This window comes from Ranitomeya imitator, chromosome 4, assembly GCF_032444005.1.
Source record: "Ranitomeya imitator isolate aRanImi1 chromosome 4, aRanImi1.pri, whole genome shotgun sequence".
NCBI lineage: Eukaryota > Metazoa > Chordata > Amphibia > Anura > Dendrobatidae > Ranitomeya > Ranitomeya imitator.
The window spans coordinates 674,614,245-674,758,423 of record NC_091285.1 but is presented as its reverse complement, the minus strand read 5'-3'; the positions used below and the strand labels follow the sequence as shown (position 1 = coordinate 674,758,423).

The following is a 144,179-nucleotide window of genomic DNA, read 5'->3' as shown; positions in this document are numbered from 1 at the left end:
AAATAAATACATCACTGCAGTAATAATATCCCTTAATTAGCCCCTATGGTAATAATATTCCCCACCCTGGCCCCGTGTGTCTCATTCCTGGCTCCAGCCATATGTTCTCCCATCCTGCACTCATGACTATCCATTCTACACCATATGATCTCCCCATCCTGCCCCATCTGTCTCCATCGTATCCATCCTGCCCCATGATCCAATCCTGCCCCGTGTCTCCAATCATGCCACGTGTCTACATTCTGCCCATGCCTCCAGTCCTGCCCCCAGTGTGTCCAGCAATCTGCCCCAGTGTGTCCAGCATATTACCCCCAGTGTGTCCAGCAATCTGCCCCAGTATGTCCAGCATATTGCTCCAGTGTGTCCAGCATATTACCCCCAGTGTGTCCAGCAATCTGCCCCAGTGTGTCCAGCATATTACCCCCAGTGTGTCCAGCAATCTGCCCCAGTATGTCCAGCATATTGCTCCAGTGTGTCCAGCATTGCCCCCAGACAGTGTGTCCAGCAATCTGTCCCAGTGTCTCCAGTATTGCTCCCAGTGTGTCCAGCAATCTGCCACAGTATGTCCAGCATTGCCCCCAGACAGCGTCCAGCAATCTGCCCCAGTGTGTCCAGCATATTACCCCCAGTGTGTCCAGCATATTACCCCCAGTGTGTCCAGCATATTACCCCCAGTGTGTCCAGCATATTACCCCCAGTGTGTCCAGCATATTACCCCCAGTGTGTCCAGCATATTACCCCCAGTGTGTCCAGCATATTACCCCAAGTGTGTCCAGCAATCTGCCACAGTATGTCCAGCATTGCCCCAGACAGTGTCCAGCAATCTGCCCCAGTGTGTTCAGCATATTACCCCCGTGTGTTCAGCATATTACCCCCAGTGTGTCCAGCATATTACCCCCAGTGTGTCCAGCATATTACCCCCAGTGTGTCCAGCATATTGCCCCCAGTGTGTCCAGCATATTGCCCCAGTGTGTCCAGCATTGCCCCCAGAAAGTGTGTCCAGCAATCTGCCCCAGTGTCTCCAGCAATCTGCCCCAGTGTCTCCAGCAATCTGCCCCAGTGTCTCCAGTATTGCCCCCAGTGTGTCCTCCAGCAATCTGCCCCAGTGTCTCCAGTATTGCCCCCAGTGTGTCCTCCAGCAATCTGCCCCAGTGACTCCAGTATTGCCCCAAGTGTGTCCTCCAGCAATCTGCCCCAGTGTCTCCAGTATTGCCCCCAGTGTGTCCTCCAGCAATCTGCCCCAGTGTCTCCAGTATTGCCCCCAGTGTGTCCTCCAGCAATCTGCCCCAGTGTCTCCAGTATTGCCCCAGTGTGTCCTCCAGCAATCTGCCCCAGTGTCTTCAGCATTGCCCCCAGTGTGTCCTCCAGCATTGCCCCAGTGTGTCCTCCAGCATTGCCCCCCAGTGTGTCCGTTAGCTTATCAAAATAACAAAACAAAAAAAAAACAGTCTCCTCACCTGTCCGCGCTCCAGGCGGCGAGCTCCTTCCAGCAGAGCACACTCGCCGGCGACTGACAATGACGTCAGACGCCGGCGACGTGTGCACTGCGGCCGACATCAGCTGCCAGCCTCCAATTGGCTGGCGGCTGTTGTTGTTAACTATTGATGTGCGGGCGCGCGCCCGCACGTCGATAGGAAACCGCCGCAGCGCAGGAAGGGGCCCGGTGAGCAGATGAGAAGGGGCCCAATGCGGGCCCCCTCTCTCTGCCCACCGGATCCGGGGGCACATACATGCCGGCCCGGCGGTGGGCATTCAATCACAGACGATTAGTGGAGGGTCAATCTGTGCGGCAGCCCAGGGCCCCCCCAGACCACTGGGCCCTGGGCTACCGCCCATATTGACCCTCTGATAATCCGCCCCTGCATGGGCCTGTGTGATTTCAAATGCCAGGGCTGAATTTCAGCCCCGGTCCGCACCTGGGTGGAGGAGAGGTCCCAGCGGCACAGAGTATTTCAGGAGAGGAGCGGCTGCCGGCTCTGCTTGGTGATGTGGGAGAAATAACATTGATCCTGGACGGACGGCTGCGTCCTGCTGGAAGCCAAGAATAATGCTGTGCGGCGTCTGTGGTTCATCCCATCAGGAGCCTCTCCCCACTATGTGCACAGCGGAGAGGGGACACAATGCCCCCCGTAATAACACAGTACAGGGGGCCGGGGAGGCTCGTACATCACGTCCCCCACAATAAGGAGGGAAACGTCTCATCAGTGTGTGATGGCGGCTGTGGGGACACTGCTGAGAGGAGAAGAAAGCCATACAGTGCCACAAATCACCGCCATATAGAGCCCACATATCACTACCAAACAGAGCCCACATATCACCGCCATACAGTGCCCACATATCACCGCCATATAGAGCCCACATATCACCACCATACAGAGCCCACATATCACCACCATACAGTGCCCACATATCACCTCCATACAGAGCCCACATATCACCTCCATACAGAGCCCACATATCACCACCATACAGTGCCCACATATCACCTCCATACAGAGCCCACATATCACCACCATACAGTGCCCACATATCACCTCCATACAGAGCCCACATATCACCTCCATACAGTGCCCACATATCACCACCATACAGTGCCCACATATCACCAGCATACAGAGCCCACACATCACCACCATACAGAGCCCACATATCACCACCAAACAGTGCCCACATATCACCTCCATACAGAGCCCACATATCACCTCCATACAGAGCCCACATATCACCACCATACAGTGCCCACATATCACCTCCATACAGAGCCCACATATCACCTCCATACAGTGCCCACATATCACCACCATACAGTGCCCACATATCACCAGCATACAGAGCCCACACATCACCACCATACAGAGCCCACATATCACCACCATACAGTGCCCACATATCACCTCCATACAGAGCCCACATATCACCTCCATACAGAGCCCACATATCACCACCATACAGTGCCCACATATCACCAGCATACAGAGCCCACAAATCACCTCCATACAGAGCCCACATATCACCACCATACAGTGCCCACATATCACCACCGTACAGAGCCCACATATCACCACCGTACAGTGCCCACATATCACCACCGTACAGTGCCCACATATCACCACCATACAGTGCCCACATATCACCTCCATACAGAGCCCACATATCACCTCCATACAGAGCCCACATATCACCACCATACAGTGCCCACATATCACCACCATACAGAGCCCACAAATCACCACCATACAGAGCCCACATATCACCACCATACAGTGCCCACATATCACCACCATACAGAGCCCACATATCACCTCCATACAGAGCCCACATATCACCACCATACAGAGCCCACATATCACCTCCATACAGTGTCCACATATCACCTCCATACAGAGCCCACATATCACCTCCATACAGAGCCCACATATCACCACCATACAGTGCCCACATATCACCTCCATACAGAGCCCACATATCACCACCATAGTGTCCACATATCACCTCCATACAGAGCCCACATATCACCACCAAACAGTGCCCACATATCACCACCATACAGTGCCCACATATCACCTCCATACAGAGCCCACATATCACCACCATAGTGTCCACATATCACCTCCATACAGTGTCCACATATCACCACCAAACAGTGCCCACATATCACCACCATACAGAGCCCACATATCACCACCATACAGTGCCCACATATCACCTCCATACAGTGCCCACATATCACCTCCATACAGTGTCCACATATCACCACCATACAGAGCCCACATATCACCTCCATACAGAGCCCACATATCACCTCCATACAGAGCCCACATATCACCTCCATACAGAGCCCACATATCACCGCCATACAGAGCTCACATATCACCACCATACAGAGCCCACAAATCACCGCCATATAGAGCCCACATATCACCACCATACAGAGCCCACAAATCACCACCATACAGAGCCCACATATCACCACCATACAGAGCCCACACATCACCACCATACAGTGCCCACACATCACCTCCATACAAAGCCCACATATCACCTCCATACAGAGCCCACATATCACCTCCATACAGTGTCCACATATCACCACCATACAATGCCCACATATCACCTCCATACAGAGCCCACATATCACCTCCATACAGTGTCCACATATCACCACCATACAGTGCCCACACATCACCTCCATACAGAGCCCACATATCACCACCATACAGTGCCCACATATCACCACCATACAGTGCCCACATATCACCACCATATAGTGCCCACATATCACCACCATACAGAGCCCACATATCACCACCATACAGAGCCCACATATCACCACCATACAGTGCCCACATATCACCACCATACAGTGCCCACATATCACCACCATACAGAGCCCACATATCACCACCATACAGAGCCCACATATCACCACCATACAGAGCCCACATATCACCACCATACAGTGCCCACATATCACCACCATACAGTGCCCACATATCACCTCCATACAGAGCCCACATATCACCACCATACAGTGCCCACACATCACCTCCATACAGAGCCCACATATCACCGCCATACAGAGCCCACAAATCACCCCCATACAGAGCCCACATATCACCGCCATACAGAGCCCACATATCACCACCATACAGAGCCCACATATCACCACCGTACAGTACCCACATATCACCGCCATACAGAGCCCACATATCACCACCATACAGTGCCCACATATCACCGCCATACAGAGCCGACATATCACCACCATACGGTGCCCCCATATCACCTCCATACAGAGCCCACATATCACCACCATACAGAGCCCACATATCACCACCATACAGTGCCACAAATCACCGCCATACAGAGCCCACATATCACCGCCATACAGAGCCCACATATCACCGCCACACAGTGCCCACATATCACCGCCATACAGAGCCCACATATCACCGCCATACAGTGCCCACATATCACCGCCATATAGAGCCCACATATCACCACCATACAGAGCCCACATATCACCGCCACACAGTGCCCACATATCACCACCATACAGAGCCCACATATCACCACCATACAGAGCCCACAAATCACCACCATACAGAGCCCACATATCACCTCCACACAGTGCCCACATATCACCGCCACACAGTGCCCACATATCACCGCCATACAGTGCCCACATATCACCGCCATATAGAGTCCACATATCACCACCATACAGAGCCCACATATCACCACCATACAGAGCCCACATATCACCACCATACAGAGCCCACATATCACCACCATACAGAGCCCACATATCACCACCATACAGAGCCCACATATCACCACCATAGTGTCCACATATCACCTCCATACAGAGCCCACATATCACCTCCATACAGAGCCCACATATCACCACCATACAGTGCCCACATATCACCACCATACAGTGCCCACATATCACCTCCATACAGAGCCCACATATCACCACCATACAGAGCCCACATATCACCACCATACAGTGCCCACATATCACCACCATACAGTGCCCACATATCACCACCATACAGTGCCCACATATCACCACCATACAGTGCCCACATATCACCTCCATACAGAGCCCACATATCACCACCATACAGAGCCCACATATCACCACCATACAGTGCCCACATATCACCACCATACAGTGCCCACATATCACCTCCATAAGGAGCCCATATATCACCTCCATACAGAGCCCACATATCACCACCATACAGAGCCCACATATCACCTCCATACAGAGCCCACATATCACCTCCATACAGAGCCCACATATCACCACCATACAGTGCCACAAATCACCGCCATACAGAGCCCACATATCACCGCCATACAGAGCCCACATATCACCGCCACACAGTGCCCACATATCACCGCCATACAGAGCCCACATATCACCGCCATACAGTGCCCACATATCACCGCCATATAGAGCCCACATATCACCACCATACAGAGCCCACATATCACCACCATACAGAGCCCACATATCACCACCATACAGAGCCCACATATCACCACCATACAGAGCCCACATATCACCACCATAGTGTCCACATATCACCTCCATACAGAGCCCACATATCACCTCCATACAGAGCCCACATATCACCACCATACAGTGCCCACATATCACCACCATACAGTGCCCACATATCACCTCCATACAGAGCCCACATATCACCACCATACAGAGCCCACATATCACCACCATACAGTGCCCACATATCACCACCATACAGTGCCCACATATCACCTCCATAAGGAGCCCACATATCACCTCCATACAGAGCCCACATATCACCACCATACAGAGCCCGCATATCACCTCCATACAGAGCCCACATATCACCGCCATACAGTGCCCACATATCACCATCATACAGAGCCCACATATCACCGCCATACAGAGCCCACATATCACCGCCATACAGTGCCCACATATCACCGCCATACAGAGCCCACATATCACCGCCATACAGAGCCCACATATCACCGCCATACAGAACCCACATATCACCTCCATACAGAGCCCACATATCACCTCCATACAGAGCCCACATATCACCGCCATACAGTGCCCACATATCACCACCATACAGTGCCCACATATCACCTCCATACAGAGCCCACATATCACCACCATACAGAGCCCACATATCACCACCATACAGTGCCACAAATCACCGCCATACAGAGCCCACATATCACCACCATACAGAGCCCACATATCACCACCATAGTGTCCACATATCACCTCCATACAGAGCCCACATATCACCTCCATACAGAGCCCACATATCACCACCATACAGTGCCCACATATCACCACCATACAGTGCCCACATATCACCTCCATACAGAGCCCACATATCACCACCATACAGTGCCCACATATCACCACCATACAGTGCCCACATATCACCTCCATAAGGAGCCCACATATCACCTCCATACAGAGCCCACATATCACCGCCATACAGTGCCCACATATCACCGCCATACAGAGCCCACATATCACCGTCATACAGAGCCCACATATCACCGCCATACAGAGCCCACATATCACCACCATACAGTGCCCACATATCACCTCCATACAGAGCCCACATATCACCTCCATACAGAGCCCACATATCACCACCATACAGTGCCCACATATCACCATCATACAGTGACCACATATCACCACCATACAGAGCCCACATATCACCGCCATACAGTGCTCACATATCACCGCCATACAGTGCCCACATATCACCATCATACAGTGCCCACATATCACCACCATACAGAGCCCACATATCACCGCCATACAGTGCTCACATATCACCATCATACAGAGCCCACATATCACCCCCATACAGTGCCCACATATCACCGCCATACAGTGCCTACATATCACCGCCCTACAGTGCCCACATATCACCGCCATACAGTGCCCACATATCACCGCCATACAGTGCCCATATATCACCCCCATACAGAGCCCACATATCACCGCCATACAGTGCCCACATATCACCGCCATACAGTGCCCACATATCACCCCCATACAGTGCCCACATATCACCGCCATACAGTGCCTACATATCACCGCCCTACAGTTCCCGCATATCACCCCCATACAGTGCCCGCATATCACCCCCATACAGTGCCCACATATGACCGCCATACAGAGAACACATATCACCGCCATAGAGAGCCCACATATCACGCCCATACATAGCCCACATATCACCGCCGTACAGTGCCCGCATATCACCCCCATACAGTGCCTGCATATCACCCCCATACAGTGCCCACATATGACCGCCATACAGAGAACACATATCACCGCCATAGAGAGCCCACATATCACGCCCATACATAGCCCACATATCACCGCCGTACAGTGCCCACATATCATGGCCATACAGTGCCCACATATTACCATCATACAGAGCCCACATATCACCCCTATACAGAGCCCACATATCACCGCCATACAGCACTCACATATCACTGCCATACAGTGCCCACATATCACCGTTATACAGTGCCCACCTATCACCCCCATACAGAGCGCACATATCACCGCCATACAGAGCCCACATATCACCGCCATACAGTACCCACATATCACCGCCATACAGAGCCCACATATCACCATTATACAGTGCCCACATATCACCCCCCATACAGAGCGCACATATCACCGCCATACAGAGCCCACATATCACCGCCATACAGTACCCACATATCACCCCCATACAGAGCCCACATATCACTCCCATACAGAGCCCACATACGGTATAACCACCATACAGAGCCCACATATCACCGCCATACAGAGCCCACATACAGTTGTGCTCAGAAGTTTTTATACCCCGGCAGAATTTTTGCTTTCTTGGCCTTTTTTCTGAGAATATGAATGATAACACCAAAACTTTTTCTCCTCTCATGGTTAGTGGTTGGGTGAAGCCATTTATTGTCAAACTACTGTTTTTTCTGATCAAAAGTTCACATACCCCATTTCTTCATACCGTGTATTGCCCCCTCAAACATCAATGACAGCTTGAAGTCTTTTGTGTTAGTTGTGGATGAGGCTCTTTATTTTCTCAGATGGTAAGGCTGCCCACTCTTCTTGGCAAAAAGCCTCCAGTTCCTGTAAATTCCTTGGCTATCTAGCATGAACTGTGCACTTGAGATCTCCCCAGAGTGGCTCAATGATATTGAGGTCAGGAGACTGAGATGGCCACTCTAGAACCTTCACTTTGTTCTGCTGTAGCCAATGACAGGTCAACTTGGCCTTGTGTTTTGGATAGTTGTCATGTTGGAACATCCAAGTACGTACGATGTGCAGCTTCCGGGCTGATGATTGTAAATTTGCCTACAGTATTTGTTGATAACGTGCTGAATTCATCTTTCCTTCAACTTTGACCAAGTTTCCTGTGCCTTTGTAGCTCACACATCCCCAAAACATCAACTATCCACCTCCATGCTTTACAGTGGGAATGGTGTTCCTTTTATTATAGGCCTTGTTGACCTCTCTCCAAATGTAACGTTTATTGTTGTGGCCAAAAAGTTCAATATTGGTCTCATCACTCCAAATTACCTTACTCCAGAAGTTTTGAGGCTTGTCTCTGTGCTGTTTTGCGTATTGTAGGTGACATACTTTCTTCTGGCGACTCGACCATGCAGCCCATTTTTCTTCATGTGCCTCCTTATTGTGCATCTTGAAACAGCCACACTGCTAGTTTTCAGAGAGTCCTGTATTTCAGCTGATGCTATTTGTGGGTTTTTCTTCACATCCTGAACAATTTTCCTGGCAGTGGTGGACGACCTTTAAGTTGGTCTACCTGACCGTGGGTTTGCTTTTACAGCGCCCCTGATTTTCCATTTGTTAATCAAAGTGTGAACGCTGCTGACTGGCATTATCAATTCCTTGGATATCTTTTTGTATCCCTTTCCTGTTTTATACAGTTCAACTACCTTTTCCCGTAGATCCATTGACCATTCTTTTGCTTTCCCCATGACTCACAATCCAGAAACGTCAGTGGCTGGATGAAAGATGCAAGAGTCTGTCTGGATCCCAGAATCTCACTCAGCTTTTATTCACACACACTGATTACAAGCAGACAGGTCACAGGTGAGGATGTTACCTTTAGTAGCCATTCAAGCCATTTGTGTCAACTTCTGTGCATGTTGTCAGGCCAAAATCACCAGAGTATATGAACTTTTGATCAGGGTCATGTGGATGATTTGGGTTGTCATTATGATTTAAACAGAGAAATCACAGTAGTTTGGCAATAAATGGCTTCACCCAACCACTAACCATGAGTAGAGAAAAAGTTTTGGTGTTATCATTCATATTCTCAGAAAAAAAGGCCAAGAAAGTAAAAATTCTTCCGGGGTATGTAAACTTTTGAGCACAACTGTACCATCGCCATACAGAGCCCACTAATAACTAGCATAAAATGCTGTTATATAATACCAAACACTTCATCATGGTGGCCACATCATAAAGTAGGAAATAGCTAGAGTACCCGCATAATGCTGACATCATTTACAAATGTCAGAGAAATGCAAGTCCTAAGTGCCCTGAGATCCCGGCTCACCAGCGGCACAGCTGTATTTGTCAGATGTAGAAGACATGTGTTTGTCAGGTGTAGCAGAGCTGTGTGTGTAAGGTGTAGCAGAGCTGTGTATTTATTCATGGTCTCCCAGTACATCACTAGAAATTCTCCATAGATCCGCTGTAAAGTAACGCCTGAAAGCCGCAGTGCGCTCCGCTCCATGTGAGCCTGCCGTCCTGTACGGGGTGTGGCACATACCTGGCTGTGGGATCAGCTCCAAAATCAGGAAGAGGAAGAGAAGATTCCCTGGATTCCGCATGTCGGGACGTGTTCGGTGCAGCGGAGGTGACCTGTTGATGTCGAACGTGTCCGGTGCGGCGGAGGTGACCTATAGATGGTGGTTCCTGGTGACAGTGTGGACTGGAGAGAAGACGTGTCCCCAGATCCCTCACTCCTTCCTCAGTGTCTGCCTTCTCTCCGCCCGTCTCGCCCACTCTCTTCTTTAGAAACCGCGCTGATTCTGATTTTTCTGCTCCCTGAGGCGATATGTGAAATGTTGCGGCTCCACCTCTGCGATATAAACCCGCAGTGAATAGATGTGATTCCAAATTATTTTCCTTAGGGCGTAGGAGATGTTCACAGAATCACAGTGCTCCTTGTTGTGCACAAATGACTCACACGGAGGCTTTTATAATTAATAGGAGATAACAAATTCAGACATTTGTATAAATCCCATCGCTTTATGTCTTTATGCCTCCATTTTCCGAGACCAAAATGTTTTTCTTTCTCTATTTCTGGAGCCGCGTGAGGGCTGGTTTCTATGTAGAGATCTGGTTGTTTTATTGATAACAGTTGTAACGGGCTGGGTGGTGGAACCACTTTGCCCAAGAAAGGCCTGGAGGGGCATGACTAGGAGCCTCGCAGAATCAGACCATGGATATGTGCAGCGCCCCAGAGACCTGGTCGTTGCAGTATGACGCTCTGCCACTAAGGGGAGTGATGGTACGTCTGATGGCACTAAAGGAGTTCATCTGACCAGGTATCACCAGCACACATTACACTTCACACTCCGGCCACTAGGGGGAGCAAAAGGTTTTATTTATTAGGCCACTCCTCACACTGGTAAAACTAGGGGTTGGATAGGAAGTTAGTCAGAAGCTCACTGGGTTTTGTTCAGGCAACATCCCGTGGCAGGGGGTGTTGCGGGGGGGGGAGATTCAAAGGGGTCCCTGTCAGGCGTGGGAACCTGGCAGGCACCTAGCGACAAGGATAGAACGTTACGGAGCCGCGCCTGTGCTATCTGCGGCGGCATCCAAAGAAAGGACACGAAGCGAAGGATATTGTGGACAGTGAGAAACGAGATCAAGCACAAAGGAGAGCCAGTAGGAGTCGTGCCCGGAGAACGGCAACATCCTACTGAGGCGCGTAGCCAATGCCCGGAACACCGAGGAAGTAACTGACTTTATGCCTTACTTCAAATACCGCAGGACAGTTAATTATAGGTTGGCTGTCTACCTTACATCAGCTAAGCAGACATAGGGGGCAACACGTGGAGAGGGGCATCTCTAGGGTCCCGGAAGAGCTCCGAGCCTACCCGTCAAACGGGTGCGTCCTAGCCATAACAAACCTGGGGGACGGAGAATAGAAAGAACGAGAAAGAACTAGAAAGAACTGGAATAAACGAGAATAGAAGTTGTGAGGACTATCCCGAATGCACAGCAGGGTAGCACTGCAACACACAGGCGCTAGTTGGTAGGCAACGATTTCCACCTGCAAAGGGAACTCTGGATGTGTCTTCGGACCAGCCGGTCTCAGACAGCCCTGTTATCCGTGCTCTGGATTGAGGATCCTGAAGCCTTCAGTAAAGAGGTAAAGAGACTGCAACCCTGTGTCCTCGTTATTCACTGCACCTCACACCATCACCATCCATCTTACTGGGAAGCCCTGGGGACATACTTCACCTGTGGGAAGGTATACCATCTAGCTGCCATTCCATCACCCCAGCGGACCCCGAAGCAGCGTCGGTCGCCCTGACCGAATACCACAGGTGGCGTCACGAACCCTTGACAAACTACTATCAACCTTTTCATTGGACGCCCCTTAGCAGGGTCACGGACCGGGTCCCGCCACCGTGACAACCCCAGAACTGAGACAGAGAGGACCGGTACCGAGTAATCTGTGGCCCTGTGTCTGGGGGCGCTGCATATGCAGCAGCGTACGACACCGAGATCTGAGGAGAGACAAGGGAGGTGGTCCAGGTGCTACTCCAGGACTGACCTCGGGTGCATGACAGCTAACCCCTAGGAACGGGAACCTTGGGCGGCCCGAGGGAATGTCCAACAGATGCAGGCAGGCAAAGTAAGATGACAGGTACCGCAGATTCAACGGAACCGGCAGACAGAGAGATGAACACTGGCGGGTGCAACTGGATCAGCTGCCATTGAAGTGAGAACTGGCATGTGCAACTGGACTGGCTGGACAGTCACAGAGAACGAGACTTTGGGGTGTTGACAGTAGACCACAAAACACAGAGATTTGGGAGAATACTCGCTCACATGCAGGGCCGCATTTAGAGTTTCTACTGCCCTAGGCACTTTTAGTGCTGCCTCCCTCATTGGTGAGTATGACACTATCGGCAGTGACTTTGGCAAAAATCGCTGATGTGAAAGTCGCCTTTTGCCGCAGATCCAGCAGTTTTTCCGCATCTGCCGCGTAACGGATCACTTATGGCAACACTGCGTTTGTCCTCATTCATTCCCTTGCGGACATGTGCGGCACTTGCGGTTTTGCAGCAATCCGGCAAATGCGATATTTGCAGCAATGGAAAAAACGCTGCTAGCAGTGTTTTTTGTCTCACCGCAAGGGCAAAATCGCAAGTGTCGCACATGTCCCCAAGTAGCCATCACTACCTGTCCCTGCACCTTCCTAGCTCATCCCTAACCATCCCTCTCTGACCTAAAACTGCACTATAAAGCTTTAGAAAAACAATTTATTAACTGACATATTCCTATAATAATGAGGCTCCAGGCTACGGCGCAGACTGGGACGGGCAGTGTCCGGGTCTCCATTCTCTGTCTGTGCACACCCTCAGTCCCTGCCTCACTCCCTGTGCACAGACCTCCCTCCATCGGACCCGGTAATCACCACTCGCAGTAGCATACCGGTAGAGGTGTATCTAGGATTTCTGGTACCCGGGGAAAAAATTCACCAAGGACATATGCGATTTTCACACTTCATGTACTCACGAGCTCCTCTCTCTAATGCTCTCAATGTTCAGTGAAAAACAGAGAAGCAGAAGAGAAGTTCGTTGTCACAGGACCATAAGTATGAAAATCGCATATCAGTGAAGTGTCCATGTGACGACTACTGGAACCTGCAGAGATGAATCCTGACATCGCAGCTTCTGAATTCTCACAACTAATGCACTGCACACTACTAGGATTCTCTCTGACCGATGGACGGTAATGTCAGCACAAGCATGTGATTTGTATACCTCTGACCACATTCCGACTAGATGTGCCCGGCCTCGCTCAGTTCATTTTCATTGAGTGAGGCCACACATGTCTAGTCAGCACGTGACCGCATGTATGTAAATCACCAGCACGAGAGAATCCTGACAGCGTGCAGGGCGCACTGTGAGAATTCAGAAGTCTGCAGTAACATAGAATGACTGCAGACTCATTACAAACCTGGACATCCCCTTTAATGCTCCGAACATAAATAAAAACATGAGAATTAGTCAGTATCACAAATAACATTTACATCCAGGTACCTTATAGATGACGTCATCTCTGGAGTCATTCTCCTTCTTTTCTTCATCTTGTCCAGATCCCATGATAACTTTTCTCAGCCACAGCCGTCTCTGCAGACCTGCATCTTCTCCGCTCTTTTGCAGAACATCTCCACATGATGCCCTTAAAGATACAAGTGTCATTATAATGCTCCTGAATAAAAAAAATTGCCCCTCACTATATTGTCTGCACAAAATATGACCCCACACTGTCCCTCTTATGGTACATGATCTTCACACTGACCTCTCCTTTCTATACCGGCCCCCTCTTCACACTGTCCTCTCACACTGTGTCCCCCCTATAAGGCCCAGTATTTATACTGTACTCTCTCATCACACTCCCCCTCCTTGGTATACTGTCCCCTCCTGGCTGTGCCCTTACACTGTCTCCCCATGCTGTGCCCCCACTACTCAGTTTCTATTCTGTGCCCACTCACTTTTCTCCTCCATACTGTCTCCTCACACTATTCCCCTCCCTCCTCATACTGTCTCCTCTCACATCACTCCTGTTCACCATACTGTCTCCTTATATATTTACTCACTTTCTATACTGCCCCCTCACCTGACTCCCCATACTGTGTCTGCACAAATCCCATCATCCTCACTCCCCGTACTCCGTCCACATCTGTCCACATACATTTTTCACATTGCTACTCATACTGTGTCCACATACATTCTCCGCTCCCCCTCCTCCCATCTTTGTATGCATGGCTCTGCTACCCCCTCCTCCCATCTTTGTATGCGTGGCTCTGCTACACCCTCCTCCCATCTTTGTATGCGTGGCTCTGCTCCCCCCTCCTCCCATCCTTGTATGCGTGGCTCTGCTACCCCCTCCTCCCATCCTTGTATGCGTGGTTCTGCTACCCCCCTCATCCCATCTTTGTATGCGTGGCTCTGCTCCCCCTCCTCCCATCTTTGTAGGCGTGTCACTGCTCCCCCTTCCCATCTTTGTATGCGTGGCTCTGCTCCCCCCTCCTCCCATCTTTGTATGCGTGGCTATGCTCCCCCCTCCTCCCATCCTTGTATGCATGGCTCTGCTCCCCCTTCCCCTCCTCCAATCCTTGTATGCGTGGCTCTGCTCCCCCTCCTCCCATCCTTGCATGCGTGGCTCTACTCCCCCCATCCCCTCCTTCCATCCTTGTATGCGTGGCTTCATTCCCCCCTCCTCCTCCCATCATTGTATGCGTGGCTCCGTCCCCCATCCTCCTCCCATCCTTGTATGCGTGGCTTCGTTCCCCCCCTCCTCGTATGCGTGGCTTCGTTCCCCCCTTCTCCCATCCTTGTATGCGTGGCTCCATTCCCCCTCCTCCCATCCTTGTATGTGTGGCTCCGTTCCCCCCTCCTCCCATCCTTGTATGCGTGGTTCCGTCCCCCCTCCTCGTATGCATGGCTCAGTTCCTCCCATCTTGTATACGTGGTTCCCCTGTCCTCCTTCTCCGCCCTCCTCCTTCTCCTCCCCTGCCCGTGATACTCACCCTCCTCACAGCCCGTCTCCTGGCACCAAAGCTTCTTCCTGTGTGAGCGGTCATATGGTACCGCTCATTAAGGTCATGAATATGATTCCATATTCATCACTTGGTACCACTTGACCGCTGTGAGCACAGGACTTGCTGCCGGCACTGAGACCAGGCACCGCTGGAGGAGGGTGAGTATATCGTCTTCAAGGAGGTTGGGAAGTGGTGGGTGGGGAGGGGGGAGGAGGGAGGGTTGAGGGGGTTGGGCGGGCCCCAGCCTTAAAAAAAAAAAGCCTTGCTCAGGTGCCGCCCCCCGCATCCTGGCGCCCTAGGCAAGTGCCCTCCCGTGCCTAGTGGCAAATATTGCCCTGTTCTCATGGTTATTGTAAGAGAATTCAGCCCAAGGCAGGAGCTCAGCCCAGTCACTGTGGTGAGCACTGACAAAGTGCTGGAGGAAATTAGTTAGGATCTGATTGACTTGTTCCAGTTGGCCATTGGACTGAGGATGGTAATGAGTTGAGAAATCCAAAGTAACATCCAATATCTTACAGGTGGCCCTCCAGAAACGAGAGGTAAACTGGACACCTCTATTGGACACTATGTGAATCAGTAGACCATGGAGTTGAAAAATATGAAGAATGAATTCCTTTGCCAGTACTGGCACAGATGGAAGACCGGATAGCGGGATGAAGTGAGCCATCTTGGAGAAATGATGCACTACCACCAAGATGACAGTGGCAGATCCATGATGAAATCCAGGGGGCAGATGGCACAGGCAAGGGAAACAACTCACCAGTCGGAAACTGTTTGGGAGTCTTATTTTTGGCACACGAAGGACAAGCAGAGACGAAATTTGCAATATCTTTGTGTAGGGTCGGCCAACAATAGTGTCGAGAGATATGGAGGGTTGTCTTCTGTGTGGCATGGCCCACTAACTTAGATGAATGACCACAGAGAAGTACCTGCTTCCTGTCAGGTCCAGCCACGTAAGTCTTACCGGAGGGTAGACGAGATAAGTCCATCGGAGCGACCGTGATTATTTTGGAGGGCTTGATGATATGTTTAAGCTCCTCCTTTTGGTTGGAGGCCTGGAAGGACCTGGAGAGCGCGTCCGCCTTGACGTTTTAATCAGCCGGCTGAAAATGGAGAGTGAAGTTGAAGCGAGCGAAGAACAAAGACCACCTGGCTTGATGAGGGTTAAGTCGCTGTGCGGACTGCAGATAAGCAAGATTCTTGTGGTCAGTGCATATAACCACAGGGTGCAGCACTCCTTCCAACAAGTATCGCCATTCCTCCAGAGCCAGCTTGAACATGAGCAGTTTTCTATCACCAATAGAGTAATTGCGTTCTCTTGCAGAGAAGAGCTTGGAGAAAAAGCCTCGGGACACCATGCAACCGGATGAAGACATCTGAGTGAAAACGGCTCTGGCCCCTGTGGAAGATTCATCCACCTCCAGGAAGACCTGCTTGTTATTGTGTGTGTGATGCAGCACCAGAGCCGAGGAGAATGCCTGCTTAAGGGATACAAAGGCGTCTTCTGCTTCTGGAGACCATTCCTTAGGGTTGGCTCCTTTGCGGGTCAAGGCAGAAATAGGAGCAATCTGAGATGAAAAATATGGAATAAGTTGGTGATAATAATTTGCAAACCCAAGAAACCACTGGATAGCCTTAAGATCGTCTGGACGAGGCCACTTCAGGACGGCGGATAGCTTCTCGGGATCCATCTTCAGACTGGTTTCAGAAACTATGTATCCATGAAACGGAAGGGAGGACTGTTCAAATACGCACTTCTCATATTTGACATAGAGATGGTTAGTTCTTAACTTTAGCAGAACCTGGCGAACATCCCTCCTGTGTGTATTCAGATCAGGAGAGAATACCGAAATGTCATCTAGGTATACTACTACACACATATATAGCATGTCCCGGAAGATGTCATTCACCAGTTCTTGGAAGATGGCTCGGGCATTACAGAGTCTGAACAGCATAATGCGATACTCGTAATGACCATCATGAGTGTTGAAAGCCATCTTCCACTCGTCTCTCTGTAAATTCAATCCAGGTTGTATGCCCCTTGTAGGTCAAGCTTTGTGAAGACTCTGGAACCCTTCAGGCGATCAAACAGCTCAGAGATCAGAGGTAGGGGGTACTTATTTTTTACCGTGATTTGGTTAATGCCGCTATAGTCAATGCAGGGTCACAGAGAGCAGTCCTTCTTCATCACAAAGAAAAACCCAGCTCCAGTTGTAGAGGAGAATTTCCAGATAAATCAACTAGCAAGGTTCTCTTCTATATACTTGGACATGGCACAAGTCTTGGCCTGGAACAAGGGATAGACTCCGCCTCATGGAGGTGATACACCAGGCAGGAGGTCAATTGGGCAGTCATACTGCCTATGAGGTGGCAATGTTTAAACCTCTTTCTTGTCGAAGACGTCTGCATATGTCCAATATGCTGCAGGCAGACCAGACAAATTTCCGGGAGAAGTAGGAGACCGGACAGGATGAACGGGAGCAAGGCACTATTTGTGACATCCTGAACCCCAACGGAGTACTTCTCAAGACCTCCAGTCCAGAACAGGTTGATGTTTTTGCAGCCACAGGAGCCACAGAGTATAAGAGAGACCAGACAGCACATGAAGAGAAATCTTCTCAGGATTTAGCATCCCCACCTGATGCTCCACGGACTCCATTATGAGTTGGATGGTCTCGGGAAGAGGCTTTCCATCCACTTAAGAAATCACCAACGAAACTGGGTAAAACAGGATTGGGATCTTATACCGCTCGATCACAGCCTGTTGAACAAAATTGCCTGCGGGGTCCAGGTGGGCTAACTTAAAAAAAGACCCTTTTCCACAGGAGACCGATACAGTCAGGGTGAACGATGGAGAGGAAGAAGTCTTGCCCAGGGTAGCCTCTTCTACTGACCCTAGGCACTGGCGTTTCCCGGTCTTTCAGAGCAGGAACAAATAAAGTGTTTGGAGCTGCCGCAGTAGAAGCATGTTCCTTCAGCACGATGAACCTCTTTGCGGCACTTGGATAGCTTAACATAGTCAATCTGCATGGGTTCAAGGAAAGAAGTCGCAGCAGGAACTTGCTTAATGATCGGTCGTTGAAAGGTGTGAGCCAAGCATACCGATCTTCTCTTTCGATTCACCTCTTTGGTCCGCTCCTGGAACCTAATGTCAATTCGGTTAACCAGGCACACCAGATCATCCAGAGGGGTGGATATCTCCTGACCAGCCAGTTTTTCCTTGATTCACCGGAGAGGCCTTCCCAGAATGTTGCCACCAGAGCCTCATTATTCCAAGTGAGTTCGTAGGTTCGACACTAACAGATCCCGTCTTTCCCACACAGGATTGAGCCATGCTAGGGCCTCACCAAATAGATGTGACATGATGAAGGTCACTTTGTCTCAGTCCTAGGTGAACTGATGACAGATGAGGTCCAGAACCTGGTGCATAACTGGCAACCTGGTGGGTCACAGTCGTGGTAACTGCCGCCTGAGAGGATGTGGAAGAGGCCAGTACTGTCAGTGTGTCTAGATGGGTATTCACAGTCCGTAGATAGGATAGAATCTTAACCTGCTGATCCTTCTGGCAAGAGACCTCCTGGTATAGGTCCGAGATGAAAGATGCCTGGGAGTCAGCGGATTCCATGGCCTGAGCAAACTGAAATGGGCTGGGTAGGGGAACCACTGTGCTGAAGCCCAAATAAGACCTGGAGGGGCGTGACAAGGAGCCTCACCCACAAATATGTGGATCGCCCCCAGACGCAGAGCCACGTGTTCTCAGTATCGGGCCTCTCTGGTTCAGTTCTGGAGCTGTCACAGCGGCTAGACCCGGTCCACGACCCTGCTAAGGGGCGTCCAATAAAGGTGGTACAGTCTGTCAGGGATTCGTGACGCCACCTGTGGTGTTCGGTCAGGGCGACTGACGCTGCTGTGGGGTCCGCTGGGGTGATGGAATGGCAGCTGGATGGTATACCTTCCCACAGGTGAAGTATGTCCCCAGGGCTTCCCAGTAAGGTGGATGGTGATGGTGTGAGGTGCAGTCAATAACGAGGACACAAGGTTGCAGTCTCTTTACTGAAGACTTCAGGATCCGCAATCCAGAGCACGCTTAACAGGGCTATCTGAGACCGGCCGGTCCGATGGGCACTTCCAGAATTCGCTTTGCAGGTGGAAATCGTTGCCTACCAATAGCGCCTGTGTGTTGTAGTGCTACCCTGCTGAGCATTCGGAATAGTCCTCACAACTTCTGTTCTCGTTTGTTCATTCTTTCTAAGATGTTTCTAGTTCAACGTCCCCCAGGTATGTTATGGCTAGGACGCACCCGTATGACGGGAAGGCCTGGAGGTCTTCCGGGACCCTAGAGACGCCCCTCTCCCACTGTTGCCCCCTATGTCTTTGTAGGTGTTTAGGTGAGACAGCCAACCTATAATTAACTGTCCTGCGGAGTTTGAAGTAAGGCGTAGAATCAGTTACTCCCTCGGTGTTCCGGCCACCGGCTACGCGCCTCAGTAGGATGTTGCCTCGGTCTCACTGCACGACTCCTACTGGCTCTCCTTTGTGCTTGATCTCGTTTCTCACTGTCTCACAATATCCTTCGCTTCGTGTCTCTTTTTTAGGATACCGCCGCGGGGTGTGCAGGCGCGGTTCCATAACGTTCTATTCTGGTCGCTAGGTGCCTGCCAGGTTCCCACGCCTGACAGGGACCCCCCTGTGTCTTCTCCCTGCAACACCCCCTGCCACGGGATGTTGCCTGAATGCAACCCAGTCAGCTTCTGACTAACTTTCTATCCAACCCCTAGTTTTACCAGTGTGAGGAGTGGCCCAATAAATAAAGTCTTTGGCTCCCACTAGTGGCCGGAGTGTGAAGTGTAATGTGTGCTGGTGATACCTGGTCAGTAGAATTCCTTCAGTGCCATCAGACGTACCATCACTCCCCTTAGTGGCAGAGTGTCATACTGCAACGACCAGATCTCTGGGGCGCTGCATATGCAGCAGCTAATGACACTGATATCCAAGGAGAGACAAGGGAGGTGGTCCAGGTGCTGCTCCAGGACTGACCTTTGGTAGATGGCAACTGACCCCTAGGAACAGGTAGCTGGGGCAGCCCAAGGTAATGTCCAACAGATGCAGGTGTAACACCCCAGGTAACCGGTTGTTACAGTGGCATTGCTTTCCTCACAGGGAGAGTGATGTCATGCTTGGAAGCAAGGAAGGATCCCTTTAACTGGTATTCAGCACATACAACACCGTTCTGACTCCAGACCAGAAAGGGGAGCTCTACATCCGACTTCAGGGGAGCTGCTCTCTCTGGTCGGGAGGAGGAGTCAGTTGATAGGCAGTTGGGGAGAGTTAGTCAGTTATGAGAGGAAAGCGAGTACTGAGGAAGGAAAGCTGGGGCTGTGCACACGATTATGCAGCTCCAGGGAAGGAAAGAGCAAAGAGAGCAGAGCAATTTGTAGAGATCGTGAAGGAGGAGAAGAAGCAAAGGAGAGTTAAGAGCTGGAGAGAGAAGCTGCGAGTGGGCTTCCTCCACGCTGAGTGCAGATACCGGTAGCCAGAAGACCGAGGTTGGGGGGTAACTTCATGCCCCATGGCAGAAACCGGCAGAAATCAGATTGCAAGTTACCTGTCCACCATTAACACGTGAGGACACAGTAACAGATAGAGCCCGGGTCGTGATAGAGATCCTGTAAAAAGGCTCGAGTTACCTGTCATACGGGTTAGTGTCCTACCTAAAGGGGGACAGAGAGAACATGAGGACCTTGTGTGAGGCCTAAGACAGCAAGGGACTACAACAACACAGCGCTAGAAGGAAGGCTTCCAACCTGATAAGTGGGATTCCTGAGATGCTTGCAAGCCGGCCGGACCACCATCAGCACCTGTGATCTGGTACCCTGGACTGTGGCTGCCTGAATCATACAGTAAAGAGGTAAAGAGCCTGCAGCCCTGTGTCCTCCATTTCTTTCTACTCCACCTACCACTTGTCCCTACTGTACTTCACCTGTGGGAAGCCATACCATCCCAGCTGCCATAACATCACCCCAGCGGACCCTTTAAGCAGCGAATACCACAGGTGGCGTCACAAACTTATTTTTCACACATCTCTTTAAAGACCTTCCATTTAACATGGGTGCCCAGGGCCACGGACCGGGTCACCACCGCCGTGACACATCCCTTTAAGTACCAGACGTACCCCACGGCTCTGGCGGGCGTTCCACAGGCAGGCAGAATAAGATGACAGGCACTGCAGATTCAGCGGGATCGGCTGATAGAGAGATGAGCACTAGTGGGTGCAACTGAACCGGCTGTCATTCAGGTGAGCAGTGGCAGGTGCAACTGGACTGGCTGCTATTGAGGTGAACACTGCCGGATGCAACTGGACTGACTGCCGTTGATGTGAGCTCTGGCGGGTGCAACTGGGCCGGCTGCCATTGAGGTGAGCACTGGTGGGTGCACATGGACCGGCTGACATTGAGATAAGCAATGGCGGGTGCAGCAGGCCGCAGTGTAGAGTACGCTGGTGTCTCTGCAGGGAGAGAGGGACTGCAGGCAGAGACGCGTGTTCTACAACAGTTTGGGGTACAGACTGGCCATTGTCCACATCAGGGAAATGCAGTGGGCCGCATCAATCGCAACACTATTAAAGGGAACCTGTCACCCGCAAAATCGATGGTGAGCTAAGCCCACCGGCATCAGGGGCTTATCTACACCCTGATGCCGGTGGCCTGCTGTATATAGAACAAGCAATCGGACAATCGCAGCTACAAGTTCCCTAAGGGGACTATTAGGAACAGTGAAAAATAAAAAAAAATGTTGTAAAAAATATGAAAAAAAATTAAAGAAAGATAAAAGTTCAAAACACCCTCCATTAAAAATAAAGATATCAAAAAAGGAAAAATTATGCGTGTTATCGTTGTATTCAGAAAAGTCCAATATGAAAATATGAAATGTTGATAAACACCATAACCCCCCCAAAAAAATCAAGAATGCCAAAATGACAATTTTTTTGGTCACTTCAATTCCACAAAAAATCCTGTAACAAGTGATCAAAATGTCACATATAGATAAGGTATCAGTAAAATTGTTATCTGACAGCGCAGAAGTTAAGCCATCACACAGCTCCATCAACTGAAAAATAATAATTTGGGGCTCGGAAAATGGCGACACAAGCCCCAATTTTTTTTTTTAAACGTCTGCTTTTTTCACAATTAAAATAATTTAAAAAACTGGACATATTGGGTATCGCCGTAATCGTACTGATGAGGAGAATCATATTGCAGGGTCATTTGTACCACAAAATGTACACCGTAAAAACAATTCCCCAAAAACAATGTCAGAATTGCATTTTTTTCCCCCATTTGGATTTTTATTCCCGTTTTTCCATGATGTGGTAACATGAATGGTTTCGGCAGATGCAGCACTGGACCAGGGAAGGGTGAGAAAATAAATTTTGTTTTTTAAAACTAACTGAAGGAGATGGATGGGGAATTTCTGTAAATGAAAACCCCCTTTACAACAGACTGAATAGAAAGGATTCGCAGCTTGTGCCCACTCATGACCTCCCTGATCCCCGACGCCCCACTCCTACCAGCCATGTGAAGGTCAGATGTTATCTGGGGGAGAGGAGTATAATAATGAGACTTTACTGGTTTGTTCTTCCCAGTTGAGGGACCCAGCACCGACACCAGTGACGTATGTAGTGTCAGTGTTGTGGCCAGTATAAGGCATAGTTGAAGGCTCAGTTATGTCCCCCTCAAATTCATTTTTTTGGAGGAATTAGAATGGCTTGAATAGGACAGCCATGCTTTTAACTAAATTAAAGGATATCTGTCAGTAGGATAACCTCTCATAAGCGTCTCTATGGGCATGTAGGTCATAGGAAGTTGAATAAAATGATACCTTGATGTCTGCGATCTGATGTTTTACGCCAGAGAAATCCATGTTTTTCTTAATACGAGCTGTTGAGATCTATGGGCCGGACATAGAGATCCCTGAGAATCTGCCATGAAAACTAAGCAGTGGCTCCATAAGAAGCATTTCAAAGTCCCAGAGTGACCTAGCCAGTCTTCAGATCTGAACCCAATACAAAATCTTTGGCGGGACCTGAAGCTCATTGTTGCCCAACGACAGCCCCGAAACCTGAAAGATCTGGAGAAGATCTGTATGGAGGAGGAGGCCAAAATCCCTGCTGCAGTGTGTGCAAACTTGGCCAAGAACTACAGGAAATAAAGGTTTCTGTACCAAATATTTAGTTCAAATACTTATTTCATGCAATAAAATGCATATTATTCCTCTAAAAATCATACGGGTCATTGCAACAATATCTGCCCAGCTGGCACCAAAGTATGCTCACCATATCAAAAGCCGCGTCCCCCTGGATGTGTGGAGGGAGGCGACCAGGGTGTGTATATTTCCTCCATCTTTTCATCTCAGTGTACCATTCCCGCTGAAGTGGTGGTTGGCGGGGTTACTGAGTCTGTACCGGTGCTTGTGGATAAAGGAGTGGGAGTCAATTTGGTGGATTCTCGTTTTGTCCAGACCCATGGTCTGATGAGTAGATCGCTGGCGAGACCCCTTAGCATTCAGACAATTGACTCTGTTCCACTCATACAGGGGAGGGTGACCCAAGTCGTAGATAATATAAACCTGAGTATAGGGACTCTTGAAGGTATGCCAACTCTTATCATCTTAGGTTCCCTTGGTTGAAGAAACACAACCCAGTTATAAATTGGTGGTCCAGGGAAGTAGTCAGCTGTGACCAGTCATGTAAGGACTGCTGCCCGGGAGCTACGATCTCTGTCGTCCTTCTCCAACCTACCCCTTCTTCTCCGGTGGGGGCGGCTGAGGTGCTGCCAGGGAGTAGGGGCAAGTCTCAACCGTCACCACAAATAAACCCTGAGTCTCGGAGTCCACTTAGGAGGAGGGGTCAGGGGAGGGTGGTTGTTCCCTTTGTATGTAGTGAGGGTAAGAGTTTGGCGACACATGTGGACGTCTCTTCTGTCAGTTCCTCAAAGAGTTCACCATTCTGTGGCAAACGCATGTGTAGAAATAAACGTTCAGGTTCGGACCTGTATGTGAATGAGTATGTGTGGGTGTCCACCAAAAACATCAGGTGGAAGTACGCAACTGGGAACTAGAGTTCTAGGGTGATCGGGCCATATTGGGTTTTGGCCATTCTCAGCCCGGGGACTCTCTACCTAGAGTTACCCCCAGTAATTCACAAATACAACATATTCCACAGGTCGGCGCTCTGGAGATTTGTTGCGCCTCCGAAGTCCACGTTATTGCCATCTCCATTGGGCTGCATTTGCCGTAAACCTGAGGATCAGGTGACTGCAGAGGTGAACTCTAGTGGATCGAGCCATCCTCACCGTACGTCGTTTCTGGTGAGGTCCTGTATTGAGGGTCCAGAGGCCTCTCATTGAAAAGGGGGTACTGTCACGTTCCAATTTTGGATGCGTGGCAGCTCTGGTTCCACTATGTTTTACATGTAGTTTTTTCTTTCAGGACCTGCTGCAACTACAGAGTGGCTAGGTCAGCTGATGTGGGTGGTGACCACTCCCACCATCCTTTAAATTTTCACCTGATGCATAAGCTGACTGTTGGTGATAGAGTTATTCTATGGAGACCAGCCGTGCAATTGCAGCTCTCTGGTGTCAGCTACTTCTGGAGTTTTGGATTCCTGTTTCTGTGTCCTCTGTGGTGTGGAGCTTGGCAGCGGAGTCTGGAAGCTAAGTGTTGCATTTATTCCTTGTCCCTCTCATGTTTGTCACTGTCCCCTGGGTGGTACCATCTGCAGTGTTGAGGCGAGCGCCCTTGCCAGCCAGTGCACTAGCCAGGGCAGTGTGAGGTGAAAGCAAGGGACGAGGTTCCTGACGGCGGTGGGGGGAAGGACCCACTTAAGGCATTAGGGGAATGCAGGGACAGGTTCAGGTTTGAGCTTAAAGGGTGTCCATCCCACATTTCCTTATCGGTAGGGCCTTTCTCTCCCCTTTTCCATCCCATTGTGTGTTTGTTGTGCCGTCCGCTGACCGACCCCCATTGGGTCATTGTATTTCGTGACAATAATAGTCTGATTCCAATAGGTGGCACTAGAGATCCATTTCATTTCCTCTCTGAAGGGGTCCATTTGCATATTTCAATTACCTAGAGGATCATTCCATGGTTTATAAGTTTCCTTATGGCTCCTTGGCACTTTCCACAAGGAGGAACGTTACCATCAAGACAACTGCTCTGTACTGATGAGAGGCAAATCCCTGAAAAACGTATCTGCAAATGGCGTTTCAGGTTTGGCTTCCTAAGTTGGGGGCAAGCATAGATATTGACTTTTAGGACTACAACATCCCATAAATTGTGCAAACGTTCCTGTCCTCTACCTGTCTGAAGAGGCTGTTTACATATGATATGGGAGATATGGTCTTGTCAAATAATGCTCTACAACATGTAACTGGTAGGTAACGAGGAAGGCGATGTGTCGTTAATGAGTTAATGCACTCTTGTTGCTGTTGGTGACATCGATGGGGCTCAGAGCAGTGTGGAGTTGGTGCCATAAGCACATACAAGGTCCTTCATAGCATTGCAGAGACCATGATAGCTTCAGTTTCCAGTAGGTTGACGTCAGACGCACAGTAGAGAGCAATGGTGTCCAACAGAAAAAGTGACTGTATTATAGCTAGCTATTAGTGGGGGTGAGTAGCACTCACTGTATGTAATGCGCCACCTAACAGCTACATAGAGAGACATGGAAGAGCAAAGGAAGAAATCTCCAGTCTGTCCTACTGTCATCGCTTGAGGGATGCTCTGTAACCACCAAGCTTGCTGCCTTTTTGTTAATGAAACTGTCCAGGAACTTTCTTCTCCACATATCTACATTCTGGGACCTCCTTTAAAGCACGACTATGGTGTGCTTTTTTATTTTAAAGCCAAGGCTCCTGGTAGCATTGCAGAGGCCATGATAGTTTCAGCTTCCAGCAGGTAGACATCAGACACACACAGCCTAGCAGAAAAATGGAGATCTGTGGTGCCCAGCAGAGAAAGTGGCTGTATTATAGCTGGCTAGTAGTGGGGGCGAGTAATGGAGGAACCGGGCATACAGGTGGAAAGCTGTGGTGTCCAGCAGAGAAAGTGGCTGATTACAGCTGGCTAGTAGTGCGGGTAGGTAGCACTGATTTTGTATATTGTGCTTGCCAACAGCTACATAAAGGGACATGGAAGAGCAAAAGTAAAAATCTCCAGCCTGTCCTGCTGTCGGCGTAGTTTGTCCCAGATGATGGAGACTCTGTAACCACTACGTTGGTTGCTCCCTTGTTAATAAAGCTTAACTTTCTTCTCTTTCTATCTGCATGTCTGTTTAGTTCAGAGCCTAAATCAGATCAATTTTCCAACCTGAGCTTAAGATTTCATAACCTTGGGACGTAGTCATAATAAATCTCGTTGCCAGTAATATAAAAGCTGAGACGTTTTTCTTCCCTTGAAATCTTAATCGTCTGTTTTGGACAGATTCCAGGACATTGTACTTTTGGAGCTTTTCTCTTTTAATAAATGAAATATAATATATCCAGTGGTGAGAAAGAGGTTCTAGAAAATCTCATAACATGCAGCAAGACGACCCCTCAAAGCCATAAGTCATTCTACAAAATAATTTCCAGAAAAGTAAAAGGTACCATTTTGGATAGGCTGAGTCAGTCTTGACCTTAAATGGGTTGTACGGTCTTAAGTGTGAGGGGATCATATGCGAGGGCCGGATGTGTATAGAGACATATTAAACCCACAGGAGTGCCTTGTGTTTACCTCAAAATGTCTGTGAACTGAAAGGCAAAGTAAAAGTAAGAGTGGATTTGGTCAAAGTAGTTGACCAAGTCAGATTTTAGGAAAACTCAACATGGGCTTTTATTTTTGGAGGGATTTGCAGGTTTGGTAGTGGGACGAATCCCTACCTCCACTCCGGGTTTTGGGAGTGGCTCTATGTCCACGATTCCCATTTAAACTCTCAGTTTTGTCTTGGGTGTGTCAGTTTTTGTTTTTTTTGCAAGCTGCAGAGCAGGAGACTCTGTGCAACCCAGGCCTGTGTGAAGCTAACACAGAGCCAGGGACTTCAAAGTGGCTGACGCACCCAAGACTAAACTGAGTGTTTAAATGGCAATGTTGCCATTGCCCACGGCAACGGGTTGGAACACGGACTGTTTTTGAGGACCAGGCTGCGAACCGGAAGATATCGTTTACCTGTCTATGTGAGTTTCTGGAATAAAGACATTTTATGTTGAACTTTCTGTGGTCCCTGCCTATCTTGCACACTGTGTAAAGCCTGCTGAACTAAATAAGCTACAAGTCTGCAGTCATTCTGTCAATACTCCCTCCCGGACACATTCCGACTAGACTGTTTCCGCTCTTGCTCAAGACATGTCTCCTCTAGTCTAAATGTGGCCGGAAGTATGCATATTTGGGCTTACATGACCACCCATGGAGTGCGCGTGCTGTGAGGAGTGCGCGTGTTGTGACTGCAGACCTGAAGCTTAAAACCAGACGACTCCTTTAATCCTATAGAAATGATGTATAAGGGACTGTTTCAGTCCATTCATGGGGGAAATCCACCAGCATATCAGGGGTAAAGCTGTTATTTTAGAGAGGAATGCGTTAATATTCCTCCAAGCCGATGTGCAGGAATAATCAACAATTGCCGGAAATGTTTAGATGTAGCTATTGCTGCACAAGGCGGTCACACCAGATGCTCAGCGCAAAGGTTCACATACTTTTACCACTCACGGACATGTGATATTGGATCATTTTTCTCATTTGAAAATGTGTGAAAAAATATCGGAAATATTCAAGCATCGGTGTAGACATAGTAGATAGATAGATAGATAGATAGATATCTTAATTACCCAGGCGACTATGTTTCGCAAACCAAGAAGAATTGACTTTTATCTGTATGTTGGCTTTCGGATTTAAATGTTGATTTCTGGTTGGTAAAGAAAATAGACTTTTGTTTATGTAAGCCTGGAATATTGACTTGTAAGCTGATATTTGATATAACACAGTGTTCTCTTATCCTTGATGAATAGTGATATGTATTGGTATGCTAATTATATACTGTCTAGCCCAGCTAGTTTGTTGTTTATAAAAACAGAGGAGGAAAATCTATGCAAGTAGATTAAATAATCAAACAAGGAAACTTGGCCGTCACCATTCTTCCCTTTTTCTGTGAGGCTGGACTGAAAGACACTGGGTAAATCTAAAAATATGTTAAATGCCTCTGTATAAAGAGACTGAGACCAAGAGAGTGAGAGACAGCCAAAAATTCAGCCAAGACATTCAAAACATCCAAAGGACCAGAGACCGGACAATAGCCAATTCATCATTGCACCATCACAAGGGACACGGATCAATAATTCTATTGGAAGAACCTAGGGGTTTTTGGCGCCGGTTGGGAGAATACAGATCTGCTCCATTGACCATCACTGAACCATGGATACGTTTGGAGAAGCCAGGTGGTGATCCTCAGATCATCTGGCCTTGTATGGACTGAAAGGACTGTCATCTTCCTACACTTGTCGTTACCTCCTCTCTGTGTGTGTTGTTATGATTAGGTGGCCTTGGAGCAGCATGAAAACCTTCACTGGAGTAAGTGGTAACTGTACTGACCGCAAACCCTGATCTTAACACCGCAACTAGAAGTAGCCGTGGGGTGTAACTAACAAACCCTAGACACCTCGACACAGCCAGAGGACTAAATACCCCTAAAGATGGAAATAGGAATACTATCTTGCCTAAGAGCAGATCCCCAAAAAATAAGCAGCCCCCCACAAATAATGACTGTGAGTTGGAGAGGAAAAGACACACACAGGCAGAAAACAGACTTAGCAAAGGAGGCCAATTCTAGCTAAATAGAAAAGGACAGGACAGGATACTAAGCGGTCAGCATAAAAATACTACAAAAATATCCACAGCAGAAAATACAAAACTCCACCACCTAACTAAAGATGTGGAGAGTATATCTGCAACTACAGAGAATCCAACCAGACTGAGAAAAACAACTGACACAGTCTAAGCTGGACAAATAGAAACAAAAGATCAGCACTGAAAATAAGCACACAGCATATGTGCTTCAGAAAAAGAAACAGACACTTATCTTTGCTGAACTGGCAGATAAGCAGGAGAGGCCAGGCAGAGATCCAATACTTCCAAAGAAACATTGACAAAATATCCCAGTCAGAATTGTAATCATTCGATACACCTGGCCAGGACTGCGAGTCAGAGACAACTGCATTCCCACCAACAACCACTGGAGGGAACCCAAGAGCAGAATTCACAACAGTGTGTACCACAGGTGGCGTAGCCGACCCTGGGAGCTCTGACGTAACATCTGCCATTATTCTGGTGGGTCAGCGGAAGGGTGAAACTCTGTGATGTGCACCATCTTGTGGGTACTGTGCTGGGACTCTTCTATGTGTTATCTGCCTGTTTTGTGATCCAATAAAGATTGCCACACTGTTTTACCCTCACCCTAGGTTGTCTGAGTAGCGTTACTAACATGTTAAAGGGAGAGCCGACGTTCAGTGGGACGATCCCTGGTCCATGCCTTTGACAAAGGCTCAGTGTGAGCCGAAACATCGCCATGCCATGTGGGTCTGACTAAATCCTCTTTTTTTCACTTTGAAGTCTATGGAGTGCTGCCTTTCTTTTTACTATTGTCTGGATCGGGGCAAGTATTGGATGCTTTACTGAGGAGGCCTGAGCACCCCCTTATTGATGTTATGCTGTTCCATTTTTTTTGCTATAGGTAGATAGATAGATACATAGATAGATAGATAGATAGATGATAGATAGATAATAGATAGATAGATAGATAGATAATAGATAAATAGATAGATAGATAATAGATAGATAGATAGATAGATAGATAGATAGATAGATAGATAGATAGATAATAGATAGATAGAAAATAGATAATAGATAGATAGATAGATAATAGATAATAGATAAATAGATAGATAGATAATAGATAGATAGATAATAGATAATAGATAGATAGATAGATAATAGATAGATAGATAATAGATAGATAGACAATAGAAAGATAGACAATAGATAGATAGATAATATATAGATGATAGATAGATAATAGAAAGATAAATAGATAATAGACAGATATATATTATAGATAGCTAGATAATAGATAGATGGATAATAGATAGATACAGTATATATAATAGATAGATAATAGATAAATAATAGGTAGATAGATAATAGATAAATAATAGGTAGATAGACAAACAAGATGGAAGAACTAGAAGCAGAAATATCTACAGGTAACTTTGACATAGTGGGAATAACCGAGACATGGTTAGATGAAAGCTATGACTGGGCAGTTAACTTACAGGGTTACAGTCTGTTTAGAAAGGATCGTAAAAATCGGAGAGGAGGAGGGGTTTGTCTCTATGTAAAGTCTTGTCTAAAGTCCACTTTAAGGGAGGATATTAGCGAAGGGAATGAGGATGTCGAGTCCATATGGGTCGAAATTCATGGAGGGAAAAATGGTAACAAAATTCTCATTGGGGTCTGTTACAAACCCCCAAATATAACAGAAACCATGGAAAGTCTACTTCTAAAGCAGATAGATGAAGCTGCAACCCATAATGAGGTCCTGGTTATGGGGGACTTTAACTACCCGGATATTAACTGGGAAACAGAAACCTGTGAAACCCATAAAGGCAACAGCTAATAACCAAGAAAAATTATCTTTCACAATTGGTGCAGAATCCAACCAGAGGAGCAGCACTTTTAGACCTAATACTATCTAATAGACCTGACAGAATAACAAATCTGCAGGTGGTCGGGCATCTAGGAAATAGCGACCACAATATTGTACAGTTTCGCCTGTCTTTCACTAGGGGGACTTGTCAGGGAGTCACAAAAACACTGAACTTTAGGAAGGCAAAGTTTGACCAGCTTAGAGATGCCCTTAATCTGGTAGACTGGGACAATATCCTCAGAAATAAGAATACAGATAATAAATGGGAAATGTTTAAGAACATCCTAAATAGGCAGTGTAAGCGGTTTATACCTTGTGGGAATAAAAGGACTAGAAATAGGAAAAACCCAATGTGGCTAAACAAAGAAGTAAGACAGGCAATTAACAGTAAAAAGAAAGCATTTGCACTACTAAAGCAGGATGGCACCATTGAAGCTCTAAAAAAACTATAGGGAGAAAAAATACTTCATCTAAAAAACGAATTAAAGCTGCCAAAAAGGAAACAGAGAAGCACATTGCTAAGGAGAGTAAAAGAATAAAAACTGAAAATGTAGACCCCTTAAAAAATAGAGAGGAAAGAATGGTTGTAGATGACGAGGAAAAAGCTAACATATTAAACACCTTCTTCTCCACGGTATTCACGGTGGAAAATGAAATGCTAGGTGAAATCCCAAGAAACAATGAAAACCCTATATTAAGGGTCACCAATCTAACCCAAGAAGAGGTGCGAAACCGGCTAAATAAGATTAAAATAGATAAATCTCCGGGTCCGGATGGCATACACCCACGAGTACTAAGAGAACTAAGTAATGTAATAGATAAACCATTATTTCTTATTTTTAGGGACTCTATAGCAACAGGGTCTGTTCCGCAGGATTGGCGCATAGCAAATGTGGTGCCAATATTCAAAAAGGGCTCTAAAAGTGAACCTGGAAATTATAGGCCAGTAAGTCTAACCTCTATTGTTGGTAAAATATTTGAAGGGTTTCTGAGGGATGTTATTCTGGATTATCTCAATGAGAATAACTGTTTAACTCCATATCAGCATGGGTTTATGAGAAATCGCTCCTGTCAAACCAATCTAATCAGTTTTTATGAAGAGGTAAGCTATAGGCTGGACCACGGTGAGTCATTGGACGTGGTATATCTCGATTTTTCCAAAGCGTTTGATACCGTGCCGCACAAGAGGTTGGTACACAAAATGAGAATGCTTGGTCTGGGGGAAAATGTGTGTAAATGGGTTAGTAACTGGCTTAGTGATAGAAAGCAGAGGGTGGTTATAAATGGTATAGTCTCTAACTGGGTCGCTGTGACCAGTGGGGTACCGCAGGGGTCAGTATTGGGACCTGTTCTCTTCAACATATTCATTAATAGTGTTGAGCAATACCATCCGATACTTGAAAGTATCGGTATCGGATAGTATCGGCCGATACCCGAAAAATATCGGATATCGCCGATACCGATATCCGATACCAATACAAGTCAATGGGACATCAAGTATCGGAAGGTATCCTGATGGTTCCCAGGGTCTGAAGGAGAGGAAACTCTCCTTCAGGCCCTGGGATCCATAGGGATGTGTAAAATAAAGAATTAAAATAAAAAATATTGATATATTCACCTCTCCGGCGGCCCCTGGACATCATGCTGCTAACCGGGAGGCTTCTTTGTTTAAAATGCGCGCCTTTAGGACCTGGGAATGACGTCCCGGGTTCTGATTGGCCGCGTGCCGCCCATGTGACCGGCACGCGACCAATCAGAAGCCGTGACGTCATTCGCAGGTCCTCAATTCCTAGAATTAGGAGTTTTTGTGAATGAGAATGACGTCGCGGCTTCTGATTGGTCGCGTGCCGGTCACATGGGCGGCACGCGGCCAATCAGAACCCGGGACGTCATTCCCAGGTCCTAAAGGCGCGCATTTTAAACAAAGAAGCCTCCCGGTTAGCAGCATGATGTCCAGGGGCCGCCGGAGAGGTGAGCATATCAATATTTTTTATTTTAATTCTTTATTTTACACATCCCTATTGATCCGATACCGATACCCGATATCACAAAAGTATCGGATCTCGGTATCGGAATTCCGATACCGCAAGTATCGGCCGATACCCGATACTTGCGGTATCGGAATGCTCAACACTATTCATTAATGATCTGGTAGAAGGTTTACACAGTAAAATATCGATACAAAACTATGTAAAGCAGTTAATACAAGAGAAGATAGTATTCTGCTACAGATGGATCTGGATAAGTTGGAAACTTGGGCTGAAAGGTGGCAGATGAGGTTTAACAATGATAAATGTAAGGTTATACACCTGGGAAGAAGGAATCAATATCACCATTACACACTGAATGGGAAACCACTGGGTAAATCTGACAGGGAGAAGGACTTGGGGATCCTAGTTAATGATAAACTTACCTGGAGCAGCCAGTGCCAGGCAGCAGCTGCCAAGGCAAACAGGATCATGGGGTGCATTAAAAGAGGTCTGGATACACATGATGAGAGCATTATACTGCCTCTGTACAAATCCCTAGTTAGACCGCACATGGAGTACTGTGTCCAGTTTTGGGCACCGGTGCTCAGGAAGGATATAATGGAACTAGAGAGAGTACAAAGGAGGGCAACACAATTAATAAAGGAGATGGGAGAACTACAATACCCAGATAGATTAGCGAAATTAGGATTATTTAGTCTAGAAAAAAAGACGACTGAGGGGCGATCTAATAACCATGTATAAGTATATAAGGGGACAATACAAATATCTCGCTGAGGATCTGTTTATACCAAGGAAGGTGACGGGCACAAGGGGGCATTCTTTGCGTCTGGAGGAGAGAAGGTTTTTCCACCAACATAGAAGAGGATTCTTTACTGTTAGGGCAGTGAGAATCTGGAATTGCTTGCCTGAGGAGGTGGTGATGGCGAACTCAGTCGAGGGGTTCAAGAGAGGCCTGGATGTCTTCCTGGAGCAGAACAATATTGTATCATACAATTATTAGGTTCTGTAGAAGGACGTAGATCTGGGTATTTATTATGATGGAATATAGGCTGAACTGGATGGACAAATGTCTTTTTTCAGCCTCACTAACTATGTTACTATGTTACTATGATAGATAGATAATAGACAGATGGATAATAGATAAATATATAATAGATAGATAATCCATAGATAGATAATAGATAGATAATAGACAGATATATATAATAGATAGATAATAGATGGACAATACATAGATAGATAAATAGATAATAGGTAGATAGATAATAGATAGATAATATATAGATAAACCAATTCTGAGTTGTACTGATCCACAGGCAGGATCTATAGGGCAGCTATAGGGCCACAGTCACACCCGGGGCCCATAAGTCTATTTTTACATAAGACACTATTATTACTCATGGCACATGGTAGCTGGGGCCGCCATGCATAGATTTTGTACTGTGAACTTAGATCCTGAGGTGACATTGACCTCTAAATCTCAAGATTTCCAGGTAACAGACTATCAGATTTCCGGATCAGTGGATGTTTACATTGGTATCCTGACCCGATGCCACCATTACTACACAGTGATAGACAGGGTGAGCGGTGACAATTTGTTCTTTATTTTCATAAAAATGTTCTTTACAACGGTTATACAGGTCCTTCTCAAAAAATTAGCATATAGTGTTAAATTTCATTATTTACCATAATGTAATGATTACAATTAAACTTTCATATATTATAGATTCATTATCCACCAACTGAAATTTGTCAGGTCTTTTATTGTTTTAATACTGATGATTTTGGCATACAACTCCTGATAACCCAAAAAACCTGTCTCAATAAATTAGCATATCAAGAAAAGGTTCTCTAAACGACCTATTAACCTAATCTTCTGAATCAACTAATTAACTCTAAACAAATGCAAAAGATACCTGAGGCTTTTATAAACTCCCTGCCTGGTTCATTACTCAAAACCCCCATCATGGGTAAGACTAGCGACCTGACAGATGTCAAGAAGGCCATCATTGACACCCTCAAGCAAGAGGGTAAGACCCAGAAAGAAATTTCTCAACAAATAGGCTGTTCCCAGAGTGCTGTATCGAGGCACCTCAATGGTAAGTCTGTTGGAAGGAAACAATGTGGCAGAAAACGCTGTACAACGAGAAGAGGAGACCGGACCCTGAGGAAGATTGTGGAGAAGGACCGATTCCAGACCTTGGGGAACCTGAGGAAGCAGTGGACTGAGTCTGGTGTGGAAACATCCAGAGCCACCGTGCACAGGCGTGTGCAGGAAATGGGCTACAGGTGCCGCATTCCCCAGGTAAAGCCACTTTTGAACCATAAACAGCGGCAGAGGCGCCTGACCTGGGCTGCAGAGAAGCAGCACTGGACTGTTGCTAAGTGGTCCCAAGTACTTTTTTCTGATGAAAGCAAATTTTGCATGTCATTCGGAAATCAAGGTGCCAGAGTCTGGAGGAAGACTGGGGAGAAGGAAATGCCAAAATGCCTGAAGTCCAGTGTCAAGTACCCACAGTCAGTGATGGTGTGGGGTGCCATGTCAGCTGCTGGTGTTGGTCCACTGTGTTTCATCAAGGGCAGGGTCAATGCAGCTAGCTATCAGGAGATTTTGGAGCACTTCATGCTTCCATCGGCTGAAATGCTTTATGGAGATGAAGATTTCATTTTTCAGCACGACCTGGCACCTGCTCACAGTGCCAAAACCACTGGTAAATGGTTTACTGACCATGGTATTACTGTGCTCAATTGGCCTGCCAACTCTCCTGACCTGAACCCCATAGAGAATCTGTGGGATATTGTGAAGAGAAAGTTGAGAGACGCAAGACCCAACACTCTGGATGAGCTTAAGGCCGCTATTGAAGCATCCTGGGCCTCCATAACATCTCAGCAGTGTCACAGGCTGATTGCCTCCATGCCACGCCGCATTGAAGCAGTCATTTCTGCCAAAGGATTCCCGACCAAGTATTGAGTGCATAACTGAACATTATTATTTGATGGTTTTTTTTGTTTGTTATTAAAAAACACTTTTATTTGATTGGATGGGTGAAATATGCTAATTTTTTGAGACGGGTTTTTTGGGTTATCAGGAGTTGTATGCCAAAATCATCAGTATTAAAACAATAAAAGACCTGACAAATTTCAGTTGGTGGATAATGAATCTATAATATATGAAAGTTTAATTGTAATCATTACATTATGGTAAATAATGAAATTTAACACTATATGCTAATTTTTTGAGAAGGACCTGTATCTGTTGCTAGGGAGGCAGTCTAGCAACGATCATGGCCGCCATTTTGGCACCCACAGGGGGTGTCATCAGCTCCTCCCAGTTTTGAAGTGATGTAAATGTGATACATGAATTAGGCACCTTCGGGACTACAGTAAGACGGTGACACCTATGACACCGTACATACTGGTGCCGGCAAAGTCCATGTGAGTTGTGATCAGAAGTGGGAAGCCGGGGGCACCAGCGCCCCACAGCTGTCTGCAGTCGGTGTGATACAGGCTCAGCTCTGGCAGCCGAACAGAACCAAGTCATCAATAAACTTGTCCAACTCTTCACACTCGTCCTTCTCGATGGTGCCACATTCCTTATTAGTCGGCAACAGCTCAAACCATGTTCCTCCATTGATGACATAAGACATCCTGAAAAAGGGTAAAACAAAGAAATCCGATATCAATCCATCCAAATATCCATCCATCCAGATATCCATCATCCATTCATCCATCAATCCATCCATCCATCCATCCAGATATCCATCATCCATTAATCCATCCATCCAGATATCCATCTATCCATCCATCTATCCATCCAGATATCCATCATCCATCCAGATATCAATTCATCCATCCAGATATCCGTCCATCCATCCATCCATCCAGATATCCATCATCCACCCATCCAGATATCAATTCATCCATCCAGATATCCGTCCATCCATCAATCCATCCATCCAGATATCCATCATCCATCCATCCAGATATCAATTCATCCATCCAGATATCCATTCATCAATCCATCCATCTACAGTAGATATCCATCCATCGAAATATACATCAATCCATCCAGATATCCATCCATTCATCCAGATATCTATCCATTCAAGTATCCATCAATCCATCCATACAGATATCCATCCATCCAGATATCCATCCACCCATCCAGATACAGTGGGGCAAAAAAGTATTTAGTCAGTCAGCAATAGTGCAAGTTCCACCACTTAAAAAGATGAGAGGCGTCTGTATTTTACATCATAGGTAGACCTCAACTATGGGAGACAAACTGAGAAAAAAAAATCCAGAAAATCACATTGTTTGTTTTTTTAACAATTTATTTGCATATTATGGTGGAAAATAAGTATTTGGTCAGAAACAAAATTTCATCTCAATACTTTGTAATATATCCTTTGTTGGCAATGACAGAGGTCAAACGTTTTCTGTAAGTCTTCACAAGGTTGCCACACACTGTTGTTGGTATGTTGGCCCATTCCTCCATGCAGATCTCCTCTAGAGCAGTGATGTTTTTGGCTTTTCGCTTGGCAACACGGACTTTCAACTCCCTCCAAAGGTTTTCTATAGGGTTGAGATCTGGAGACTGGCTAGGCCACTCCAGGACCTTGAAATGCTTCTTACGAAGCCACTCCTTCGGTGTGCTTTGGATCATTGTCATGTTGAAAGACCCAGCCACGTTTCATCTTCAATGCCCTTGCTGATGGAAGGAGGTTTGCACTCAAAATCTCACGATACATGGCCCCATTCATTCTTTCATGTACCCGGATCAGTCGTCCTGGCCCCTTTGCAGAGAAACAGCCCCAAAGCATGATGTTTCCACCACCATGCTTTACAGTAGGTATGGTGTTTGATGGATGCAACTCAGTATTCTTTTTCCTCCAAACACGACAAGTTGTGTTTCTACCAAACAGTTCCAGTTTGGTTTCATCAGACCATAGGACATTCTCCCAAAACTCCTCTGGATCATCCAAATGCTTTCTAGCAAACTTCAGACGGGCCCGGACATGTACTGGCTTAAGCAGTGGGACACGTCTGGCACTGCAGGATCTGAGTCCATGGTGGCGTAGTGTGTTACTTATGGTAGGCCTTGTTACATTGGTCCCAGCTCTCTGCAGTTCATTCACTAGGTCCCCCCGCGTTGTTCTGGGTTTTTTGCTCACCGTTCTTGTGATCATTCTGACCCCACGGGGTGGGATTTTGCGTGGAGCCCCAGATCGAGGAAGATTATCAGTGGTCTTGTATGTCTTCCATTTTCTAATTATTGCTCCCACTGTTGATTTCTTCACACCAAGCTGGTTGGCTATTGCAGATTCAGTCTTCCCAGCCTGGTGCAGGGCTACAATTTTGTTTCTGGTGTCCTTTGACAGCTCTTTGGTCTTCACCATAATGGAGTTTGGAGTCAGACTGTTTGAGGGTGTGCACAGGTGTCTTTTTATACTGATAACAAGTTTAAACAGGTGCCATTACTACAGGTAATGAGTGGAGGAAAGAGGAGACTCTTAAAGAAGAAGTTACAGGTCTGTGAGAGCCAGAAATCTTGATTGTTTGTTTCTGACCAAATACTTATTTTCCACCATAATATGCAAATAAATTGTTAAAAAAAACAGACAGTGTGATTTTCTGGATTTTTTTTTCTCAGTTTGTCTCCCATAGTTGAGGTCTACCTATGATGTAAATTACAGACGCCTCTCATCTTTTTAAGTGGTGGAACTTGCACTATTGCTGACTGACTAAATACTTTTTTGCCCCACTGTATCCATTCATTCAAGTATCCATCAATCCATCCAGATATCCATCCATCCAGATATCCATCCATTCATCCATCCATCCAGATATCCATCATCCATCCATCCATCCATCCATCCAGATATCCATCCATAAATCCATCCATCCAGATATCCATCCATTCATCCATCCATCCAGATATCCATCATCCATCCATCCATCCATCCATCCAGATATCCATCCATAAATCCATCCATCCAGATATCCATCCATCCATCCATCCATCCATCCATCCATCCATCCAGATATCCATCCATAAATCCATCCATCCAGATATCCATCCATCCATCCATCCATCCATCCATCCAGATATCCATCCATAAATCCATCCATCCAGATATCCATCCATCCATATATCCATAAATTTATCCATCTAACCATCCATCCATTCATATAGCCATCCATTCATCCATCACATATGCCAGTCACATCTAGAATTCTGCCAGTCTCATGTTCCCCACTGGCTGCTGGATATCACATCCCCACCTCCTCTGCTTCTTCCCATCTCAGTAACATTACAGACTGCGCTCCGATGGGCTGCACTGTGACATACAGGTGCATCTCACAAAATTAGAATATCATCCTAAAAGTGAATTTATTTCAGTTCTTCAATACAAAAAGTAAAACTCATATATGATATAGAGTCATTACACACAGTGTGATCTATTTCACGTGTTTATTTCTGTTAATGTTGATGATTATGGCTTACAGCCAATAAAAGCCCAAAAGTCATTAACTCAGTAAATTAAAATACTTTATAACACCAGCTTGAAAAATGATTTTAAAATCCGAAATATTGGCCTACTGAAATGTATGTTCAGTAAGTGCACTCAGTACTTGGTCAGGCTACTTTGTGCCAAGTCCTGCTGGAGAATGACATTTCCAACTCCAAAAAGCTTGTCGGCAGAGGGAAGCATGAAGTGCTGTAACATGTCCTGGTAGACGGCTGCGCTGACTTTGGTCTTGATAAAACACAGTGGACCTACTCCAGCAGATGACATGGCTCCCCAAACCATCACTGATTGTGGAGACTTCACACTAGACCTCCAGCAGCTTGGATTGTGGAATCTCCACTCTTCCTCAAGACTCTGGGACCTTGGTTTCCCAATGAAAACAACACCTTGAACCACTGACAACAGTCCAGTTCTTCTTCTTCTCCTTGACCCAGGTAAGACCCTTCTGGTGTTGTCTATTAGTCATGAGTGGCTGACACAAGGAATGTGACACTTGTAGCCCATGTCCTGGATACGTCTGTGTGTGGTGGCTCTTGAAGCAATGACTCCAGCAGTAGTCCGCTCCTTGTGAATCTCCCCCACATTTTTGAATGTCATTTTCTTAACAATCCTTTCAAGGCTGCGGTTATCCCGGTTGCTTGTACACCTTTTTCTACCACACTTTTTCCTTCCACACAACTCTCCATTAATACGCTTGGATACAGCACTGTGTGAACAGCCGGCTTCTTTAGCAATGACCTTCTGTGGTTTCCCCTCCTTGTGGAGTGTGTCAATGACGCCTTCTGGACATCTGTCAGCTCAGCAGTCTTCCCCATGATTGTGGAGCTCCTGAACCAGACTAAGGGACCTTTATAAACGCTTAGGAAGCCTGTGCAGGTGGTTTTTGTTAATTATTCTAATTCATTGAGATAATGACTTTTGGGTTTTCATTGGCTGTAAGCCATAATCATCAACATTAACAGAAATACACACGTGAAATAGATCACTCTGTAATGACAATATATAATATATGAGTTTCACTTTTTGTATTGAAGGATTGAAATAAATTAACTTTTTGATGATATTCTAATTTTGTGAGAAGCACCTGCATGTCAGTACGAGGAGGTCAGGAATTATTGAGAGTGCATTTTTCAAGTCATTTTTTACGGACATGCTTCTCTTAATTCTAGCTAAGGGGAAAAAGGTGATATCAAAAAGGTGATATCAAGACAAGTCAGTTTTTGTTTTTGTTTTCATCGTGCGTCCGTAATTGCACAACAATGGAAATTGTCAGATTATTTTACACAAACGGTAAATGGCATAAGGTACTACTGATAATACTGTAGATATATTGTATATACTGTGCAGGGTAAGGGCAGATTTGCTAACGCAGCTCTGGATGTGACTGGAGTATGGTGTAGGCCAGGCAGTAAGTAGTTTATGTATTGGTGATAAGTAACAGTTCCTTGTACATAGATTATACTGTACTCACTCATTTTTCATCTTCCACACGTCTTCGCTGCGCCCCCAAATGATGTAGTTCCTGCCCACTTCTACCTTCACCGAATCTCTGCAGCTTTTGTGGATATAAAACCTCCGTTTGTCGCCATCTTTTATATCATCCGATCCTTTAAAGAGATCAGTATATCATTATTATTTTTCTAGGCAGCAGTTTGGGCTTCAGAGCTGTTGTTCCCCAACTGTAAGCATGACATTACAGCCATAAATGGTGATTTTGGGCGCTGTGGAGAATCTACAAGTATTGCCAGGAAAGTTACCATCATGCATAGGAGGAAATAAAGCATTCACAGGACAGCCCACATACACACTGAAACGCGTCCCCTCACGGATTCCATTTATGTCGGGTGTGTGGTAAATACTGGATGCACATACCCAACTTGATCACACGGGTGACCGCCATGGTGAAGATGTCATAGGCCCCGGTCTGTTGGATATTTTCCAGTTTGCAGTCGTAGACTGTAAGTGAGAGACAAAACACGTCGGTCATAACCAGTAGACACCAGACCTTCCATAGTGGGGGATGATATTAGAAGCAGACGTGTCTCCTCACCATAGTCCACCCCCGGTTGACATGCTAAATTTATTCTCTCGGCAGACTTTAATTTCTGCTTGTGGCCGTTTCTCAGGTTGCATCTTTCTGTAAAAGAAAAGTAAGAACTTGTGTTTAGTGTTTGGGATTTTCAGAATCATCTCACCACTCCCATCTCCGGCTCCTCCACTGTTCTTTGCCCGCCATCTGGTCCTCAGAAACGCCTCTTATATCCCTACCAAAAGCAGCATCTCCCAGTCTCTTCACTTTAACCAGGAGATCATTGCATGTCGGATGTCATGATATCATGTATGTGCAATGCGCTATGGCCTCTGAGGCCTCCTCGTATCCAGAAGTCCCGGCCGGGAGTGAGCAGGCCAGAGGTGTGACTGCAGAAAGAAGAGACCCTGAGGAACAGCCAGCTCTACTCATCAGGTCCTCTTCTTTCTACTATATCCTAGGTTACACTTACTTCACCGCTCACTTGTCCAGCCCCTCACTGTGTTTCGCACATTTGTGACATCATGTAGTTCAACAAGCAGTGACCTTGGTCAGGTCACGGTTGGATGTTGTAGCCTTGGCTGAACAATCCTGGAAATGCAGATTCTGATGGGGAGAGACGAGTCACTTCTGAGGAATGGTCGGTGGGCAGCGAGTAACGGAGGGGCCGTACAGGTGAGATAAGACTAGCCTATGATATAGGGGAGTCAAAAGGAAAATACTTCAATAAAACTTCCTAGTCATTGGCCTACAAGACTGGGGTCACCAACATCACAGAGTTCAAGTAATGAGACCGAATGCAGAAGGGAACCCATAAAGATGATACAACGGGGTTCAGACATTATCTAACTCTGCAACGATAATGCTTCCGAAGGGCTTCAGATTTATGGGAGCCCTTAAAGGAAAAAAAGTTATAGCTCTTGGAAATCAATGAGGAAAAATTTTGTATCAGTAGTGTTACATCATGGTTTGTTTTTTCCTCTAGAACCCTACAATCAGGTTGGTGGTGCCTAAAGGACACTTTCCTCCATAAACGACCATTTAAATTCCACTGTCACAATTGACATTAGCATCTAAGAGGTTAAACTACCGCAATGGATTCTACAGTAGCTCCGATTTCAGTAGTTAGGCTCTGGTGCCGGCTGGTAACAGCTCTTGAGTTCATTCCATACATGCAGTGCGCCCATCCGCTGTACATTAAAGTGGCAGATGTTGCACATCAAAATCTGGACAGGCACCGTGAGCTCCAACACTTGGGTTTGTTGGATTCTGGCGTCCTTCCTGCTGTATCCACAATATTACTCTAGTACCTGAGATGCAGTGACATTCGGCATCCTTGCAGATCTTCCTCAGCTCTCCCTCATCTTCTGTCGGATGATAAAACTTGGTACAACGGTTTCCTGGAGGGGTAAAAACACTTTTTTCTATTACTCTAAACCACTGGCTCATCAGATACACCAGATATCCGGGTACAGTGTCCTGCCTAAATAATGAGTAAGAGGTTACCCAAAGCATAATATTCATAGATGGTGACCGTTGCGGGTTGTAAAATTCCAACTTCAAAATTTTGATGTATCTTAAACTTTAGACATTCGGTCTCGGTGTGTGATACCTAAAAAAGGGATTAAATAAAAGAACATCATACTGTATAATAACATGGGCAGAAGATAGTATAAAAATGATATATAAGCACAACTTCACCCCTGAGAAAAACAATACCCTCAGTGAAGCTCATCATGTGGTCTTCTCAAGGTCGTTCGTACCACCACTAGACCCTCCATCCATTTGTGGTATAAGATAGCCAACTTCTAAAAACTACTACCTTGAGTTAGTTTTGCTTGATGTGACCCATGAGGGTCCCATCTGGAATTTACTGTGGTGAAGCTGGGGTCTGTGGGTTTAGATTGTCATAAAGCTTTGCTGCATTCGATACGAAGTCTTTGAGCAGCACCAGAGGATTGAGAGCAGAGAAGGATAATTCTTGGAGCACAGAATACGATTTAGAGAATTGAAACAGAAGACATCACAATGTCCATGAAAGGAGCTGGAAGGCTTCATGAGAAGATCGGAAGATGGGTTAACTATTTCACGTATCTCCCTTCAAAACAAAAGGATTGTGCATATTTAAGACTGGACTAGTCCAGTGGAGAACAAGAGAATTCTCCTGCGGGTCCTGGGATGTCCTCCAGGGTTGTCCATATCCACAGACCTCATGGCCACTATGGGGCCTCTGAGTTCAGGAGAACTTGGTGCCGAACACTGCAGTGTGGATTTCAGTGGTATCTGCATTGTGAGGATTGCTCTCTCCTCTGCCATTCAGTCTGTGCAAATGAGACTGGTAATGGCAGGCACGATGATGTTATTATATCATGCCTGCTGCGCCGAACCACGGAGAACGCTGCGGAGACTGAAGCAGTGCATGCGGGGACGCAGAGAGGTGAGTAGTAGTTTTTTTTTAAATTAGTCATTTTTTGGAGCCCCATAGTGTATATAGTGAGCTGCGTTGACATCATACTGTAAATAGGGAGCTGTGGGGACATCATACTGTAAATAGGGAGCTGTGGGGACATCATACTGTAAATAGGGAGCTGTGGGGACATCATACTGTAAATAGGGAGCTATGGGGGCCATCTTAGTATAAAAGGAGCGGTGGAGACATCATAATGTATATAGAGAGCTGTGGGGACCATCATACTGTAAATAGGGAGCTGTGGGGACATCATACTGTATATAGGGAGATGTGGGGACCATCTTAGTATATAAGGAGCGGTGGAGACATCATAATGTATATAGAGAGCTGTGGGAACCATCATACTGTAAATAGGGAGCTGTGGGGACATCATACTGTATATAGGGAGATGTGGGGACCATCATACTGTAAATAGGGAGTTGTGGGGACTATCATACTGTATAGAGGGAGCTGGCGGCCATCATACTGTGTGCTGGGGTCATTCTGTGGTCATCATACCACGCCGTGTGGGAAAATTTACTGCGGAGTATCATACCGTTTGTAGGGGCATTTTGGGAGGACATCATACTCCAAGAGAGCCATTAAATCTGTTTCTCAGAAAGTGAAAACACTAAGGGGTTTATCTGACCAAATTACATTGAGTACATCATCATGGTCATTGATATCAGACGAGTGAGGGTCTGACACCGAGCCCCCTGATGATCAGCAGACTAGCCTGGCAGTGACCCGTAGAAACATTTATAGAGCTACAAGGCACAGATGTCTGAAAGGTGTCGTTTTTCATTACCAATACAGGGGTTTTCTGGGCTAGAGGAAATCTCCTTCAGACTCTCTATCATGCTGAATCCTAACACTGTGTATTATGCTCACTATTAAGATTCATATACATAAACATAACTCCCCTGGTGAAAATTAGCTCTGATCTGAAAAACCCCTTTAATGATAATGCATTGGCTTTGCATAGATTGGCCATCAGACTCAAGTCCTCTGCTGCGCCCAATGTTCCCAAGTCCAACACTGGGCATGTGGAAATCCAACAGCCTGATCTTTTATTACCCCAATATATTTATGTGAGGAAGAATTTGGACATCTCATATGCTGACCTGGCCCCTATAAAATTAAAGTAAAGTGTATGGACTCCTTAAAAATGTATTCAGTAAGTTTCAGAACCATTTGAAGAACCATTGGATTAACAATTAGGAGAGAGTGCATGTCCGTGATCTCTTTGGACTCTACTAGACTTGAGTGATCGCTTACCTTGTCCAGGTATAAAATCAAGGAGCCTCGTTCTGACCGTTCTGTGTCCATCTCATATTTGGAAATGTACTTGTCCACATGATTCGTGAGCTAGGACAAAAGTATCGAAACAAAATCAGTAATCCATCACACCACACACCCAACTTTCTGAGATTTTCTATTGAATCTAGAAAATTACATGTGACATTATAGATTAAGCTAGACCGCCCCATCAGCCTTCTCAACAGGTCTCACCTGTTCGTCCCTTCTACTGCTCACCCATCCGGTCCTTGTCACATCGTCTGAGGCTAAAATCCCATTGCGAAAGGTCACAATGTCATGGCCTTGCACCAGCGAAAACAATTCAGCGAGAGTGGTGGGGATCAGAAGATACGAGGAGGACTGGATGGGTGACGCTGAGCAGGGGTCGAAAAGGTGAGCAGTAAGGTGATTATTGGTATTCTTTATTTTCTTTAACCTTTTTATGGCCCTAAATGATTCAGAAAAATTTGCTGAATCCACAAAGAAGCGAATTACTAAAAATATACATTTGACGCATGCAGATTTTTGTGACGCTGAAGTAGAATTTTGCTCGTATCTATAGACAACCCCTTTATGGAACTCAGATATTGGATGCCTGTCCATAGGGGACTGAGTAACCCTCTTCACATGTAGAGGTGCTATAAAGGATAAAGAAACCAAAAAACATGTGGGGTTATGGGATCTCCATAGGTTTGAGATAATGTAGGTGTCTTCATCAATGATTGTAACAAACCCTATTCAGATCCTCCATGTCTATTGTGAAGCCTGTGAGAAGAGTCAGATCCACGATGGTCATTGTAGAGGCAGTGGCCCCAAGGTATCTGCAATAGAAGACAATCTAGAGTTCCCATGGAGAACACTGTACACATTACGAGACATGGCCATGAGTGGCAGCAATCAATATTTCCCTTCCCCAATTATCTTACTTCATACACATGTTCATGACCATGGATTTTAGAGCACCGACTGGCTTCTTTGAATCTGAAGAAAAATGAAACACTTTTGAAAAACTATTTAAATCCCTGAATTTTGGGGACAATTTGTGGGAGCAAAATACAGATGAAAAGTCACAGAATTAAGGTCGTTTTTCGAAATGCAATTTTGCTTAAAAGGGACATTGATATCTAGAGGCCATACTTCAAGCCCCAGGGTCCCAAAACAAAATCTATAACAAAATCCCCACCTGCTACGTAACAATTATCATGCTTGTGTCATAACGACCTTTAGTCCAACTGGACCGAGTACGATTGGTACCTCTGAATCTCCTTTAGCTATGTCCCTCTTGACATCATTGGCCACGGACCATGTACTGTGCCTCATTTGGAGATTAAGGTTCACTTTCGTGAGATATTCTGACAATCTTCTGGTTTGCCAGTTTTTTACATTTTTTTTTAAAGAAATTCTACGACCCAGTATAAAGCGCTATTTTTTAAAGAAAATGTTCACCTTTTGGTGCATCCTCAAGCTTGACTGAGAAATCGAAATTCTTGCACGGGACGGTTCCTTCAGCCAATGGTGCATAGTAGACAGACATCACCTGGAATGAGATGAACCGAACGTGAGACATAGCAATGAAAAGGAGAGAAGGAGCTCCAATTTTTCACCCTTTAGTGAATCATTTAGGATTTTTGGGGACTACTTAGTGAATGTGGGCCACAGTTTGGTAAAGTATTTGCCCCTTAATTTTAATTGTACGACAAAGACGAAATCTGAGTAATCACAAAACACGGTTAATTTAGATAATTGAAAAAGAGGTATCCAATGTTAATTGGTTCCTTGACAAAAATAAAAACTCCATTTAACTGGCCATGCCACTTTTACAGCCATAACCTGTCACTGGTAACCAGTCTTTTGCATCATCCTACGAGATTGGACTTTGCGCAACAGACAGGTCAGATGGTGTCCATCAGAGAATTGTATGGTTAAAACCACCGATAACCAAGTAAAAACGCTGGAACTTGACTCACATTTGCTATGATGGCCCCTCGAACTTTTAGTAGAATGTTCTGTAGATTGATGAGTCAAAAAGTGGAAATTTTTTGGAAGATATGGGTTCTGATATGTCTGGTGAGAACATTCCGTGACGAGAAAATGCTAACTGTCAACTGTGGTGGTGGTAGTATTCAGCTAAGTCCCTGAGCAAGAAAGAACCATGAATTCTGCTCAAGCCCAGAAAATACTGATGGAGATGAACTAAGGCTCGAGGGTAATTGGGTTAAACAGATGAGAAGTAAGAACTTCTGAGGGACTCAAGCATTTTGGAGCGGTCTTGCTAAGGTACATATCGGATTGTGTATCTCCATGGCAGAACTTCATGGCTGATCCTTGGATTTCTGCCAAGGATATGCAATATGTGAAGAATTAGTTGCATTGTCATTCTATGGAGCTACTCCTGCGCTTTGTGATCCAATTAATTATGTCTCATTTACAATATTTTCTGCAGCTACAGCTAAAAATGTTCAGTATAGTTGCCTGATAATAGGGTTGTGCAAACCCTGTTTATATACATGAGATGTGGACGATCTTCGGATTTCATGTAGATTTCAGACTAAGTGAAAAGAAGACTTGTGGCAACACATTCAGTGGTCAGTTTTTGGTTGAAAGCTTCCAATTGGGGGGAATTAAAGATGTATTCTAAAGATGCCTCTTGCACATTTCAGAGCAATGCATTCTACTTATTTTGCTTACTACCTGGTTTCAAGAAGGGCAAATTCTCCTCCTTGAGTGACAGATCTGGTGAATAGAACTGTAATGGTAGTATAACTATAAAGTTCAGCACAAGTTCTGCTATAATACATTCAGCCATCAGTGTTTGGTCTGAATTTACACTATTATTCCTTTACTTACACATAGAGATATCAGGGCATTTGAACAATCACACGGGTGTTGCAAAGCTCATTCTAGACAGAGCAAAAAGCTGAAATTAGTAGATCTGCTGTGAAAGCTGCTGGGGGGTGATTTAAACCTGTATCGGTCTTCAGAAAATGATAGGGAAATGAGGGAGGTGAGCAGCTAACTGCTGCATAGAAATCAATGGAATGGAGGGAGCAGTCTGGGATGTTAAGAGTTAACCCCACTCTTGGAATGTAACTACTGCACAAGCTCCATGGAAATCAGCTGCACACTATAAAAGATAAAATCTCTCATTGCAGGAGAAAGACAGACATAGCAAAAGCAAGTCAATTGCAAACTTGCTTATTTTCATGCTGTCTAACTAATTAAAGCAATTAAAGAACACCCAATTCAAGCAATCTGACTTCTGTCATCCCCAGAAATCAGCTGATACCAAGACATAGTGACACCAAGACATGCATGTTCTAGGGAAAACTATGTAATGAATGGACTGGGTCTGCCAGAGTAGTAACCACTCTCATGGAGCAGCTCACATTTCTGGCACATAAAGTGGTATCCTGAGGGGTAACCATCTTGATGATGTCAATTTGTCCTAATATGGCGAATAGCTAGAGGTTCTTGTCATGAAAAACCTCCTTTATGTTTTATTTGAACATCTGAAATAAAAGTACAAAAAGGAAAGAAGTCAAGAAGAGGGCGAATGATAAGGTCAAGAAGAGAGCACAGTCCAAAAGTATTTAACAAAATTTCTCACCACCTTATGTAGTAGAAAACAAACAAAGTGGCCCATTACCAGAATACCACTAGAGGCAGTAATGACAGACACTATCACAGCTTTTATACAAGGGTTGTAACATTGCGGGTTATAGATAAATTAGTGACAAAACGGACAATGAGATGACGGCAATGAAATCACCACATGGTTACTCACCGTTAGGGTGCCCATTCCCTTTCCTTTGGCCGTGACTTTAATCTTGTCATTCATTTTGGTCTGAATGTGAGATAAATACATATATAACAAACAGTCGGCCCCAGAACAAAAGCACAATGGCCACTCATAGTGGGGGCATAATGCTACATCTAATTTGCCTCACGCCAATATTATAGCCTATGGCTTCTGCTAGAATATGGCACAGACCACCGCACTCATATCTACTGGCATGACTCCAGATATGTTGGGTCATAGTTGATAGATTTTATATCTTTTGTGTGTTATAAATATATGCTTTATGACCATCCTTGGTTGTGAAGGTTAAAAGTTGCCCTCACCTTCTCACTACGCTGGAGCATAGCATTATCTGTTGTGATCCTCCAAGTAAAACCTGCATCTCTCCCCGGAAGAGACAGTGTCACATCCATGTTAACTTCATTCATATCAGGTACGTGAATCTGGTACTCTGACATAGCCTGGAATACCATGATGGTGGCCTGGGACAATGACAAGACAAGAAAGATATAGAATACGAGCAACATTCATATACTGCTTCTCGAAATTTACAATCATCTGGAGATGGCCTACCTGTGTTGAGCCATAACCTCCTCCGTAGAATCTCTGTTCAGTCAACCATCGGGCAACTGGCTCTGCTGAGGAGTACTGATTAAGCTTGAGAAGAGCAAGCAAGGCATAGGAGGTCGCCTCAATCATGTAGAGATCGGAGGAGTAATCATCCCAATGGGTGCCACCTAAGCATGGAAGAAGGTATACGATGAGGTCATATACTTAAGAGAGGCCTGGATGTCTTCCTGGAGCAGAACAATATTGTATCATACAATTATTAGGTTCTGTAGAAGGACGTAGATCTGGGGATTTATTATGATGGAATATAAGCTGAACTGGATGGACAAATGTCTTTTTTCGGCCTTACTAACTATGTTACTATGTTACTATGTTACTCTGTGTACAGAACCATCACCACTTACTGGTGAATAAGCAGGTACATCATCAATGTAGCACCACAATGGGTGTCCGGGATACTTTGGGAATTGTAATGGCTTGAAATGTAGGAATGATTTGACACCCTGTCATATGGTTCTCAGCTATCTGATGACTATGATGTATTGCCACCAGGGCTGGGAGAAAACATGGGGCATGTGCCTCCACTACTACCTACTTAGCCTCCAACAAGTCTAGCTCTTTCGCCTCCGGTTAATATATACACTTTTAGTTTTTTGTACAAAATCTGTAGCTTTTTAACATTTTTTTCCAGTCAAAAAGAGACGGCCATGTATGCAGCTAAGAAAGGATTCACTGGCTTATTGGCGTTATTGGATATCTCTTGTTAAATGTGGTTAAGTGGGTACCTAGTGCAACAAAAACCTCAATTCAGCTTTGTCTGTGGGATAACCAAGAGGATACAACCTTCTACTCAGGAAGATTTTGACCTAAAAAGAATGGTGGTCTACTCAAAAAAGAGAACTGGTAAATCACATCTGAAATAACCATCCTACATTGTACTGAAATATAGTCCTCTCGGTGGGTGGAATGAACTTCTTGATAGGTGGTTTAGGCGGAAAGGCCAATGTACAGTGCCTAGGTCATGAGTTGTCTTCTCAAAGAGGTGGTCTTTTGGGGAATTCTTCTTCAGGTCAAGCAGGAAACATCCAGGATGTATAATACAACACATGAAGACGAGTCCACAAAATACTAACCAGTTGAGCTTCTCATGAGTTCAAAGGTATTGGGGAGTTTGCCCACCAGGGCCAGAGCGTAAGACGTGATGCAGATAGTATATGGTTTCTTCAAGGTCTTCAACCGACCCTCCAAGTAAGCAACACTCTTATTCAGACCCGATTCCAGATCCTGAAAAATTACTTTATGGTTTAGTATATACAGTACAATACATGCTTCGATCCATCTTGTGACACTTCTGGAGGAGCTGAAAAGCTGGTTAACCTCACATTAAACATACCTTCAAATTACAAAATAGGCAGAAACATTATAATATTACATAGTAAGATATATTACTATTTACCTAAACTAGTTGTCTCAAAGGAGAAACTCCTACAATTATTTAAAGGGAACCTGTCACCCCGGTTTTTCAGTACGAGATAAAAATACTGTTAAATAGGGCCTGAGCTGTGCGTTACTATAGTGTATTTTGTGCACCCTGATTCCACCCCTAAGCTGCCGAAATAACTTACCAAAGTCGCCGTTTTCGCCTGTCAATCAGGCTGGTCAGGTCAGATGGGCGTGGCGACATCGCTGTATCTTCCCCCAGATCTTGCATGTATTTCCGTTGGTGGCGTAGTGATTTGCACATGCCCATCTTCTGAATCCACTGCGCAGGAGAAGAAAAAACGCGCGATCGGCGCTATTTCCCTGGTGATCTGTGGGGGCGGCCATCTTCCTGAGGCCGTGCGTGCGCATATGGAGTCCTCTGCTGCCCGGGGCTTCAGGAAAATGGCCGCGGGATGCCGCACGTGCGCAGATGGAGATCGCGGCGGCCATTTTCCTGAAGCCGAGTTTGCATCTCAACTTCAGGAAAATGGCCGCCGCGCTCTCCATCTGCGCACGCGCGGCATCCCGCGGCCATTTTCCTGAAGCCCCGGGCAGCAGAGGACTCCATATGCACACGCGCGGCCTCAGGAAGATGGCCGCCCCCACAGATCACCAGGGAAATAGCGCCGATCGCGCGTTTTTTCTTCTCCTGCCCAGTGGATTCAGAAGATGGGCATGCGCAAACCACTACGCCACCAACGGAAATACATGCAAGATCTGGGGGAAGATACAGCGATGTCGCCACGCCCATCTGACCTGACCAGCCTGATTGACAGGTGAAAACGGCAACTTTGGTAAGTTATTTCGGCAGCTTAGGGGTGGAATCAGGGTACACAAAATACACTATAGTAACGCACAGCTCAGGCCCTATTTAACAGTATTTTTATCTCGTACTGAAAAACCGGGGTGACAGGTTCCCTTTAAGTCTTCAGGCTTATACAAATTGAAAGGTGGCAGTGTATGCAAAGAAATGGATGTGTTTACAGATATGTTGTGGCGCATGTGGAGACATGTTTGCACATGCTGAGTGGTGGTTGCCCGTGCAGAGCACGGAGAGGAAAGAGCATGCGTAGCTCTCTATATTATCTTCTACAGGATCTTTGAAGACAGTTTAATCAGAGCACATGTGCTGCCACATCTCCATTCACAGAGGTAGTATTATAAGCCACTATGGAAGTCAGGAGACTTCTGCAGAAAAGTGATGGTCACAGACGTGGCATCCACATCTATCAGATCTCCATGGCATATCTGTCCTAAATGTCTTAAAAACAACGTCAGCCCTAAATTTGCCTGATTGAATCCTGGTTAAAATGGTGCTTTTTTGTTTCTTAAAAAGGGGATGAGTTTATGTAAACCCCACCCAAAAAGGTATCACCACTCTCAGTTTTGGGTGTATTTTAAGGAAGACTGGGGCAGGACACAACATCCCCATACTGTATGCCAACATCAAAACACGACTAACTCTCCATGTCCTAAGGTCTCTACGACAATGTTGAACCAAGAAGTGTCGTCAATGAGGAATCACAAGCGTATGAAGCTCTTCTCATAGGAAGATGATATTTTATAATCACCAGATCCTGCAGTGAATAAGTATTGCAAATGCCAACACGTCACTTACCGGGACTTTGTCTTTACAGAAACTCTTTGCCTCCACCAGAGCAATCAAAACAAATGCAGTCAGACTGGCGTCAGGTTCAGTATTCCCAGTTCCACCCTACAGAAAGACGGCAACTTTTTTCAAGATTCGGCTTGGCACAATGAGGTTCGCTGTAGACGTTTGGGGTAGCTTGGTGTTGATCTTATTGAGCGTAATAATGGCTTCCATATAGGTTGTCCTATCACAGCTCATTCATTGGGGAAGGGGGTGACACTCATGGGCTAGCCTTCAACCTACCACCATCTCTCCATGTATGACAGGGGCTTCCTCCTTAAATACACCATTTGGTAACTGTTTCTCTGTCAGGAGCCATTTGACGGCACCGCATAGTACGTCTTTATCTATGTGGATCAGCTTGTAAGCCATGGAGAAGACCTTCACCACGTATGCGGTGAGCCTGCAGGGAAAAAAAGCAAGATTGATGGAAGGAGATACTGTAAATGGTTGATCAGAGTAAAACTAAAGGGGATCTCCAGCTACCTTTATTTCTTGAAAAACCTAATTAATAATGCAAGATGAGATGAGGAATAGCATGAGGTACTTCACTGTTAGCCAATGGGGTCTTTAAAATACATGGGTACCTGCATAGTGTACAACTAATAGCCACTAGGCCAACAGCCCCTTAAGCCTTTTATCAATCTATACCAGACCTTGTCAAATTACGGCCCCTGGGCCACACTTGACCCTTTGGTTGTTCCTACCTGGCCTGAAGACAGACAGCAAAAGGGCTGGAGACAGTGAACCATGGATGCCATCCCAACATCCAACTGATGTCTTCGTTATCCCAAGAGACCAATCAACATACCTGAAAACACCTTTGAAAAAATTCTTGTATTTGTCCCTGGCAAGTATGGTGTTACACTAGAAACTAGAACCATCACAAACAGACTGGTTGCTGGAGAGACACTATTATGTCCATAGCAACTCGACACTTCTACTGCCATAGCAACTATACATTTCTATTTTCTAGCAATTAGGAATTATCTCCAAGTAACTAGACACTTCTATGTCCATAGCAACTAGAAACTTCTACATTCATGGTACCAGAAACATCTACGTTAATAGCAAAAGGCAATTCTGCGTCCGTAGTAACTGAACACTTCTACATCTATAGCAACTGGACGCGTCTACGTCCACAACAACTGGACGCTTTCAGGGCCATAACAACAGGATACTTCTAAGTCCATAGCAACTAGACACTTCTACATCCACAGCAAATAGAAACTTCCACAGCAACTATACACATTTAGGGCCATAACAACTGAACACTCCAAGAGCCATAGCAACTAGACACTTCTATATCCAAAGCAACTATTCCACTTCAGATCCTTCATATTTCCAAACAAAAGTGAAAAGAGTTCTGAGAGGGTAGCAGACAAGGTTTTCCAGTAGCCCTCAACCCAAGAATCAGATTTTATGGAGATCATCAATAAGTGGCTTATAATTATCTCACCATGTGCTTGCAGGTCGGTTGGTAAAGGCAGAATAAGAGTTTTCAGGTTTCCGGTAGACCAGCTGCTGTATGTAACCTGAAATACACGCAAGTGTTGACTAACTTTATCATATCTCATTATTCACTATCTTTCCTACCAGTTTCTACAGGTTCTTCGCTTACCTTGGTTAATATTCCTAATAGCTTCCTCCCGGCGTTCCACTCCAATTTTTTCCCATTGGTTGGTGATGTCCAAATAATGGGTGGCAATCACAGTTGGGGTCATGCTCATCATGTTCTGCTCTCCACAACCGGATGGCACAATTATTAGGTGCTTCAGGTTGGCACCATCTATGGAATTCTCCAGTGTTTCTCCGAGAAGACCACCTAATAAAATTGTGTCATAAGGAAACATCAACTCATACCATGAACTGTCTCAAATAGACCAATCTATCTGTACGTAAAGTTTAATACAGATCAAAAGTGAATTCAAGGCCCAAGAGCAATGACCAGAAGTGGTCCACAAGCACAATTATTGCTAAATGCTGAGATCCAACAAGAGACCCCCATGGAAGGGAAATTACATCACTTGTTCAAAACTGGAGCTATCATGCTGTACCAGCCATAACGTCAACAGCAGGTGGTCATCTGAAGACCTGGGACCAACTTGATAACATAAGGTGATGGTCTTATGAGTGGTGGTTTACAGCTTAAAACAGTGCCTTCTAGGAATTAAATAATTGCTTTGATGTGAATTGAATTTGTGTAGAATTTCAGAAAATTTGCTGGCCTTGCCGAATTTGAGCATTTATCGGTTTAATTTGCCGAGAAAATGCCTTTTTTACACAAAGCAGAAGATTGCTTGAGTCAAAGAAGGCTTACATGACCTCAAGAGCAGCCTTCCCAATAATGCTTTGTATCTTACACATTATTTGCTATAGCGTAGTCAATCAGAAGCCGATAAAAAAGCTAAGGCAGGAAATGCAACAACCTTTTTACCCAAATCAGAAGATTTCATCTGTCACATAAGGCTCGCTCAGGTGACCTTAGGTGCAACTAAGCGGACTTCCCAATAATGCTTTGTAGACATCACATAATATAGCCTATAGTAGCTGTAAAAAAGCCGAGGCATGGAATGCAGCAACCAGGTGAATCTGGCTAATGACAGGAGTCACAGCTCACAGCTTAGCAATAGAGATAGAGAAAGAAAACCATAAAACACTGAATAAACATTACGCATAGTGTGTGACAGCACGGCAGAGAAAACAGTTACTATCCGTTTACCCATAGCCATACATGGTGAGGTAGAAAAAGATTGGATAAAGTCCTATGAGATCTCAAAGTTTTACTCATGTCTAGCAAGGCAATTGGGGTTTTTGAAGTATTCCCAATTTGCGGCAAACAGATTTTCTGTGAATCAAAGTTTTGGTAAAAATTTGGAAAAAGCTAGTGAATTCTAATTTCAGAAGACCCACTCTTCTACAATGATTTCCTATCTTGGTCAACAATACTATCCCGCATCCCATCAGCGCCCAAAGTTCTTACCTTTTACACTGACATAGGTCGCTGGCTCGGTGTTGGGTACAATATCATTTGGTGGAACGGTGTCGATAACTAATTCCTGAATTCCAGGAACTGTAAGGTTATTGGGATACAGAGAAAATTAGGCCCAGAAATATAACAGTACACAACAAAGGAAAAAGCAGCAAGAAAACAGACATCAAAATGAGAGGAAAGAACAACTTGAGGTCAACCCATGTAGAGCTGTAGAGAGTATGTTAACCTATACAACATTGTGAAGGATGACACCGGAGAGATTCCGCAGTATCTCACCACTGCCGCCACATGTAACGAACCAGCACCTTGCCTGTTACATCAGAGGAATCACATGGTACGGTCTCCTCACTAACACCAACATGATGTTTTGCACCCCCCTGGGGAAACGAAAGGTCAGCTTGGCACAATTTTACACAGACACCCCCTGTCCACACGGGCTCAGGGAGGCACGAGCAGTGAGAGAATGTGCCCCATGCAGTTGTTGACATGGCACCACACTCGCTCACAGCCCTGACAGGCTGAGAGGCCCCTTTCACTAGCATCAATGAAACAGAGCGCTGCCAGCCCAGTAGGACTGCCACCAGTTCCTCATTAGATATAAGCTCAGTGCGTTAACGGGATTATATCGGGACAGAAACCAGCCTTGGTAGCATGGAAAGTTAAAACCTAGGACACGGACGTGTGAATTCGTGGATCAAGATAAAAGAGCAGCCCAAGATTAAATACTATATTTAATCACCTAAAGGGCACATTAGACAAAAAACTCTATGTATACAACTCTTATAAATATACAATGGTCACATATGCAAATACAGGACAAGTACACAGGATATAGCCAGGTGAATCATGCCAATTACCGGTGTGATGTTCGATCATATGTGCTGGGCCGCATTGGGGCATGGGCTGCCAGCTGATTCTCGTTCCTCCTAGCACGTTACTCGACATGGCTCCCCCTTTCGAAGTGAACAGCAAGCATGACAAAAAGAGAAGCGCATGGCTTTACAAAAGCCTTTTAACCCCTTAGTCGGTCACTCCCTTCTGCTGGAGGGACCTCTCCTCTGGGTGTTTGAAGTTAAAACTCCTGAAACATATGAAGGATCATAACTTCCCAACGGAAGGTCATAGGGTGGCGGTTCTAGCACCATCAAACCTGCTTGGCCCCCATTATGCTTGGAGACCAAACATGGCTTTACTATCTGGCTTCTACTAGCCGTTCTGTGTATCTCCCCACCCTGGGGTGCTAGAATGGATCAAGACACTGGAGGGCATTTGTCCCATTCCAGATATCTCCAGAATGTAACCAGTATGTGGGCAGCATATGCGATGATCCATATTCTCCTTAAATCTCTTTATGAAATCCTATCTGACTGAACAAAGCAGTTATACAGTGTGGACTCCACAAGAGATCTTCCTGAAGGATCTTGGAGACTATCTAGTGTGGCTGGACCACCTGCTGAGCCAGGTATTCTGTTACAGCTACCCATGCTGAAAGAGGATTGCAAGTCGGTATCAAATCCCCCCTGTTGTGAATTCTGCTCTTTGGCTCCCTCCGGTGGTTATGAGTGGTAGTGCTGCTGTCTGTGGATCGCAGCATTTATCAGGTGTGTTCACTTTTTGCAATTTGGACTCAGCTATTTAGTCCTGCTTGATTCTTTAGTCAGTGCCAGTTGTCCATTGTTTTTGGAGGATTCTCATCCCTTACTGGTCTCTCCTGATTGCTGTGCTTTTCATCAAAGATAAGTCCTGGCTTTGTTTTTGCTGTCCACATGTTGTGGGCCTTATAGTTCAGTACATTTTCATGTTTTTTCTTGTCCAGCTTGCCTGTGTAAGGATTTTTTGCAACCAAGCGGTATCTCTGGAGATGCAGATATACCCTCCATGTCTTTAGTCAGATGTGGAGTTTTGTATTTTCTGTGGTGGATATTTTCTAGTGTTTTAATACTGACCGCATAGTTCTCTGTCCTATTCTTTCTTTTTAGCTAGTAAGGCCTCCTTTGCTAATCCTGATTTCAGTCTGCGTTTGTCATTTCCCTCTCCTCTCACAGTCAATATTTGTGGGGGGCTGTCTATCCTTTGGGGATTTTCTCTGAGGCAAGATAGTTTTCCCATTTGTATCTTTAGGGGAAGTTAGTCCTTAGGCTGTGTCGAGGTGTCTAGGGAGCGTTAGGTACATCCCAAGGCTATTTCTAGTTGCGCTGCTAAGTTCAGGGTTTGCGGTCAGTACAGGTACCACCTTCTCCAGAGTACGTCTCATGCTGCTCCTAGGCCACCAGTTCATAACAGTACAACTGGCCAACAATGAGTTAATTGCATCTCAAAAGAAGGGAGGAAAGGTTTTGAGCCATTTTTTTTTCCTTAGCCTGTTTTGTCTTTTCCTCCCTCTTAATCTCTGGGTGGCTGCGGAACCTAGTAGTAACATGAATGTTCAGGAGTTAGTTTCTCGTGTGGATCAGCTTGCTGCTAGGGTACAGGGTATTTCAGATTATATTGTTCAGACTCCTGCCTTAGAACCTAAGATCCCCACTCCTGATTTATTGTTTGATGACAGATCCAAATTTTTGAGTTTCAAAAATAACTGTAAACTGTTTTTTGTATTGAGACCCCAGTCCTCTGGTGATCCCATTCAGCAGGTTAAAATCATCATATCCCTGCTGCGTGGTGACCCACAGGATTGGGCATTTTCCCTGGAAACTGGCAATCCTGCTTTGCTTAATGTTGATTCTTTCTTTCAAGCATTGGGGTTATTGTATGATGAGCCTAATTCTGTGGATCAAGCTGAGAAGATCTTGTTGGCCCTGTGTCAGGGTCAAGAAGCGGCAGAATCGTATTGCCAGAAATTTAGAAAATGGTCTGTACTGACTAAATGGAATGAGGATGCCTTGGCGGCAATTTTCAGAAAGGGTCTTTCTGAATCCGTTAAAGATGTTATGGTGGGGTTCCCCACGCCTGCTGGTCTGAGTGATTCTATGTCTCTGGCCATTCAGATTGATAGGCGCTTGCGCGAGCGCAGAGTTGTGCACACTGTGGCGTTGTCCTCTGAGCGGAGCCCTGAGCCTATGCAGTGTGATAGGATTTTGTCTAGAGCAGAACGACAAAGATTCAGGCGTCAGAATGGGTTGTGTTTTTACTGCGGCGATTCTGCTCATGTTATTTCTGATTGCCCTAAGCGTACAAAGAATTGCTAGTTCTGTTACCATCAGTACTGTACAACCTAAATTTCTGTTATCTGTGACCTTGATCTGCTCATTATCATCATTTTCTGTCATGGCATTTGTGGATTCAGGCGCCGCTCTGAACTTAATGGACTTAGAATTTGCCAGACGTTGTGGTTTCCCCTTGCAGCCTTTGCTTTAAGGGGTATTGATGCTACTCCATTGGCTAAAAATAAACCTCAGTTTTGGACACAGCTGACCATGCGCATGACACCAGCCCATCAGGAAGATTGTCGTTTTCTGGTGTTGCATGATTTGCAAGATGATATTGTGCTGGGTTTTCCATGGTTACAGGTACATAATCCGGTGTTAGTACATAATCCGACTTTTCAACCTGTCTGTGCCAGAACATGCCACCATGCGGAGCTATATTAAGGAGTCTTTGGAGAAGGGGCATATTCGGCAATCTTCTTCACCATTGGGAGAAGGTTTTTTTTTGTTGCCAAGAAGGATGGCTCCTTGAGACCCTGTATTGATTATCGCCTCTTGAATAAGATCACGGTCAAATTTCAATACCCCTTGCCTTTGCTTACTGATTTGTTTGCTAGGATTAAGGGGGCTAGCTGGTTTACTAAGATTGACCTTCGAGGGGCATATAATCTTATTCGTATCAAGCAGGGTGACGAATGGAAAACTGCATTTAATACGCCCGAAGGCCATTTTGAATACCTTGTGATGCCATTCGGACTCTCTAATGCCCCATCTGTGTTCCAATCCTTCATGCATGATATCTTTCGGAGTTATCTTGATAAATTCATGGTTGTATATTTGGATGATATTTTGATTTTTTCCGATGATTGGGAGTCTCATATGAAACAGGTCAGGATGGTATTTCAGATCCTCAGTAATAATGCTTTATTTGTGAAGGGGTCGAAGTGCCTCTTTGGAGTGCAGAAGGTTTCTTTTTTGGGCTTCATTTTTTCTCCCTCATCTATAGAAATGGATCCGGTTAAGGTTTAGGCCATTCATGATTGGATTCAGCCCACATCTGTGAAGAGCCTTCAGAAATTCTTGGGCTTTGCTAATTTTTATCGTCGTTTCATTGCCAACTTCTCCAGTGTGGTTAAACCTCTGACCGATTTGACGAAGAAAGGCGCTGATGTGACGAATTGGTCCTCCACGGCTGTTTCTGCCTTTCAGGAGCTTAAACGCCGATTTACTTCTGCCCCTGTGTTGCGTCAGCCGCTCGTTTCTCTTCCATTTCAGATTGAGGTTGACGCGTCTGAGATTGGGGCAGGGGCCATTTTGTCTCAGAGGAATTCTGATGGTTCCTTGATGAAACCGTGTGCCTTCTTTTCTCGGAAGTTCTCGCCTGCGGAACGCAATTATGATGTCGGCAATGAAGAGTTGTTGGCTAAGAAGTGGGCATTTGAGGAGTGGCGACATTGGCTTGAGGGGGCCAAGCACCGTATTGTGGTCCTGACCGATCATAAGAATCTGTTTTACCTCGAGTCTGCCAAACGGCTGAATCCTAGACAGGCTCGATGGTCCCTGTTTTTCTCCCGTTTTGATTTTGTGGTCTCGTACATTCCTGGTACTAAGAATGTTAAGGCGGATGCCCTCTCTAGGAGTTTTTTTCCTGATTCCCCTGGGGTTCTTGAGCCGGTCGGCATTCTGAAGAAAGGGGTGATTCTTTCTGCCATCTCCCCTGATTTGCGACGGGTTCTTCAGGAATTTCAGGCTGATAAACCTGACCGCTGTCCAGTGGGGAAACTGTTTGTTCCTGATAGATGGACTAGTAAAGTGATTTCTGAGGTTCATTGTTCTGTGTTGGCTGGCCATCCTGGGCTTTTAGGTACCAGAGGTTTGGTTGGCAGGTCCTTTTGGTGGCCTTCTTTGTCGCGGGATGTGCGTTCTTTTATGCAGTCCTGTGGGATTTGTGCGCGGGCTAAGCCTTGCTGTTCCCGCGCTAGTGGGTTGCTTCTGCCTTTGCTGGTCCCTGAGAGACCTTGGACGCATATTTCTATGGATTTTATTTCAGAGCTTCCAGTTTCCCAGAGGATGTCTGTTATCTGGGTGGTTTGTGACCGGTTTTCTAAGATGGTTCATTTGGTACCTTTGCCTAAATTGCCTTCCTCTTCTGATTTGGTTCCGTTGGTTTTTCAGCATGTGGTTCGCTTGCATGGGATTCCGGAGAATATTGTGTCCGATAGAGGTTCCCATTTTGTTTCTAGGTTTTGGCGGGCCTTTTGTGCTAGGCTGGGCATTGATTTGTCTTTTTCTTCCGCATTTCATCCTCAGACAAATGGCCAAACCGAGCGAACTAATCAGACTTTGGAAACTTATTTGAGATGCTTTGTGTCTGCTGATCAGGATGATTGGGTGGCTTTCTTGCCATTGGCCGAGTTTGCCCTTAATAATCGGGCTAGTTCTGCTACCTTGGTTTCGCCTTTTTTTTGTAATTTTGGTTTTCATCCTCGTTTTTCTTCAGGGCAGGTTGAGCCTTCTGATTGTCCTGGTGTGGATTCTGTGGTTGACAGGCTGCAGCAGATTTGGGCTCATGTGGTGGACAATTTGGTATTGTCTCAGGAGGAGGCTCAGCGTTTTGCTAACCGTCATCGGTGTGTTGGTTCCCGGCTTCGGGTTGGGGATTTGGTCTGGTTGTCTTCCCGTCATGTTCCTATGAAGGTTTCTTCCCCTAAATTCAAGCCTCGGTTTATTGGTCCTTATAGGATTTCTGAGATTATCAATCCAGTGTCTTTTCGTTTGACACTTCCAGCCTCTTTTTCCATCCATAATGTTTTCCATAGATCTTTGTTGCGGAAGTATGTGGTGCCCGTTGTTCCCTCTGTTGATCCTCCGGCCCCCGGTGTTGATTGATGGGGAGTTGGATTATGTGGTTGAGAAGATTTTGGATTCTCGTTTTTCGAGGTGGAAGCTTCAGTATCTGGTCAAATGGAAGGGTTATGGCCAGGAGGATAATTCTTGGGTTGTTGCCTCCGATGTTCATGCTGACGATTTGGTTCGTGCCTTTCATTTGGCTCATCCTGATCGGCCTGGGGGCTCTGGTGAGGGTTCGGTGACCCCTCCTCAAGGGGGGGGGGTGTACTGTTGCGAATTCTGCTCTTTGGCTCCCTCCGGTGGTTATGAGTGGTAGTGCTGCTGTCTGTGGATCGCAGCATTTATCAGGTGTGTTCACTTTTTGCAATTTGGACTCAGCTATTTAGTCCTGCTTGATCCTTTAGTCAGTGCCAGTTGTCCATTGTTTTTGGAAGATTCTCATCCCTTACTGGTCTCTCCTGTTTGCTGTGCTTTTCATCAAAGATAAGTCCTGGCTTTGTTTTTGCTGTCCACATGTTGTGGGCCTTATAGTTCAGTGCATTTTCATGTTTTTTCTTGTCCAGCTTGCCTGTGTAAGGATTTTTTGCAACCAAGCGTTATTTCTGGAGATGCAGACATACCCTCCATGTCTTTAGTCAGATGTGGAGTTTTGTATTTTCTGTGGTGGATATTTTCTAGTGTTTTAATACTGACCGCATAGTTCTCTGTCCTATTCTTTCTTTTTAGCTAGTAAGGCCTCCTTTGCTAATCCTGATTTCAGTCTGCGCTTGTCATTTCCCTCTCCTCTCACAGTCAATATTTGGGGGGGGCTATCTATCCTTTGGGGATTTTCTCTGAGGCAAGATAGTTTTCCCGTTTCTATCTTTAGGGGAAGTTAGTCCTTAGGCTGTGTTGAGGTGTCTAGGGAGTGTTAGGTACATCCCACGGCTATTTCTAGTTGCGCTGCTAAGTTCAGGGTTTGCGGTCAGTACAGGGACCACCTTCTCCAGAGTACGTCTTATGCTGCTCCTAGGCTACCAGTTCATAACACCCCCCACAATCTTTCACAGCCATACAACTCTTCAGAGATTCTCACCTGCTCCTGAGCGTAGAGGCTCCAAGATAACACTTTGGATATACTTTTGAATCCTCATCCCTTCTGGCTATTAAATAAATATTATAATGATATTGTAAATACTGTACAAGTTACATTCTTATACATAGAAAGTGTAATCGTATTTATGTTCTTCTGCATAGGAGATGTATTATAAGGGTTATATTCTTGTACATAGGGGCAGTATTATAGTAGTTATATTCTTGTACATAGGGGCAGTATTATAGTAGTTATATTCTTGTATATAGGGGCAGTATTATATTAGTCATATTCTTGTACATAGAGGCAGTATTATAGTAGTTATATTCTTATACATAGGAGCAGTATTATACTAGTTATATTCTTGTACATAGGAGCAGTATTATAGTAATTATATTCTTGTACATAGGGGGCAGAATTATAGTAGTATAGTAGTTATATTCTTGTGCATAGGTGCAGTATTATAGTAGTTATATTCTTGTACATAGGAGCAGTATTATAGTAGTTATATTCTTGTACATAATGGGCAGTATTATAGTAGTTATATTCTTGTACATAGGGGGCAGTATTATAGTAGTTATATTGTTGTACATAGGAGCAGTATTATAGTAGTTATATTCTTTTAAATAGGAGCAGTATTATAGTAGTTATATTCTTGTACATAGTGGGCAGTATTATAGTAGTTATATTCTTGAGTTATATTCTTGTACATAAGAGCAGTATTATATTAGTTATATTCTTGAACATAGGGGATAGTATTATGGTAGTTATATTCTTGTACATAGGAGCAGTATTATATTAGTCATATTTTTGTACATAGGGGCAGTATTATAGTAGTTATATTCTTGTACATAGGGGCAGTATTATAGTACTTATATTCTTGTATATAGGAGCAGTATTATAGTAGTTATATTCTTGTACATGGGGCAGTATTATAGTAGTTATATTCTTGTACATAGGGGCAGTATTATATTAGTTATATTCTTGAACATAGGGGATAGCATTATAGTAGTTATATTCTTGTACATAGGGGCAGTATTATAGTAGTTATATTCTTTTACATAGGGGCAGTATTATATTAGTTATATTCTTGTACATAGGGGCAGTATTATAGTAGTTATATTCTTGTACATAGAGGCAGTATTATAGTAGTTATATTCTTGTACATAGGGGGCAGTATTATAGTACTTATAGTCTTGTACATAGGGGCAGTATTATATTAGTCATATTCTTGTACATAGAGGCAGTATTATAGTAGTTATATTCTTGTACATAGGGGCAGTATTATAGTAGTTATATTCTTTTACATAGGGGCAGTATTATATTAGTTATATTCTTGTACATAGGGGCAGTATTATAGTAGTTATATTCTTGTACATAGAGGCAGTATTATAGTAGTTATATTCTTGTACATAGGGGGCAGTATTATAGTACTTATAGTCTTGTACATAGGGGCAGTATTATATTAGTCATATTCTTGTACATAGAGGCAGTATTATAGTAGTTATATTCTTGTACATAGGGGCAGTATTATAGTAGTTATATTCTTGTACATAGAGGCAGTATTATAGTAGTTATATTCTTGTACATAGGGGGCAGTATTATAGTACTTATATTCTTGTATATAGGGGCAGTATTATATTAGTCATATTCTTGTACATAGGAGCAGTATTATAGTAGTTATATTCTTGTACATAGGGGCAGTATTATAGTAGTTATATTCTTGTACATAGAGGCAGTATTATAGTCGTTATATTCTTGTACATAGGAGCAGTATTATAGTACTTATATTCTTGTACATAGGAGCAGCATTATAGTAGTTATATTCTTGTACATCGGGGCAGTATTATAGTAGGTATATTCTTGTATATCGGGGCAGTATTATAATAGTTATATTTTTGTACATGAGGGCAAAATTAAGTTTGTTATCTACTATATTACTAACTATTATATTGAGGTGCAGAATTGTAATAGTTACCGGTATATTACTTATATTCTTGTAGGAAGAGATTAGTATTTTATGCTGTAACTTACTACAACTTTTAGATTTTTAACCACTCCATCAGTCAGGTAAAAATCCTTAACAGATGCTTTCACTTCGATACGAATATCTCCAATCTCCAGAGGAACAATCACTAATGGGAGCACCAGGGAGGCCATGGGTCCCAAAGTGACCATTTGTCGGAAGTTTGCTTTGGCTGTTGAAGAGCTGCACATCTTTGGATTGTGCATCAGGTCTACCCGCACCTAGAAAAAGTATGATTTAATTATTTCTTAATCTCTTAGGCTTGATCCTTCTTATGGTCTGAAAGTTCAGAGAGAAATGATCCAATTAGTAAAATATTCTGGTATTACACATATATATTTTGACAACCTCTTTTAAGTCCAAACCTCTTGGCATAGCAAAATATCACAATTTTCGATTGCATGGTTGTGCCATACTTCCTAGAGCCTATTCTTTTTGGTGTCACTTACGTGGCCATATTTCAGGTGTACTGAGGACTAGGACTTCTCTGAAAGTGTATGAAGTTATTAGGTTCCTAATATACTCAATAAACAGATGCTAAAATTAGACTTGAAGGTCTGGACAATGATTGAGCTGCAACCAAGGTGGACATCGAAGCAAACTAATTGACCTAAGCTTTGGTGAAGGGTGTCTTGTCTTTCTTTGCTTTGGGGCCTTCAGGTTCAGCGGCTTGGAAAATAAGTTAAAGGCCTTAACTTCTCAGAGAGAACTTTTCTTGACCAGTCTACTGTTTATTACCTGGATCTCTTCAGACACATAGCTGTACAGGACAGCTCGGATCTCCACTTGCTCATTACGGACCACTGAATATGGAAGTCGAAGATCGATGAAGAAGCTTTTTTTCACCAACATTTCATAGGGTTTAGCAACGCAGATTCCTGTTGTTTATATAAGAGTAGACATGTCAGCAATGTTGGACTTGATTAACATTCTGGATAGGTACGGCCATGTTCATAAAGTCCACCATTCATGATACAACAGCCAACCCAATATACCCATAATGGCCAACAACCTGAGTGAGGAGCTTTTTTTTCACCAACATTTCATAGGGTTTAGCAACGCAGATTCCTGTTGTTTATATAAGAGTCGACATGTCAGAAATGTTGGACTTGATTAACATTCTGGATAGGTACGGCCATGTTCATAAAGCCCACCATTGATGATACAACAGCCAACCCAATATACCCATAATGGCCAACAACCTCAGTGAGGAGCTATGGGAATAGAGGTTTAAAAATGAACTGAGTGGACATCCCACAAGTTGGAAATCTCACTAGATGGCATCCAACACTAATTATTGAATTTAACTACCATTTTTTGGTACAACTGGCTGTTGTATGACGATCTGGACGCATCGGGATATCTGTAATTTTGAGGATACATTTACAGTTCTGTAAAAAAGGAAACGATTTTGGACATTTCTTCTGGCTAATACAACTGTATGTGTGTTTCTATTTGCTGGGATTTCAAGGCATTGTCCATTTTGGATCAACCAAAGATTAGTTGAACCTTTAGTATTTATATCTAATCTGTGGAAGAACGAATGTTCAGTTCTCCGGTAGCGCCACCACAGGAAAAGCGAAGCATTACGTGGTCTTTAATTAAAATCATGTGAGGCCCTCTACATTTCTTTTTATCCAGCCTCGGATCAGGCGAATAGATGAGTATTATGAATATTGGACACTTTACAATTTCCTTTAGAGATTTCCTAAACCAGACAAATACTCAGATAATGTCGAAACCTCAACCTTGATATATATAGTCATGTCAGCGACTCTGGTAGCTGCTCTAAAAATGAAGATGTTCTCACATATATCTAGTAACGTGGCCGTCTAGACTTCAAGAGTACCATTAATGGATATAACTCAGGTTCCTGGTCAAAGAAACAGCACAGTCCTACAAAACTGGGAAAGATTGGAAGAAAATGGATGGTCTGTGATTGACACATATTATAAAGCTCATCCTTGCTGTAGGTCTTGAGGTCATCGTGAGTCGATGACGGAAGGATAAAATGCAGATAGAATTGAATTTGGTGATTACAGAAGCTAAAAAAAAACATGATAATAAAACGCTGTCTGAAGAAAAATTACCTGATTTGGGAGAAATGCTGATTGCCAAAAACTCCCAGGTGGTGATTGACTCTGGCAAATTTGTATTAATGACCTTTGATGAAAACCTGTGGGATGAAACACAGAAGAGTTAGTGAGATCGGAGGAGGAATGATTGGACCGGATCCCAATGCCTCCAGTTGTCCATAGACAGGAGATCCTGTATTTATTGCCCATACTGGTAGATCTTCCAGCACACTAATATATATATGTCAATCCTTCAGTCAATAATCAAGCTGTGCCATAGCTGCCTGGCAGCTACTTATTCTCCCTTCCCAATGGCATTTCCCTTTCTTTTTCCTAGCAAGGAAGACAGATCTCTGAAAATAAAATGGCAGGAATAAAGATAAATAGAAAGTTAGAGGTTAAAATTGGACAGAGCAGGGTCAACAAATTACAATTTATTAACTAAAATTCTAAGGGTTTCCATAACCCAAATTTACAATTTATTAACTAAAATTCTAAGGGTTCCCATAACCCAAATTTGCCAACTTTTAGAGACTCTTGTCACGGGTGCTTATTTATTGTGCTAAGGTCAAAACACCATAACTCTTTCCATGCGCTTCTTTGTCCCGTTCATGACACATTTTTCACCCCACATCTCCTGAATCTGTGTTTAGACACCAAGGCTCCATGTTATGATAAAGCATCCAGACGTCTCATACAAGAGGTAGGCTTTCGAGAAGTCTTTGGAATCATCTGGAAAATTTGACAACTCTTCCAGTAACCTTGTAGGTCTCCCATCTTTTCAGTAGCCTAGTGGATGCTTTGGAAGAGGTGACAGCCACGACTTACCCATTTGAATCTGCTTTTGTAGGGAGCGTCTCCACCTTCCATAACCAGCTCTCATAAAAGATACTACGAGAGTTAAAATTATCCATATCTTCGTAAAGATCATCATCGGCGCCTCCTCTCTCCGCTGCCGAAGAGTCGGTAACAACAGAGCTGTAATGTACTGAAAGAGGGCAGAGAACAGAGAGACGTCTCAGATGGTAGAAGACTGACATCTCAGAGATCAGCAAAGTCGTGTGCCAACGAAAAATTCCCAAGGACGTAAGGTGAGAGGAAATGGATTAAGGAAATAATGGAGCTCAGGGCTCTCTGCTACTGACCCCATCACCCATATCATCAATGGGTTGTAGACATCTTGTGACCTCAACTTGTTAGTTTGAGCATGTTCTTGTACAACATGACTGATTTACTTTTGGATAGTGGTTTCCAAAAGCATTACTTGGCTACATATGAAACTGGCACCAACGTATCAATGCCTAACATTTAGACATTTGTTGTAAACTCTGTTGGGGACAAGGAGTCAAAATTACACCATAAGGCTGAAAGACTTAAGACCATCGAGGTCAACGTAGCTAGATGCAGTTTTGGTCAGGAAAAAGCCACATAAACCCTACAAGCCATAGATATTATTTTGTGGCTCAATATGGCAGCAAGAATAAATTGCAGGGATAAGGTGTTAGGGTTGGCGGAACGCACCAAATATATTGTTTATGAAATGGAATTGGTGCGTTCGCAACCCGGGATCCACCGTGCAGGAAAGTACCTGCTGCTAAATAATGGCGGCTCTATATGGCGGTATATACCAACTCTGTTAGCTTCACAGAGTAACCGCGAGAGGCAGGCTCTGTGCCCTGTTAGACTTTCACAGAGGCACAGGCCAACTACCCAGATGTGAGCAGTGTGTGGTCATGCATGCATACACAATCTCCTCGCCGGAGGAGCCAGCATTCTAGGGGCTTATTTCAGCCGGGTCCCTGAACACATACAAACGCATGACCACATTGGCGCAAAGCATATGACAAAATACGATACTAGCGCATGGCCGTGCGGTCATGCGCAGTTTATATAGTTACAGCACAGGAAGCTGCTACCAAAGTTTTGCCCTTTCAGGGCCTTCCTGGAGGACCAATGGGATGCGCTGCAGTACCTGAACATGTGACCGAACATGTGACCCTCGACCTCCAATGAGAGACCTTGCCCTGGGCATGCTCAGTATGTGTAAATAAGGATTTAGTCCCAGAGAGGCCTGTTCGCCGCAGATCAGTGCAGGGTACCATAGGAAAGCCAGAAAAGGCAGTAGTAACACTATGCACAGAATCAGCCTCAGCGAGACACTGGGAGCGACGTCTCCGCTGAGCAGACCCCACTGTGGCCAATGCTGGATGGGAGACCGCAGCAGACACAGATCGAGATTCCCCCTGTGCAGCAGAGGAAACTCGACTGCTAACATTACCCCCCCTCCTAGGGCCCCCCCCTCCTTGAGCCTCACTACGCTCAAAAGCTGCAATAAGCAGCGGAGCCCGAATGTTCTCCACAGGCTCCCAGGTTCTATCCTCTGGGCCGTGACCCTTCCAGTCCACCAGATAAAATTTCTTGCCATGTACCACCTTGCACCCCACAATAGCATTCACCTCAAACTCATCCGTGGATGAACCCGATGTCCCAGCAGATGACTCAGAAAACCGGGACAAATGAACGGGCTTTAAGAGGGAAACGTGAAAAGTATCGGTGATACCAAGGCGTGGAGGAATAGCCAAATGGTAGACCACAGGGTTGACCTGTTCCAGAACCTTAAACGGGCCAATGTAGTGAGGAGCAAACTTAGTGGACTCAACTCGCAGCCTGATGTTACGGGCGGAGAGCCACACTAAGTCGCCAGGAGCAAAAACCGGAGCGGGGCGCCGGTGTGTATCAGCCGAAACCCTCATTCTCTCCTTGGAGGCCCGGATGGCATCCTGTGTGCGGTCCCAGATGTCACGTGCCTCCACCGCCCAGTCTGCCACCCTAGAATCGGTGGATGACACGGGCATGGGCACAGGGACACGCGGATGCTGGCCGAAATTAAGGAGAAAAGGAGTTTGACCAGTGGAATCGGCTACGGCGTTGTTCAAGGCAAATTCCGCCCAAGGTAGCAAAGATGCCCAGTCATCCTGCCTAGCAGAGACGAAATGTCGCAAATATGTCACCAGAGTCTGGTTGGTTCTCTCCACCAACCCATTCGTCTCGGGATGGTATGCAGAGGAGAGGTTTAACTCTATGCTGAGTAAATGGCAGAGCTCTCTCCAAAACCGAGACGCGAACTGGGGACCCCGATCGCTGACAATCTTATCAGGCATACCATGCAATCGGAAAACATGCTTAATGAACAACACCGCCAAGGCCCGTGCTGAGGGTAACCGAGGAAGCAGCACCAAATGCACCATCTTAGAGAAATGGTCGGTGACAACCCAAATAATGGAGCAGCCACGCGACTTGGGTAGGCCCACCACAAAGTCCATCCCGACCATCTCCCAGGGCCTGTCTGCCACCGGTAGAGGGTAAAGCAACCCAGCAGGCCGTTGCCGAGGAGACCGATTCTGGGCGCAAGAAACGCACACCTGAATATAGTCCCTGACATCTCGGGCCATATGCGGCCACCAGTATGTTCTCGCCAAAAGCTCAGATGTCCTCTTGGTCCCAAAATGCCCACCCACTCTGGAGGAGTGAGCCCAAGAGAGAACCTCCGGTCGCAAGTTAGCTGGTACGAAAGTCTTGCCCGGGGACACAGACTCAAGCGAAACCGGAGCTACAGTTCTCAGGCTCTCAGAAGGGACAATAAGCCGAGGCTCCTCCTCCTCCTCCTCCGATGACACTACGGAGCGGGAGAGAGCGTCAGCACGAACGTTCTTCTCCCCGGAGAGGAAATGGAGAGTAAAATGGAACCGGGAGAAGAACAGGGACCATCTAGCCTGGCAAGAATTCAGCCGCTGGGCCGTTTGTAGATATACCAAGTTCTTGTGGTCAGTGAAGACTTGGAAGGGAAAGCGAGCTCCCTCCAAGAGATGTCTCCACTCTGAAAAAGCCAACTTCATGGCTAGCAACTCCCTGTCCCCGATGGAATAATTCCTCTCCGCTGGTGTGAAGGTCTTGGAGAAGAAGAAGCAAGGATGCTTCCGACCTTGAGCATCCTTTTGGAAAAGGACTGCTCCAGCACCAACGGATGAGGCATCCACCTCCAAGATAAATGGTTTATCAACATCGGGGCGATGTAGGATGGGAGCGCTAGCGAAGTGTGACTTGATTGAGAGAAAGGCTTTGGAGACCTCCTCTGACCACAACTTGGGATTTGCTCCCTTTTTGGTGAGGGCAACCAAGGGAGCTACCAAAGTTGAGAAGTGTGGAATGAACTGGCGATAGTAATTAATGAACCCCATAAAGCGCTGCACCGCTTTAAGAGAATGGGGATCCTGCCAGTCCATTACAGCCTGTAGCTTGGCAGGATCCATAGCCAAACCCTGGGCAGAGATGATGTAACCAAGGAAAGGCAAGGACTCCTGCTCAAACACACACTTCTCCAACTTGGCGTAGAGGGAGTTTGCCCATAAGAGGTCGAAGACTTTGCGAACATCTCTCCGATGGGAGTGAATATCTGGAGAGAAGATGAGAATATCATCCAGATAGACTACGACCGAGGTGGTGAGCATATCCCGGAAGATGTCGTTCACAAAGTCTTGGAAAACGGCTGGGGCATTACAGAGCCCAAAGGGCATCACCAGATATTCATAGTGCCCATCCCTGGTGTTAAAAGCCGTCTTCCATTCATCCCCCTCACGGATGCGAATCAGGTTGTAAGCACCCCGCAGATCTAACTTCGTAAATACCCTCGCTCCCTGTAGCCTATCAAACAGCTCAGATATCAGGGGTAATGGGTACTTGTTCTTAACGGTGATGGCGTTAAGACCCCTGTAGTCTATGCACGGACGTAAGTCTCCAGTCTTCTTCTGTACGAAGAAGAACCCAGCCCCTGCTGGTGACACTGACTTCCTAATGAATCCTCTTGCCAGATTTTCTTGGATGTACTGAGACATTGCCTCCGTCTCCGGGAGAGATAACGGATAGACTCGACCCCGGGGAGGCTCAGCACCAGGCAAGAGGTCAATAGGACAGTCATAGGGGCGGTGAGGCGGAAGGGTTTCCGCAGCTCTTTTGGAGAACACGTCTGCATAGGGCCAATAGTGCTTGGGGAGAGAGGAAAGATCTGCGGGTACCTGTGTAGTAGCAACCTGAACGCACTCCCTCTGACATCTACCCTCGCAGGATTTACTCCATCCCAAAATTCTCCCAGAGGACCACTCAATATGAGGAGAATGGTAGCGAAGCCATGGTATCCCCAACAGGACCTCATCAATTCCCTCAGGAATGACTAATAGGGAGATTATCTCCTGATGTGATGGAGACACAGAAAGCGTGAAAGGAATGGTTTGGTGGGTAATCTGTGAGCGTAGTGTTGACCCATTTACCACTCGAACGGTTACAGGCTTGGCGAGCATCACCAAGGGTATTGCGTGACGCTGGGCAAAAGAGGAAGACATAAAATTACCCTCTGCCCCAGAATCCAGGCATAGCTCGACCATAAGAGTGGATGGGCCTATGGTAATTGTCCCCTTGAAGGACAACTTTGAGGCAAACGTCGCCGTGTCTAGTGTACCTCCTCCAACTGCCACTAGACGCTGACGTTTCCCTGACCGCTGAGGACCCTTGGAGGCAAGATGTCCTGACTGCCGGCAAACATGAGGGACCTTATGTGCACGGGCGGACTGAGACTTGGATCCCGCTCGTGTCACCTCTAAGGCCTCATGTGACTCGGACGCCTGGACTGGAGATTCCAAAGGTTTTGCGAAGGTGGGAGCCAGCCGAAACCTCTGCCTACACTGGGCTCGCTCCAACCTTCGCTCGTGAAAACGAAGGTCTATGCGAGTAGATATGGCTATGAGCTCCTCCAGTGTGGCGGGAATCTCCCTAGTGGCCAAAGCGTCCTTCACATGGTCAGCCAGCCCCCTCCAAAATACGGGAATGAGGGTTTTATCTGGCCATTCCAACTCAGACGCTAATGTCCGGAAGAGAACAGCAAAATGGCTGACCATGGTTGAACCCTGAGTCAAAGCCAGCAGTTGGAGCGCTGTATCATGGGTGACTTGAGGTCCTAAAAAGACCTAACATAGTAACATAGTTAGTAAGGCCGAAAAAAGACATTTGTCCATCCAGTTCAGCCTATATTCCATCATAATAAATCCCCAGATCTACGTCCTTCTACAGAACCTAATAATTGTATGATACAATATTGTTCTGCTCCAGGAAGACATCCAGGCCTCTCTTGAACTCCTCGACTGAGTTCGCCATCACCACCTCCTCAGGCAAGCAATTCCAGATTCTCACTGCCCTAACAGTAAAGAATCCTCTTCTATGTTGGTGGAAAAACCTTCTCTCCTCCAGACGCAAAGAATGCCCCCTTGTGCCCGTCACCTTCCTTGGTATAAACAGATCCTCAGCGAGATATTTGTATTGTCCCCTTATATACTTATACATGGTTATTAGATCGCCCCTCAGTCGTCTTTTTTCTAGACTAAATAATCCTAATTTCGCTAATCTATCTGGGTATTGTAGTTCTCCCATCCCCTTTATTAATTTTGTTGCCCTCCTTTGTACTCTCTCTAGTTCCATTATATCCTTCCTGAGCACCGGTGCCCAAAACTGGACACAGTACTCCATGTGCGGTCTAACTAGGGATTTGTACAGAGGCAGTATAATGCTCTCATCATGTGTATCCAGACCTCTTTTAATGCACCCCATGATCCTGTTTGCCTTGGCAGCTGCTGCCTGGCACTGGCTGCTCCAGGTAAGTTTATCATTAACTAGGATCCCCAAGTCCTTCTCCCTGTCAGATTTACCCAGTGGTTTCCCGTTCAGTGTGTAATGGTGATATTGATTCCCTCTTCCCATGTGTATAACCTTACATTTATCATTGTTAAACCTCATCTGCCACCTTTCAGCCCAAGTTTCCAACTTATCCAGATCCATCTGTAGCAGAATACTATCTTCTCTTGTATTAACTGCTTTACATAGTTTTGTATCATCTGCAAATATCGATATTTTACTGTGTAAACCTTCTACCAGATCATTAATGAATATGTTGAAGAGAACAGGTCCCAATACTGACCCCTGCGGTACCCCACTGGTCACAGCGACCCAGTTAGAGACTATACCATTTATAACCACCCTCTGCTTTCTATCACTAAGCCAGTTACTAACCCATTTACACACATTTTCCCCCAGACCAAGCATTCTCATTTTGTGTACCAACCTCTTGTGCGGCACGGTATCAAACGCTTTGGAAAAATCGAGATATACCACGTCCAATGACTCACCGTGGTCCAGTCTATAGCTTACCTCTTCATAAAAACTGATTAGATTGGTTTGACAGGAGCGATTTCTCATAAACCCATGCTGATATGGAGTTAAACAGTTATTCTCATTGAGATAATCCAGAATAACATCCCTCAGAAACCCTTCAAATATTTTACCAACAATAGAGGTTAGACTTACTGGCCTATAATTTCCAGGTTCACTTTTAGAGCCCTTTTTGAATATTGGCACCACATTTGCTATGCGCCAGTCCTGCGGAACAGACCCTGTCGCTATAGAGTCACTAAAAATAAGAAATAATGGTTTATCTATTACATTACTTAGTTCTCTTAGTACTCGTGGGTGTATGCCATCCGGACCTGGAGATTTATCTATTTTAATCTTATTTAGCCGGTTTCGCACCTCTTCTTGGGTTAGATTGGTGACTCTTAATATAGGGTTTTCATTGTTTCAGAGTGTCCAGAAACCGAGGAACACTCCGCACCACATGATCGTTGCGCTCCCACAGCGGCGTAGCCCACTCCAACGCTCTGTCCGACAAGAGGGAGATTATGAATCCCACCTTTGCCCGCTCAGTAGGGAAACGTGCAGCCAGGAGCTCGAGGTGTATACCACATTGGCTCACGAAACCCCTACAGGACTTACTGTCCCCAGAGTATCTCTCAGGCAAAGGAAGGAGAGATAGGGTCGGAACAGAGGTGGCAGTGGGTAAAGCTGCTGCAGCCACTCTAGCAGCCTGAACAGCTATTGTGGTAACATCCACCGCCGAGGTTGCACGCTCAAGAGACGCCAACCGGCCCTCCAGCAGCTGGATGTACCCCTGCAATCGCTTTTCATCTGCCATTACTTAGCCAGATCCTGGCGCTAGTATACTGTTAGGGTTGGCGGAACGCACCAAATATATTGTTTATTAAATGGAATTGGTGCGTTCGCAACCCGGGATCCACCGTGCAGGAAAGTACCTGCTGCTAAATAATGGCGGCTCTATATGGCGGTATATACCAACTCTGTTAGCTTCACAGAGTAACCGCGAGAGGCAGGCTCTGTGCCCTGTTAGACTTTCACAGAGGCACAGGTCAACTACCCAGATGTGAGCAGTGAGTGGTCATGCATGCATACACAATCTCCTCGCCGGAGGAGCCAGCATTCTAGGGGCTTATTTCAGCCGGGTCCCTGAACACACTTATACACAATCTCCTCACCGGAGGTGCCAGCATTCTAGAGGCTTATTTCAGCCGGGTCCCTGAACACATACAAACGCATGACCACATTGGCGCAAAGCATATGACAAAAGACGATACTAGCGCATGGCCGTGCGGTCATGCGCAGTTTATATAGTTACAGCACAGGAAGCTGCTACCAAAGTTTTGCCCTTTCAGGACCTTCCTGGAGGACCAATGGGATGCGCTGCAGTACCTGAACATGTGACCGAACATGTGACCCTCGACCTCCAATGGGAGACCTTGCCCTGGGCATGCTCAGTATGTGTAAATAAGGACTTAGTCCCAGAGAGGCCTGCTCGCCGCAGATCAGTGCAGTGTACTATAGGAAAGCCAGAAAAGGCAGTAGTGACCCAATGCACCGAATCAGCCTCAGCGAGACACTGGGAGCGACGTCTTCGCTGAGCAGACCCCACTGCGGCCGTGTCATGATCCCAATGGCAGGGGATCACTTAAGGACAAGCACAGATACAAACAAGCTCTAGGGCGATGGAACCTGAGCTGACCGCGACCCTGAACCTAACACACAAATAAAAGTAGCCGGGGAACGTGCCTACGATGATCCTAGAAGTCTCGCTCCAGCCGAAGATCTAACTTCCCCTATTAGAAGAAACACAGACCTCTCTTGCCTCCAGAGAAATTCCCCACAGAAATAGCAGCCCCCCACATATAATGACGGTGAAATGAGAGGAAAGCACATACGCAGTATGAAAACAGTTTCAGCAAAATGAGGCCCGCTAAAGCTAGATAGCAGAGGATACAAAAGTGAACTGCGCGGTCAGCGAAAAACCCTTCAAAAAACCATCCTGAAATTACTTGAACTCATGTGCCAACTCATGGTACATGAGGAGCAATTTCAGCCCACTAGAGCAACCAGCAGCAAAGAATCACATATCTGCAGGCTGGACTAAAAACCAAATAAAGCAAAACACCAAAACAGGAAAATCCAAACTTAGCTTGACCAGAAGGTTCTAGGAGCAGGGAGCAGAGGTAACAAGACACACTGGATACATTGATAACCGGCGATGAAATGCCAGCAAAGCCAGGTTAAATAGGAAACTCCCATATCCTGATGGAACAGGTAGAACCCAGAGACCAGGAAAGACAAGTCACCCAGTACCATCAGTAACCACCAGAGGGAGCCCAAAAACAGAACTCACAACAGTACCCCCCCCTTGAGGAGGGGTCACCGAACCCTCACGAGAACCACCAGGGCGACCAGGATGAGCCCTATGAAAAGCGCGAACCAAATCATCAGCATGAACATCCGAGGCAACCACCCAAGAATTATCCTCCTGACCATAACCCTTCCACTTGACCAAATACTGGAGTTTCCGTCTGGAAACACGAGAATCCAAGATCTTCTCCACAACATACTCCAATTCTCCCTCCACCAGCACTGGAGCAGGAGGCTCAAGCAAAGGAACAACAGGTACCTCATACTTCCGCAACAACGACCGATGGAACACATTATGAATAGCAGACGATGGCGGGAGATCCAAACGAAACGACACAGGGTTAAGAATTTCCAAGATCCTATAGGGACCGATGAACCGAGGCTTGAACTTAGGAGAAGAGACCTTCATAGGAACAAAACGAGAAGACAACCACACCAAGTCCCCAACAAGAAGTCGAGGACCCATGCGGCGACGGCGATTAGCAAACTGCTGAGCCTTCTCCTGGGACAACTTCAAATTGTCCACCACATGACTCCAAATCCGATGCAACCTATCCACCACCATGTCCACTCCAGGACAATCAGAAGGTTCCACCTGACCAGAGGAAAAACGAGGATGAAACCCCGAATTACAAAAGAAAGGAGAAACCAAGGTAGCAGAACTAGCCCGATTATTAAGGGCAAACTCGGCCAGCGGCAAAAAGGTAACCCAGTCATCCTGATCAGCAGAAACAAAACACCTTAAATAAGTTTCCAAGGTCTGATTAGTTCGTTCATTCTGGCCATTCGTCTGAGGATGGAATGCAGACGAAAAGGACAAATCAATGCCCATCTTAGCACAGAACGTCCGCCAAAATCTAGACACAAACTGGGATCCCCTGTCAGAAACGATGTTCTCAGGAATCCCATGCAAACGAACCACATTCTGAAAAAACAGAGGGACCAACTCAGAGGAGGAAGGTAACTTAGGCAAGGGTACCAGATGAACCATTTTAGAAAAGCGATCACACACAACCCAGATGACGGACATTTTTTGAGAGACAGGGAGATCCGAAATAAAGTCCATGGAAATGTGCGTCCAAGGCCTCTTCGGGATAGGCAAAGGTGACAACAATCCACTGGCCCGAGAACAGCAAGGCTTAGCCCGAGCACAAACCTCACAAGACTGCACAAAAGAACGCACATCCCTCGACAAGGAAGGCCACCAAAAAGACCTGGCCACCAAGTCTCTAGTACCAAATATTCCAGGATGACCTGCCAACGCAGAAGAATGGACCTCGGAGATGACTCTACTGGTCCAATTATCCGGAACAAACAGTCTCTCAGGCGGACAACGATCAGGTTTACCCGCCTGAAACTCCTGCAAAGCACGTCGCAAGTCTGGGGAGACAGCAGACAAAATCACCCCATCCCTAAGGATACCAGAGGGCTCAGAATTTCCAAGGGAGTCAGGCACAAAACTCCTAGAAAGAGCATCCGCCTTCACATTCTTTGAACCTGGCAGGTATGAAACCACAAAATTGAAACGAGAGAAAAACAATGACCAACGAGCCTGTCTAGGATTCAGACGCCTGGCAGACTCAAGGTAAATCAAATTTTTGTGATCAGTCAAGACCACCACACGATGTCTAGCACCCTCTAGCCAATGACGCCACTCCTCAAATGCCCACTTCATGGCCAAAAGTTCCCGATTACCAACATCATAATTCCGCTCAGCCGGCGAAAACTTTCTAGAAAAAAACGCGCATGGCTTCATCACTGAGCCATCGGAGCTTCTCTGTGACAAAACCGCCCCCGCTCCAATCTCGGAAGCATCAACCTCAACCTGAAAAGGGAGCGAAACATCTGGCTGACGCAACACAGGAGCAGAAGAAAACCGGCGCTTAAGTTCCTGAAAGGCCTCCACAGCCGCAGGAGACCAATTAGCAACATCAGCACCCTTCTTAGTCAAATCCGTCAAAGGCTTAACAACACTAGAAAAATTAGTTATAAAACGACGATAGAAATTAGCAAAGCCCAAGAACTTCTGTAGACTCTTAAGAGATGTAGGCTGCGTCCAGTCACAAATAGCCTGAACCTTGACGGGATCCATCTCAATAGTAGAAGGGGAAAAAATATACCCCAAGAAAGAAATCTTCTGGACTCCAAAGAGACACTTTAAGCCTTTTACAAACAAGGAATTGGCCCGCAGGACCTGAAACACCTTCCTGACCTGCTGAACATGAGACTCCCAGTCATCAGAAAAAAACAAAATATCATCCAAATACACAATCATAAATTTATCCAGATATTCACGGAAAATATCGTGCATAAAGGACTGGAAGACTGAAGGAGCATTAGAAAGTCCAAAAGGCATTACCAAATACTCAAAATGGCCCTCAGGCGTATTAAATGCGGTTTTCCACTCATCACCTTGCTTTATTCGTATAAGATTATACGCACCCCGAAGATCAATCTTAGTGAACCATTTAGCCCCCTTAATGCGAGCAAACAAATCAGTCAACAATGGCAAAGGATACTGATATTTTACGGTAATCTTATTCAAAAGACGATAATCTATACAAGGCCTCAAGGAACCATCTTTTTTGGCCACGAAAAAAAAACCTGCTCCCAAAGGGGACAAAGATGGACGGATATGTCCCTTTTCCAAGGACTCCTTAACATAATCCCGCATAGCAGTATGCTCTGGCACTGACAGATTGAACAAACGACCTTTAGGAAATTTACTGCCTGGAATTAAATTTATAGCACAATCGCAATCCCTGTGAGGAGGAAGCGAACTGAGCTTAGGCTCCTCAAAAACATCCCGATAGTCAGACAAAAACACAGGAATCTCAGAAGGAGTAGATGAAGCGATAGAAATCGGAGGTGCATCATCATGAACCCCCTGACAACCCCAGCTTAACACAGACATTGATTTCCAGTCAAGGACTGGATTATGAGTTTGTAACCATGGCAGACCAAGCACTAGGACATCATGCAAATTATACAGTACCAGGAAGCGAATCACCTCCTGATGAACAGGAGTCATACGCATGGTCACTTGTGTCCAGTACTGAGGTTTATTCATAGCCAAAGGTGTAGAGTCAATTCCCTTCAAAGGAATAGGGACTTCCAGAGGCTCCAGACTAAACCCACAGCAATTGGCAAATGACCAATCCATAAGACTCAGGGCAGCGCCTGAATCCACATAGGCATCGACGGAAATGGATGATAATGAACAAATCAGAGTCACAGACAGAATGAACTTAGACTGTAAAGTACTAATGGCAACAGACTTATCAACCTTTTTTGTGCGTTTAGAGCATGCTGATATAACATGAGCTGAATCACCACAATAAAAGCACAACCTTTTTTTCTGCCTATAATTTTGCCGTTCACTTCTGGACTGAATTCTATCACATTGCATTATCTCAGGTGACGGTTCAGACGACACCGCCAAATGATGCACAGGTTTGCGCTCCCGTAAACGCCGATCAATCTGAATAGCCATAGTCATAGACTCATTCAGACCAGTAGGCGCAGGGAACCCCACCATAACATCTTTAATGGCCTCAGAAAGGCCATCTCTGAACTTTGCAGCCAGGGCGCACTCATTCCACTGAGTAAGCACCGACCACTTCCGAAATTTTTGACAATAAATTTATGCTTCATCTTGCCCCTGAGAGAGGGCCAACAAAGCTTTTTCAGCCTGAATCTCTTGGTTAGGTTCCTCATAGAGCAAACCCAATGCCAGAAAAAACGCATCCGCATTAAGCAACGCAGGGTCCCCTGGTGCCAATGCAAATGCCCAATCCTGAGGGTCACCCCGCAGGAAAGATATAATAATCTTGACTTGCTGAGCAGGGTCTCCAGAGGAGCGAGATTTCAAAGAAAGAAACAACTTGCAATTGTTCCTAAAATTCAGAAAACGAGATCTATCTCCAGAAAAAAACTCTGGGACAGGAATTCTAGGTTCAGACATAGGAACATGTACAACAAAATCCTGTATATTTTGAACCTTAGCAGCAAGATTATTCAGGCTGGAAGCCATGCTCTGGACGTCCATGATAAACAGCTGGGATCAGAGCCATTCAAAGATTAAGAGGAGGAGGAAGTAGCCAGGCTGCAATAAGGCTAGGCAGCAAACTCTGAGGGAAAGAGAAAAAAAAAAAAAAAACTTCCTCAGACTACTTATCCTCCTACTTCAGCCAATACAATTAACACTTTGTGGGCCGGTTATACAATCATGATCCCAATGGCAGGGGATCACTTAAGGACAAGCACGGATACAAACAAGCTCTAGGGCGATGGAACCTGAGCTGACCGCGACCCTGAACCTAACACACAAATAAAAGTAGCCGGGGAACGTGCCTACGATGATCCTAGACGTCTCGCTCCAGCCGAAGATCTAACTTCCCCTATTAGAAGAAACACAGACCTCTCTTGCCTCCAGAGAAATTCCCCACAGAAATAGCAGCCCCCCACATATAATGACGGTGAAATGAGAGGAAAGCACATACGCAGTATGAAAACAGTTTCAGCAAAATGAGGCCCGCTAAAGCTAGATAGCAGAGGATACAAAAGTGAACTGCGCGGTCAGCGAAAAACCCTTCAAAAAACCATCCTGAAATTACTTGAACTCATGTGCCAACTCATGGTACATGAGGAGCAATTTCAGCCCACTAGAGCAACCAGCAGCAAAGAATCACATATCTGCAGGCTGGACTAAAAACCAAATAAAGCAAAACACCAAAACAGGAAAATCCAAACTTAGCTTGACCAGAAGGTTCTAGGAGCAGGGAGCAGAGGTAACAAGACACACTGGATACATTGATAACCGGCGATGAAATGCCAGCAAAGCCAGGTTAAATAGGAAACTCCGATATCCTGATGGAACAGGTGGAACCCAGAGACCAGGAAAGACAAGTCACCCAGTACCATCAGTAACCACCAGAGGGAGCCCAAAAACAGAACTCACAACAGGCCGATGCTGAATGGGAGACCGCAGCAGACACGGATCGAGATTCCCCCTGTGCAGCAGAGGAAACTCGACTCCTAACATAAGGATCCACTAATTAGTAATGATGCCATAAAATGTTATGTCACATCTGGATCAAGACTGGTGGAGACCTTGGGGCAAAATTATATGATAAGTTTAGGTATACAGTTGTAATATACCTAAATAATGTAAAAAAAAAAAAGTGCCAAAAAGAGTGCAGCGTTTCTATGGCCTGTCTCAGTCTCTAGCTTAGTCTCTCGTGGCTGACCAGCATAACTTATGTGGCATGGTCAGTATCAGTGTTCCCATAATAGGGGTTCTTTCTTATTGAATACCAGCTCTAGGTCCAAACATCTCTGCCTGGTCTGTAATGCCCTCCTCTTTAACATTTTCTAAGAACAGGATCTTGAGCACATTGGATCTGGTGCCAACTTGTTTTTATATACTTATTTCCTACCCACCAGTGTCATGGTACAAAGTCAATACCCTTTGGTCACCCCTGAGTACCAGGATGACCTAAACACTAAGCCTCTCACCAAATCACTTCTTCGCATAACATTCGTGATGCCGCCCTGCGGGACCAAACGAAGAGGCCCATGCCTTAACACAGTACTTGTCCTAACCCCTGCCTGCCATCAGCATGCCACAGAAGAGCCAAAATGAACATTGAAAAGAAATACAAATCTTTTGTAACAAAAACTAAGGCAAACTACTCACATACAATACTGGTCATGCAAGTAACAGTACTCAAGTAATACCATGATAGAAATAGGGTGAATTCTGAGACAGAAGAGATGAGCAATTTTTTTCGTAAGACCTTGGTCTAGTGGCCATGTCGGTAATCCATGGCCACCAGATAAGAACCTTTCTGCTGTTCTGCCATTATCCATGGCGACTATACTTTCCCTGTGTGATGTCATGCAGGCAAGATATTGCTAAGATATTGTGCCTAGAAATCCAAAGAGGCTTTTGTGTCTACAAATCCAAAGAAGCACCGGGTAGGAGGTGGAACTTGCCTCAAGCAGCCATGGACTACTGACCAGGGTCCTGCAAATGTATGTATTATTATTGGCCCTATCAGACACCCCTCAATGGTGGATGTCCAGGGGGATTTTCCTCTCTAGTGCCAAGACAGTCCACAATACTCCTTAGACTCCTTGGCACGCGTCCTGGAGCAAATCACTATGGGATACAGCAATCTTCAGCTAGTCATACTTACCAATTGACATCTGATTAAGTTTTTTCCTTTTCATTTTGATGGCTACTTGGGGCTCAAATATGAGTTTACAACATTCCAGGAAGATTCTGGCACATTCACCGGCTTCTAAGATGAATTCCGAACGCTTCTGGCATGGGTAGCCCATTGGGTTTTCCATCATCCCATCCTCACAGCACTTCCGCAGGTGCGGATCCGTATACTCACGTGCTGGTGATGGAAAAAGAGGACATGATTATGATTTTTTTTTCCATTTTAACGATGACTTGTCACAAAGGGTGTACTCATCACAGAAGAGAAATGGAGAACGAGAGAAACTAAAGGCAATTGTGCCATATAAAGAAACACCAGCATCATAGATGGTATATGGAAAAGGGGAGCCTTCAAGTAAAGCCTGGCAATGTATCGGGATGCTACGAGCCACTAAAAAGTGCCTAAAAAGTGGTGGATCATTTTAGGGTGGTTTTCTTCCCCCTTTTATGGAAGGTGAGAACCTGCTCAGGCACGTGGTCTACACAGATGTGGTCAAATCAGATGGTTGCCAAGTTATTACGAGTGTGTTGGTGTCAAGTAGCTGCTAAAAGGGACCTAATTTTGATCTTTGCTCCCTTTCTCATCCCCTATTTATACCAAGGCCTGTCAGCATGTTTAACAGTCTTGTAGACCACGACTACAATTACACCAATGGCCTCCACATTGGAAGAACACTCTACCTTTCTCTGCTTTTCTTTCCGAGAGCGGAGATCGTCTTCTTCTCTTATGTTCTTCACAGCTCAGTTCTGTAGGAAAAAAAAAAAACAGTCAAAAAGAGGTCAGAGAAAAATGATTACCGACGGTAAAACACGCATGTATTAATATATGCATAGATGTTACACGTATCAGATGTAAGTTGGATGCCGTCAGGCCTGTCGTTTATCTACCATGTCAGAGTATAGCTAAGGCTTGATGGATTTCAACACGCCCAACCATTTGTTCCTGAGGGAGAAATGCCTGTCATCGGTTTATTTTCCTATCCTCGATCTCGCCAAGCACGCATGTGTATCAATGGATATAGAGTAATAACTGTTCAGACAACCGCTAGCCAAATTACATGATAAACTTTGGATTCTGCTCCTTAAAGGAATGTGAAAAAACATGGCTCTTTTCTTCCAAAAATACAGGCTCCACAAATTGAGTAAAGCTCCACTTCAATGGAGTAAAGCTGCAATACCAAACAACCTGTGAACAGGCGTGGAGCCATTTCTGCAACAACAAAAGCAACATTGGTTTACTAACCTTGCACAAGCCCTTCGAATGGGTATCTCCACCTGAGACTTTTATTATCACAGGGGCAAGTTTACTTGGTTATTTCCATAAATTACATTCTGCAGGTTGCCCATGTGCCTGTCCATGGGCAACCTGCAGATGGTCATCTATTCTCCCCATATGTGAGGATCCCAGAGGGAAAATCATATATATCTTATACAGAAAAACTTAAAATTAGTACAAAAATCTGATTTTATTGATGTAAAGGGTAGAGGAACATTTGGGCTACTGTCAGGTCTTGTCCCTTTTCTTTCCTCATGTCAGCTTGCGCTGGTATTCAACTCTTCCTTTGTGGTTTAGTGCTGTGCCGATAGCAGTGATGAGTGAAAGAAAAGCTGATATACATGGTGGGACATGTTCTGCCCCCATCTGTCCTAGCAAATAGACATAACTCTCAAGCCTCACCTAACCGTGTCGGGTTTGAAAGACCCATGTTGGATTCTACCGACAGACCAGCATCTGTAAAGACCCCTGCATTGTTTATGCCACCACCTGGGGTACATCCGAGGTCACTTTTCTCCACCTCGACCCAAACCTTAGAAGAAGCATAAAATAAAGGTGTACTTTTTCACAAAACAGTTTGTGTAAGTAAAAATTAGCAAGTTGACAACCAATATGGCAGAAATTATATTATCCATGGGCAATGCCACATAATTTCCCCTAATTTGAGAACTTTGAACTCCCATTGTCTTATATTTACAAGTTACTGTAGTGGTGTTCTAACCTTGTCTTGAGTCATCCTATTCTTCTTATTCAGAACAAATACAGCTTTGTCCACCACCACCAGTCCGACACTGGCACCAGGTTCTCCTGTTATTTTCATTGGCACCAATGTCCCTGGTTGAGGCTCAAGGACTGCTTTGCTTGGGTCCGGAGAAAAGTCAAGCTGCAAGAAAGAACCAAAGAAACCTTTCATGGAAAAGCAAAGATCAAAATCAACATAAAAGTACACATTCAGTACCAAATGTCAACCCATCTTCAAGGGCAGACCATTCAGGCAACCCATGCCATTGCAATTGTGCCCTTAAAGAACGGAGACCAACATTGGTTCTATTAAGCTTGTTGGAGGACAAATGTAGGACTGTCATCTCCAGAAGAACTGGGGAAAACTGATCCAACTACCATGAAAGGGATGCAAAGGGGAAAGCAATCAGAAAGCTGTTTTGTCCCGGATTGCAAAATCTGGCACCATAATGGGACATCCAGTTTCATTTTTGGATGTCCAATTATCAAACTGGATTTCATGTCCATTCTTCGTCCCCACGTTGTGTCTTGTCCCTTCTTCATTACCGCATCTTGTCTTCTCCCGTTTTGCTAATTTTCTCATCTTATCCTGTCCCTTCTCCATCTTGTTTTGTCCCATCTTGCCCCTTCCTCCATCTTGCACCTCCTCCATTTCATGTCTTGTCCAATATCCCATCTTATTTTACACCTTTCTTATTCTTATTCCATGTCATGTATTGTGCTGTGCCTCATCCTGTCTTGTCCAGTCTTGTCCACTTTCCATGTCTTGTCTTGTCCCCTCGCCCATCCAGTTCAATATTGTCTTCAACTATCTTGTCTCTTCTCCCATCTTGCCTTGTCCTGTCTTGTCTCTCCTGTTGTATTTTCTTGTCTTGTCCCACCTCCCATCTTGTCTTGTTCCATCTTCTCCATGTCTTGTCCAGTTTTCCCTTTCTATCTTGTCAATGGGCCACCTGTACCAATCCAAATCCCAGGTGATAAACCAGCAATCAATGTCTTACCAATTATGGTGCCTACCAAAACCAGAACTAAACAAAGCATTCTTGCATGTTAGTAGCTTTGATGGGGACTTTGATGGTAATGGATAGCAAGAAAAATCAATAAGTGGATAGATGGCCAAGCTGGGTCCTTTTCGTTAAACGAAAAAAGCAGGAAGAGTGCTACTATTTAATAATCTGGGAAAACCAAGCCAATTATATATAGAAGAGTTGCAATCAAACGTGGACAAGGACGACCAGCAATTGAATGAATAAAGACAACAAGTCTTTAAAAAGCAGGAGGTCCAAAAAAGGAGACAGAAAAACCTGTAGGTTCTTGTGACCAAATAAACATTTAGAACCTCAACCAACCCTAAAAGATAAAAAGTCCTACAGCGTTGCACCTCACCTTTCGCATGCAAGAGGTCACTGTGTTCACCCACACAGAATCTGACACAATCTCATTTCCTGGAAGGGTATAATAAGCTACAATGCGGAAGGAGGGCATGTATTTTTCAGAGATTGAAAGAGACATCACAGTAAGGGTCTGTTCCGGATCTCGTGCTTGTCGATCTACTTTAACAACCTGACCCTTCGTCAAGACCTGAGGAGAGACCAGAATAACAGCTTAGCGTTATAAAGCATTGGCATGAGCAAAGGCAATGCCGTCGTATATCCTTGTGCTGTGCGTTACCATATAGGTGATGTGTTTGAAGCTTCTTTGGATTTCAACATTCTTGGTCTTCACCACAAAGTTTATGTGCAGATTGTCCCCAGGAATGACTTTGGTTGATAGGACACTAATATGCAGATAGTTTTGCGACCCCTGCTGTGGTTGGTAAGCGGTCACCATAAATGTGACTGATGTCTGTCTATGTTCAGGAATATTGTCAGCTTTTGTTCTCATCTAGATGGAAAAATAAAAATTACAGTCAATACCTGCAAGGCAAATAGCTGATTGATATAATATTATAATCAACACCTATATTCAGTAATATAACTGCTATAATACTGCTCCTATTTACAAGACTATAACTACTTTAATACTGCCCCTATGTACAAGAATATAACTACTATAATACTGCTCCTATGTACAAGAATATAACTACTATAATACTGCTCCTATGTACAAGAATATAACTACTATAATACTGCTCCTATGTACAAGAATATAACTACTATAATACTGCTCCCTATGTACAAGAATATAACTACTATAATACTGCCACTATGTACAAGAATATAACTACTATAATACTGCCCCCTATGTACAAGAATATAACTACTATAATACTGCTCCTATGTACAAGAATATAACTACTATAATACTGCCCCCTATGTACAAGAATATAACTACTATAATACTGCCCCTACATACAAGTCTATAACTAGTATAATATTGCTCCTATATACAAGAATATAACTACTATAATACTGCTCCTATATACAAGAATATAACTACTATAATACTGCCCCTATGTACAAGAATATAACTACAATAATACTGCCCTACGTACAAGACTATAACTGCTATAATACTGCCTCCTATGTACAAGAATATAACTACTATAATACTGCCACCTATGTACAAGAATATAACTACAATAATACTGCCCTACGTACAAGACTATAACTGCTATAATACTGCCTCCTATATACAAGAATATAACTACTATAATACTGCCCCTATGTACAAGAATATAACTACAATAATACTGCCCTACGTACAAGACTATAACTGCTATAATACTGCCTCCTATGTACAGGAATATAACTACTATAATACTGCCACCTATGTACAAGAATATAACTACTATAAGACTGCTCCTATGTACAAGAATATAACTAGTATAATACTGCTTCTATGTACAAGAATTTAACTAGTATAATACTGCCCCTACATACAAGTCTATAACTAGTGTAATACTGCGCCTCAGGCCTGGGTCACACTTGCGGGTGTGATGCGAGAAGCTCGTGCGAGTCTGCATAGAAATACCTGCAGCCGCACACTCCGGTCCCTGCCGTGTATTGATGCGAGAGACTCGTGACCCCAGCCTTATGTACAGCCACCTATGTATAAGGAAATACTACAATACTACCCTTATGGACAATAATAAAACTTCTATAATATGGAACATGAATATGAATGGATAGTGTAATAAGCTTTCCTTTCATTTAGTGGGCGGTTTTCCGTCACTTACTTGAATTTTCATTTCCTGGATGTCTGATCTGGGATTTAGGACAAGATGCGTTTCCCCTTCTGCGCTGGTTTTCACGCACTGGTTGTCCAGTGTACATATCTCTACATTTGATGCTGCTGACCCATCTGGTTTTTGCACTAAAAGCTAGAAAACAACAAATATTAAAATGAGCTTTATAACCCAGAGCTACTTTAGATATAGAGGCCTTTTACGGCAATAGAGGACTGGTGGGGAATATTTTTCTCGTACAAAATGATCAACTTGAAAATTGCCTTCCTATATTTGGTCAAACAATTAATTAACTCATGCCTAACGTGATGGCTGGAGAGGCTTCTGTTTGGTGAGGTGTGATGGAACGTGATATGGATGATGTTGCTACTCAAAACTGCTTTTCTAAGATTACTTTGGTCTGGAGCATAGACGACACTTTGCGATGATAAGTTTTGTTTTGTAAAGAACTGATCGCAGCAGTAAGTCGTACTGAAAACAGATGTATGCTATACTGCAGATCTCCTCACAGTGGGAAATGCATCACTGCTCACGTAACATTTACAGTGGGAAGTCTGTAGTATACATCAAATAGGAGACACCGAGACTGCTTTATATGCATCACATAGGAGACGCCGAGACTGCAGTATATATATCACATAGGAGACACCCAAACTGCTGTATATATCACATAGGAGACACTAAGACTGCTTTATATGCATCACGCAGGGAGACACAGAGACTGCAGTATATATCACATGGGAGACACCCAAACTGTTGTATATATCACATAGGAGATACAGAGACTGGTGCATATTCATCACACAGAAGACACTGAGACTGCTGTCCATACATCACATAGGAGACAGTAGGACTGAAATATACATCACATAGAAGACACCGAGACTGCTTTATATACATGACATAGGAGACACCTGAGACTGCTGTATACATCACATAGGAGACACAGAGACTTCTGTATACATTACATAGGAGACACCAAGAAATATGCATATATATCAGATAGGAGACACTGAGACTGGTGCATCTAAATCACACAGACAAAATAATTTCTGTATACATCAGATAGGAGACACAGCTACTGCTGTATACATCACATAGGAGACACCGAGACTGTTGTATACATTACATAGGAGACACAGAGACTGTCATATACATCACATAGAAGACACCAGAATGACTGAATGTATCACACAGGAGCCACATATGCAGCATATACATCACATAGAGGTGACATCAATAAAGTTACTGCTCTTCACAGTTGCCGAGTCACAATGAGCTTTTTTTTTCAAATAAATTGGTGAACAAGGGACAGTGTCTTGTTTTTGTTTCTCTCTTTTACGTTTTTCAGATTCCCATTTGTGTACTACGTGTTTTTATTTTATTTTTATTGTTGGGTCAGTAATGGGATAGACAATCTGATAGACAACTCTCCATTACTAGCAGCAGGGCTTGATGTCAGCTGTGTTTTTGGACAATTCACATCTATCATCAACCCCAGATACCATTACCCCGTTTGCCACAGAACCACGGCAATTAGGAAGAGTGCAGATGGAGCGCTAGTATTGGAGAATCTCATGTGATGCTTCACTTCAATGGCAGCTGTTGGCTGGCATTGTTCGTCTGGGAAGGGACTAATAACCAGGGACCTTCCCAGCCTGAAAATAGCAGCTCTCAGCTGTCTGGTTTACCTTTGCTGGTTTCATAAAATAAGGGAGATCACACGTTGAAGATATTAAAGATTAAGTGAAGTCTGTGATGCCGCCGAGAACCCACGATGCACTTACATTAGCTATGTAGGGTAAGCCAGGCTTAAAATATTTGGAGGACTTGGTGAAAAGCACTTTGAATGCGGTCTTCACTATTGGAATACCGGTCTTCTCCGCTACCACCAGATCGCTGCCTGGAAGAGACACCATATGATCGACTTCTCTTGATGAACTATTCAGAATCGCTTTCCAATAACATAATTTGTACAACAACTTAAAGCAGGGGTGGGACTAAGAAGGCAAGTACCCCAGATACAAGGAGGATGCCGACAAGATACAGGCACCCCATGGCCACGGTCTCTGTACCTGCATTGGTAAACACCGTGACACTGACGTAGAGAGAACTTTCCAGGAGGAATTCAGGATTCGGGAATCGACTGGTAATCATGTGACGATAGAGCGTAGCTTGTGCTTTCCCAGCAGTCACCTGAAATGACAACCAAACATTACTTTCCTGAAAACATAGACAATTATATACCGTGGGTACAGAAAATATTCAGATCCCTTTACATTTTTCACTCTTTGTTTCATTGCAGTCATTTTGTAAATTCAAAAAAGTTCATTTTTTTCTCATTAATGTACACTCTGCACCCCATGTTAACTGAAAAAAACAGAAATGTAGAAATTTTTGCTAATTTATTAAAAAAGAAAAATTGAAATATCACATGGTCATAAGTATTCAGATCCTGTGCTCAGACACTCATATTTAAGTCACATGCTGTCCATTTCCTTGTGATCCTCCTTGAGATGGTTCTGCTCCTTCATTGGAGGCCAGCTGTGAGTAATTAAACTGATAGGACTTGATTTGGAAAGGCGCACACCTGTCTATATAAGACCTCACAGCTCACAGTGCATGTCATACCAAATGAGAATCATGAGGTCAAAGGAACTGGCCAAGGAGCTCAGAGACAGAATTGTGGCAAGGCACAGATCTGGCCAAGGTTACAACAGAATTTCTGCAGTACTCAAGTTCCTAAGAGCACAGTGGCCTCCATAATCCTTAAATGGAAGAAGTTTGGGACCACCAGAAGTCTTCCTAGACCTGGCCGTCCAGCCAAACTGAGCAATCATGGGAGAAGATCCTTGGTGAGAGAGGTGAAGAAGAACCCCAAGATCACTGTGGCTGAGCTCCAGAGATGCAGTAGGGAGATGGGAGAAAGTTCCACAAAGTAAACTATCACTGCAGCCTCCACCAGTCAGGCCTTTATGGCAGAGTGGCCTGAGGGAAGCCTCTCCTCAGTGCAAGACATATGAAAGCCGCATAGAGTTTGCTAAAAAACACATGAAGGACTCCCAGACTATGAGAAATATGATTCTCTGGTCTGATGAGATGAAGATAGACCTTTGTGGTGATAATTCTAAGCAGTATGTGTGGAGAAAACCAGGCACTGATCATCACCTGCCCAATACAATCCCAACAGTGAAACATGGTGGTGGCAGCATCATGTTATGGGCATGTATTTCAGCTTTAGGGACATAACGACTGGTTGTCATTGAAGGAAACATGAATGCGGCCAAGTACAGAAATATCCTGGATGAAAACCTCTTCCAGAGTGCTCTGGACCTCAGACTTGGTCGAAGGTTCACCTTTTAACAAGGCTCAGGCTCTGCAAGATACATTTCCTGTCCAATGTATTGGGTGCAGTGATTCCGAATGGTTCAATGAACACATGCGGAATTACCTGCGTTCAAAAGCCGGCAGCGTTTTGGACGGAGCGGACATGTGCTGCATCCAAAGCGCTGCCGGTTCATGACTGTGGGAACATACCCTTATAACTTTTACCTTTAACATGTTTGTCTATAATATTCTTTCTAATCTCCCGAGACAACTCTTTCCTTCGCTTCCTCTGGTCCATGTTGAGTGTGATTGATACACACCATGTCACCACACAGCACAGTGAGTATCTGTAGCCCTCTATACAGGTCACTCACTGATTCCAGGATTGTAGACACCTGTGATCTAGTTAGTGGACACACCACGATTGAACATGTCCCTTTTGTCACATTATTTTCAGGGCTACCATCATTTCTGTCCAGGCCGATTTCATGAGTTTTATTTTTTTTTTAAATTCTGTGGAAGCATGGGTGAAAAGCGATGTCTGACTTTCATTTATTCATTTTCATAGATCTTTTATGTATTATTACTTTTGTCAGATTCAAGTTATTTCTGTGACCATTGTGGGTTTTTCTGTCCTTAAACGAGGCCTAACAACAATTATGACCACGTGTGTATAATGACTTTTGGGTTGTCATTGGCTGTAAGCCATAATCATCGACATTAACAGAAATAAACACGTGAAATAGATCACTCTGTGTGTGATGACTCTATACAGTTAGGGCCAGAAATATTTGGACAGTGACACAATTTTCGCGAGTTGGGCTCTGCATGCCACCACATTGGATTTGAAATGAAACCTCTACAACAGAATTCAAGTGCAGATTGTAACGTTTAATTTGAAGGGTTGAACAAAAATATCTGATAGAAAATGTAGGAATTGTACACATTTCTTTACAAACACTCCACATTTTAGGAGGTCAAAAGTAATTGGACAAATAAACATAACCCAAACAAAATATTTTTATTTTCAATATTTTGTTGCAAATCCTTTGGAGGCAATCACTGCCTTAAGTCTGGAACCCATGGACATCACCAAACGCTGGGTTTCCTCCTTCTTAATGCTTTGCCAGGCCTTTACAGCCGCAGCCTTCAGGTCTTGCTTGTTTGTGGGTCTTTCCGTCTTAAGTCTGGATTTGAGCAAGTGAAATGCATGCTCAATTGGGTTTAGATCTGGAGATTGACTTGGCCATTGCAGAATGTTCCACTTTTTGGCACTCGAACTCCTGGGTAGCTTTGGCTGTATGCTTGGGGTCATTGTCCATCTGTACTATGAAGCGCCGTCCAATCAACTTTGCAGCATTTGGCTGAATCTGGGCTGAAAGTATATCCTGGTACACTTCAGAATTCATCCGGCTACTCTTGTCTGCTCTTATGTCATCAATAAACACAAGTGACCCAGTGCCATTGAAAGCCATGCATGCCCATGCCATCACGTTGCCTCCACCATGTTTTACAGAGGATGTGGTGTGGCTTGGATCATGTGCCGTTCCCTTTCTTCTCCAAACTTTTTTCTTCCCATCATTCTGGTACAGGTTGATCTTTGTCTCATCTGTCCATAGAATACTTTTCCAGAACTGAGCTGGCTTCTTGAGGTGTTTTTCTGCAAATTTAACTCTGGCCTGTCTATTTTTGGTATTGATGAATGGTTTGCATCTAGATGTGAACCCTTTGTATTTACTGTCATGGAGTCTTCTCTTTACTGTTGACTTAGAGACAGATACACCTACTTCACTGAGAGTGTTCTGGACTTCAGTTGATGTTGTGAACGGGTTCTTCTTCACCAAATTAAGTATGCGGCGATCATCCACCACTGTTGTCATCCGTGGACGCCCAGGCCTTTTTGAGTTCCCAAGCTCACCAGTCAATTCCTTTTTTCTCAGAATGTACCCAACTGTTGATTTTGCTACTCCAAGCATGTCTGCTATCTCTCTGATGGATTTTTTCTTTTTTTTCAGCCTCAGGATATTCTGCTTCACCTCAATTGAGAGTTCCTTTGACCGCATGTCGTCTGCTCACAGCAACAGCTTCCAAATGCAAAACCACACACCTGGAATCCACCCCTGACCTTTTAACTACTTCATTGATTACAGGTTAACGAGGGAGATGCCTTCAGAGTTAATTGCAGCCCTTAGAGTCCATTGTCCAATTACTTTTGGTCCCTTGAAAAAGAGGACGCTATGCATTACAGAGCTATGATTCCTAAACCCTTTCTCCGATTTGGATGTGGAAACTATCATATTGCAGCTGGGAGTGTGCACTTTCAGCCCATATTATATATATAATTGTATTTCTGAACATGTTTTTGTAAACAGCTAAAATAACAAAACTTGTGTCACTGTCCAAATATTTCTGGCCCTAACTGTATAATATAGGAGTGTCACTTTTTGTATCAAAGAACTGAAATAAATTAACTTTTTGATGATATTCTAATTTAGTGAGACGCTCCTGTAAGGTGCTTGTTAGATCAAGGCATATTCCACTGAGGACACAACTTACCCATGTTTAAGGTGCAAGTGCAAATCAATGTTCCCCGGGAACCGCCTTGACACACGTTTTATGTTCGCTTTCTCACAGGGGTCTGAGAGAAACACGTCCATGTATACTTGCTAAGGTTGGAATCCATGTTTGTGGGATGTTTTAAATCTCGATTTACAAAACCTTGCAGAAATGCCCATGTTGAGGCTTATTTGCATTGGCCTTCATTCAGGTTTGCGAATGGCTGGGAGTTATAGTATATAAAATAATTATAAAAAGACTCCTAAACTGATGTCTAAGTCTAATATTTGTTATTGGCAGTGGTCATATAGGAGGCAAATGGGTGTCCCCTGTGGATGACCAGGAGGCTTTTCAAGGTGGTGTGCCATTCTGGGAGCTCCATCCAGATGGTTATGACGAGAGACCTTATTCTCCCACCATCCAAAATTGGGAGTGCCAGTCACTCAGACTTTGAGTACTGTGGAATGTTGAAGGGGTGTCATAGACAAATGGGCATATATAGTATGTGACCCTCGTGAGGCCTTCTGGTTCAATGGGACTTGTCATTTTGAAGACTCTTCTCACCGTGATGTTGGCCATGGAATGTGGGAAACTCTTTTTCTCATTGTTCTGAATGACTCCGAACAGTGCATACATTGACCCCTCCACTGGCTTCCCATGCAAAAACCTGAAAAACAGAGAATTGTAAAAAAAAAAAAGTCTTCTTGCCTAATTATAACTTTTTTTAAATGTACTTGTACAAAAAATGTTCTTTAGAAATGGTGGCATCTGCCGGACATGAAGTAACAACTCTAAGAAAAACTTCTCCTTCCGATATCAGAATATCATCTTTTCTTGCCCTGGGTGGCTCAGTGTCATTCTAGAGCCTTATAGGAGCCCCTCTAACATTTTCTTTTATTTTTTTCCACAATTAAATCTAGATTGTGATTGGCTGCTCTGAGGCCGGGAGTCTTCTAGATAGGCACGGAGGATAGTCATAGGTGACATAGGCCGATAAACTCTTCCCGTATGCCTCCTATACCACCAAATTCAGAAATGATTACCCAAACATTCATAAGCATGACCCCGTTATAAAAATGAAAATTCGTGAAAAATTCAAATTAAAGTTTAACAATGATAAGTGGAAATGAGCCAATTCCAAAAATGATGCTCAGGATTCTCAGCATAAACAGTAAAGGAGTAAAATAGTTCTGAAGAGTAGGGATGAAAGGACCCGTGTCATGATCCAGACCGGGTTTTGAGTCCTGTTTTCCCTTTTTCCTGGTCTGGTCATGTCACGAGTTAACCTTTCTCAGCCTTTGTCTTAGTTCAGGGTGGCTATTTATCACCATTGCTTCCTGCAGGTGATGTTAGTTATAGTTTTTGCCTAGTGCTGCTGTAGCTCACTCCGATTGCTCTGATTGGTCCTGCTGTGTTTGCTGTCTGAACCCGTGTCTCTGTTTTTCCCTATTCCTGTCTTGACTCAGTGTTTCTCTTTAGTGTTCAGACTTCCTGGTTTTGACTTGGCTTGTATCCTGACCTGTTTTTGTCCTTTGTCTTTTGGCTTATCTGCTCCTCCTGACCGTTACTGACCCCCTGGCTTGTCTCTGACCGTGAGTTTGGTTATTCCTTTGGTACTGCGATAGAGTCTAGGATTTGACCCGGTTGGTTTGACTATTCTGTTGCCACCTGTGGTAGCCTCACTGCTGCACTGCAGGTCAGCTCTGCTTAGGTGCAGACCTGCTTCCTCTATACTGCCATCTAGTGAAGCCAGCACCTACCTGCATTGCAGTAGCATGACACCCGTGGAAGTTTGGGTTCTGGTACCATTCAAGTTTGGCTTGAGTACCAGAACTGTACCCAAACCAAATTGAAAACAATGGGGACCTGAAGTTTTGATCTGGATAATATTCTCTCTTTCTCTCTTCTTTCCCCCCCCCCCCCCCCCGAACATTGCAATAGACTTTCGTGGAAGTCTATGTTGGACGATTAGCACTGGACACTGTCCAGTAGGTAAGTTCAGGCTCGCTCATCTCTACTAAAGAGCTGTTTTCATTATTTTTTTTACTATTTTTCTACTTTTTTAGTGTGGTATTTATTATTTATTTTTTTACTGGTCTGCTTGCTAGAGTTTTGATAAAATCCCTGTTTGCTCTACTGCAGATCTTCCAGTTCTCTGAATGCTGAGTTCTGTATAATCCCACCCACACCCCTGATTGGCTGATTTCTGTGTACACTGTGTATTGGCAGAAAGCTGCCAATCAGTGTTGAGGGCGGGGTTACACAGAGCAGGAGGACTAGGAGGCACGAGACACCTAGTCTTGTAGTGATAATCTCTTGCTGATAAAACACTGATTTTTTTTAAACAACAACAAGCAGCCAAGAAAATTTCTTACCCTGACGAGCATGAGTGATATGTCTTACCTTGCAGTAATATCCACAGTGAAGTGATCGTCATCCACAAAGTAATAGTTCTGTGGGGTCTCCAGAAAGACTTCAAAACTTGGTAGTACTAGAAAGGAAAAACCAAAGTGACACGCGTAATACACATTGTTTGTCCTCCACTAATATAATCCCATTCATTCTAGAGTTAGGTGGGACAACTTTTTAATTTACCATAAGGACTTGTGCAGAAAACCGAATGGTCTCCATCCGGGAGAATCTGGTAGATCTGATGTGCAAAGCTGGTAGAAACAGACCCCAAAAGACCTGCAGCGGTAACTGCAGCGTGAGGTGGTCCTACAAATTATTGACTCGGGGGCTGAATACAAATACACCTCACAAGTTTCAGATGTACATTTTAAAAATTTTCGCTCATTTTCTGATAATAAATTTCCATTTAAATGGCGATACACTACGGCTTATGCTTGACAACTTTTAGAAGGCAGATTGCTTTAGATCATGGAGCTGGTGAGGATCTTTCCACACAACAGACCCTCCTTATAAAAGTCATGTACCTTATATGCCCCATTTCCCATCCCCCTGCATCTAGACATCTGGACTCTGTTAGCAAAGCATCATCAGGGCACTATGCTAAGAATCTTTAGGAAGGTACTGCCTTTAGGGAAGTTTCAGAAATCTTCAGCATCTCTAGAGATGCCTGCAAACTCCTCCAGCAGGTCTCTCACTTTTTGGGAGGTTCCTCAATAATCCTGGAGATTGGAAAGTATGTGATAGCATTTAGCTGAATGTCATCTCTTGTACCAAATTGTCGGCTATTTCTCCGAACTACAGCAAACCACTACTAGATTCCTTAGGTTTCAGCTTATTTAAGGAGCGACCAATGCTAATCCTCCGTCTTCTAAATCTTCCATTGGCATAGAATTGGAACTACGTATTCATCTAATGTATATGGCCAGGTTTATCCGTCAGGATGAGGTCCATCCATAGCGCTCCATCGGAAGGCTACGAGCTAGGTCTACTGAGCTGTATACACCTTTCCTGAATAGACTGGAGTGTGTAAAGGTCTGGCTCACCCAATGAACGCTAGAACCCAATGATCATTCTACTCACCATATTCTTTGACCTCAAACTCTGTCTGGAAAACTTCTTGAGGAGTCTCCTGAAACTTGCCAGCAATCTTCCATATTCCTTCACTGTAAAGTACGTACATGGAGCAACAAAAAGCAGGTCATCTGATCAATCCCAAAGATTAATAGAAGAATAAACCATGATACACATATGAAGGGGTAGCAGATACAATCAGCATAATGGTTGTCAATTTTTCTGTAGAGATAAATCTTTTATTAAAAAGATCCTCAAAAACGTAGGGTCTTAAAAACTAATGTCTGCCCATGCTTCTCACCACAGTGATTGTTCTTCAAACCTAAGTCTGACAGGGATCCCCCCATCACCTACTGTAACCTACTTGAGTTCAACTTATCGAGATGACATAAACAGCAGAAGGAAAAATGAGGGTCAAGTGCAGAAATTAGTGCAAAAGAGTAACAAATAGAACCACCTCTCCATGACATTGCCATAAATGATCGTAATCGCGTTGCCCCTTTCACCAACAGGTGATTGTTGCTGGTCAGTCAAGCCCCAGGCTTATCCATCAAATGGTGGGATTAAAGAGGTTAAAACACGTTATCACTTTTCCTATTGGTGGTGGTCCGACAGTTGGGACCTCCACCAATTGGCAGAACGAGGAACTGTTTTCCCTTTAAGATTAGAGTGGCAGGACACATGCCCATTAACTATCTATAGGACTGCCCAGCTTCGACAGTCATTTCCTGGCAGTCCCATAGAGAACGAATGGTGCGGTGGTCAGATGACCAACCAGCCGTTGAATTTTGTAATTGGTCGGGGATACATATCCCCTGATCTGCCGATCGGTGTGAATCCCCATGATGAGAAACCGATTGATCAACAAGTTATCACCCATTCAATGGATAGGTGATAAGTAACTTATTTTAAGTGGAAATCCCATTTAAATTATGGGAGTTTGGTGGTCCATTTTAGTGTGACCCACATCCCTAAAGTTTATTATTGGAACCTTAAACACCCATGTATACTCACTTAGCAATATCTGGAAGAGTAAAGCTCTTTTGGACGATCACACTTTTTTCATTGGAGGAGAACTGGTTCTTTAGCACAACTATGCCATCAGGATTCTGAAAAATCAGAGGGAAAAAATTATATATGTTTCAGAAAAAGTCCACAATAACCCGTGAGCTTTATTCTTTTTGGAGAAGAACTACTTTGCATACTTTTTCAAGGGTGCATTGTTCTAAAGACTTTCTACCGGTTGGATCTCCACAAGGAGAATAAATATCGTTCAATATCTCAAGGATATGAAGCAGACTGAAGCCATAGGAAAAAAATCATAAAAGGCTAAACAAGGGCATCTAGTTTGGGCCCAAGAGAGGGTGGGTATAGACATTATTGGAGCTGCATGACCTCCTCTCCTCTCCCACAAGGGATGATCAAGAGATGCCAATCCTGTCCATGGATGTTCAGGTGTGGAAGCATTAATCAGCTGGTTGACTCATTTGGCTTTTGTCTGTTGCCTCCTCTGCTCTGGTTTTCATCAAAACTGTTGTGTCCCAAGGTAGACATAACTGCCCTATGTGAGCCACAATAATAGCAAGCTGCCAGTCAGTAGCCCCAGTTAAAAAACATAAAGGACCACAGAAAAATATTCCAAATCCTAATTCTACTCTTAATTATCGTCATCCAGGGCCAAATATTTAGTAAGGCATCTTCTGTACCGCTCAGTTATCCTATCCAGTGTTGGTGGAGAGTCACTGGATAAACTCCCATAGACTTCTATACAAATGGATCCAGCTCTTCTGCAGTTCAGGTGGATTGGGGTCCAAGTGGTGGCATCTACCAACTTTAATCCGGTACTGTCTTTCTTCCACTTGTTAATCCAGCTGTTTGCAGTTTCAAGATAATACTGAGTTTCCAAACGGAAGATACTTGTGAATGGCAGAAGATGATTGTGGACTTTGCAGCTATCATACTTTATGATAATGCAGGCCATTGGCCAGTGCCATTTAATGGAAGTAAGGAAATGGTGAGGGCAACAAGAAAAGCGCAATAGGGTGTTATCCAGATAGCAATATTGATCAGAGGCGGTTCCACTCAACTGATGAATTTGAGTTAGACACAACGCTGAAAAGGTATCAAACAAAGTTCGAGCTGCTGCGGCCCCTCAAGTCGGCAGATCCAAGTAATATAGATAATTTGGAAATAGCAGATGACCTGAGCTGCTGGTGTAAATCCAATCAAGTAGTGAAAATCAAGCAAAAGTTTTATCAGCATGGGTTATTCTCTACGCGTTTCAAAGTATTTCAATTTCTTCTTTATGAGAACCACAGAAATTCATGTTCTCCTGAAGAAGTTGAAATACTTTGAAACAGATGGAGAGTAAAACGTGCTGATACTAATCTCGCTTGATTTTGACTCATTGATTGGATGTACACCAGCTGCACAGGTCACCGGCTGTGATTACAGAGCATTTCTTCTTAATTATGCTAGAAGTATATTCAGTAGGCCCAGAATGATAAACTGTTGTAAGAAGTGTTGACTCTTCTTGTAGGTTGAATTGATATTTGTAAATGCACGAATGGTTATTTACTTCCTATATCAGCCCCTACAGTTTATTGTACTGTTATCTCTGCAAAACAGGGATGCAGGGTCACTGAACAATGACGTTTGCTGACATGTTGATTACACATTGCACCAGGCTATGCAGTTTGTTCACTTGCAAACATTGAAGGATAAACTATAAATAATCAAACAATGCGAGTTATCCTCATCACATCTTTCTCTTGTCCTCTGGATGCTGGCTAGCAGGACACTTGTGGACTATGTAAAGAGACTTTCTCTGTTACAAGGAAGTCTAAAGGATGTCAGCTTAGAGGGCCATGGCCCGATCTGGATGAACACAGATCTGCTTCATTGACTATCTCTGAATCCCCAGAGACGTCTTGAAGAATCCAAGTTGGGACAATCAGGTCACCTGGCCACGTACCTCACTGCTCTTGGTTAGCTTACTAAGCTTGTCATTACCTCCTCTCTGTGGGGGCTGACCAAAAATGGGGTGCCACTGGTGGGGTTGTCGGCCCTGGAAGCAGCTCTAATCTCAGAGAGTCAGCGGAAGGGTGAGTCTCTGTTAGGCTACGTTCAGACTAGCGTTGTGCGCCGCTGCGTTGGTGACGCGACGCACAACGCACCGAAAAACGCGGCAAAACGCACGCAAAAACGCTGCGTTTTGCGACGCGTGCATCATTTTTTGCCGAAAATCGGACGCAAGAAAAATGCAACTTGTTGCGTTTTCTTGGTCCGACGCTTGCGGCAAAAAAGACGCATTTGTCGCAAAACGCAACAAGCAAAAACGCATGCGTCCCCCATGTTAAACATAGGGGCGCATGACGCGTGCGTCACCGCAGCGTCGCCCGACGCGGCGCCGACGCACACTAGCACAACGCTAGTCTGAACGTACCCTAATTTGCAATATCTCGGGTATTTGCTGGGACTGTTCTATATGCTATTGTTGGTTGGTGGTTCAATAACTTATTGCCACACTGTTTTACCCTCACCCTGTGTTGTCTTAGTAGTGTTCTGCCAACAGAAACAGAGGTATGTACCCTAGTCCATTCGGTTTCAGCTAGCTGACTAGAGCACTCACTGATCCCCGTGACTTCACACCCACTATTTCGAAACTACGCATTGGAGGTAGCAATTCTAAAAGTCAGTATTTTTAATCAGTCTTTCCACATGACTTAGGATAATAAGCTAAAGCAGAAACTCCACTTATACACAGGTGTTTTGAAGTTTTTCCCCTCAACAGTGCAAAGCTTTAGGTCTGATCTAACTGGATTAGAGGCCTCTGACAGGGGTCTAAGAGGTAACAATCTTGCTTGTGGAGTTTTATCCCCTTAAACACACAGTCAGAGGCATCTCATCCAAACCTCATGCTTCATGGTAATCAAGGTGAAACATCCTGAAACACATGTCCGTAAATTGAGATTCTGGTTTGGCCTTTATCCTAAGTTACCTGGTAAGGCCCTTTAAAGGGTTGATATTGACTTTTAGGATTGCTACCTCCAATAGGTGGCTCTACAGTTGTAGTCCACTTTCCCTCTAAAGAAGCTATTTGCATATATACATTTCTGGGGGAGTACTTCTTAATTTTATTCACTTACATAGCACCCATAATTCCACAGTGCTTTACAGAAGTCTTCACTATTTCCATTGGGGCTCACAATCTATATACCCTATCAGTATGGTCTTTGGAGTGTGGAGGAACCTGGAGAACCCGGAGAAAACCCACGCAAACACGAGAGATCATACAAATGCCTTGTAGATGTTATCCTTGGTTGGATTTGAACCCAGGACCCCAGAACTGCAGTGCTAATCACTGAGCCACCGTACTGCCCTGGCCTATAGTCCCTACATTAATTTGGCCCCTTAGGTACTTTGGTTAGATTCATACAAAAAAGTTCCACATGTTGCACGTGGTTATTTAGCCGCATTGCATAAAGATGTAGTAAATGTGTCACAAATGCAAAAATGAAAAAAAAAAACGAATCCGATTGAAATCTCCCACTGACCATTAGTTTTAAACGTGGAAGTTTTGGACAGAGACAAATACATTCTAGTCAACACTCAACAAAAGAGAATGAAGCCCACAAACACTGAATCCCCCTGGCCTGTGGTCTCAGATGGTACGTTGAGGAATATAGTGGCCACGATCTTTCTCCAGGCAGTGTAAGACTATGGTTTTGTGGGCCTACTGGTGGGAATGGTTAAAAGGTTATTTCTGAATTATCACGCAAGAAATGGAAATTTCTTATTTGGCAAGTTATTGGTGCCACATTGAGATGTCTTCTGCTGGATGTTTGTTGCCCATTATTGCATCAGATTCTGGGCCAGGGAAGATCCTCTGGTACTCTGGAAGATCTGTTAAACCCTTTCTCAGGATTGTATTTTATTAATTGCATGATTGTGAAAGGGCATGGCTGGATGGGAAGGTCATCAAGAGTCTTTTGGCTTTCTCTTCAAACATTAATTTTCTGGAGTTCTAGTGAAACTTAAAGGGAACCTGTCACCCCGTTTTTTGAGATATAAATACTGTTAAATAGGGCCTGCGCTGTGCGTTACTATAGTGTATGTAGTGTACCCTGATTCCCCACCTATGCTGAGAAATACATTACCAAAGTCGGCGTTTTCGCCTGTCAATCAGGCTGGTCAGGTCAGGTGGGCGTGGTAACATCGCTCTTTTGTTCCCCAGCTTTCCGTTGGTGGCGTAGTGGTGTGCGCATGTCCAATTTCTGAATTCCCTGTGCGCACGTGAAGAAACAGCGCGCGATCTGCGCTGTAATCCCTTGCATCGGTGGGGGCGGCCATCTTCCTGGGGGCACGTGCGCAGATGGAGTGCTCTGCTGCACGGGGCTTCAGGAAAATGGCCGCGGGATGCCGCGCGTGCGCAGAAGAGATCGCGGCGGCCATTTTCCCAAAGCCGAGATGCAAACTCGGCTTTGGGAAAATGGCCGCCGCGATCTCTTCTGCGCACGCGCGGCATCCCGCGGCCATTTTCCTGAAGCCCCGTGCAGCAGAGCACTCCATCTGCGCACGCGCGGCCCCAGGAAGATGGCCGCCCCCACCGATGACAGGGGGTAATAGCGCAGATCGCGCGCTGCTTCTTCACGTGCGCGCAGTGGATTCGTCACTGCGACATGCGCACACCACTACGCCACCAACGGAAAGCTGGGGAAGAAAAGAGCGCTGTGAACACGCCCACCTGACCAGACCAGCCTGATTGACAGGCGAAAACGGCGACTTTGGTAATGTATTTCGCAGCATAGGTGGGGAATCGGGGTACACTACATACACTATTGTAACGCACAGCGCAGGCCCTATTTAACAGTATTTATATCTCAATCTGAAAAAACGGGGTGACAGGTTCCCTTTAATATTTAGTGATTAATCAACATCATCAATTGCGAACATTGGCCGGTTTTCATTGAGCACATAAACATTTGGCTAGAGCCCCACTGAAAATTATTAAAGTTGTACTAGAAGGCGACTGAAAATTGCCCTTGTAGAAACATATTGGATCAAGAATGGCTCCGCTGGTAGGACATTTATACATGGGAAAAAAAAAAGAACTATTTTCTGGATCTTATGCATCATTGCATTTCTGGCCATGAAGGTCCTTTTCAGATGATGCTCCTTTGGACTATGGCAGATCTGGGCTAAGTTCAACCCATTGGCAACACCTGGTCCCTATTAAGCCTGCTGGTTACACTGGTGTCCTGCACCACACGGCTGCCTCATGCCTGACATTTCAATTTCATCAGAGCAGGAAGCCGACTGCTCCTTTCCATCATTCACCTTGTGTGACTGAGCCCCTCCTCAGCAGGTGCATTACATCATCAGATCGCGCCTGATGTGCGAAGATTCAATATGCACAGTACAGAGCAGAGCAGCACATCAAAGGGAATGAGGTGAGTAGTTATATTTTTTATTTTAATTATTGGTCAGTACTTGTGTGGGGGACATCTGGGGTCATAAATCTTTGTGAGGGGCTATGTAGATATTGAAGAGGAGAGGATGGGTTGAAGACAACGTCGTGGCAATAAGGGACCTGCACATGGAAACACGAGAAGCAATGGAATGAAACTGAAAGGGAGAAGATACAGATTAGATATTTGAAAAAAACCCTTTTTTAACAGTGAGGGTGAGCAATGAGTAGTACAGGCTGCCACGAGATGTGGTGAGTTCTCCTTCAATGGAAGTCTTCAAACAGAGCCTGGACAGACATCTGTCTGAGATGGTTTAGTGAATCCTGCATTGAGCAGGGGGTTGGACATGATGATCCATGAGGTACCTTCCAACTCTAACGTTCTATGATTCTATGATCCTGTTGATTTTCACAATGACTGTTTACATTTTGCTGAATGGGATCACTGTCGCACAGACTGTTCCAAACTGAGGGCCAAAAAGGCAAACTTCAGCCCCTTCACAAGTAGAGAGGTATCAACCTAAAAGATAAATTACTCTTGCTTATGTCTGTTTCCTTTGGTTCCTCTGTGTTCTCAGGGCAAGCATTCATTGATTCTGGAACAGGAGATAATTTAATGGACTTCTCTTTGGCCAAAAGGCTGAAAATTCTTTTTGTTTCCCTGCTGACACAAATAAAGCTAATATCCGCAAATGGCTCTACAATTTCCGGTGTTCATACTCAATTCTGAACAAAGATGATAGCTCTTCAGATTAGAGCATTTCATGTTGAGGACATTTCCTTTTTAGTTTTGCAACTTTCTGATGCACCAGAGCTTTTGGAGCTTCGGTGGCTATGGCTTCATGCTTTGGTCATTGACTGGTCCGCTGACCAGATTAGCTCGTGAAACCCATCTTGTATTCACAATTGCCTCAAAGCTCTTTGAATTTCTGTTCTGCATCAACTCCCACCAACTTGCCCGCTTCCTCTCATGACTTCACAGATCTCTTCTCCAAGAAGAGGATTCAGACTCTACATTTTCATCGGCCACATGACTGCGCCATTCCCCTTCCTCCAGGTACAGAATCACCCAGAGGGAGCGTTTATCCTCTATTTCTCCCTGAGACTGTGGCACAGTTGGCCTTCATTGGAAAGAATCTACAGAAGAAATTCATTCTAAAGTCTTCTTCCCCAGCTGGCTCAGGTTTCCTCTTCATAAAAAAAGGCTCTCTTGCAACGACTATTTGGGCATGAATAAAATCACTCTGAAAGACCGGTGTCCATTGCCACTCATATCTGAGTTATTTGACTGGATTAAAGATGCTACTGTCCACTATGATAGACCTGCATGGTGCTTATAACCTGACCCACACCAAAAGGGTTAATGGATGGAACACGGCATTCAACGACACGCCACTGGAAGGTCTTATTCTGGGCTCATTCATCTCTCCTCTCAGGTCACCCATGAGTTAAAAGTACTGCTGAATTTCTCTCTTTCTTCTGGATGCCTAAATGGAGACAAAACGTCAAGGAGTTAGCAGCCTTCTGCCCTCAGTGTGTGCAATGTTCAGTATCTTCCAATTCCACAAGAGCTTTGGGCTGAGATCTCTATGAATTTTGTTACTGATCTTCCTGAAGTGCAGTAATTCACTATTTCGGTCGTAGTTGACAGATTCTCTAAAACGTCTTGCTTTGTTCTCCTATCTGGTCTTCCATCACCTCCACAGTTGACTCAAGTGTCTTAAAGAATTTTTCCTCCAGTTTCATGACCTTCCAGCTCATATAATCTCTGACCTTCGGTGTGCAACTTGTTTCCAGGTTCTGGAGGGGGCTCTGCAAGAACTTTAAAATTTCCCTGTACCTCTCCTCAGCCTATCACCTATCACAGTAATGGGTAGACTGAAAGAATGAATCAGTCCATGGAGCAATATTTACGACTATTGTACAACCCCTACCAAGATAACTGGCCAGATCTGCTTCCTTTGGCCGAATTCACCCACAATGCTGTTTCTGAGTATTCTGGGAAATCTCCATTTGAAGGGTATTGCAAACATTGAAATAGGCACCTAATCATGCCATCAAGCGAGGCCATTTAAGATCAAGGGCAAGATAATTACCCTTACCAAGCTCTATCTATGATGCTTTGGTCAATTTTCCATCTTCTCGTTGGCAAAGCAGTTCCTCGAACGATGGGTGCCCTGTACTCTTCCTCCTTAGAGCAACATGGATGAAACAACCCTATGCCAACTTTCATAGCAGCTGCATGGTCTTGATTTATGGATGTGAATCCAGTTTGACAGAAATATCTGTGGGGTATGTAGTGCGTAGGACTATTCTTGTACATCTAAGGGCAACATTCCATCAAATGTCTCTGGCTAACTTCAAAAATTTAGTTTTGTTTTACGGTAAAAGGCGTCCTCCATCCAGATCTTATCTAATGTTGACACAAAGTAATCTCTGATTGTAGATCCTATCGGTAATAGCCAAGGTCAGCAGAAATCAAAATAATGAGATCTTTCCTCATAATGTTTACTCCTGATTAATGCTACGTCCTCCGTTACTTCCCACAAGTCCATATTTGCTTGTACCTGAGGGCACTGCCCTTTGTGGTTTTCTGTTTTTCCTTTTTTCTTTCATTCTGGGAGAAATTACCATAAGTACTGGAATAAATATAACAAATGGTGGACGCTCCACTCCAATCCTTGAAGAGATCGTACATTACATTAACTCTTTAACAGGAACCTATCATCACGGTTTAGTATGTTAAAATAAAGGTATGGCCATAATGGCGCTTTTACACTGATTTAATAGATACCTGTAGGGAATAAATCAACATCCTGATTCTTAGTTAATTCATGTTTAGGTGCAATATTCACTTAGTGCATTGGGGTGGGACCTTGGTGCGGGACTGTGGGTAGAGTTTTCAGTTCTGCAATGACCCCTGTTATGAAAGGCAATTCAGAATCACAATGGACATGGAGGTCAGAGCACATACAGTGATCTGACAATAACCCAAAAATAAAGAACGAGCTCTGAGACGTGGGAACTCTGCAGACCGCAATCCCTGATCCTATCAACCAACACTAAAGGTAGCCGTGGAGCGCTCCTGACCAGAACCTAGGCGCCTCGTCACAGCCTGAGAAATTAGCTATTCCTGAAGATAGAAAAATAAGCCTACCTTGCCTCAGAGAAATTCCCCAAAGGAAAAGGCAGCCCACCACATATAATGACTGTGAGTAAGATGAAAACACAAACATAGAGATGAAACAGATTTAGCAAAGTGAGGCCCGACTAGCTGAATAGAACGAGGATAAAGAAGATAACTTTGCGGTCAGCACAAAAACCTATAAATAACCACGCAGAGGGGACAAAAAGACCCTCTGCACCGACTAACGGTACGGAGGTCGTCCCTCTGCGTCTCAGAGCTTCCAGCAGGCGAGAAAAACCAATTAAGCAAGCTGGACTGAAAAATAGCAAAAAAATAACATAAGCAAAACTTAGCTTTGCAGAGCAGCAGGCCACAGGAATGATCCAGGGAAAAAACCAGTCCAACACTGAAACATTGACAGGAAGCATAGATCAAAGCATCAGGTGGAGTTAAGTAGAGAAGAAGCCAACGAGCTCACCAGATCACCTGAGGGAGGAAACTCAGAAGCTGCAGTACCACTTTCCTCCACAAACGGAAGATCCCAAAGAGAATCAGCCGAAGTACCACTTGTGACCACAGGAGTGAACTCTGCCAAAGAATTCACAACAGTACCCCCCCATTGAGGAGGGGTCACCGAACCCTCACCAGAGCCCCCAGGCCGACCAGGATGAGCCACATGAAAGGCACGAACAAGATCGGGAGCATGGACATCAGAGGCAAAAACCCAGGAATTATCTTCCTGAGCATAACCCTTCCATTTAACCAGATACTGGAGTTTCCGTCTTGAAACACGAGAATCCAAAATCTTCTCCACAATATACTCCAATTCCCCCTCCACCAAAACCGGGGCAGGAGGCTCAACAGATGGAACCATAGGTGCCACTTATCTCCGCAACAATGACCTATGGAATACGTTATGTATGGAAAAAGAATCTGGAAGGGTCAGACGAAAAGACACAGGATTAAGAACCTCAGAAATCCTATATGGACCAATAAAACGAGGTTTAAACTTAGGAGAGGAAACCTTCATAGGAATATGACGAGAAGAAAACCAAACCAGATCCCCAACACGAAGTCGGGGACCCACACGGCGTCTGCGATTAGCGAAAAGTTGAGCCTTCTCCTGGGACAAGGTCAAATTGTCCACTACCTGAGTCCAAATCTGCTGCAACCTGTCCACCACAGTATCCACACCAGGACAGTCCGAAGACTCAACCTGTCCAGAAGAGAAACGAGGATGGAACCCAGAATTGCAGAAAAACGGTGAAACCAAGGTAGCCGAGCTGGCCCGATTATTAAGGGCGAACTCAGCCAAAGGCAAAAAGGACACCCAGTCATCCTGATCAGCAGAAACAAAGCACCTCAGATATGTTTCCAAGGTCTGATTGGTTCGTTCGGTCTGGCCATTAGTCTGAGGATGGAAAGCCGAGGAAAAAGACAAGTCAATGCCCATCCTACCACAAAAGGCTCGCCAAAACCTCGAAACAAACTGGGAACCTCTGTCAGAAACAATATTCTCTGGAATGCCATGCAAACGAACCACATGCTGGAAGAACAAAGGCACCAAATCAGAGGAGGAAGGCAATTTAGACAAGGGTAACAGATGGACCATCTTAGAAAAGCGATCACAGACCACCCAAATTACTGACATCTTTTGAGAAACGGGAAGGTCAGAAATAAAATCCATAGAGATATGTGTCCAAGGCCTCTTCGGGACCGGCAAGGGCAAAAGCAACCCACTGGCACGAGAACAGCAGGGCTTAACCCGAGCACAAATCCCACAGGACTGCACAAAAGTACGCACATCCCGCGACAGAGAGGGCCACCAAAAGGATCTAGCCACTAACTCTCTGGTACCAAAGATTCCAGGATGACCAGCCAACACCGAACAATGAAGTTCAGAGATAACTCTATTCGTCCACCTATCAGGGACAAACAGTCTCTCCGCTGGGCAACGATCAGGTTTATTAGCCTGAAATTTTTGCAGCACCCGCCGCAAATCAGGGGAGATGGCAGACACAATTACTCCTTCCTTGAGGATACCCGCCGGCTCAGATAAACCCGGAGAGTCGGGTACAAAACTCCTAGACAGAGCATCCGCCTTCACATTTTTAGAGCCCAGAAGGTACGAAATCACAAAGTCAAAACGGGCAAAAAACAACGACCAACGAGCTTGTCTAGGATTCAAGCGCTTGGCAGACTCGAGATAAGTCAAGTTCTTATGATCAGTCAATACCACCATGCGATGCTTAGCTCCTTCAAGCCAATGACGCCACTCCTCGAATGCCCACTTGATGGCCAGCAACTCTTGGTTGCCCACATCATAATTTCGCTCAGCAGGCGAAAACTTCCTGGAAAAGAAAGCGCATGGTTTCATCACTGAGCAACCAGAACCTCTCTGCGACAAAACAGCCCCCGCTCCAATCTCAGAAGCATCAACCTCGACCTGAAACGGAAGAGAAACATCAGGCTGACACAACACAGGGGCAGAAGAAAAACGACGCTTCAACTCTTGAAAAGCCTCCACAGCAGCAGAAGACCAATTGACCACATCAGCACCCTTCTTGGTCAAATCGGTCAATGGTTTAGCAATACTAGAAAAATTGCAGATGAAGCGACGATAAAAATTAGCAAAGCCCAGGAACTTTTGCAGACTTTTCAGAGATGTCGGCTGAGTCCAATCATGGATGGCTTGGACCTTAACAGGATCCATCTCGATAGTAGAAGGGGAAAAGATGAACCCCAAAAATGAAACCTTCTGCACACCAAAGAGACACTTTGATCCCTTCACAAACAAAGAATTAGCACGCAGGACCTGAAAAACCGTTCTGACCTGCTTCACATGAGACTCCCAATCATCCGAGAAGATCAAAATGTCATCCAAGTACACAATCAGGAATTTATCCAGGTACTCTCGGAAGATGTCATGCATTAAGGACTGAAACACTGATGGAGCATTGGCAAGTCCGAACGGCATCACAAGATACTCAAAATGACCCTCGGGCGTATTAAATGCAGTTTTCCATTCATCGCCCTGCTTAATTCGCACCAGATTATACGCACCACGAAGATCTATCTTTGTGAACCAACTAGCCCCCTTAATCCGAGCAAACAGATCAGATAACAATGGCAAGGGGTACTGAAATTTAACCGTGATCTTATTTAGAAGGCGGTAATCTATACAAGGTCTCAGCGAACCATCCTTCTTGGCTACAAAAAAGAACCCTGCTCCTAATGGCGACGATGACGGGTGAATATGCCCCTTCTCCAGGGATTCCTTCACATAACTGCGCATAGCGGTGTGCTCAGGCACGGACAAATTAAACAATCGGCCTTTTGGGAATTTACTACCAGGAATCAAATTGATAGCACAATCACAATCCCTATGCGGAGGTAGGTTATCGGACTTGGGCTCATCAAATACATCCCGGTAATCAGACAAGAACTCTGGGACCTCAGAAGGGGTGGATGACGAAATTGACAGAAATGGAACATCACCATGTACCCCCTGACAACCCCAGCTGGAAACCGACATGGATTTCCAATCTAATACTGGATTATGGACTTGTAGCCATGGCAACCCCAAAACGACCACATCATGCAGATTATGCAACACCAGAAAGCGAATATCCTCCTGATGTGCAGGAGCCATGCACATGGTCAGCTGGGTCCAGTACTGAGGCTTATTCTTGGCCAAAGGTGTAGCATCAATTCCTCTCAATGGAATAGGACACTGCAAGGGCTCCAAGAAAAACCCACAACGCCTAGCATATTCCAAGTCCATCAAATTCAGGGCAGTGCCTGAATCCACAAATGCCATGAGAGAATATGATGACAAAGAGCAGATCAAGGTAACGGACAGAAGAAATTTTGACTGTACCGTACCAATGGTGGCAGACCTAGCGAACCGCTTAGTGCGCTTAGGACAATCAGAGATAGCATGAGTGGAATCACCACAGTAGAAACACAGCCCATTCAGACGTCTGTGTTCATGCCGTTCAACTCTGGACAAAGTCCTATCGCACTGCATAGGCTCAGGTTTAAGCTCAGGTAATACCGCCAAATGGTGCACAGATTTACGCTCACGCAAGCGTCGACCGATCTGAATGGCCAAAGACATAGATTCATTCAGACCATCAGGCATAGGAAATCCCACCATGACATATTTAAGGGCTTCAGAAAGACCCTTTCTGAAAATCACTGCGATCGCAGCTTCATTCCATTGAGTGAGTACAGACCACTTTCTAAATTTTTGACAGTATACCTCTATCTCATCCTGACCCTGACACAAAGCCAGCAAATTTTTCTCTGCCTGATCCACTGAATTAGGCTCATCGTACAGCAACCCAAGCGCCAGGAAAAACGCATCGATATTACTCAATGCAGGATCTCCTGACGCAAGAGAAAACGCCCAGTCCTGAGGGTCGCCGCGCAAAAAAGAAATGATGATCCTAACCTGCTGAATTGGGTCACCAGAAGAGCGAGGTTTCAAAGCCAGAAATAGTTTACAATTATTTTTGAAACTCAGAAATTTAGTTCTATCTCCAAAATACAAATCTGAAATAGGAATTCTCGGTTCAAGCAAAGAATTCTGGACCACAAAATCTTGAATATTTTGAACTCTTGCCGTGAGCTGATCCACACATGAAGACAGACCTTTAATGTCCATTGCTACACCTGTGTCCTGAACCACCCAAATGTCTAGGGGAAAAAAAAAAAGACAAAACACAGTGCAAAGAAAAAAAAATGGTCTCAGAACTTCTTTTTTCCCTCTATTGAGAATCATTAGCACTTTTGGCTTCCTTTACTGTTATGAACGGCAATTCAGAATCACAATGGACATGGAGGTCAGAGCACATACAGTGATCTGACAATAACCCAAAAATAAAGAACGAGCTCTGAGACGTGGGAACTCTGCAGACCGCAATCCCTGATCCTATCAAACCACACTAAAGGTAGCCGTGGAGCGCTCCTGACCAGAACCTAGGCGCCTCGTCACAGCCTGAGAAACTAGCTATTCCTGAAGATAGAAAAATAAGCCTACCTTGCCTCAGAGAAATTCCCCAAAGGAAAAGGCAGCCCCCCACATATAATGACTGTGAGTAAGATGAAAACACAAACATAGAGATGAAACAGATTTAGCAAAGTGAGGCCCGACTAGCTGAATAGAACGAGGATAGAGAAGATAACTTTGCGGTCAGCACAAAAACCTATAAATAACCACGCAGAGGGGACAAAAAGACCCTCTGCACCGACTAACGGTACGGAGGTCGTCCCTCTGCGTCTCAGAGCTTCCAGCAGGCGAGAAAAACCAATTAAGCAAGCTGGACTGAAAAATAGCAAAAAAATAACATAAGCAAAACTTAGCTTTGCAGAGCAGCAGGCCACAGGAATGATCCAGGGAAAAAACCAGTCCAACACTGAAACATTGACAGGAAGCATAGATCAAAGCATCAGGTGGAGATAAGTAGAGAAGAAGCCAACGAGCTCACCAGATCACCTGAGGGAGGAAACTCAGAAGCTGCAGTACCACTTTCCTCCACAAACGGAAGATCCCAAAGAGAATCAGCCGAAGTACCACTTGTGACCACAGGAGTGAACTCTGCCACAGAATTCACAACAGACCCCTGTGCAATTGTACGCGTCTTCTTTTTTTAAATTTCACGCTAGCGCCACCTTTGCCGCTGGCGGCACTTGCGCACATTCATCTCCCAGTGGTCTTCAGCAAAATAGTGTCGGGGGTGGCGTATGCGCAGATTGAAATCAGAATATCTTCAGCAAAATGGTGTTGGTGGTGGAGCATGCTCAGATTGACATCCAAATGTCTTCAGCAAAATTGTGTTAGTGGTGGTGCATGCGCAGATTGACATCCAAATGTCTTCAGCAAAATTGTGTCAGTGGTGGTGCATGCGCAGATTGACATCTGAATGTCTTCAGCAAAATTGTGTCAGTGGTGGTGCATGCGCAAATTGACATCTGAATATCATCAGCAAGATGAGACCGCGACATGTCATTGAGCCAAGGTTTTGAATTCGCGCAATTTTCTGAAGACATTCGGATGTCAATCTGCGCATGCGCCACCACAAGAGCTGTTTTGCTGAAGACCACTGCGGGATGAATGTGTACAAGCGCCGCCAGCCGCAAGGTCTGCCCAAAAGCCTTGCCCTGTTGCACGAAGAGGATATTGCTCCAAAACGTCTATCATGAATTGAACAAGAACCAAAATGCGGATTTCTTCCCTACAGGTACCTATTAAATCGGTATACAAACGTCACTATAACCATAGTTTCATTTTAAAATACTAAAATCGTGATGCGCTTTTTTTTTTTTTCAAAATTCATAACTTTTTTTTTCATTTTTTGCCATCTACACGGTGTTAAGAGGGCTTGTTTTTTTTTTTTTGCAGGGACAAGAGCCGCAAGACAATGGAGAAGGAGTCGGATTCCAAGAAAGTGACGACCGGATCCAAGCCATGAATAGAAATGTGAGGGAGGCGTCCTGGAGGATATACCCCTCATAGTGGATGTAAAAGTTCCGCAACTTTCTAAAATACTTTGTATTTCCTTTCCCTTTAAGGAACATCCCACTTTTAGTTTTTGCGTTTATTTTTTCCTTTGCTTCTTTCGTGAGTTATAGATAATTTAAAAAAAATTTTTTTTTCCTGTTTATATAGGTATATGAGGACTCATTTTGCGGGATGAGTTGCAGTTTCGAATGTTACTATTCATTTATCAATGTACTGTACTTAACACGGGGGGGAAAAGGAGACGTGGTTTGGTACAATTACAGAAATATTTGTAATTTTTTTTTTTTTTAGTGGCTTAAAAATATTACAGAACATTGTAAAAAAATGTAATCTTTGTCGCCATTTTATGACACTTGTATCATTTAATTTCTCCATCGATGGAGCCGGGTGAGAAATGTATTATTTATGAGGCACAATGTAGTTTTCAATAGTATAATTTGGCGGTAAATACAATGTTTTAGTACATTTTTCGTTGTATTTTTTGTGGGTGGTGTGATGACCAAAAAAAAAAAGCAATTTTGATGTTTTCATTTTTATTCTGCTTTTATTTTTCTTGTATTTTTATTTTTAACAGATAAAGAGAAGGTGGTAACTTTTTTTTATGTTTTTTTTATAGCTTTCTTTTTTTTTTTTGTAGCTTCCTCCCCCCCAGGAGACATGAACTTGTAGTATATAGTCCTAGTCATAGGAGTACCAACATGGAAGTGGTGGGATCCTCTAGCCGTAGCATCCTATCAGGAACCTGAGATCACATCCCAGAGGATCCGCACTGGAAGCCCAGACTACGGCCTAGACGAGTGTTCCCCAACTCCAGTCCTCAAGAGCCACCAACAGGTCGTGTTTTTAGGATTTCCTTAGTATGGCCCAGGTGATGGAATTGTTGCCTGTCTAGATGGACTTCTCACCTGGGCATTACTAAAGAAATCCTGAAATGCTCTGTGAGCTCCAGTCCGGGGCCCATGCACTTCACCTGCACTGATACATTGAAACAAACTATCAGGATAGGAATTAGATTTGCTATGGTCATGTCACTGCAGACATTCGTAACAAACCCTCAGTTGAGATTTTACGACTGTGATAAATATTAAAAGAGAAGGAGCAATTATAAAAGTGCTCAAAACATCTCCCAAATGTCCCGAAAATCATCAAAACTCATAAAAAAGAGCATTTTGGTGCAAGTGTACGCTCCCTCATATCTGGGGAAGGTTTCGCCTCCTGGCTTTTCAGGCAATCACACATTTGGCACAATTCACTTCACCTCACTTTTTTGGGCTTGATGTATGAAACTCCATTCTTGATGAACCTGGGACATTAGGACCATTGTGGGTGGCGGCGGAGTCAGATACTCTCAGCAGGAAATGTTTAGATAAAGAGAAATATTTAGAATTGAGAGTCCTCAGTGGTTGATACCTTTTAATGGCTAACTGAAAAGATGGTAACAAATTGCAAGCTTTCGAGACTACACAGGTCTCTTCACCAGGCAAAGACTAAAACAAATTCTGAAGAATCACATATTTATGCACAACATAGTATAGGGGAAAAAAAAAAAAGAGGGGAAAAAAAACCATGGATAAGCCAGGTGACAGATTTTTCTATCCACTGGCTAACACGGTACCAAGATATATTTCTTTCCTGTAGATAAAGAGAGGATTTCTCAATCTCACCGTGAACTCCACATCCACCGTACGAGTGTCGGGCTCCAGCGAGAGGCCAGTGACGAAGAGGCGAAACAAGACTAGAGGAGACGAGAGAAGACGAGGACGTCAGTGTGACGAGGAGAAGGAGACACAACACGATATACACTGCTCAAAAAATAAAGGGAACACTTAAACAACTGAATATAACTCCAAGTAAGGCTACTTTCACACTGGCGTTTTTTTTAATACGTCGCAATGCGTCGTTTAGGGGAAAAAAACGCATCCTGCAAAGTTGTTTGCAGGATGCCTTTTTGCCCCATAGAGTTACATTACCGACGCATGGCGACGTATTAACACACGTCGCAACCGTCTTGCGACGGTTGCGCCATATTGTGGAGGACCGCCGGGAGAAAAAAACATTAAATGTAACTTTTTTTTGCAGCCGGCGGACCGCTCCGCCCCCATCTCCCCGCACCTCACAATGGGGCAGCGGATGCGCCGGAGAAATGCATCCGCTGCCTCCGTTGTGCGGCACAACAAACGCTAGCGTACGAATCTCGGCCCGACGCAATGCGACAGGCCGAATCCGACGCTAGTGTGAAAGTAGCCTAAATCAAACTTCTGTGAAATCAAACTGTCCACTTAGGAAGCAACACTGTTTGACAATCAATTTCACATGCTGTTGTGCAAATGGAATAGACAACAGATGGAAATTGTTGGCAATTATCAAGACAACCTCCATAAAGGAGTGGTTCTGCAGATGGGGACCACAGACCACATCTTAGTACCAATGCTTTCTGGCTGATGTTTTGGTCACTTTTGAATGTTGGTTGTGCTTTCACACTCGTGGTAGCATGAGACGGAGTCTACAACCCACACAAGTGGCTCAGGTAGTGCAGCTCATCCAGGATGGCACATCAATGCAAGCTGTGGCAAGGTTTGCTGTGTCTGTTAGCGTAGTGTCCAGAGGCTGGAGGTGCTACCAGGAGACAGGCCAGTACACCAGGAGACGTGGAGGGGGCCGTGGGAGGGCAACGACCCAGCAGCAGGACCGCTACCTCAGCCTTTGTGCAAGGAGGAACAGGAGGAGCACTGCAAGAGCCCTGCAAAATTACCTCCAGCAGGCCACAAATGTGCATCTGCACAAACGGTTAGAAACTGACTTCATGAGGATGGTCTGAGTGCCCGACGTCCACAGATGGGGGTTGTGCTCACAGCCCAACATGGTGCAGTATGCTTGGCATTTGCCACAGAACACCAGGATTGGCAAATTCACCACTGGCACCCTGTGCTCTTCGCAGATGAAAGCAAGTTCACACTGAGCATATGTGACAGACGTGACAGAGTCTGGAGACGCCGTGAAGAGCGATCTGCCGCCTGCAACATCCTTCAGCATGTTCGGTTTGTCAGTGTGTCAGTAATGGTGTGGGGTGGCATTTCTTTGGAGGGCTGAACAGCCCTCCATGTGCTCGCCAGAGGTAGCCTGACTGCCATTAGGTACCGAGATGAGATCCTCAGACCCCTTGTGAGACCACATGCTGGTGCGGTTGGCCCTGGGTTCCTCCTAATGCAGGACAATGCCAGACATCATGTGGCTGGAGTGTGTCAGCAGTTCCTGCAAGATGAAGGCATTGAAGCTATGGACTGGCCCGCCCATTCCCCAGACTTGAATCCGATTGAACACATCTGGGACATCATGCCTTGCTCCATCCACCAACGTCACGTTGCACCACAGACTGTCCAGGAGTTTGCGGATGCTTTAGTCCAGGTCTGGGAGGAGATCCCTCAGGAGACCATCTGCCGTCTCATCAGGAGCATGCCCAGGCATTGTATGGAGGTCCTACAGGCACATGGAGGCCACACACACTACTGAGCATCATTTCCTTGTCTTGAGGCATTTCCACTGAAGTTGGATCAGCCTGTAATTTGAATTTCCAGTTAGATTTTGAGCATCATTCCAAATTCAGACTTCCGTGGGATATTCATTTTGATTTACATTGATCATTTTTAGGTTTTATTGTTAACACATTCCACTATGTAAAGAATAAAGATTTACAACTGGAATATTTCATTCAGTAGATCTAGGATGTGGTATTTTAGTGTTCCCTTTATTTTTTTGAGCAGTGTATACACATATACATACAAATATCTATATACATATATATATATATACACATTCTATATACAGTATATACAGTATGTCTTCTCCAAATGAGAAGAACATTGGGAATACTTGGCCCAGATCATATACACCGGTCACATCCAGTGCTGTACGTATTACGCTCCAGTCACAGAGACTTCAGCTTGTTTCCAGTCACTGGACATCACTAACAGATGGGAGGCGGTTTGATGGTCGCACAGTGAGACATACCGTAAGCTGTTTCTTACATAAATATAATGACAACTTAGTACAGGGCCATATTTAGAGGGGGCAGGCAGGGCATTTACCCCAAGTGCAGCCAAGGGGGGCTGTCGGATCACCTGATACGGCAGTCTGAGTAGTCTCCTATGTGTCCTATGTGTATTTTGCCACCACTCCAGAGTGGGGGTTTGGCCGATTTCTGAGTCAGCATTCAAGCTGATACCACTTTACTACAATTTAATGCTAACACGCTCACCTGGACGGCTTTCGGTATGCAGAAGCAAGGAAAAACATACAACCTCACGTATGCAATCCAGAAAAAAAGATTTTCCAGCTTCTTAAAATTCCAAAATGTATTCAGTTACATCTTTAAAATGTAAGTGCATGGATCCATAGTGTGATCAACAGAGTGCAAAAAATGTAATTTAATTATGTAAAAATCATACAATGTGATTTTCAGTTTTTTTTCTTTTTAGATTCTGTCTCTCACAGGTGAAGTGCACCTACTAGTGTTGAGCGATACCTTCCTATATTCGGAAATACCTATATCGGATTGGATCGGCCGATATCCAAAAAATATCGGATATCGCCGATACCCGATACCAATGCAAGTCAATGGGACAAAAATATCGGAATTAAAATAAACCCATTCTGTCTTTGTACATCCCATTCCGGAGTGGGGAAGAGTGTGGGCGGTGCGTGGGCAGAGACTGAGTGTCTGTATGGGCTGCCGGGGTCTGTGCAGGCCTGCCGGGGATCTGTATGGGCCTCTCGCGGGTCTGAGTGGCCTGCTGGGGGTCTGTACGGGCCTCTCTGGGGTCTGTACAACCTGCCGGGGGTCTGTGCGGGCCTCTGGGGGGGTCTGTGCGGCCTGCCAGAGGTCTGTGCGGTCTGCTGGGGGTCTGTATGGGCCTCTCAGGGGTCTGTGCGGCCTGCCGGTGGTCTGTGTGGCCTGCCGTGGGTCTGTGTGGGCCACTCTGGGGTCTGTGCAGCCTGCTGGGGGTCTGTGTGGGTCTCTCTGGGGTCTGTGCGGCCTGCCGGGGGTCTGTGCGGGTGTGCAGGTATCGTCCGATGTAACTACATGTCCCATCAGGCTATGCTTGCTACATTGGCAGTGATTGACACATTAGCCAATGATGGGACAGTAGTAGTCCCATCATCCGGCTAATGTGTTGAATGTAAAAGAAAACCAAACACAAACATACATACTACATACTACATACAACATACAATACATACAGACATACAGTACATATAACAGAGTACATACTCACCATCACTTGTCATTTTGATCCCCGAAGCCAGTGTCATCTGTAAAAGAGATTAAAATAACAAACAACCAATATACTCCCTGATCCGCAGAAATTCACGAGTGTCCCACGACGATCTCCCGTGGAGAACGGCAGCATCAGCTGATATGACCGCTCTCTATGGGCTCCAGGAATACAATGACGGGAGGAAGGTATCCTTCTGCACTGTATTTCTCCACCGCTGTAAAAAAAATAGTCCCTAGTCTCACTTTTGGCATTGCTGTGTGAGAAATTTTCCCACGCAGCAATTGCCTTAAAGTGAGACTTTGTCCTAAGGTAACCTCTCAGTTATGCACTGCAGGAGCCATTGTCATTGTCATCGTGGGACACTTGTTATTAATTGGACTACGGTGGACAGGTAGTATACGGTTTATTATTTTTTCATTTTTTGCAGGTGCTGAACTATGGTAAGTATTGTTAAATGAAGAATATTAAAATAATTTTTTTCCTAGTGTGTGTGTGTGTGTGTGTGTGTGTTTTATTAACCCTTTACTAGTTATGGATTAATAATGAATAGGCGTCTTATTGACGCCTCTCCGTTATTAACCCGGCTTAATGTCATCTTACAGATGCGCCATTTCTGGGGCGGCTGCGGACTGGTATTTGTAGCCGGGGAGCTCAAGCCGTTTTTTTCTGTTTTTTTTTTTTTTTTTTAAATTAACCACTCTTTAAGGCCTCTTTTATATTTGCATTGGTACGGGTCCGTCGCTATGCGTCGGGCCAACGTACATTGTGAAATTTGTGCACGAAGTGGGCAGCGGATGCAGTTTTTCAAAGCATCCGCTGCCCATTCTGAAGTCAGGGGACGATGGGGCGGAGTTGCGGCCGCGCATGCATGGTAGAAAATGGCGGACGCGACAGACAAAGAAAAGTTCACTTGAACATTTTTTCGTGGCGACAGTCCGCCAAAACACGACGGATCCATTGCACGACGCAACCCTGACGTGTGGCCATCCATCGCGATCGGTCACTAATACAAGTCTATTGGTAAAAAACGCATCCTGCGAGCTCATTTGCAGGATCCGTTTTTTTTCCACCGGATCCATTTTTTTCTCATAGAGTTGTATTAGCGCCGGATTGCGCGTTTCATCCATTTTTTGCAGGATCTGTCAAAAAAGCTGTTTCCGCCGGACGGAAAACACATACAGCAGAACGGTTTTTCTGTCCAGAGAAAATAAGCACAGCGACGGATCCGGCAAAAAACGGATGAAACTGAGATGTGAAATGATGAATCCGGCCTCCAAATCCGTTTTTTCATGCATGTTTCCATTCAAATCATGCACATTTTCCGTTTATTTATTTATTTCCAAAAACTTCATCAAAACCAGGCAAAAACTGCACCAAAACTGCATCAAAACTGCACCAAAACCTGCATCAAAAACCGCACCAAAAACTGCATCAAAACCTGCATTAAAAACTGCACCAAAAAGTGCAAGTGAACTTTTTTTGTCCGTCACGGCTGCCATTTTTTACCGCGCATGCGCGGCCAAAACTTCGCCCCTCCTCCCCGGACTTCAGAATGGGCAGCGGATGCGTTGAAAAACTGCATCTGCTGCCCACGTCGTGCGCAAATTTCACAACGTGCGTCTGTACGTCGGCCCGACACATAGCGACTGATCCGTACCAACGCAAGTATGAAAGAGGCCTTAATGAGCATTTAATTTTTTAAAAAAGGAAAAAAACGGCGTGGGCTCCCGCGCAATTTTCTGCACCAGAGGGGGAAAACCGACGGCTGGGGGCCAATATTTGTAGCCTGCTATGAATATCAGCCCGCATGGATATTGGCCCCCCCTACAAATACCAGTCCGCAGCTGCCCCAAAAATGGCGCATCTATAAGATGCGCCAATTCTGGCACTTAGCCCCTCTCTTCCCACTCCCATGTAGCGGTGGGATATTGGGTAATAAGGGGTTAATGTCACCTTGCTATTGTAAGGTGACATTAAGCCGGTTAATAACGGAGAGGCGTCAATAAGACGCCTATCCATTAGTAATCCAATAGTAATAAAGGTTAATAAAACACGCACACATTAGGAGAAAATTATTTTAATATTCTTTATTTAAACATACTTACCATACTTCAGCGCCTGCAAAAAACGTAAAATAATAAACCGTATACTACCTGTCCACCGTAGTCCAATTAATAACGAGTGTCCCACGACGATCTCCTCTATAGAACAGTGACATCGGGTGATGTCACTGTTCTATAGGACCCTCAGTGACACACTGACAGGAGACAATGGCTCCTGCAGTGCATCACTGAGGTTACTACAGTTCAGAGTCTCACTTTATGGCAATTGCTGCCTGGGAAAATTTCTCACACAGCAATGCCAAAAGTGAGACTAGGGACTATTTTTTTTTACAGCGGCGGAGGAATACAGTGCGGAACGATACCTTCCTCCCGTCATTGTATTCCTGGAGCCCCTAGAGAACGGTCACATCAGCTGATGCTGCCGTTCTCCACGGGAGATCGTCGTGGGACACTCGTGGATTTCTGTGGATCAGGGAGTATATTGGTTGTTTGCTCTTTTAATATTTTTTACAGGTGACACTGGCTTCGGGGATCAAAATGACAAGTGATGGTGAGTATGTACTCTATGTTATATGTACTGTATGTCTGTAGTATTTTTTTTGTGTTTTACATTCAACACATTAGCCGGATGATGGGACTACTACTGTCCCATCATTGGCTAATGTGTCAATCACTGCCATTGTAGCAGGCATAGCCCGATGGGACTTGTAGTCCCATTGGACGATGCCTGCACACCCGCACAGACCCCGAGCAGGCCGCACAGACCCCCAAGAGGCCCGTACAGACCCCCGGCAGGCCGCACAGACCCCAGAGAGGCCGCACAGACCCCCGGCAGGCCGCACAGACCCCAGAGAGGCCCGTACAGACCCCCAGCAGGCCGCACCCCCCCAAAGAGGCCCGCACAGACCCCCGAGAGGCCCGCACAGACCCTCGAGAGGCCCGCACAGACCTCCCCACTGTCACGCACAGATCCCGCCCGCACACACAAACGCAGTCTCCGCCCACGCACCGCCCACACTCCATTATAGTGTAACATTGCACTATAGGAACTTCCGATTCCGGTATCTGATATCTTAAAAATATCGGAACTCAGTATCGGAAATCCGATACAGCGAATATCGGCGATACCCGATATTTGCAGTATCGCAATGCTCAACACTAGTACCTACATAAAAAATTACTGACCTCTCCATTCTTTATAGGTGGGAACACATGCAAAATCGACAGTATATTAAATACTTATTTTCCCTACTGAATGAAGAAACAATATGGGGAGTGGGTAGGAGGGATGTGTGAGGAGACAATATGAGAAGAGGGAGATATTTGAGAAGACAGTATAGAGAGCAGGGGGATGTGTGAGGAGACAGTAAGGTGGTGCGGTTAATGTGTTAGGAAACAGTATGGAAAGCGGGGTGGAGTATTAGAAGACAGAATGCGGAAGAGTGTGGGGGAGGAATGTATGAGGGCACAGTTTAAAAAGCAGAATGATGTTTCAGGAGACAGTATGGAGAGTAGGGGGATGTGTGAAAAGACAGTATTGAGGGGAATAGTGTGATGAGATAGTATAGAGGGAAAAGAGTGTGAAAGGCACAGTATAGAGACTGGTATGTGTGTGAGGCAGCAAAGAGAGGGGACAGCATGGTGGGACAATGAGAGGGGACAGCATAGAGGGAACAGTATGCTAAGGAGGAGGAGTTTGACACAAGGGCACAGTGTAGAGACCAGACATTATAAGGGTAAACACAGAGTGAGAAGACAGTGTTGAGGGCATGTACCATAAAATGGACAGTGTGGCAGTCATATTTTATGCAGGGAGTACAGTAATGGGCAATTATTCAAGGGCACAGCATAGGGCACATATTATTTTGTTGCATTATAATCATGCTGTTATTTTTAAAGCACTGTGTTGGGATATGCTACAGAAGACTGGGGAAGATGAAAGTCTGCAAAGATGACCTGGGAATGAGAAAAGTTATCATGGCATCTGAACAAGATGGAGAAGAGAAAGTCTCCAATCAGAAAAGATGTAATCAATATGGGACCTCAATGTAACACTGACTAATTCTTATCTGTACTGTGGATCCTGTATGGTTCATAGTCTGACTGGGAATAACAACTCACAGCATCTCGTTACATTGTTAACAACATACTAGGATAAGTAGGTTCATGCAACCCAATTATATATGGGGCTGACCTGACATTTCCATTGTTCGCTGCACTAAACTTGGTGCTGTATTCCTGTACTGACTGTAGTTCTGGTGCATTACTGTACTGATTGTGGTTCTGCTGATGTACTACTGCACTGATGATGGTTCTAGTAATGTATCCCTGTTCTGATTCTGGTATTGTATTTCTGTACTGATGGAGGTTCTGGTGAAGTATTCATGTCCTGATGGGGTTGTTATGCAGTATTCCTGTACTACCAATGGTTCTAGTGATGTAATTCTGTACTGCTAGTGGTTCTGGTGATGTATTCATGTGCTGTTATTGATTATAATCCTGTACACATGTAGCAATCCATACCTTATCAGATAACTCGACACATGGCTATGTTAATAAAGTATTGTGCCATCTGACAAGTTAAGGGTTACTACATTTGTGTTTAAGTTAGCAGCATTAAAAGGGTTGTCCAGATTTGAGATGAAAGTCTGCAGTCACTCCATGTTACTGCAGACTTCTGAACCCTTAAAGGGCGCATTGCACACATCAGAATTCTCAGGTGCCGATGATGGGAGCAGATATCATGTAACCACAAGATCACCTACCTACTAAACGTGCATTGCCGTGACCAATTCACTTGTATTGAGTGAGGTCTAGTCTGAATGTTGCCGGAACTATGCAAATTTCATAATTTCATAACCACCTGCTCTCACCGCCGGCACCGGAGAATCCTGGCAGAATGCAGGGCGTGGGATGTGAGTCTGCAGTCACATAGAGTAACTGCAGACTTTCATCACAAATCTCTGACTTAGTGGCACCTCCTTTAGAGAGTAATAACTAGGACCAGGAGAGTGCCCTCTCACCACCAGTGCCAGACTATGCCGTAATATGAAGATACACAGCAGTGCCGGGTCTGCTAACCAGGACCACCACACATGGCTGCCTGCACCTCACCTGTAGACCCCGGGGTGTAGATGGGCTTGTCAGTCTGTATGAAGATGTATCCAGTGTGGAATGAAAGCAGCACAATTTTATTGAGACTACACTTGTCTGACCTCACCGTCACCGAGACAAACTGCTTGTTCTTTGGCTCCTTCTGAAAGTGTGTAGCTGGAATCTAGGAAGATAATAACAGAGGAGCACATTATACAGCAAAAGGGAAGAAGAACACATGTCTGCAAAATTCTGTAGTACTATACTAAATTATGTTATTACATAAGAAACAGTATTATAGTAGTTATATTCCTGTGCATAGGAGCAGTATTATAGTAGTTATATTCTTGTACATAGGGGCAGTATTATAGTAGTTATATTCTTGTACATAGGGGCAGTATTATAGTAGTTATATTCTTGTACATAGGAGCAGTATTATAGTAGTTACATTCTTGTATATAGTAGCAGTATTATAGTAGTTATATTCCTGTGCATAGGAGCAGTATTATAGTAGTTATATTCTTGTATATAGGGGCAGTATTATAGTAGTTATATTCCTGTGCATAGGAGCAGTATTATAGTAGTTATATTCTTGTACATAGGGGCAGTATTATAGTAGTTATATTCTTGTATATAGGGGCAGTATTATAGTAGTTATATTCTTGTACATAGGAGCAGTATTATAGTAGTTATATTCTTGTACATAGGGGCAGTATTATAGTAGTTATATTCCTGTGCATAGGAGCAGTATTATAGTAGTTATATTCTTGTACATAGGAGCAGTATTATAGTAGTTATATTCTTGTACATAGGGGCAGTATTATAGTAGTTATATTTTTGTACATAGGAGCAGTATTATAGTAGTTATATTCTTGTACATAGGAGCAGTATTATAGTAGTTATATTCTTGTACATAGGGGCAGTATTATAGTAGTTATATTCTTGTATATAGGGGCAGTATTATAGTAGTTATATTCTTGTACATAGGAGCAGTATTATAGTAGTTATATTCTTGTACATAGGGGCAGCATTATAGTAGTTACATTCTTGTATATAGGAGCAGTATTATAGTAGTTATATTCCTGTGCATAGGAGCAGTATTATAGTACTTATATTCTTGTACATAGGGGCAGTATTATAGTAGTTATATTCTTGTACATAGGGGCAGCATTATAGTAGTTATATTCTTGTACATAGGAGGCAGTATTATAGTAGTTATATTCTTGAACATGGGGCAGTATTATAGTAGTTATATTCTTGTACATAGGAGCAGCATTATAGTAGTTATATTCTTATACATAGGGGCAGTATTATAGTAGTTATATTCTTGTACATAGGGGCAGTATTATAGTAGTTATATTCTTGTACATAGGGGGCAGTATTATAGTAGTTATATTCTTGAACATGGGGCAGTATTATAGTAGTTATATTCTTGTACATAGGAGCAGTATTATAGTAGTTATATTCTTGTACATAGGGGCAGTATTATAGCAGTTATATTCCTATACATAGGGGCAGTATTATAGTGGTTATTTTCTTGTACATAGGGAGCAATATTATAGTATTTATATTCTTGTACATAGGGGCAGTATTATAGTAGTTATATTCTTGTACATAGGGGCAGTATTATAGTAGTTATATTCTTGTATATAGGGGCAGTATTATAGTAGTTATATTCTTGTACATAGGAGCAGTATTACAGTAGTTATATTCTTGTACATAGGGGCAGCATTATAGTAGTTACATTCTTGTATATAGGAGCAGTATTATAGTAGTTATATTCCTGTGCATAGGAGCAGTATTATAGTACTTATATTCTTGTACATAGGGGCAGTATTATAGTAGTTATATTCTTGTACATAGGGGCAGCATTATAGTAGTTATATTCTTGTACATAGGGGCAGTATTATCTATATATATAATTGTCTAAGGGTTTTTCCGTCTGTCTGTCTGTCTGTCTTTCTGTCTGTCTGTCTGTCCTGGAAATCCCGTGTCTCTGATTGGTCGAGGCCGCCAGGCCTCGACCAATCAGAGACCGGCACAGCATCGACGTAGAAATCCTGCGTCTCTGATTGGTCGAGGCCGCGACGATGATGTCATAAAGGACGTAGACATCCCGCGTCTCTGATTGGTCGAGGCCGCCAGGCCTCGACCAATCAGCAACGGGCACAGCGACGATGATGTCATAAAGGACGTAGACATCTCACATTTCTGATTCAGCGACGGGCACAGTATCGACGTAGATGTCATAATGGTTGCCATGGCGACGATGATGTCATAAAGGTTGCCTCGACCAATCAGCGACGGGCACAGTCTGCCGCGAATTCTGCATTCATGCATATTCTAGAATACCCGATGCGTTAGAATCGGGCCACAATCTAGTAGTAGTTATATTCTTGTACATAGGGGCAGTATTATAGTAGTTATGTTCTTGTACATAGGGGCAGTATTATAGTAGTTATGTTCTTGTACATAGGGGCAGTATTATAGTAGTTATATTCTTGTACATAGGAGCAGTATTATAGTAGTTATATTCTTGTACATAGGGGCAGCATTATAGTAGTTATATTCTTGTACATAGGGGCAGTATTATAGTAGTTATGTTCTTGTACATAGGGGCAGTATTATAGTATTTATATTCTTGTACATAGGAGCAGTATTATAGTAGTTATATTCTTGTACATAGGAGCAGTATTATAGTAGTTATATTCTTGTACATAGGGAGCAATATTATAGTAGTTATATTCTTGTACATAGGGGCAGTATTATAGTAGTTATATTCTTGTACATAGGGGCAGTATTATAGTAGTTATATTCTTGTACATAGGGGCAGTATTATAGTAGTTATATTCCTGTACATATGGGCAGTATTATAGTAGTTATATTCTTGTACATAGGAGGCAGTATTATAGTAGTTATATTCTTGTACATAGGAGCAGCATTATAGTAGTTATATTCTTGTACATAGGAGCAGTATTATAGTAGTTATATTCTTGTACAAAGGAGGCAGTATTATAGTAGTTATATTCTTGTACATAGGGGCAGTATTATAGTAGTTATTCTTGTACATAGGAGGCAGTATTATAGTAGTTATATTCTTGTACATGGGGCAGTATTATAGTAGTTATATTCTTGTACATAGTGGCAGTATTATAGTAGTTATATTCTTGTACATAGGAGGCAGTATTATAGTAGTTATATTCTTGAACATGGGGCAGTATTATAGTAGTTATATTCTTGTACATAGGAGCAGCATTATAGTAGTTATATTCTTATACATAGGGGCAGTATTATAGTAGTTATATTCTTGTACATAGGGGCAGTATTATAGTAGTTATATTCTTGTACATAGGAGGCAGTATTATAGTAGTTATATTCTTGAACATGGGGCAGTATTATAGTAGTTATATTCTTGTACATAGGAGCAGTATTATAGTAGTTATATTCTTGTACATAGGGGCAGTATTATAGTAGTTATATTCTTGTACATAGGAGGCAGTATTATAGCAGTTATATTCCTATACATAGGGGCAGTATTATAGTGGTTATTTTCTTGTACATAGGGAGCAATATTATAGTATTTATATTCTTGTACATAGGGGCAGTATTATAGTAGTTATATTCTTGTACATAGGGGCAGTATTATAGTAGCTATATTCCTGTACATAGGGGCAGTATTATAGTAGTTATATTCTTGTACATAGGAGGCAGTATTATAGTAGTTATATTCTTGTACATAGGAGCAGTATTATAGTAGTTATATTCTTGTACATAGGGGCAGTATTATAGTAGTTATATTCCTGTACATAGGGGCAGTATTATAGTAGTTATATTCTTGTACATAGGAGGCAGTATTATAGTAGTAATATTCCTGTACATAGGAGCAGTATTATAGTAGTTATATTCCTGTACATAGGGGCAGTATTATAGTAGTTATATTCTTGTACATAGGAGGCAGTATTATAGTAGTTATATTCTTGTACATAGGAGCAGTGTTATAGTAGTTATATTCTTGTACATAGGGGCAGTATTATAGTAGTTATATTCCTGTACATAGGGGCAGTATTATAGTAGTTATATTCTTGTACATAGGAGGCAGTATTATAGTAGTTATATTCTTGTACATAGGAGCAGTATTATAGTAGTTATATTCTTGAACATAGGAGCAGTATTATAGTAGTTATATTCTTGTACATAGGAGGCAGTATTATAGTAGTTATATTCTTGTACATAGGAGCAGTATTATAGTAGTTATATTCTTGTACATAGGAGGCAGTATTATAGTAGTTATATTCTTGTACATAGGGGCAGTATTATAGTAGTTATATTCTTGTACATAGGAGGCAGTATTATAGTAGTTATATTCTTGTACATGGGGCTGTATTATAGTAGTTATATTCTTGTACATAGGGGCAGTATTATAGTAGTTATATTGCACATAGGAGGCAGTATTATAGTAGTTATATTCTTGTACATGGGGCAGTATTACAGTAGTTATATTCTTGTACATAGGGGCAGTATTATAGTAGTTATATTCTTGAACATGGGGCAGTATTATAGTAGTTATATTCTTGTACATAGGAGGCAGTATTATAGTAGTTATATTCTTGTACATAGGGGCAGTATTATAGTAGTTATATTCTTGATCATGGGGCAGTATTATAGTAGTTATATTCTTGTACATTGGGGAAGTATTATAGTAGTTATATTCTTGTACATAGGAGGCAGTATTATAGTAGTTATATTCTTGAACATGGGGCAGTATTATAGTAGTTATATTCTTGTACATAGGAGGCAGTATTATAGTAGTTATATTCTTGTACATAGGGGCAGTATTATAGTAGTTATATTCTTGATCATGGGGCAGTATTATAGTAGTTATATTCTTGTACATTGGGGAAGTATTATAGTAGTTATATTCTTGAACATGGGGCAGTATTATAGTAGTTATATTCTTGTACATAGGAGCAGGATTATAGTAGTTATATTCTTGTACATAGGAGCAGTATTATAGTAGTTATATTCTTGTACATTGGGGCAGTATTATAGTAGTTATATTCTTGTACATAGGAGCAGTATTATAGTAGCTATATTCTTGTACATAGGAGCAGTATTATAGTCATTATATTCTTGTACATAGGGGCAGTATTATAGTAGTTATATTCTTGTACATAGGGGCAGTATTATAGTAGTTATATTCTTGTATATAGGGGGCAGTATTATAGTAGTTATATTCTGTACATAGGAGGTAGTATTATAGTAGTTATATTCTTGTACATAGGAGGCAGTATTATAGTAGTTATATTCTTATACATAGAGGCAGTATTATAGTAGTTATATTCTTGTACATAGGGGGCAGTATTATAGTAGTTATATTCTTGTACATAGGGGCAGTATTATAGTAGTTATATTCTTGTACACAGGAGCAGTATTATAGTAGTTTTATTCTTGTACATAGGGGCAGTATTATAGTAGTTATATTCTTGTACATAGGGGCAGCATTATTGTAGTTATATTCTTATACATAGGGGCAGTATTATAGTAGTTATATTCTTGTACATGGGGCAGTATTATAGTAGTTATATTCTGGTACATAGGGGCAGTATTATAGTAGTTATATTCTTGTACATAGGGGCAGTATTATAGTAGTTATATTCTTGTACATGGGGCAGTATTATAGTAGTTATATTCTTGTACATAGGGGCAGTATTATAGTAGTTATATTCTTGTACATAAGGGCAGTATTATAGTAGTTATATTCTTTTTTTTTAACCAATAAGCTTTTTATTGAAGTATAACATATCAAATAATACATCAAATAACTTCAGAAAAAGGGAGGGGAGGGGGAGGGAAGAAAAGAAAATAGGGGAAGCAGGGGGAACAGAGGGAAAAAACCAAATACATAGTGCTCGAGGACCACAGCATAATCAGTACAAAAATACACAATTACAGTGCCAGATAAATCACATATTCAAAGAAACATGACTTTTAGATAAGAGTAAGAGCAGACTGGGAATATAGGTCGAGGACACCCAGGGATCCCACCAGGAAAGGACTTTATTCTTTTTTGGCAAACTCTGAGCCATAATAAGCTCATAACAGAAGTGTAGATCAATCTTGGAGATCAGTTCGGCCCGAGAAGGGAGATCCGAAGATTTCCAGTATTTTGCGATACCCTGTCTGGCCGCAACTAGGACATTAGAAATTATTGGACGGAGAGGGGAGGGGAGATCAATGAGGGAAATACCCAGCACAGCAAGTTGTCCATTCAGAACAAAGGGAAGATGCGTTAGATCAGCGATCAAGGCCTCTACCTGGCGCCAAAAAACCTGAACCTGTGGGCACGACCACCACACATGAGAGGAGGAACCCATGGCACCACACCCCTACCAGCAGAGCGGGGAGGAGGACGGGGTGAATTTCGCCAGGCGGGCAGGGGTAAGATACCAATGCAGCTGAATCTTCTTCACCTGTTCCAGGTGGCCAAGACATGAGGAGAATTTAGAGGGATGCACCATAGCAAACTGCCAATCCTCCAGGGAAGCCTCAAAATTCAGTGAGGACTCCCAGGAAGTCATAAAAGGAAACTTATCAGGAATACCATGGGATATAAGCGCCTTGTAGATGATAGAGATATCATGGGGCAATATAGTGGATGGTCTAAAGAACCTATGAACCGGGTCCTCTGTCAGAGGCGGGGGCGCACCAAACAACCAACGTGATTTAAGGAAGCTGCGAAGCTGTAGATATTGAAAAAAATCAATATTAGTAAGGGAGAATCTCCCTGCAAGATCCTCAAACGGCAAAAGGCCATCCATTGGGAGAATTCAGATAGGAAAGCTGCTCCACACTGACCGAGGGAAGATTAGCCCTCTCCAAGAATGCCAAAATTAACTCCCGCGAGGGCTGGGGAACCCCTGGATCAGATCCAAGATCATAGAGAGAGAAATAGTAGGATGCGAACTCCTCAGCAATATGAATAGGATTATAAACCCGGGAACCGTCAGACCTAAGCAGGAATAGGATCTTGGTTTGAGCCTCTCTCTTCCTGACGCGTCTAGCCAGAACAGCACCTGCCCGGTCTCCCATTGCATAAAATTTGGCTCTGGTTTTCCTCAGGGCATTCTCAGTCTTATAAAGCAGCAGGTTTTGAACATGTATGCGGGCCCTAGAAAGATCAGCAAAAAGCGCTGGGGTAGGAGATAGTTTGTGGGCAGACTCGAGGTGAGCTATTTCGTCTAGGGCAGACTGAAGAGCTGAGTTATACTTTCTCTTGGCCGTAGCCGCCAACTTGATGAAACATCCCCTGATCACCGCGTTGTGGGCAAACCACAGGGTATCATCACGTATGTCTGGAGTATCGTTGGAGGAAAAAAATTCCTGCAAGGCTTTCTCTACAAACTGAGAATTTGATTGGTCTGTAAGGAGATGAGCGTTGAGCCGCCAGTGTGCGGGAGGCCTGATAGCCAAAGGGTCTCTCAAAGTGAGGGACACCGGGGCATGGTCCGACCAAGTGATACTACCTATATCTGCTGAAATGCAGTGAGGAAGAGCCACATCATTCACCAGCACATAGTCAATCCTGCCTGGGTGACATGAACGTGTAATCCCTCTCGCCGCAATGCAGATAGCTCCAGATATCGTGTAAATTAAAAAAGTTAATTAGGGGACCTGCCTCACATCTTAACAGGGAGGAGGCAGAGCAGTCTAGCCCTTTAGACATTGGGGCATTAAAATCTCCAGCAATCAGTTTGTGACCATGTTGAATGTCGTGTAAAATTTTGAGCAAGCCCTCCAAGAATTTAAGCTGACCTACATTGGGAGCATAAATCGAAGCAATGGTGTAAGAGGCATTATTAATAAAGGAGAGAACTACAATGAACCTACCCAACGGATCTGCTATGGAATGGATCAATTGAAAAGAGTTGGTTTTGCTAAAGAAAATGGCTACTCCCGCCTTTTTTGACGGGCCATTGGCCAAAAATTGGTGCCGATATGAGCCCGAGTACATTCTGGCATTATCACATTCCAGCAAATGCGTTTCTTGGAGACACAAAATGTCATGCCGGGATTTACCCAGCTGATGCCATACAATAGACCTCTTTCCTGGGGAGTTGAGGCCATTCACATTAATTGAATATAACGAAATACTCATAGCAAAGGCATATAAACAGTTTTACAACATTCTGAGCACCGATGAACTGTGCGAGAGAGCAGATGGCATGTGGCCAGCGGGCCTGAGCACAAGTAAGGGGAACCCGGGAGGAGGGGAAACAAGGGGGAAATGCAAACAAGACAGACAACAAATAAACCAGTAGACCGAGGTCCATTCAGGAATACCCTGAGTCCAAAAGGTGAGATTCAAAAAACAGTTCACCTGTGGGGCAGAGAATCGCTGCGGATACTCTCAAAGAGAAACCAGCGCAGCTCAAGGAAAGAAAAAAAGAACGATGAAAGCAAAACAAATCCATACGGGAAAATAGCCGGGAACCAAAAATGTAGTGAACTTCAGGCCACCTCCCAGTCCGGTGCAATGCGGGCCCTAAGATTTCTGCCATTCCCAGGCTTTGGAAGGTTCGCGGAGACCGGAGAGCCAGGAGCTGAGAGTCCCCACTTGGAGAGGGCTGCGTGAGATGGAGTCAGGCAGGTGGTGATTGATCCATCTTTCCGGATGAGAAGCTTGGTGGGAAAACCCCAGCGGTACAGAATGCCCTTTTCTCTGAGAATAGCAGTATAAGGACCAAAAGCCCTCCGGGTGGCCAAAGTACCTGGGGAAAGGTCTGGGAAGACAGAGATGTGAGCAAATCTTTCTGGTAAAGCTGGGTTCTTCCTAAGCGCCTGTAGGAAATCCTCCTTCATTTCCTAGAAGCGTATGCGTGCAAGTACATCTCTTGGAACCGAGGGCCCCAGACCAGACGGTTTAGGGATCCGATGCACACGGTCGATTGTGATATCTTTGGGGGTAAACTGTGGGAGAGCCGCCGCAATAAAATCCTGCAGAAACAGTTTCAAATCCCCTGCTAAGATAGATTCCTCAATGCCTCTGAGTTTAACGTTATTCCTCCTGGACCTATCCTCCAGGTCCAGGGCTTTGGAGTGGGTTTTCGTGGCCAGGGTTTGCAGGGTCTCATGTGCGTCCCAGAGTTCGTTATGAGAAGAGACCAGCTCCGCCATCTTGCGCTCCAGGCGGTCAGTGCGATTGCCCAGCCCCACCACCTCCCCCTTCAATTCAGCCAGCATGGCGCGCATATCCTCCTGTATGGAGGTTCTAAGGTCACCAAGTAAACCCTTAAGTAGAGCGGCAGTCACTGGGGCATCGGCAGGATCTGGCGCTGCATCGCCTGAAAGCGACGCTTGAGCGCCGCGTTGTGAGGAGCGGGAAGCCCTGGGGGAGGACGGCGCCATCTTGGAGCTCAGCGGCGGCTGAGGGGAGGCCGCGAAGAAATCAATGATTCTCCTAGAGGGATCGCGGACGCCGGCTCTAGATTTCCCCATGCACTCACCGCCGCTCCCGGGACCGGCGCCAACTCCGTGAGGGTGAGAGAGGTCGCCGGAGACAAAGATATGAGCCGCTTTAAGGTTCCCGGAGACGGAGCTCCCGCTCTGTGCGACCTACTCCATCCGCAGATAGGCCACGCCCCCTAGTAGTTATATTCTTGTACATAGGAGCAGTATTATAGTAGTTATATTCTTGTACATAGGGGGCAGTATTATAGTAGTTATATTCTTGTACATAGGAGCAGTATTATAGTAGTTATATTCTTGTACATAGGGGCAGTATTATAGTAGTTATATTCTTGTACATAGGAGCAGTATTATAGTAGTTATATTCTTGTACATAGGAGCAGTATTATAGTAGTTATGTTCTTGTACATAGGAGCAGTATTATAGTAGTTATATTCTTGTACATAGGAGCAGTATTATAGTAGTTATATTCTTGTACATAGGGGCAGTATTATAGTAGTTATATTCTTGTACATAGGAGCAGTATTATAGTAGTTATATTCTTGTACATAGGGGCAGTATTATAGTAGTTATATTCTTGTACATAGGAGCAGTATTATAGTAGTTATATTCTTGTACATAGGGGCAGTATTATAGTAGTTATATTCTTGTACATAGGAGCAGTATTATAGTAGTTATATTCTTGTACATAGGAGCAGTATTATAGTAGTTATATTCTTGTACATAGGAGCAGTATTATAGTAGTTATATTCTTGTGCATGGGGCAGTATTATAGTAGTTATATTCTTGTACATAGGGCAGTATTATAGAAGTTATATTCTTGTACATAGGAGCAGTATTATAGTAGTTATATTCTTGTGCATGGGGCAGTATTATAGTAGTTATATTCTTGTACATAGGGGGCAGTATTATAGTAGTTATATTCTTGTGCATGGGGCAGTATTATAGTAGTTATATTCTTGTACATAGGAGCAGTATTATAGTAGTTATATTCTTGTGCATGGGGCAGTATTATAGTAGTTTAGTAGTTATATTCTTGTACATAGGGGCAGTATTATAGTAGCTATATTCTTGTATATAGCGGCAGTATTATAGTAGTTATATTCTTGTACATAGGGGGCAGTATTATAGTAGTTATATTCTTGTACATAGGGGCAGTATTATAGTAGTTATATTCTTGTACATAGGGCAGTATTATAGTAGTTATATTCTTGTACATAGGAGCAGTATTATAGTAGTTATATTCTTGTACATAGGAGCAGTATTATAGTAGTTATATTCTTGTACATAGGGGAATTATTATAGTAGTTATATTCTTGTACATAGGAGCAGTATTATAGTAGTTATATTCTTGTACATAGGGGCAGTATTATAGTAGTTATATTCTTGTATATAGGGGCAGTATTATAGTAGTTATATTCTTGTACATAGGAGCAGTATTATAGTAGTTATATTCTTGTATATAGGGGCAGTATTATAGTAGTTATATTCTTGTACATAGGAGCAGTATTATAGTAGTTATATTCTTGTACATAGGAGCAGTATTATAATAGTTATATTCTTGTACATAGGAGCAGTATTATAGTAGTTATATTCTTGTACATAGGAGCAGTATTATAGTAGTTATATTCTTGTACATAGGAGCAGTATTATAGTAGTTATATTCTTGTACATAGGAGCAGTATTATAGTAGTTATATTCTTGTACATAGGGGCAGTATTATAGTAGTTATATTCTTGTATATAGAGCAGTATTATAGTAGTTATATTCTTGTACATAGGGGGCAGTATTATAGTAGTTATATTCTTGTGCATGGGGCAGTATTATAGTAGTTATATTCTTGTACATAGGAGCAGTATTATAGTAGTTATATTCTTGTGCATGGGGCAGTATTATAGTAGTTTAGTAGTTATATTCTTGTACATAGGGGCAGTATTATAGTAGCTATATTCTTGTATATAGCGGCAGTATTATAGTAGTTATATTCTTGTACATAGGGGGCAGTATTATAGTAGTTATATTCTTGTACATAGGGGCAGTATTATAGTAGTTATATTCTTGTACATAGGGCAGTATTATAGTAGTTATATTCTTGTACATAGGAGCAGTATTATAGTAGTTATATTCTTGTACATAGGAGCAGTATTATAGTAGTTATATTCTTGTACATAGGGGAATTATTATAGTAGTTATATTCTTGTACATAGGAGCAGTATTATAGTAGTTATATTCTTGTACATAGGGGCAGTATTATAGTAGTTATATTCTTGTATATAGGGGCAGTATTATAGTAGTTATATTCTTGTACATAGGAGCAGTATTATAGTAGTTATATTCTTGTATATAGGGGCAGTATTATAGTAGTTATATTCTTGTACATAGGAGCAGTATTATAGTAGTTATATTCTTGTACATAGGAGCAGTATTATAGTAGTTATATTCTTGTACATAGGAGCAGTATTATAGTAGTTATATTCTTGTACATAGGAGCAGTATTATAGTAGTTATATTCTTGTACATAGGAGCAGTATTATAGTAGTTATATTCTTGTACATAGGAGCAGTATTATAGTAGTTATATTCTTGTACATAGGGGCAGTATTATAGTAGTTATATTCTTGTATATAGAGCAGTATTATAGTAGTTATATTCTTGTACATAGGAGCAGTATTATAGTAGTTATATTCTTGTACATAGGGGCAGTATTATAGTAGTTATATTCTTGTATATAGGGGCAGTATTATAGTAGTTATATTCTTGTACATAGGAGCAGTATTATAGTAGTTATATTCTTGTACATAGGAGCAGTATTATAGTAGTTATATTCTTGTACATAGGAGCAGTATTATAGTAGTTATATTCTTGTACATAGGGGCAGTATTATAGTAGTTATATTCTTGTATATAGGGGCAGTATTATAGTAGTTATATTCTTGTACATAGGAGCAGTATTATAGTAGTTATATTCTTGTACATAGGGGAATTATTATAGTAGTTATATTCTTGTACATAGGGGCAGTATTATAGTAGTTATATTCTTGTACATAGGAGCAGTATTATAGTAGTTATATTCTTGTACATAGGGGCAGTATTATAGTAGTTATATTCTTGTATATAGGGGCAGTATTATAGTAGTTATATTCTTGTACATAGGAGCAGTATTATAGTAGTTATATTCTTGTACATAGGAGCAGTATTATAGTAGTTATATTCTTGTACATAGGAGCAGTATTATAGTAGTTATATTCTTGTACATAGGGGCAGTATTATAGTAGTTATATTCTTGTATATAGGGGCAGTATTATAGTAGTTATATTCTTGTACATAGGAGCAGTATTATAGTAGTTATATTCTTGTACATAGGAGCAGTATTATAGTAGTTATATTCTTGTACATAGGGGCAGTATTATAGTAGTTATATTCTTGTATACCGGGGACAGTATAAGTATTAGTGTTTATATTATAAAACATAGCATGTATTCTCCATTCTCAGACAATGAAGACATAATCTATGACTATAATGTACAGATGTACAGGTGACGGCGCCGCAGTCGTCTTATATTCTTACCTTTACATTCACTTTCTCTAGGAAGCCATTAGCGCTGTTTAAAGAAACCTTGGTCTTGGCTATTTCTAGTGTTTTCTGAGGAAAGTCTTGTATGGTGATTTCAGCCTCAAAAGGACTTTTCTGTAACTGAGCATCTAACACAATGGCCTCCTCCACCTCCACGCGCAGGAAGCTGGGCATGATGAGGGCACATCTGTTGGCAGATACGGACAATCATTGTGCATTTTGTTGGACACATGGACTTTTTATTTTCACACATTAGTATAATATGATCATCACTCTCTGAGGAGTTCAGTTTTTCCCCTTTATACATTGACTAGTTCTCATTTATGTCTTCTACTATATATCCATATTATTATATTAATTATACGGTATTATTAATGCAGTTTCCCAATATTTTGACGATTGTGGCATCACTGGCGACTGGCAAGATAAGCGGGTTATCAAGGTCCCTGGAATAGATGTGTTTTTCTACCGTTTTGAGTCCACACATCTTTATACTCCCCCTAGGGTTCAGTCCTGGGTCCATCCGCGGGGTCAGAAGAGTGAACTCTCAGTAGTAGTTCTATGTATATATCAGATTATTTTTTGCATATTTAAAAGCAATTATTAAAAAAAAAATAGTAGAAAATGACAAGTTCTGTGGAGAGCGGTGTATGGGAGTATTTTGTAGGTGCGGTATGGTGATATTACATGGACTCGGAGCGGTATTATTTACTGTAATTGTGGGATTAGTTAATATTATTTCAGTTGTTGGATGGTCCCGGGACAGGAATTATAACAAATATATGCAGAAAATATTAAAATCTCCAATATTTCCAAACCACTGGACGTGATCACGATAGAATTTTACCATAAAAATTGCATAGATACTACAACTCCCAACATGACCCGACGACTCGAATTCTGTTACTCACGGTGGTTGGGCGTAGGTTACAGTCAGGCAGGTGAGGAGCGCGAGGTGCAGGACTGCTCTCCCCATCATCCTGGCCGGACTCTGTGCCGCTCTTCCTTCAGGAAGGTTTATGGAGGATTAGACTCATTAATCAGTAACTGGGAGAAAAGCCAAAAATCTGAGAAAAGTACAAAATTGTGCAACACTAACCAAACAGGACACCGGAGCAGCGGGAAAGTGTGAGCCCCTCCTGATTACTGGCACCATTCAGTAATCCAGAAAGAGCTGAAAGAGAAAGGCTAAATGAAATCCCGAAATCTATTAAATAAAAAAATAAAAAAAATCACAAAATCCAAAATGTCACAAGATGTTACAAAATCCAAAAGCAAACTCCAAGAAAAAAAAAATCTCAAAATTCTTACGTCACAAAAATCAGTATTTGTGAGACCGAGCGGAACATATTAGTGCCCGATCATGGCCAGAGAGTGACCCCCAATTAATAATAGTGCCAGACAGGGATGAACCTCAATATAATAGCACCGCATATATAATAGTATCAGACAGCTATTGTCCCCAAAATAAAAGTACCAGACAGATAGTGACACCTAAAACTTCCAAATAATAATATTAGTGACCCCAAAATACTCAGACAGCTCAATATAAGAGTACAAGTGTCAGTTACCCCATATAATAGTACCAGACAGATACTTAATGACTCCAAATAATAGTACCAGAGTTACCCCCAGAAAATAGTACCAGAGTTACCCCCAAATAATAGTACCAGAGTTACCCCCAAATAATAGTACCAGAGTTACCCCCAGATAATAGTACCAGAGTTACCCCCAAATAATAGTACCAGAGTTACCCCCAAATAATAGTACCAGAGTTACCCCCAGATAATAGTACCAGAGTTACCCCCAGATAATAGTACCAGAGTTACCCCAGATAATAGTACCAGAGTTACCCCCAGATAATAGTACCAGAGTTACCCCCAGAAAATAGTACCAGAGTTACCCCCAAATAATAGTACCAGAGTTACCCCCAAATAATAGTACCAGAGTTACCCCCAGATAATAGTACCAGAGTTACCCCCAAATAATAGTACCAGAGTTACCCCCAAATAATAGTACCAGAGTTACCCCCAGATAATAGTACCAGAGTTACCCCCAGATAATAGTACCAGAGTTACCCCCAGATAATAGTACCAGAGTTACCCCCAAATAATAGTACCAGAGTTACCCCCAAATAATAGTACCAGAGTTACCCCCAGATAATAGTACCAGAGTTACCCCCAGATAATAGTACCAGAGTTACCCCCAGATAATAGTACCAGAGTTACCCCCAAATAATAGTACCAGAGTTACCCCCAAATAATAGTACCAGAGTTACCCCCAGATAATAGTACCAGAGTTACCCCCAAATAATAGTACCAGAGTTACCCCAAATAATGGTACCAGAGTTACCCCCAGATAATAGTACCAGAGTTACCCCCAAATAATAGTACCAGAGTTACCCCAAATAATAGTACCAGAGTTACCCCCAGATAATAGTACCAGAGTTACCCCATATAATAGTATCAGACAGATACTTAATGACCCCAAATAATAGTACCAGAGAGTTACCCCCAGATAATAGTACCAGAGTTACCCCCAAATAATAGTACCAGAGTTACCCCCAGATAATAGTACCAGAGTTACCCCCAAATAATAGTACCAGAGTTACCCCTAGATAATAGTACCAGAGTTACCCCCAAATAATAGTACCAGAGTTACCCCCAAATAATGGTAACAGAGTTACCCCCAGATAATAGTACCAGAGTTACCCCCAAATAATAGTACCAGAGTTACCCCCAAATAATAGTACCAGAGTTACCCCCAGATAATAGTACCAGAGTTACCCCCAAATAATAGTACCAGAGTTACCCCAAATAATGGTACCAGAGTTACCCCCAGATAATAGTACCAGAGTTACCCCCAAATAATAGTACCAGAGTTCCCCCAGATAATAGTACCAGAGTTACCCCCAAATAATAGTACCAGAGTTACCCCCAGATAATAGTACCAGTGTCAGTTACCCCATATAATAGTATCAGACAGATACTTAATGACCCCAAACAATAGTACCAGAGAGTTACCTCCAGATAATAGTACCAGAGAGTTACCCCCAGATAATAGTACCAGAGTTACCCCCAGATAATAGTACCAGAGTTACCCCCAAATAATAGTACCAGAGTTACCCCCAAATAATAGTACCAGAGTTACCCCCAAACAATAGTACCAGAGTTACCCCCAAATAATAGTACCAGAGTTACCCCCAAATAATAGTACCAGAGTTACCCCCAGATAATAGTACCAGAGTTACCCCCAGATAATAGTACCAGAGTTACCCCCAAATAATAGTACCAGAGTTACCCCCAGATGATAGTACCAGAGTTACCCCCAAATAATAGTACCAGAGTTACCCCGAGATAATAGTACCAGAGTTACCCCCAAATAATAGTACCAGAGTTACCCCCAGATAATAGTACCAGAGTTACCCCCAGATAATAGTACCAGAGTTACCCCCAAATAATAGTACCAGAGTTACCCCCAGATAATAGTACCAGAGTTACCCCCAGATAATAGTACCAGAGTTACCCCCAAATAATAGTACCAGAGTTACCCCCAAATAATAGTACCAGAGTTACCCCCAAATAATAGTACCAGAGTTACCCCCAAATAATAGTACCAGAGTTACCCCCAGATAATAGTACCAGAGTTACCCCCAGATAATAGTACCAGAGTTACCCCCAAATAATAGTACCAGAGTTACCCCCAAATAATAGTACCAGAGTTACCCCCAAATAATAGTACCAGAGTTACCCCCAAATAATAGTACCAGAGTTACCCCCAGATAATAGTACCAGAGTTACCCCCAGATAATAGTACCAGAGTTACCCCCAAATAATAGTACCAGAGTTACCCCCAGATAATAGTACCAGAGTTACCCCCAGATAATAGTACCAGAGTTACCCCCAGAAAATAGTACCAGAGTTACCCCAAATAATAGTACCAGAGTTACCCCCAAATAATAGTACCAGAGTTACCCCCAGATAATAGTACCAGAGTTACCCCCAGATAATAGTACCAGAGTTACCCCCAGATAATAGTACCAGAGTTACCCCCAGATAATAGTACCAGAGTTACCCCCAAATAATAGTACCAGAGTTACCCCCAGATAATAGTACCAGAGTTACCCCCAGATAATAGTACCAGAGTTACCCCCAGATAATAGTACCAGAGTTACCCCCAAATAATAGTACCAGAGTTACCCCCAAATAATAGTACCAGAGTTACCCCCAGATAATAGTACAAGAGTTACCCCCAGATAATAGTACCAGAGTTACCCCCAGATAATAGTACCAGAGTTACCCCCAGATAATAGTACCAGAGTTACCCCCAGATAATAGTACCAGAGTTACCCCCAGATAATAGTACCAGAGTTACCCCCAAATAATAGTACCAGAGTTACCCCCAGATAATAGTACCAGAGTTACCCCCAGATAATAGTACCAGAGTTACCCCCAGATAATAGTACCAGAGTTACCCCCAGATAATAGTACCAGAGTTACCCCCAGATAATAGTACCAGAGTTACCCCCAGATAATAGTACCAGAGTTACCCCCAGATAATAGTACCAGAGTTACCCCCAAATAATAGTACCAGAGTTACCCCCAGATAATAGTACCAGAGTTACCCCCAGATAATAGTACCAGAGTTACCCCCAGATAATAGTACCAGAGTTACCCCCAGATAATAGTACCAGAGTTACCCCCAAATAATAGTACCAGAGTTACCCCCAGATAATAGTGCTCCTAAACCTCTGAGGGCTTGTCGTTTGATCACATGTTCAATATATTACAATGCTGAAGCTTCGCAGAAGCACCAAGATGGCGGCCACAAGGCCTTCAGCAAGACTCTGGCTGCCATGGCAACCCTTTGGCACTAAGAGATCATATCTTTGGGTTGGCGGGGAGCACAACGGGGCAATTAAAAGTTCTCCATGTATTGATCAACAATAATTTCTCCATACAGTAGCATGTAAAAGTTTGGGCACCCTTGGTCAAAATTACTGTTATTGTGAACAGTTCAGCAAGCTGAAGATGAAATGATCTTTAACCCCTTAGTGACAGAGCCAATTTGGTACTTAATGACCGAGCCAATTTTTGCAATTCTGACCACTGTCACTTTATGAGGTTATAACTCTGGAACGCTTCAACGGATCCCGCTGATTCTGAGATTGTTTTTTCGTGACATATTGTACTTCATGTTAGTGGTAACATTTCTTCGATATTACTTGCGATTATTTATTAAAAAAACGGAAATATGGCGAAAATTTTTAAAATTTTGCAATTTTCAAACTTTGTATTTTTATGCCCTTAAATCAGAGAGATATGTCACGAAAAATAGTTAATAAATAACATTTCCCACATGTCTACTTTACATCAGCACAATTTTGGAAACAAATTTTTTTTTTTGTTAGGGAGTTATAAGGGTTAAAAGTTGACCAGCAATTTCTCATTTTTACAACACCATTTTTTTTAGGGACCACATCACATTTGAAGTCATTTTGAGGGGTCTATATGATAGAAAATAACCAAGTGTGACACCATTCTAAAAACTACACCCCTCAAGGTTCTCAAAACCACATTCAAGAACTTTATTAACCCTTTACGTGCTTCACAGGAACACAGGAACTGAAACAATGTGGAAGGAAAAAATGAACATTTAACTTTTTTTTGCAAACATTTTAATTCAGAACCATTTTTTTATTTTCACAAGCGTAAAAACAGAAATGTAACCATAAATTTTGTTATGCAATTTCTCCTGAATACGCCAATACCCCATATGTGGGGGTAAATCACTGTTTAGGCGCACCGCAGAGCTTGGAGGTGAAGGAGCGCTGTTTGACTTTTTCAATACAGAATTGGCTGGAATTGAGATCGGACGCCATGTCACGTTTAGAGAGCCCCTGATGTGCCTAAACAGTGGAAACCCCCCACAAGTGACACCATTTTGTAAACTAGACCCCTTAAGGAACTTATCTAGATGTGTGGTGAGCACTTTGAACCCCCAAGAGCTTCATAGAAGTTTATAACGTAGAGCCGTGAAAATAAAAAATCGCATTTGTTTACACAAAAATTATCTTTTCGCCCACAAATTCTTATTTTTACAAGGGTAACAGGAGAAATTAGACCACAAAAGTTGTTGTACGATTTCTTCTGAATACGCCAATACCCCATATGTGGGGGTAAACCACTGTTTGGGTGCACGGCAGGGCTTGGAAGAGAAGGAGTGCCGTTTGACTTTTTCTATGTAGAATTGGCAGGAATTGAGATTGGACGCCATGTCGCGTTTGGAGAGCCCCTGATGTGCCTAAACAGTGGAAACCCCCCACAAGTGACACCATTTTCGAATACGCCAATACACCATATGTGGGGGTAAACCACTGTTTGGGCGCACGGCAGAGCTCGGAAGGAAGGAGCGCCGTTTTGGAATGCAGACTTTGATAGAATGGTCTGTGGGCGTTATGTTGCGTTTGCAGAGCCCCTGATGTACCTAAATAGTAGAAACCCTCCACAAGTGACCCCATTTTGGAAACTAGACCCCGAAAGGAACTTATCTAGATGTGTGGTGAGCACTTTGAACCCCCATGTGCTTCACAGAAGTTTATAACGTTGAGCCGTGAAAATAAAAAAAATCACATTTTTTCTACAAAAATTATCTTTCTGCCCCAAAATTTTTATTTTCACAAGTGACCCCATTCTGGAAACTAGACCCCCCATGGAACTTATCTAGATGTGTGGTGAGAACTTTGAATGCCCAAGTGCTTCACAGAAGTTTAGAATGCAGAGTCATGAAAATAAAAAATATTTTTTTCCACAAAAAAGATTTTTTAGCCCCCAAGTTTTTAAATGCACAAGGGTAACAAGAGAAATCGGACCCCAAAAGTTGTTGTCCCATTTGTCCTGAGTATGATGGTACCCCATATGTGGGGGTAAACCACTGTTTGGGCGCACGGCAGAGCTCGGAAGGAAGGAGCGCCGTTTTGGAATGCAGACTTTGATAGAATGGTCTGTGGGCGTTATGTTGCGTTTGCAGAGCCCCTGATGTACCTAAATAGTAGAAACCCTCCACAAGTGACCCCATTTTGGAAACTAGACCCCCCAAGG

The 144,179-nt window shown here is 44.0% G+C and overlaps 1 protein-coding gene across 1 annotated transcript; it reads right to left on the bottom strand.

The window, feature by feature from the left end:
* Positions 1–34,673: 34,673 nt before the first annotated feature.
* On the bottom strand, positions 34,674–138,090 carry LOC138677286 (complement C3-like). The gene is made up of 41 exons (XM_069767317.1): positions 137,991–138,090; positions 137,074–137,266; positions 124,064–124,226; positions 115,275–115,345; positions 98,503–98,597; positions 97,498–97,580; positions 96,409–96,496; positions 94,570–94,672; positions 90,198–90,318; positions 89,910–90,025; positions 88,114–88,257; positions 86,607–86,819; positions 86,322–86,516; positions 84,916–85,077; positions 84,597–84,726; positions 83,600–83,665; positions 82,890–83,096; positions 67,894–68,053; positions 67,081–67,166; positions 65,729–65,868; positions 64,999–65,211; positions 62,968–63,034; positions 55,888–55,977; positions 54,526–54,729; positions 54,364–54,439; positions 53,148–53,307; positions 52,872–52,967; positions 50,905–51,055; positions 49,775–49,938; positions 49,525–49,683; positions 49,187–49,246; positions 46,849–46,939; positions 46,329–46,383; positions 46,136–46,223; positions 45,382–45,471; positions 43,161–43,266; positions 42,965–43,054; positions 41,676–41,762; positions 41,498–41,581; positions 41,097–41,232; positions 34,674–36,740 (listed from the first exon to the last, which is right to left on the bottom strand). The coding sequence occupies exons 1-41, from the start codon at positions 138,056–138,058 to the stop codon at positions 36,602–36,604; spliced, it is 5,010 nt and encodes a 1,669-aa protein (XP_069623418.1). The 5' UTR covers positions 138,059–138,090; the 3' UTR covers positions 34,674–36,601.
* Between the last annotated feature and the right edge of the window lie 6,089 nt (positions 138,091–144,179).

What these genes read in the sequence shown, in the direction of transcription:
- LOC138677286 (XM_069767317.1), bottom strand. Translation starts at nt 138,058, where the DNA reads ATGATGGGGAGAGCAGTCCTGCACCTCGCGCTCCTCACCTGCCTGACT. An exon ending in GTAACCTACGCCCAACCACC is followed by an intron (nt 137,267 to 137,990) that starts GTGAGTAACAGA and finishes ATCTGCCAACAG; the next exon opens with ATGTGCCCTCATCATGCCCA. An exon ending in TGACCTCTTGCATGCGAAAG is followed by an intron (nt 85,078 to 86,321) that starts GTGAGGTGCAAC and finishes TCTTTCTTGCAG; the next exon opens with CTTGACTTTTCTCCGGACCC.